The sequence below is a fragment of the Hyla sarda genome, chromosome 4, assembly GCF_029499605.1.
Source record: "Hyla sarda isolate aHylSar1 chromosome 4, aHylSar1.hap1, whole genome shotgun sequence".
NCBI classification, from domain to species: Eukaryota; Metazoa; Chordata; class Amphibia; order Anura; family Hylidae; genus Hyla; species Hyla sarda.
Genome location: NC_079192.1, coordinates 174100127 through 174205592, shown reverse-complemented (window position 1 = coordinate 174205592; position 105466 = coordinate 174100127). Strand labels below are relative to the sequence as shown.

Sequence of the window (105466 nt, the reverse complement as noted above, 5' to 3'; positions counted from 1 at the left end):
GCTTTTTCTATATCGCCAGAGGGATATGCTGCCAGACAACATGCGTATGTAAAGGGGGCCTAATTTGTTATGACCCCCTCTACCTCTAGGCCCCATAGCAGCTGCAATGGCTTCTACAGCTATAGTTACACCCATGACTGGGAATATTTTAAATCTTCTGGGCTTTGTCTATGCAGCTGCATATGGGAGCTATAGCATCTGGGGCTCCATCACACACCAGTGCACTCAGTCTCACATAAGAGTTTAGCCTAAATCATAAAGCAGCACATACATTTCGCTTGTGTTTCCCACTAAGTAACAAACAGAAGCCTTTAGGACAGAAACTTCTATGACCGTGCGAAAGGCATTCAAGACTAGAGCGGAACACGATTTCACAGCCTCGTTTCCGGGGGGGATCCGAGCAAGGGATGTAATCGCCGGAAGTGATGTAAATCTTGTTGTCTTGGAAACTAAGCCGCTACTTTATCCTGTCAAGTGATGGCGGAGGACGGCCAGGCCACGGTAATACACGGCAGTAACGGCCGCTGTGGGTCGGTAGTGTGAGGCAGGTAGAATAACTGCGTGCTGCCGCCTACGTGCCCGCTTATTTCCGGCGCATTGGCTGGCAATTCATCTGCTCGTATGTGTGGTATGGCTGGTCGGGGTATTGGTGATGGGTAAACAGAAGTAAAGTATGCGGCTGATGCCCCGCAGTCTCGCCCCCTGCTGGGTGGGGAGGTGTAAGAGGTAGGATGAGGTTGAGGTGACTTGTGAGTGTTCAGGGTATGGGATATGCGCATGCGCGGCTTAGTGTAAGGGTATTACTATGGGCAGAGCTGGGCAAAGAGCAGGGCAATGCAAGTGCAAGGAAACATTGAATTTACTTACATATATTTATTTATGTTTTGTTTTTTTGTGGCTACATCTTCAGGCTATTGCAGCGTTTTAAAGCTGAGGATATACATACATAAGTCTACATTTCCAAGGAATCAGCCTACTGAATGATAGATCATATATCATGGTTTTCAACGTGTCAGATGAATTGTTCCACTAAGACAGCATTTTCTAATGATGTGTCTCCAGCTGTTGCAAAGCTAAAACTTGCAGCATGTCTGGATAGCTAAAGGCTGTCAAGGCATTCTGGGAGTTGTAGTTTTGCAACAGCTGGAGGCACACTGGTTGGCTAACACTGCTCTAAGAGATAAGCTACTGCCATAGGGCTCTGAGTAGAGAAAGAGGTGTGTGTCTGGTAGCGGCATATTAACTTATCAATACAATGAAGACCACCCCTTATTCTGATCAGATTTTCTGTGGCTAGTTTCCATTTCCACCATACATTATACATACTGCCAGGATCGGCCCTACATTGGGTCCCGCTGGGTTACAGAGGCGTCACATTGCCGCCCAATTAGATTTTTGACCCCTTTGCAACCCATGACGAACCTAGTCAGTCATGGTGCCGCTCAGGGTATATGGAGAGGGCTTCTGACTCGAGCCCGCTCTATACCCGGTGACCCCCAGCTGTCTTCAGTAGCTGGCGTTTGTCGCAGCCAGCTATTAACCCTTTAGATTGCCACTGTCAAAGCTGACAGTGGTGTCTAAAGGTAGCTTTAAATCAAGCCTGGTGGTCTAGCATTTCCCTTTTAGACCCAGGCAGCACAGTGTCTTGGGCCGGCCCTGCTTACTGCCCATGTTTTTTGACCAAAAGTGTCCAAAGTATTGAGCCCTGTACTATACCAAACACTGTGTGAACCATTAGGCTGAGTTTTCACACAGTTTTTATTTCTGGTGTTTTTTGGAAAACTGTCACTGCAGTTTTTCAGCCAAAGTCAGCAGTGGATCCAGTAGGAAGGAGAAGTCTTAGTCCTTCTTACATAGTTACATAGTTAGTACGGTCGAAAAAAGACATATGTCCATCAAGTTCAACCAGGGAATTAAGGGGTAGGGGTGTGGCGCGATATTGGGGAAGGGATGAGATTTTATATTTCTTCATAAGCATTAATCTTATTTTGTTCCAGGAATGTATCTAATTCTTTTATATTTCCCATTCCTTTTGTATACACTTTTGGCTTTGGCTCAAAAACTGCAGTGGAAGTTTTCTAAAAAAAAAAAAAAAAAAAAAAAAAAAAAACACCAGAAAAAACCTGTGTGGAAACCTAGCCTTACAATGCTGCACTGATGCCATTGCCTTGTTTCCCATTTGAAGTGTTAGCCAATGGGTGGGTGGATCTCTATATAGTGTAAACCAGATTACTGATGTGTAATTCTCCTTTTAAATACTTTTGGCATGTCATTGAAACATGTCAGAAGTTTTAATAGGTGGAGGTCTTAAAACCTGGACTGCCATCCCACTGAAGTCTCAGATTTTCTATAGATCCCATATTTAGACAGCACTCAGTTGAGCGATGGTCTCCCAGGGGAATTGGCCCCCAGACTCCACCAATAAAAAAAAAAACTATGTAAAATGGGTGAGTTCCTTTCTTTAGCTGATGGGATAAAGGGACATAAATATGTTGTTCTCTTTGAAAAATTTGGCAGTTTTCACATGCCTGCATTGTAGAGCCAGCTACCTCACTGACCTCCATGTTCTCAGGAGGAGTACTGTCAGTATAAGCCTCTAGTGTGAAATCATCTATTAACTCTCTTTATTTTACAGGTCCTTTCTGAGACTTCAAACTTGAGAAAACCACGTGTTAAAAAAGGTGGCGGCTTCATGTTATTTCTTTTGTAATGTCACATAATGTTTGCTGTACTTTTACAGCCACAATGTAAAAGTTCATAGTAACATAGTAATATAGTTCATAAGGTTGAAAAAAGAAATGAGACAAAAAGAAAAACCACACAGGTGCCTAGTGCATTATCCCAAGATAGCAGTAAAACATGGAAAAGATGGTTAGTATTGTTCTCACCTTGAGCGCAATGAATATGCGCATATCACCCCGAAGCAAGGGGTACAAACGAGTAGAGGTATCCGATGGGTGCTGCGAAGCCGTAGGGAGGTGGACGCCAGTGCAGGAATGTCCTCAGTGCATACAGTCAGATAGGTAAAAATCCCTCTTTAGGCGCTGCTTCTCCCAATGGATACACTCGAGTCAGGTAGTCGATTAAAAGATGAATTTTATTTAAACCAATGACGCGTTTCGGATAATAACCCTTCCTCATATTGGTGTAACTTATACAAACAACAGACTGGTATATATGCATATAATAAAAGCACCAACAATTTGGGCTGGTGAGGTCATAGGGGAGGGGAAAGACAGGTGATGTAAGTCACGTAATAGAGATGGGCCGAACCAATATATGCAATATTCTAATAATATCAGTAATAAAATGATGAAAATGTATCCATTGGGAGAAGCAGCGCCTAAAGAGGGATTTTTTTTAACCTATCTGAAGGTTGAAAAAAGACCATCAAGTTCAACCTATAAAAAGGCAAAAAAACTCATCTTAGAGGTAAAAATTCCTTCCCGACTCCAAATATGGCAGTCAGAATAAATCCCTGGATCAATGTTCTGTCCCTATAAATCTAATATCCATAACCTGTAATGTTATTATTCTCCAAAAATGCATCCAGACCCCTTTTAAATTATTTTACAGAGTTCACCATGACCACCTCCTCAGGCAGAGAATTCCACAGTCTCACTGCTCTTACAGTAAAGAACCCCTGTCTGTGCTGGTGTGGAAACCTTCTTTCCTCTAAATGTAGAAGATGCCCCCTTGTTATACAGTCCTGGGTATAAATAGATCATGGGAGAGATCTCTGTACGGCCCCCTGATATATTTATACATAGTTATTAGGTCGCCCCTAAGCCTTCTTTTTTTCTAAACCAAATAACCCTAATTCTGATAATCTTTCTGGGTACTGTAATCCTCCCATTCCCCGTATTACCCTGGTTGCCCGTCTTTGAACCCTCTCCAGCTCCACTATATCTTTCTTGTACACTGGTGCCCAGTACTGTACACAGTATTCTATGTGTGGTCTGACTACTGATTTGTACAGTGGTAGAATTATTTCCTTGTCGTGGGCATCTATGCCCCTATTGATGCACCCCATGATTTTATTAGCCTTGGCAACAGCTGCCTGACACTGGTCACTACAGCTAAGTTTACTATTAACTAAGACCCTTAAGTCCTTTTCCACGTCAGTCGTCCCAAGTGTTCTCCCATTCCATTTTTCTTCCCCATGTGCATTACTTTACATTTATCAGTGTTGAACCTCATCTGTCACTTCCCTGCCCAAACCTTGAACCTATCCAGATCCATTTGTAACAGTGCAACCTTTTTGCTATTTATATAGTTAAAGAACATTTTGGGGTTAGTTTTACACTCTTTGGCAATTAGTCTGTCTCTATTTTTTCGCCTTTATCTCTTTTTTATTTTTTTTACATATATTACATTTTTCTCTATAACTTTTTAATGCTTCCTCACTGCCATCCTGTTTTAGTAGTTTTAAATGCTTTATTTTTGTCATTTATTGCCCCCTTAACATTTTTGTTCATCCATATTGGTTTTCTTTTATTCCCATAAGGTATATACAACTTACAGTGAGAATTTAAGATACTTTTAAAAGTCTCCCATTTAGTGTCAGTATTCTTGTTTTTGGGGACATTATCCCAATTTATATTGTTAAGGGCTTCTCTGAGTTGATCAAACTTTGCCTTTCTAAAGTTCATTGTTTTTGTGGCCCCTCGAGAGGTTCCCTTATTGAAGAAAAAGCTATTATGTATTATATTATGATCACTATTTCCTAGCTATCCTTCTACTTGCACATTAGTTACTCTGTCAGGTCTGTTGGTTAATAGTAAGTCTAGTAGGGCGCCCCCCTCGGGCTGTTTTACCCACTCTGTTATACCCACTTTTATTGGTGAGATTTCTGGCATTAGTCAACATGCAATTCAAAGGTGTGTGTTTTTTCTTCCTATGAAGCCTATCCCTATTATGTATTCTAACCCTTCCCTCCTCTCCACCCGGGCCTACCTTTTTTTTTCTGTCTTTTTCTTAAACTGAATAGTAACATATAGATCGCTACATGTTGCACTGTGTGGTATTGCACGATCTCCAGAACTGAGCTCCAACTCGCTTGTGTTGAATGGTGCTGTACGCGGCTATCTCTGGTGGTTTCATAGACAATGAATGGAGTGCAATGGAGCAACAGGCTGCTGTTTGATGTGCAGTACTCTCTCCTGGACAATAACCCTGCCCCCTTCAGCCAGTAACTCTGCCCGAAGGGTATCGGCCAGAGCGAACTAGAGCATTGCACATACAGCAGCATCAGCCACCTCCATTGCACATTTGAAGAAATGACCATAATAGAAACAAGATGAATATCTCCTGAACGGCTGCACCTATTTTTACCTGTTCAGCAGCATTAGAAACAGGGTCACCCCCATTACGGTATCTACCTGTATATTAAGGTTGGTGCAGGTGACCCTGCTGTCAGTTTATTTTTCCCAGACCAATGGTCTCTTCAAATTTTACAATAATTTACCTGTAAAATGTTGTAAATATATTGTGCAAAAAAAAAAAAATGGAGACTTCCATATAAACATAAATTGTGCCTTGTGTAACTGTTGTCATAAATAATTTGCAGCTCCAGACCTTCCTATCTTGGAAAGACGAAACTGGCTTATTCATCTGCACTATGTCCATAAAGATTATGAGGCTTGCAAGGTGAGTTGTCATGGATTCTACTATGCAGCCTAATTTACTTTAAGTTTCTGTTTACGCTAGTATCAAGTGTCGTATTTTTAGTGGTTAGAATAGCGTGATCTGCTGCACTTGTCTATCCAGTTAGAAAAGGTGGAATGAGGGATTTGTCAAACAAACCATGATGATGAAGAAAAATAATATATATCTCCTGTGAGACTAGTGTGAACAGAGCCATGATCCTGTAGACCAGTGATTGCCATGAAGGGATGATGATACTAATGGACTTTATATTAATAATATATGTTTCCAGGCTGTGATTAAGGAACAGCTCCAGGCTACAGACGGTGTGTGTGAATATGCAGTCTATGTACAAGGTAAGAAGGAACACGCGTTACGTAAATATTCCAGCCATTCTTTAGAATGTTCATTTCTTTAACAGTAGATTTACTCTTTGGATGCAGAATATATGTTAAATTAGGGCTGGGCGGTATGTCCAAATATGTGTATCACAGTATTTTTTTTACTTACGGCGGTTCCACGGTATATAACGGTATTTTCACCCCCCCTAAATCATGTGACCCGCCAGCGTTGTCTTCCCCTGTCCCCAGCGTGCGGCCGAGGTGGGTGAGTTAAAAGTTTATTTTCTGTATCCTTTGCAGCCCGGGTATAGGGATACAGCGTACAGCAGTGGTCTCTAACCTGCGGACCTCCAGCTGTTGCAAAACTACAACTCCCAGCATGCCCGGACAGCCGTTGGCTGTCCGGGCATGCTGGGAGTTGTAGTTTTGCAACAGCTGGAGGTCCGCAGGTTGGAGACACTGGCGTACAGTGAGTTCCGGCGGCCCCCAACAAAGAGGAGGAGGGCAGTGCTTGACTTCTGTGAGTAGTACCTCGCTGGGCTGATCATTAATTGGGGGTGGGCGCAGAACAGCGCTGGCGGGTAACATAGTTACATAGTTATTACGGTCGAAAAAAGACATATGTCCATCAAGTTCAACCAGGGAATTAAGGGGTAGGGGTGCGGCGCGATATTGGGGAAGGGATGAGATTTTATATTTCTTCATAAGCATTAATGTTGTTTTGTTCCAGGAATGTATCTAATCCTGTTTTAAAGCTGTTAATTGTTCCTGCTGTGACCAGTTCCTGAGGTAGACCGTTCCATAAATTCACAGTCCTCACGGTAAAGAAGGCGTGTCGCCCCTTGAGACTAAACTTTTTCTTCTCCAGACGGAGGGAGTGCCCCCTCGTCCTTTGGGGGGGTTTAACCTGGAACAGTTTTTCTCCATATTTTTTGTATGGGCCATTAATATACTTATATACGTTTATCATATCCCCCCTTAAACGTCTCTTCTCAAGACTAAACAATTGTAGCTCCTTTAATCGCTCCTCATAGCTAAGATGTTCCATGCCCCATATTAGTTTAGTCGCGCGTCTCTGCACCCTTTCCAACTCCGCAGTGTCCCTTTTATGGACAGGTGCCCAAAACTGAACAGCATATTCCAGGTGAGGCCGTACCAATGCTTTATAAAGGGGGAGTATTATGTCCCTGTCCCTCGAGTCCATGCCTCTTTTGATACATGACAATATCCTGCCGGCTTTGGAAGCAGCAGCCTGACATTGCATGCTATTCTGTAGTCTGTGATCTACAAATACACCCAGATCCTTCTCTACCAGTGACTCTGCCAGTTTAATCCCCCCTAAGACATACGATGCATGCAGGTTATTAGTACCCAGATGCATAACTTTACATTTATCCACATTGAACCTCATTTGCCAAGTGGATGCCCAGACACTTAGTCTATCCAAGTAATCTTGTAACCTATACACATCCTCTATAGACTGTACCGTGCTACAAAGCTTGGTGTCATCTGCAAAGATAGAAACAGAGCTGTTAATACCATCCTCTATATCATTGATAAATAAATTAAACAACAGCGGGCCCAGTACTGAACCTTGGGGTACACCACTAATTACCGGGGACCAATCAGAGTACGAATCATTGACCACCACTCTCTGGGTACGATCCATGAGCCAGTGTTCAATCCAGTTACAAACTAAAATTTCCAAACCCAAAGACCTTAACTTACCTGTCAGACGTCTATGAGGGACAGTATCAAACGCTTTAGCAAAATCCAGAAACACTATATCCACAGCCATTCCTCTGTCAAGGCTTCTACTCACCTCTTCATAAAAGCAAATTAGATTGGTTTGACAACTTCTATCCTTAGTAAACCCATGCTGGTTATCACTTATAATACAATTATCCCCTATGTATTCCTGTATGTAATCCCTTATAAGTCCTTCAAACAATTTACCCACAATGCACGTTAAACTTACCGGTCTATAGTTTCCTGGGGAAGACCTAGAGCCCTTTTTGAAGATTGGCACCACATTCGCCTTGCGCCAGTCCCTTGGCACAATACCAGACACCAGAGAATCTCTAAATATCATGACAGGGGTACAGATATTACTGAACTTACCTCTCTAAGAACTCTTGGGTGTAGTCCATCCGGTCCTGGGGATTTGCTTACATTTATATCACTTAACTTACCTTGTACCATCTCTACATTAAGCCAGTTCAGTACATTACATGATGTGTTACCAGCACTGACCTAACATAGGGTTAGTTCCCCGATGTGAGGACAGCGCTGTGCTAGGCTGATAATACATTCCTGAGGGGGAGGGGCAATACCAGTATTGCGGTATGGGGGAAAATTCATATCGTGCAGCCCAAAAAATTCTGTATTCGGTATGAACCGGTATACCGCCCAGCCCTATGTTAAATGCTGTTTATGTAATGCACTAATGTAGCAGTTAACCCTCTTCATGCTTCTATCCCTGGCTGGGTTCACACTACGATTTGGCTTTACGGGGACTGGATCCGGCTGGGGGAGTCAAAACCAAGCGCTCCAGTATCCCAGCCAGACCCGTCCCGTATGTAATGCATTTCAATGAGCCGACCAGAGTCAAACGCTGACTCCGGTCGGCTCATTTTTGCCCTGTATCCAGATTTGTGACTGGACCTAAAACCGCAGTATACCGGATCCGGTCCCCGTATAGCCAAAACGTAGTGTGTACCCAGCCTAAGATTTCACTATAGTAACAGTCACTTTTTGTGTTTGTTTGCTTATGCACCTGTGCATTTTTTAAGGCTTGTTAACTTTACCTATATGTATATGAACCGTAAGTAAAAGTACTTGGGTTATTATTGTAACAATCTCATACTAATATTTTTTCTTTCTAGCATTGATCCTAAGATTAGTGGGGAAAATCCAGGAATCTCTCGAACTTTTCCAAACATGTGCAATCTTAAATCCAACCAGTTCGGACAACCTGAAACAAGTAGCTCGATCTCTGTAAGATTCTTGAAATTGTACCTTCACATGATGATTTGTAGAACCCATATTTTGTTTGCTGTGCTAGCTTTAAAGGGGTACTCCGGTGGAAAACATTTGTTTTTTTAACTCTACTGGTGCCAGAAAGTTAAACAGATTTGTAAGTTACTTCTATTTAACCCCTTAACGACGCAGGACGTAAATGTACATCCTGGTGAGCTGGTACTTAACGCACCAGGACGTACATTTACGTCCTAAGCATAACCGTGAGCATCAGAGCGATGCCCGGATCATATGCGGCAGGTCCTGGTTGCTGATTGCAGCCAGGGACCCGCCGGTAATGGTGGGCATCTGCGAATCCCGCGGATGTCCGCCATTAACCCCTCAGATGCCGTGATCAATACAGATCACGGCATCTGCAGCATCGCGGTCGCTAAAATGGATGATCGCCCGCAGCGCTGCCGCGGCGATCCGATCATCCAGCACGGCAGACTGAGGTCCCCTCACTTGCCTCCCCGGCGTCTTCTGCTCTGATCTGCCTTCTCGCAGACCAGAGCAGAAGATGACCGATAACACTGATCAGTGCTATGTCCTATACATAGCAATGAACAGTATTAGCAATCGAGTGATTGCTTTAAATAGTCCCCTATGGGGACTATTAAAGTGTAAAAATAAAAGTAAAAAATAAAGTAAAAAATAAAAAACATGCGAAAAATCCCCTCCCCAATAAAAACGTTAATTGTCCCATTTTCCCAGTTTCACCCCCAAAAAGTGTTAAAAAAATATTTTATATACATATTTGGTATCGCTGCGTGCGTAAATATCTGAACTATTAAAATAAAATGTTTAAGGGGTATTCCAGGCAAAAACTTTTTTTAAATATATCAACTGGCTCCGGAAAGTTAAACAGATTTGTAAATTACTTCTATTAAAAAATCTTAATCCTTCCAATAGTTATTAGCTTCTGAAGTTTTCTGTCTAACTGCTCAATGATGATGTCATTTCTCGGGAGCTGTGCATGATGGGAGAATATCCCCATAGGAACTGCACAGCTCCCGGGATGTGAATCATCAGAGAGCAGTTAGACAGAAAACAACAACTTAACTTCAGAAGCTAATAACTATTGGAAGGATTAAGATTTTTTAATCGAAGTAATTTACAAATCTGTTTAACTTTCTAGAGCCAGTTGATATATAAAAAAAAGGTTTGGCCTGGAATACCCCTTTAATGATACCGTATGGTGAACGGCATGAACGTAAAAAAAAAAAATAAAAGTCCAAAATAGCTTCTTTTTTTATAACATTTTATTCTAAAAGAAAATTTATACAAAATAGATTAAAAGTTTTATATAACAAATATGGTATCAATAAAAAGTACAGATCACGGCGCAAAAAATGAGCCCTCATACCGCCGCTTATAGAAAAAAATGAAAAAGTTATAGGTTTTCAAAATAGGGGGATTTTAAACGTACTAATTTGGTTAAAAAGCGCAACCGTAATAGAAAAGTATGTTATCATGGGTATCATTTTAATCATATTGACCCAAAGAATAAAGAACAAAATTGCGGTTTTCTTTTTAATTTCCCCACACAAATAGTATTTTTTTGGTTGCGCCATACATTTTATGGTAAAGTGAGTGATGGCCTTACAACAGACAACTGGTTGCGCAAAATACAAGCCCTCATACTAGTCTGTGGAGGAAAATATAAAAGAGTTATGATTTTTTGAAGGCGGGGAGGAAAAAACGAAAGCGTAAAAATAAAATTGTCTGAGTCCTTAATGGGGTACTCCCACCCTAGACATCTTATCCCCTATCCAAAGGATAGGGGATAAGATGTCTGATCGCGCCCCCTCCCATAGACTTGCATAGAGGGGACGGGGCGTGATGTCACACGGGGGCGGAGTCCTGACGTCACGGACTTCCAATACCGTGGTCGCGACCCAGACCAACTAGCGCTTCCGGACAAGAAACAGGTGGGTACCGCATGCAACATTGCGGGGGTCTCCAGCGGCGGGACCCCCGCGATCAGACATCTTATCCCCTATCCTTTGGATAGGGTATAAGATGTCTAGGGTGGGAGTACCCCTTTAAGGCCCAAATGGGCTGAGTCCTTAAGGGGTTAAAAATCTTTATCCTTTCAGTACTTATTAGCATAGGTTTGCTATGGGGATTTTCTCCTGCTCTGGACAGTCCCTGATACGGGCATCAGGTATCAGCAGAGAGCACTGTGGACAAGACAAAAAAGAAATTCAAAAAGAAAAGAATTTCCTCTGTAGCATACAGCTGCTAAAAAGTACTGGAAGGGTAAAGATTTTTTAATAGAAGAAATTTAGAAATCTGTTTAACTATCTGGCACCAGTTGATTAAAAAAAAAATGCTTTCCCCCGGAGTACCCCTTTATTGTCCACATTAACCCCTTAATTGTGCAGCATCTTTTTGTTTTTGCATACTTATTTTTCCCTTCTTGTCTTTTAAAATCCATGTTGTGTGCAGGACCAATTGTACTTTGTATTACACCTTTTTATTTTACCGCAAAATGTGTGAAGAAGCAAAAAAAAAAAAAATTACTTTTGGGGTAATATTGGCAAAAAACACTTCCATTATGCAACTTTATGGTCTATTCACACGTACAGTATTCTGCGCAGATTTCAGTGTAAACTAAATGGCTGAACACAGCTTCAAATCCTGCGCATCAAATCTGTGTAGAATACTGTATGTGTGAATAGACCCTTAAGGGGGTTTTGTTTCTATGCAGTGCACTTTACAGTTAAAGGGGTATTCCAGGCCAAAACTTTTTTTTATATATCAACTGGCTCCGGAAAGTTAAACAGATTTGTAAATTACTTCTATTAAAAAATCTTAATTTAACATGGTATATGACGTGACCAAAAATCAGCAATTCTGAACTTTTTCTGTGTTTTTGTTTTTTTACGTCGACACCATTCGCTGTGCTGTTTTATTAATATTATATTTATGTTTATTTTTGTTTTATTTGAAAAATGGAAAGGGGGGGGGGGGTGATTCAAACTATTAATGGGGGAGGAGTTATTTACATATATTACATTTTCTATTATTTTTTACACTATAAGCTGCAATCGTTGCAGTCTCATAAATGTTGGTGTAATATGTGTTTTTGTTTGGTATGCAGCATTAACACGTGACTTGTTATCACTTCTAAGACATAATAGAATGGCCTAGACTCTTCATTACTAAAATGGGAAAATTTTCTGGCCATGCTCTGTGACCTGTCCAGACGTGATTATTTAGGGGGAAACTGAGCTGTGAACATCATCTATTGTGTAGATGATCTGTTATCTATACACTGGTGTTTCCTTTTACTGTAATCCTGTTTGTGATGATAAGGAGGACACTGCTGGAAAACGATCTTTCTCAATTGGCTCCATTGGTCCGTGGATATATGCTGCTGTCACTAGGAGGCTTGACACTAGGCAACAAGAAAAGTTGGTCCCTCCCAGCAGGATATACCCGCCTACAGGCACCTGAGCTAATCAGTTTTAGGCAAATGCCCTGGGGGGTCCTGAGAACCCCCTGAACCCATTCCCCCCCCCCCCAATCGTCGGTCTGTGGCGATTCCGGGTCATACAGGTCTCCGGTGACCCGGAAAATAAAGGGGATCGGGAGTGTCCAAGACACCCACAATCACCCTGAAGGGATAGGAGTGAGGTGGCAGGGGTGCCGCCCCTCCTATCCCTGCTCTTGGTTGGTCAGAAGCGACCGACCAATAGCAGATCGGGGGGCGGGGGGGGTTAAAGTTTGGTTCCCCCGTTCTGCCCACCCACTGTAGTGCGGGCAGAACAGGGGAACTGTCCTGTGACCGGCGCCGGAGGTCCACTTACAATGACGTGCGTCTGGCTCCCTGGTGCAGACTACGGAAGCCGGTGAGTTGCCTAGCAACATCTGGAGGGCTACATTTTGGAGACCACTATACAGTGGTTTCTAAACTGTAGCCCTTCAGATGTTCCAAAACTACAACTCTCAGCATGCCCAGACAGCTGTTTAAGCATGCTGGGATTTGTAGTTTTGCAACATCTGGAGGACCACAGTTTGGAGATCACTGTGCAGTGATTTCTAAACCGTGGCCCTCTATATCTTGCAAAACTACAACTCCCAGCATGCCCGAACAGCAAACGGCTGTCTCGCCATGCTGGTAGTTGTAGTTACGTACTGCCAGTTGTTGTATAACTACATCTCCCAGCATTCCCTTCGGTGGTCAGTACATGCTGGGAGTTGTAGTTTTGCAACAGCTGGAGGCAGACTGGTTGGAAAATACGGTGTTAGATAACAGAACTTAACTGAAGGTTCTCCAACCAGTGTGCCTCCAGCTGTTGCAAAAGTACAACTCCCAACATGCACAGTTTGTCAGTGCATGTTGGGAGTTGTAGTTTTGCAAACGCTGGAGGTTTGGAGACCTGTCGTATTTCGAGGAAACAGTTTAGGGCCACAAATGGCGTATTTCCGTACTCGGGAGAAATTGCGTTACAAATTCTGGGGGCTTTTTCTCCTTTTACCCCTTATGTAAATGAAAAGTTGGGGTCTACACCAGCCTTAGTGTAAATTTTTTTATTTTTTTTACACTAACATGCTGGTGTTGCCCCATACTTTTTTATTTTCACAAGAGGTAAAAGACCCCCAAAATTTGTAACGCAATTTCTCCTGAGTACGGAAATACCCCATATATGAGCGTAAAATGCTCTGCGGACGCACAACAAGGCTCAGGAGTGAGAGCACACCATGTACATTAGAGGCCTAAATTGGAGATTTGCACAGGGGTGGCTGATTTTACAGCGGTTCTGACATAAACGCAAAAAAATAAATACCCACGCGTGACCCCCATTTTGGAAAATACACCCCTCACAGAACGTAACAAGGGGTATAGTGAGCCTTAATTTTTTTTTTTTTTTTTTTTTTTTACTAAAATGCTGGTGTTACCCTAAATTTTTCATTTTCACAAGTGAAATAGGAAAAAAAAGCCTCCCAAAATTTGTAACCCCATTTCTTCTGAGTGAGAACATACCCCATATGTGGATGTAAAGTGCTCTGCGGGCAAACTACAATGCTCAGAAGAGAAGGAGCGCCATTGGGCTTTTGGCAAGAAAACTTGTCCAGAATTGAAGGCCATGTGTGTTTTACAAAGCCCTCCCCCCACCCACATGTGACCCCATTTTGGAAACTACACCCCGCATTTCTGCCACACAGGTGTGTCGACAGATTTTTGGAACAGTGGTCTGTGAAAGTGAAAAAATTTTTTTTTTATTTGCTCAGCCCACTGTTCCAAAGACCTGTCAAACGCCATAGGGGTGTAAATGCTCACTGCACTCCTTATTACATTCTGTGAGGGGTGTAGTTTCCAAAATGGGGTCACATGTGGGGGGGGGGTCCACAGTTCTGGCACCACGGGGGGCTATGTAAACGCACAAGGCCCCCCAACCAAATTATCTCTCCAAAAGCTCAATAGCGCTCCTTCTCTCCTGAGCATTGTAATGCACCAGCAGAGCACTTGACGTCCACAAATTTTTGGGGGCTTTTTCTCCTATTATCCCTTGTAAAAATTAAAACTTTGGGGAAAAAACAGCATTTTAGTAAAAATTTTTTTTCTAAAACATAACCTTTAATGTCTACTCAAATAAAGTCTTGTGAGAACACCTCCAGTGTTAAACATATCCATGTTTCAACAATTAAATGTGGGCACAGTCACGCCAACATTTTACCATTTCCTATTGCAAATAATAGATATCAGACAAATAATCCTACTGATAGTTACATAGTTAGTACGGTCGAAAAAAGACATATGTCCATCAGGTTCAACCAGGGAATTAAGTGGTAGGGGTGTGGCGCGATATTGGGGAAGGGATGGGATTTTATATTTCTTCATAAGCATTAATGTTATTTTGTTCCAGGAATGTATCTAATCCTGTTTTAAAGCTGTTAATTTTTCCTGCTGTGACCAGTTCCTGAGGTAGACTGTTCCATAAGTTCACAGTTCTCATGGTAAAGAAGGCGTGTCGCCCCTTGAGACTAAACTTTTTCTTCTCCAGTCGGAGGGAGTGCCCCCTCGTCCTTTGGGGGGGTTTAACCTGGAACAGTTTTTCTCCATATTTTTTGTATGGGCCATTAATATACTTATATACGTTTATCATATCCCCCCTTAAACGTCTCTTCTCAAGACTAAACAATTGTAACTCCTTTAATCGCTCCTCATAGCTAAGATGTTCCATGCCCCATATTAGTTTAGTCGCGCGTCTCTGCACCCTTTCCATCTCCACAGTGTCCCTTTTATGGACTGGTGCCAAAAACTGAACAGCATATTCCAGGTGAGGCCGGACCAATGCTTTATATAGGGGGAGTATTATGTCCCTGTCCCTTGAGTCCATGCCTCTTTTGATACATGACAATATCCTGCCGGCTTTGGAAGCAGCAGCCTGACATTGGATGCTATTCTGTAGTCTGTGATCTACAAGTACACCCAGATCCTTCTCTACCAGTGACTCTGCCAGTTTAATCCCCCCTAAGACATACGACGCATGCAGGTTATTAGTACCCAGATGCATAACTTTACATTTATCCACATTGAACCTCATTTGCCAAGTGGATGCCCAGACACTTAGTTTATCCAAGTCATCGTGTAACTTATGCACATCCTCTATAGACTGTACCGTGCTACAAAGCCTGGTGTCATCTGCAAAGATAGAAACAGAGCTGTTAATACCATCCTCTATATCATTGATAAATAAATTAAACAACAGCGGGCCCAGTACTGAACCTTGGGGTACACCACTAATTACCGGGGACCAATCAGAGTACGAATCATTGACCACCACTCTCTGGGTACGATCCATGAGCCAGTGTTCAATCCAGTTACAAACTAAAATTTCCAAACCCAAAGACCTTAACTTACCTGTCAGACGTCTATGAGGGACAGTATCAAACGCTTTAGCAAAATCCAGAAACACTATATCCACAGCCATTCCTCTGTCAAGGCTTCTACTCACCTCTTCATAAAAGCAAATTAGATTGGTTTGACAACTTCTATCCTTAGTAAACCCATGCTGGCTATCACTTATAATACAATTATCCCCTATGTATTCCTGTATGTAATCCTTTATAAGTCCTTCAAACAATTTACCCACAATGCACGTTAAACTTACCGGTCGATAGTTTCCTGGGGAAGAACTAGAGCCCTTTTTGTAGATTGGCACCACATTCGCCTTGCGCCAGTCCCTTGGCACAATAGCAGACACCAGAGAATCTCTAAATATCATGAACAGGGGTACAGATATTACTGAACTTACCTCTCTAAGAACTCTTGGGTGCAATCCATCTGGCCCTGGGGATTTGCTTACATTTATATCACTTAACTTACCTTGTACCATCTCTACATTAAGCCAGTTCAGTACATTACATGTGTTACCAGCACTGACCTGGCCAATGTCAGCTCCTTTTTCCATAGTGTATACAGAACTAAAGAACCCATTCAGTAGCTCCGCTTTCTCTTGATCGCCTGTGACAACCTCCCCATTATCATTATTAAGGGGTCCTACATGCTCTGTCCTTGGTTTTTTTGCATTTATATATCTAAAAAAATATTTAGGATTAGTTTTGCTTTCTTTGGCCACCTGTCTCTCGTTTTGAATTTTTGCTGTTTTTTTTTTTTTGAAAACTTTGTTTATTAAAGATTTTCATTTTATAAGTGGCAAATAGGTAATACAAAATGTACAATCAACAACATGAGCAGAGAAAAGCGAGTAAACATCACTCACAAAAATTGCAATCACTGTAGTACAGTTAGAAGAACATGACTGTCAAGCAAAAAAAAAAAACCTTGCAACAGAGCCCAATTGGGATAGATATCAAGATAATCAAGTAACCAGAAAACAATCAAAATATTATGTTAGAATGTAAAAGCGCTAACAATATCAGGTAAAGGCTAGTAATCGGCACTCTCAGAAGCGACCTTCTCAGACGCCCAGCAAGAGCGACATGAGCCAATCAGAACATGGGTCATTCTGACGTCACTCTAGTATGAAAGCCTACCGATCATTAAATTTTTGCTGTTTTTATTACATTTTTACAGATTTTATTAAGCTCCTTGTACTGTTTAAATGTTATCGCTGACCCATCAGATTTGAATTTTTTGAAGGCTATTTTTTTGTTGTTTATTGCTCTTTTAACATCATTTGTCAGCCATGTAGGATTTAGTTTTAATCGTTTATATTTGTTCCCCTTTGGTATATATTTAGCTGTATAGTTATTTAGAGTTGATTTAAAGATGTCCCATTTACCTTCTGTATCAGTATTTGAGAACACCTCCCCCCAGTCTATGTCCTGTAGTGCAGCCCTCAGCCCAGGGAAATTTGCCTTTTTAAAGTTATATGTTTTTGTCTTCCCCGCCTGTCTTTGTTTTCTACATTTTAAATCAAAAGTAACTATATTGTGGTCGCTATTACCAAGGTTTTCCCGCACAGTTACATTACCAACCAGCTCTGCATTGTTGGAAATGATCAGATCCAACAAGGCATCACTTCTTGTTGGGTCCTCCACAAACTGGCCCATAAAATTATCCTGCAATAAATTTAGGAATTGTCGCCCCTTTGTAGTTTTAGCCAACCCCGGACCCCAATCTATATCTGGATAGTTAAAATCTCCCATTATTACCACTGTACCTGCCCGGGCGGCCCTCTCTATTTGTTTATGAAGACGAACTTCATAAAAGAACAAGTTTGTGGACCAGAATAAATCAACCCGGGGACTGTTTTCACATACCTTTTAAATATGTCCACTCACACTTATCTAGTAATTACAAGTAGAGGTTACACATCAGTGAGCAACCAAGTGGAAAAATCCACTGGTATTACGATGCAGATGTCATACATAGAAACAAGTACCCAGCGCGTTTCTGCTGCAGTTGCGTGGCGTTTTCAGGGGTAATTCACACACTGTATAGTATATAAATATGATGTAGATGTTTGCTCAAATATTACAAGAGATTCGTGCAACCACAGCAAACTATGCAACAGAAAGAAAATCATTTTTTATATATAGGAAAGAAAATCTGCGGCATGTCTGGAGTAGCAGCCATTGATATCAGGACAGCATTATATCAAACCCCTGTTATTGGTGACATCTCGCCTTTCCACTCCAGGAACCTGTAGAGAGAAATATGCACAATATATGTATTCGTATTGTATTCCTGGAAAAAAGAAAAATTGCGGCCCCCATAGCGTTGGTGTCCCACTCACAGTGATCCATTGTAGGAATAGGGCAACCTGCAAAAAATACATAATAAAGAAATATGTAATCCCCATCTCCATTTATTTCATTCCCTGTAGGGAGAAAGAGGGGCTCGAGGGTACCACTTGGCTGTATACTCACAGTTGAGATGTCTGGCATTAGAGTGAAGTGCAGCGCTAACCTGCAGTGGCAGGGAGCCGTGACCACCGGCTTCACTGCCCTGACAACACATGTCTTTGGCGTCTGATGTTATATCTGCGGTGCTGCGTCAAAAGGGCCGGGCCCCCGTCTGGCGTCAGTATAGGGTTTGACTATGATGTTCAGGTGTAGCACAATCCATCAGCTTGGCGGATAAACAAAGGGGCGTGATTATCGGCACTGATGCAGAGTATAGCATCACGGAGCATCTTAGAGTCTGTCAGACTGATAGCTGACTAGTCTCCAGTAGTCTCTTGCTGATTATACATTATACATGATTATGTATAGAGAGTTTTGTTCTGAACAATGGGTGTAAAATAGTTATTGAGAATGTAATAGCGCAGTCAGGGATCGGGTAACGTGCACCTATATTTTTAAAAAGAGGAACACTCCGCAGCTGTTCAGCCCCAACCGGTCACTGACTGCGTAATTCACTACGATATCTACAGAATTTAGACATCGTTATAGGTAGATAGAGTTATAGGAGGACATGTATCATAATTTGTGCATGGTAGAAGCAGTTTACCCCTTTTGCAGAATTCTAAATTATGCGCAGAAGCGCTAAATTTATCAATCAAGCGCAATGAGTTTCATAAATTGCGGGCAAATATAGTAATCTCCTCAATCCACTCTTTGAAAAATAGAATCGATTTAGAGCATCTTGCTAATTCAAGTCCAAGATGGCTTATATTTGTGTTAAAAAAAAGATACTTGCGGAAAATTTGGGGATGTAAAGGAAAAGTACGCAGTTAATAAATCTGTCCGTACTATAAATGTCACTCCACGGTACCCCGTATCGCGACATCAGGAGGAAATGCTGTATCAGAATGTACGCAAAAAAAAGCACCAAAACAGCTTGCGCAAAATTTTGGGCTAGAATTTACACAAAAAAGAAGGGTTAAAAATGATTTGATACATGTCCCCCATAGTTTTTATGTATTAATTAATGCTCCAGGCATGATGCTGCTTAACTTTGAAGCCCTCTGATGGGCTTCAAAGCCCATCAGAGGGCCAACATAAAGTAGACATATTGATGCCAACATAAAGTGTTGATGCCAACATAAAGTAGACATATTGTATATGTGAATCAAAATATACTTTATTTGGAATGTCTAATTCCCTTTCAACCAGAGAGCTTCAAAGTTAGAAAAATACTAAATTTTCAAATTTTTTATCAAATTTTGGAATTTTTCACCAAGAAATGATGCAAGTATCGACAAAATTTTACCACTAACAAAGTAGAATATGTCACGAAAAAACAATCTCTGAATCAGAATGAAAAGTAAAAGCATCCCAGAGTTATTAATGCTTAAAGTGACAGTGGTCAGATTTGCAAAAAATGGCCAATCCTTAAGGGTAAAATGAGCAGGGTTCGTCGTGGATCCTCCTGTTTCCCGCCTGTCAAAAGCGACTACTCTGCCCTTGGCAGATGCAGCTTCCTTTAAGGATCCGGCGGACAAGAGGATTGAAAACCTGGCAAAATTTGCCTTTGAAGCAGCAGGTTCATCTTTACTTCCTGCCTTCGCTTCTGCTTGGGTGTCAAAAGTCCTTTCTGTCTAGGCTTCTCAACTCCACCAGGGCATTCTATCAGGGGCCCCCGCGGAGGATTTGGCAGATCTGGCACTTCAACTCTCCAATACTGGAGACTATTTGTGCTCTGCTTCTATGCAGTCGGCCCGTTGTACGGCTTTTGCCACAGGTAATCTGGTGGCACTTCGTTGTTCCATGTGGCTCAAGGCCTGGGACACTGATGCCGCTTCCAAGAAGTCTCTCTCACGGAGCTTTACTGGGTCTCGACTGTTTGGAAAACGCCTGGATGAGATTATCTCAGAGGCGACTGGAGGTAAGAGTTCTTTATTACCACAGAATAAGTCTCGCAGTACTGTCTCCAGACAGAAGTCAACCTCCTTTTGGTCTTTTGGGTCCTATGGCTCCAGTAGGGCGACCAGACCGACACCCTCACAAGACAAGAAGGCTCTTTCTTTCAAGGCCCTCCTGGAAATTGGATAACCGTTCCGGCCAGTTCGCGGCCAAATCAGGCACCCGTAAACCTCCCTTTACCTGAAGGGACGCCCCCAACCGAAGATTCTTCTCGGGTGGGAGGGCGTTTATCACTCTTCAGGGACGTTTGGTCTGCCCACATGCAGGACTCCTGGGTCCAAGATGTCGTTTCCAACGGCTATCGCATCGAGTTTGCTTCTTTTCCGAGAGATCGCTTTTTTCTTTCCCGCCCTTCTTTGGCAGGGGCCTTTCAGGGCGCGCTTCAGACCCTTCTCGCCCAGGGAATCGCTCCAGTTTCTTCCATGGAGTGTTTTTCAGGTTTCTATTCCAACCTGTTTGTGGTCCCCAAGAGTGGAGGTTCCGTCTGCCCGATCTTTGATCTAAAGTGCCTCAACCGCCACCCACTCCTCCGTCATTTCCGTATGGAGCCTTTCCATTCGTTAGTGGTGTCCATGGATCAAGGGGAGTTTCTTTCCTCGGTGGACATCTGAGATGCCTACCTCCACATCCCCATTTTTCCAGCACATCGGCGATATCTTTGCTCCAGGATTCTTCTCTGGGCAGAGCTCAGAGTTCCCTCCATCTCAGCGATTCACATACCAGGAGTGAAAAATTGGGAGGGGGACTTTCTCAGTCGCTCCTCGGCCGACCCCGGCCAGTGATCTCTACATCCAGAGGCGTTTCTGCAACCTCTGGGGCACTTCAGACGTGGACCTATTTGCGTCCTGCCACAACCAGAAAGTCCCTCGCTTTGTGGCAAAGTCCCGGGATCCCTTGGCCCTAGCCGTGGACGCCCTGGTTATTCCCTGGTCGCACTTTGCTCTCCCCTATCTCTTCCCTCCTCTTCTCCTTCCCAGGGTCCTGAGGAAGCTCAAAGCGGAGGGCATCCCCGCCATTCTCGTGGCTCCAGACTGGCCCAGACAGGCATGGTACACCGACGTGGTCCGCCTAGTGGACGATGTGCCACTGCACCTTCCACTTCGTCCAGACCTTCTCTCTCAATGTCCTCTTTGCCATCCCAATTTACAGTCGCTGCATTTGACGGCGTGGCGGTTGAGACCACGGTTCTGAGAGCCAGGGGATTCTCTTCCCAAGTAGTTTGCATTATGATTAGGGCGCGAAAGCCCTCTTCTGCGAAGATTTATCACCGTGCTTGGTGGTCTTATTTTCGTTGGTGTGAATCTCACTCCTTTTCTCCAGTTACTTTTTCTCTCCCTTGACTTCTTCCCTTTTTACAGTCGGGACTGGAACAACGTTTGGCTCTTTCCATTCTCTTTCAACGTCCCCTGGCGTCCGATCCTCATATCCGGACTTTTTACATGGTGTGGCTCATGTGGCTCCGCCTTAAACATCACCTACTCCCCCTTGGGATCTGAACCTGATTCTCTGTGCCCTGCAGGGTCCTCCCTTCTAACCTCTCAGGGACGTTCTTCTTCGTCTCCTTTCCTGGAAAGTAGCTTTCCTTATTGTGGTCACTTCTATTAGAAGGGTTTCAGGGCTGGCAGTCCTATCCTGCAGCTCTCCCTACCTGGTCATCCACCAGGACAAGGTTGTTTTTCGCCGGGTTCCGTCCTTTTTACCTAAGGTGGTTTCCGTCTTTCACCTAAATGAGGACATCGTCTTTCCGTCTTTTTGTCCTGCTCCGTCTCATCCTAAGGAATGTTTGCTCCATAGGCTTGATGTGGTACGAGCTGTTTGGATTTACTTTTACGAAATTCTACCAGGTACATACCTTTGCATCTGCTGATGCTAGTCTGGGTCGCAAGGTGTTGCAGGCGGCTGTGTTCCAGCCTTCCACCTAACTTAGGCATCTTTTACCCACCCCGGGGACTGCTTTGGTATGTCCCACGGTCTGTGTCCCCCAATGGGGCCGATTGAGAAAAGTAGATTTTTATGCTTACAGTAAAATCTCTTTCTTAGAGGATCCATTGGGGACACAGCACCCACCTATTTATTCTGGTGTTCCTGGTTCGGTTACCTGTCCAGAGGGTAAACAGTTACTGTTTTTTTTCTTGCCTGTCGGTCCTCTCCTACTGCTCTGGGACTAAACTGATTAGCTCAGGTGCCTGTAGGCGGGTATATCCTGCTGGGAGGGGCCGACTTTTCTTGCTGCCATAGTGTCAAGCCTCCTAGTGACAGCAGCATATTCCCACGGTCTGTGTCCCCCAATGGATCCTCCGAGAAAGAGATTTTACGGTAAGCATAAAAATGTACTTATGCCCTGAAAATGTCAGTTTAATATAGCCTTTTGGCCGGACTGAAAACTGCAGGAGTTTAAGATTATTTTATAATATACATATAAAAATGGAAAATGAAGAGGAAAAAAAAAAATTACAATAAATTCCTAAACAAATGTTTAACATAAAAATTAATTTTTTACATTTTTTGCAAGGGGACATTTTTTTTATTATGTGTGCAACTTTAATATGTTGCAGTATTATGTGAGAAAATATGCCACATAGCCCTAGCCTTTTTTTTATTTTGGGTTAAGTTAAGTTAATTGTTCTATAAATATGTGTGGCAAAATATAAAATTCAGCTGAACGCTATGTTGATAATAGAGTTTTTACACATGGCCTCTGTCTTAGTTCAGCATAGTAATGGCGGTTAAAATTGTCAAACATGTTTATGTCAGACTTTTTCCTGCTACTACTAAATTATAAAAATATCCCTATGTACATATTTTCAGATTTTACTTGCTCCCTAAGATATTTTCATAAGATACATTTTATTCTTTTAGTACATAATGACAACATTTTATAGCCAGTTCCTACTGTAGTTTAGATCCGTACAGCCCTCTCTTTTTGTTGCCAACAACATGAATGAATTCCAAAATAGGGAACAATCGAAAACTTCCCTAAAGATAAGTATGGAAATACTTTTCCTGCTGATAAAATTATTTACATATCTCTCTTTTATTTTTTCACTCTCTCTATTGGTAGTTGTTTAACCCCTACAGGACCCATGACGTAACGTTTGGGTCCTGTAGCAGGCATCCCGTGCAAATGCCCAGGGGGGTCATCAGAAACCCCCACCCCCCCCCATGTCGCCGATCGCGGCAAATCGCAAGTGAATTCACACTTGCGATTTGCGCGATTCCGGGTCATTACGGGTCTATAGTGACCCGGTGACCCGGAATGTAAGGGGGATCGCGGGTGTCTAAGACACCCAGGATCCCCCTGAAGCAAAGGAGTGAGGTGGCACGGGTGCCACCCCTCCTCTCCCTGCTATTGGTGGTCTAGATGCGACCACCAATAGCAGATCGGGGGCGGGGCGTTAACTTTTGTTTTCCCCGTCCTGCCCTCACACAATAGGTGGGGCAGGACGGGGAAACGACGGGGACCTGCGCCGAAGATCCACTTACCGATCCGGGCGGGCGACGGAGGCTGCAGGCGACGGAGATCGGCGGGCGGCGATGACGTGCGACTGGATCCGTCGGAAACTGGTGAGTTGCCTAGCAACATCTGGAGGGTACAGTTTGAGACCATTATACAGTGGTCTCTAACTGTAGCCCTCCAGATGTTGCAAAACTACAACTCCCAGCATGCCTAGACAGCTTTGTCTGCAGCGTATCTGCACCTAAACATTTGTCTGGTACGTCACCCGCCGCAAATGATTCGCGGGTTTTTCTATGTATAAATAAGCGAGGGAGCCAATGCCAGCCCAGCATTGGATCTGACGAAGAGGGGGTCTCCACCCCTCGAAACGCGTCATCCCTGCATCTTTGTGCCTGAATAAAGAACATATTGCTTTATCAAACACCAGACCCATGGTTATCATTACCTTGTAAAGGAGCGCTTTTGGAGCGCCACGTTTTTCCGAGGATCTTCGATTCTCACTCCCTGCTTCTACTAGACAGCTGTTTGGGCATGCTGGAATATGTAGTTTTGCAAAAGCTGGAGGGCTACAGTTTGAGACCACTATATAGTGGTCCCTAAACTGTAGCCCTCCAGATCTTGCAAAACTACAACTCCTAGCATGCCCAAACAACTGTTTGCTGTCAGGGCATGCTGGGATTTGTAGTTTTGCAACAGCTGGAGGACCACAGTTTGGAGATCACTTTGCAGTGTTCTCTAAAACTGTAGCCCTCCAGATGTTGCAAAACTGCAAATCCCAGCATTTCCAAACAGCAATCAGCTGTCTCGGCATGCTGGGAGTTGTAGTTGCGTACCTCCAGCTATTGCATAACTAAATCTCCCAGCATGCCCTTCGGCGATCAGTACATGCTGGGAGTTGTAGTTTTGCATCAGCTAGAGGCAGACTGGTTGGAAAATACTGAGGTTTTCCAACCAGTGTGTCTCCAGCTGTTGCAAAAGTACAACTCCAAGCATGCACGGTCTGTCAGTCCATGCTGGGAGTTGTAGTTTTGAAACAGCTGGAGGTTTGCCCCCCCCCCCCCCCATGTACAGGGTACATTCACACAGGCAGGTTTACGGTAAGTTTCCTGCTTCAAGTTTGGGCTGCGGCAAATTTTTCGCCGCAGCTCAAACTCCTAGCGGGAAACTCACCGTAACACGCCAGTGCGAATGTACCCTAAAAACACTACACTAACACATAATAAAGAGTAAAACACTACATATACACCCCTTACACTGTCCCCCCCCCCCCCCCCCAATAAAAATTAAAACCGTATTGTATGGCAGTGTTTCCAAAACTGAGCCTCCAGCTGTTGCAAAACAACAACTCCCTGCATTTCCGGACAGCCACTGACTGTCCAGGCATGCTGGGAATTTAGCAACAGCTGGAGGCACCCTGTTTGGGAATCACTGGCGTGGAATACCCCTATGTCCACCCTATGCGATCCCTAATTTAGTCCTCAAATGCGCATGGCGCTCTCTCACTTCGGAGCCCTGTCGTATTTCAAGGAAACAGTTTAGGGCCACATATGGGGTATCTTCGTACTCGGGAGAAATTGCACTACAAAATTTGGGGGGCTTTTTCTCCTTTTACCCCTTATGAAAAGGAAAAGTTGGGGCTACACCAGCTTGTTAGTGTAAAAAAAAAAATTAAAAATTTACACTAACATGCTGGTGTTGCCCTATACTTTTTATTTTCACAAGCATTAAAAGGAAAAAAAGACCCCCAAAATTTGTAACGCAATTTCTCCTGAGTACAGAAATACCCCATATGTAGGCGTAAAATGCTCTGCGGGTGCACAACAAGGCTCAGGAGTGAGAGCACACTATGTACATTTGAGGCCTAAATTGGTGATTTGCACAGGGGTGGCTGATTTTACAGCGGTTCTGACATAAACGCAAAAAATAAATACCCACATGTGATCCCATTTTGGAAACTACACCCTTCACGTAATGTAATAAGGGGTACAATGAGCATTTATGCCCCACAGGGGTCTGACAGATTTTTGGAACAGTGGTCCGTGAAAATGAAACATTTTATTTTTCATTTGCACAGCCCACTGTTCCAAAGATCTGTCGAACGCCAGTGGGGTGTAAATACTCACTGCACCCCTTATTAAATTCTGTGAGGGGTGTAGTTTCCAAAATAGGGTCACATGTGGGGGGGTCCACTGTTCTGGCACCACGGGGGGCTTTGTAAACGCACATGGCCCCTGACTTCCATGCCAAAAATTTTTTTCCCAAAAGCTCAATGGCGCTCCTTCTCTTCTGAGCATTGTAGTGCGCCAGCAGAGCACTTGACGTCCACACATGGGTTATTTCCATACTCAGAAGAGATGGGGTTACAAATTTTGGGGGGTCTTTTCTGCTATTAACCCTTGCAAAAATGTGAAATTTAGGGGGGAAGCACACATTTTAGTGAATTTTTTTTTTACATATGCAAAAGTCGTGAAACCCCTGTGTATTAAGGCTCACTTTATTCCTTGTTACGTTCCTCAAGGGGTCTAGTTTCCAAAATGGTATGCCATGTGTTTTTTTTTTTTTGTTGCTGTTCTGGCACCATAGGGGCTTCCTAAATGCGACATGCCCCCCGAGCAAAATTTGCTCTCAAAAAGCCAAATATGACTCCTTCTCTTCTGAGCATTGTAGTTCGCCCGTAGTGCACTTCAGGTCAACTTATGGGGTACCTCCATACTCAGAAGAGATGGGGTTAAATTTGGGGGGAAACACACATTTTAGTGAAAAAAAAATAATTTTTTTTTTACATATGCAAAAGTCTTGAAACACCTGTGGGGTATTAAGGCTCACTCAATTCCTTGTTACGTTCCTCAAGGGGTCTAGTTTCCAAAATGGTATGCCATGTGTTTTTTTTTTTTTTTTTTTTTTGCTGTTCTGGCACCATAGGGGCTTCCTAAATGCAACATGCCCCCCAAAAACCATTTCAGAAAAACGTACTCTCCAAAGTCCCCTTGTCGCTCCTTCGCTTCTGAGCCCTCTACTGCGCCTGCCGAACAATTTACATAGACATATGAGGTATGTGCTTACTCGACAGAAATTGGGCTCCAAACATAAGTATACATTTTCTCCTTTCACCTCTTGTAAAAATTCGAAAATTGGGTCTACAAGAACATGCGAGTGTAAAAAATGAAGATTGTGAATTTTCTCCTTCACTTTGCTGCTATTCCTGTGAAACACCTAAAGGGTTAAAATGCTGACTGGATGTCATTATGAATACTTTAGGGGATGCAGTTTTTATAATGGGGTCATTTGTGGGGTATTTCTAATATGGAGACCCTTCAAATCCTCTTCAAACCTGAACTGGTCCCTGAAAAATAGTGTGTTTGAAAATTTTGTGAAAAATTGGAAAATTGCTGCTGAACTTTGAAGCCCTCTGGTTCCAAAAGTAAAAACACATCAATTTTATGATGCAAACATAAAGTAGACATATTGTATATGTGAATCAAAAAATTTTTTTTTATTTGGAATATACATTTTCCTTACAAGCAGAGAGCTTCAAAGTTAGAAAAATAATACATTTTCAAATTTTTTCATAAAATTTTGGGATTTTTCACCAAGAAAGGATGCAAGTTACCACCAAATTTTACCACTATGTTAAAGTAGAATATGTCACGAAAAAACAATCTCGGAATCAGAATAACTAAAAGCATTCCAGAGTTATTAATGTTTAAAGTGACAGTGGTCAGATGTGCAAAAAACGCTCTGGTCCTAAGGTGTAAAATGGCCTGGTCCTTAAGGGGTTAAATATAAATTTGTTCAGCTAAGGCTAGGAACAGACATTGGAGAAGATTTATCAAAACCTATGCAGAGGAAAAGTTGCCAGTTGCCCATAGCAACCAATCAGATCGCTTTTTTCATTTTTGCAGGCCCTCCTAAAAATGAAAAAAGCAATCTTATTGGTTGCTATGGGCAACTGGGCAACTTTTCCTCTACACAGGTTTTGATAAATCTCCCCCATTGTCTCTCTGTATGTCCCGCTATGCTTGAATAAAAAAACTTTTATTTGCATTAGAATACCTGATGCGGTGGATCCTTCTCTCAATATTGATTGTAGACATTGTATTATGATTGCCACAGTCCATTGAAATCAATAGTTACATTTTTTTATTTTATTTGGTTGTGGATACACAAAATATTATAAATAAAAAGTTAACCCATACCTATCATTTCAGGTGATTTTTCAAGGTCAACTCTGTTGTGTGTGCATGAGAAGCAGCGCTATTTCTGGCCATTATATAAATTGTATATGGCATTTTTCGGCAGATTTCTGCTCAGCAGGCTTTATCTATAACTTGCAGTTCTCCAAGAGCTGGTGGGCATTTGGGAAGTTTGATAATAGGATAAATAAACATGTTTTATAAAATATATTACAACATTTCTTTTACTCACTTGTACTACTGAGCTATGCAAAGTTTTTCAAATTACAGTGCTTATGTAATAATTAAAGGAAAACTGTTAGCTTTCTCCCCCTGCACTAACCTGCGGTACTGGCTGGTAGTGCGGGAGACGCTGATCAGTTTGATGCTTACCGTGCCCGGATCCGCCACGCTGTTCAGCCCTAATCTTCTATTTTCGGGATATGCTAATGAGGTGCTAACTGGCACCGGCCGGGCTAACTGGCACTCTGACGTCTGCGATGCCGGCCGCAGCGCCACCCAGCTCATCAATATTCCTCCCCTCCCTCCGCCTCTCCCTCTTCTCCCCGCTTTGTAATGAAGAGAGAGGGCAGGAATATTGATGAGCTAAGCTGGAGTGTCAGTTAGCCCGGCCAGTGCCAGTTAGCACCTCATTAGCATATCCGGAAAATAGAAGATATGGGCCGAACGGTGCGGCGGATCCGGGCACGGTAAGCATCAAACTGATCAGTGTCCCCCGCACTACCAGCCAATATCACTGGTTAGTGCAGGGGGGGGAAGGGGGGGTAGAGATGAGCAAAGTTACAGTGATTCGATTCTACACAAATTTCTCAGCTCGGCAGTTGATGACTTTTCCTGCATAAATTAGTTCAGCTTTCCGGTGCTCCGGGGGGCTGGAAAAGGTAGATACAGTCCTAGGAGAGAGTCTACTAGGACTGTATCCACCTTTTCCAGCCCACCGGAGCACCTGAAAGCTGAACTCATTTGTGCAGGAAAAGCCATCAACTGCCGAGCCGAGAAGTTTGTGACTAATCGAATTACTGTAACTTCACTTATCTCTAGCGGGGGGAGAAAGCTGACAGTTTTCCTTTAAGCGGTTATGCAGCAAAGGTGTTTGCTTTGCTAAGCCATAAAGGGGTAAACCATGCAAAACAATCCCTTGATATGTCCTAGACACATGTGAGTTCAAGTCGTCAAAAGTTTGTGATCTTGAACCAACATTGACTTTTCAACAGACTGGAAAACTATATAAAGTGTGACTCTCTCTCTCTCTCTTTGGCAATGCATGTAGACAAGGTTTGAGCTGATTTTCAGTCATTTAAATCTTGGTACAGTGCCAAAGGAGTATAAGTGCTCTCTTTATTCTAGATCTCAGTAGTCCAAGTTCAGACATCGCCAGTAATGTATTTATATATGTCATGTCAGAAGACTGTTTTGACTGCATTTCCATTTTAAGATTAACTTCTCCTTTTTCTTATATAACTTTGAAGTTCTATTGCCCATAAATGGGTTTGTTTCAACAAAGGATGACCCAAACTATAATGTATTCTAATGACATTTACTTTTCGGTGATCATTAGGACACATGCTATAAGGATGTGTCACCGAGTGATACATGACTTTAGCATTGTATATAAAGGGTTTTATGTTCTTTAATTACTCCCTTTCTTTAAAAAAAAAGGTGTTTATCAGTGAATGGAAACCTTCTTATTGATATTCAGAGGTGGAAAAACTACTACAGACCTGGTCCTGACAAATAAGTTGTTGATAGGTATCAATATAAAGTCTATTTGATTGGCCATTGGTGGTGTTTCAGACACACAAGATGTATTGTCATACACATTATTAAGTTGGTGCACGATCTTTGGTAAATTTGTCCTGTCAGGTTGTATGCCAAAAAAAGTACAGTGTTTGCAAGTAAGAACTGTCTTGAAGCCGATGTAAACAATTTAGAGGGTGCTGTGCTAATTGGCAGTAGTGCCGGAAGTCAGCCCCGGACCGATCTAATATTGGAAGGCTAAAAAAAAAATATTTGTCTATGTCGAAAGGATTTATAGAAATAGCGGGAAATTACCATTGGCTTCCGGACAAATATTTGGTGATAATGTACATTATTTAATTGACTGACATTTATTATCAACATGCACCAAATAATCCTAATGTTTTTCACAGATATTTTTTTAAACCCACCTATGAGCCCTGATTTTAGACAAGTTAAGGGCACGAACAAGAAATGTTAGGCATTTTTGTAGCAGTGGTGCAGTGTATGCCAGCATTGTTCCTGCAGTTAAATACCTTTCACTGCTGCTTTGGAAGTCACTATTACATATGAATAAACGTTACTCAACCATAGATATATGGCAAAAAATTACATCTCAATGGAAGACTGGAGTCATACCTTGAGCTGGACATCTTACCATTACTGTTGTATTAAAGGCTTTATCCGGGAATAGATAAACACAGCTAATACTTTCAAAAACAGCTCCACGTCTGTCTCCAGGTTGAGTGTGGTTTTGCAACTTGGCTCCATTCACTTAAATGAAACTGAGCTGCAAAACCACACCCAACCTGGAGACAGATGGGGAGCGGTTTTTGATGGAAAGTAGCTGTGTTTTTCTATTCCTGGATAACCCCTTTAACACCATGCCCACTGCACCACATAAATAATTTAAGGGGCTGCAGAGCTGGTCCTTGTGCCTGTAGCCCATTAATTAATGTGGCTTAATATGAAAGGTGTGCGCACACTTTATGTGCAGAGCTGTTGGCAGCTGTTAGCCTGACCCTGTACTAAAAAGCTCTTCTAGCTATACTGATGCAATGTAGCAAAGTATTGGGACAGTAGATTTACAGTGGATTGTCTAGAGTTATACCCACCTTACCTTAACCCCTTAAGCACTGAGCATTTTTCAGTTTTTGCACTTTCGTTTTTTCCTCCTTACCTTTAAAATATCATAACCCTTGCAATTTTGCACCTAAAAATCCATATGATGGTTTATTTTTTGTGCCACCAATTCTACTTTGTAATGACAGCAGTCATTTTACCCAAAAATGTACGGCAAAACGGAAAAAAAAAAAAATCATTGTGCGACAAAATTGAAGAAAAAACGCCATTTTGTAACTTTTGGAGGCTTCCGTTTCTACTCAGTAAATTTTTTGGTAAAATGACACCTTATCTTTATTCTGAAGGTCCATACGATTAAACTGATACCCTACTTATATAGGTTTTATTTTGTATTACTTCCAAAAAAAAATCATAATTACATATACGAAAATGTATACGTTTAAAATTGTCATTTTCTGACCCCTATAACTTTTTTATTTTTCCGTGTACGGGGCGGTATGAGTGCTCCTTTTTTTGCGCGTGATCTGAAGTTTTTAGTGGTACCATTTTTGTATTGATCTGACTTTTTGATCGCTTTTTATTCATTTTTTCATTTATATAAAAAGTGACCAAAAATATGCTATTTTGAACTTTGGAATTTTCCGCACGCGGCGATACCACATGTGTTTATTTTTATTTACTCAGTTTTTTTTTTTTTTATGGGAAAAGAGGGGTTAAATGATCTTTATTAACTTTTTTTTTCCACTTTTTTTTTTTTGCAGTGTTATAGCTCCCATATAACACTGCACACACTGATCTTTTACATTGATCAATGGTTTCTCATAGGAAACCATTGATCAATGATTCTGCCGCTTGACTGCTCATGCCTGGATGTCAGGCACTGAGCAGTCATTCGGCAAATAGGAAGGTAGGGGACCCTCCTGCTGTCGTACAGCTGTTTGGGATGCCGCGATTTTGCAGCGGCGATCCAAAACAGATCCCTAAGCTAACCGGCTCGCCGCGCCTAAAGGGTTAATAGCGTGCGGCACCGCGATCAGTGCACGATGTGGCCCCGCATTTAAGAACGAGAGCGGACTCAGGGCGTACAGTACGCCCTAAGTCCTTAAGGAGTTAATGGGTTGTTAAAGAGTACCTCTCATTAACTTGATACATTTTATAATCCTCCCAGTTCACTGCCCCCATCATGATAAACCACCCCCCTGTCTGTATTTTTATTATTTTTTAGTTTTCTACCTTGATATTGCTATGTATTTTCTGCTCAACCTCAGGTTCACAGACCGGGAAGGGGCGTTACCCAGCAGGTGTGACATCATCTGAAGCCATACAGGGGAGAACTTCCTCCCTTATTTTGCCACCAACAGCAAATGGCAGTTAAGTGTGAGAGGAGCTATGATTGGCTAAGGCTGGACACCCCCCGCCCCCCTCAGCACTTCAGACTGCATTTCCTGTGTTTGGACTTCTGCCAGGCCAGCAGGAGTCCAAAGTCTGTGCAAAAGATGGGGGAAAATGTGCTCTGGACAAGTAGGGAGACACCTAGTGGCAGCTTTTTTAACCCCTTAAGGACCACAGGTTTTTCTGTTTTTGCCCTTTCGTTTTTTCCTCCACACCTTTTAAAAATCATAACCCTTTCAATTTTGCACCTAAAAATCCATATGGCTTATTTTTTGCGCCACAATTCTACTTTATAATATCACTCATTTTTCCCAAAAATCTACGGCGAAACGGAAAAAAAAAATCATTGTGCGACAAAATTGAACCATTTTGTAACTTTTGGGGGCTTCCGTTTCTACGCAATACATTTTTTTAGTAAAACTGACACCTTATCTTTATTCTGTAGGTCCATACGATTAAAATGATACCCTACTAATATAGGTTGGATTTTGTCGTACTTCTGGAAAAAATCATAACTACATGCAGTAAAATGTATACGCTTAAAATTGTCATCTTCTGACCCCTATAACTTTTTTAATTTACTGCATATGGGGCGGTAGGAGGGCTCATTTTTTGTGCCGTGATCTGAAGTTTTTAGCAGTACCATTTTTATATTGATCGGACTTTTTGATTGCTTTTTATTCATTTTTTCATGATGAGTGACCAAAAATTTTGGAGTTTGGAATTTCTTTGCACATAAGCCATTGACCGTGCGGTTTAATTAATGATTTTTATAGCTCGGACGATTACGCACGCGGCGATACCACATATGTTTATATTTTTATTTACATCTTTGGGGTTTGTTTTTTTTATGGGAAAAGGGGGGTGATTTGGACTTTTATTAGGGAAAGGGTTAAATTACATTTATTAACTTTTTTTTACACTTTTTTTTTTGCAGTGTTATAGCTCCCATAAGGGGCTATAACACTGCACACACTGATCTTATACACTGTTCACTGAAAAGCCAAAGCTTTGCATTGATCAGTGTTATTGGAGGTAGATTGCTCAAGCCTGCATCTCAGGCTTGGAGCAATCAATCGCCGAAGGGACACGCCGGAGGAAGGTAAAAGGACCTCCGCTCGCGTCCCAGCTGATCGGGACACCGCATTTTCACTGCGGTGGTCCCGATCAGCCCCACTGAGCAGCCGGGAAGCTTTTACTTTCGTTTTAGACACAGCGTTCAACTTTGAACACAGAGTCTAAAGGGTTAATAGCACGCGGCACCGCAATCACTGCTGCGCGCTATTAGCCCCGGGTCCCGGCTTCAGATACATGCTGGGACAGACCCGATATGACACTGGGTCATCGCATGACCCCGCGTTATATCGCGGGAGCCGGCCAAGGATGTAAATATACGTCCTTGGTCGTTAAGGGGTTAAACACAAATAAAACAGAAAACTTCATTTTTTTAAAACAAAGTATATTAGAAAGATGTTTTTTATTTACCATAAGGAGTGCAATAGCAAAAAATACTTTTAATAAGATTGCCCATTTATGTTTTAAAATGTTGACCAGAATGTGTCCATTCACTGACAACAAACAGATCTTGAAAATGGTGAGTAAATGAAACACAAGGAATTTTAGAATGTTATAGAAGTTTTCATTATACAGTAATAATCTTTACTTACAGAAAACCCCACTACTAAATGTTTCTGACTTACCGATTTCTTTTTTCAGGTTTTTGCTGGGGAAGCACAGAGCAGCCGTTGAGGTTTACAATGAGGCAGCTAGACTCAATAATAAAGATTGGGTATGATGCCAACCTTTCCCTACATACTATATTAACTCCACATTAACCTGTTCTTCCAGTGCGTACTGTTTGTATATTGTTTTGTTATCTGCTCCCATTATTATACTATACTTCTTGATGTCTCTAAAGTTGTAGATAACAAACGTACGGTGTGCGGCCACATGCACTGCTGCTCTGTGCATAGCGGTAACAAATACGGTGCTCACTTACTGAATAGAAGGGGGGCCTGTCAGTGACTTCATGCTGTGTTATGTATGAGCAGCATGTTACCGGTGCAGTGAAGCAGATCATGAAAAACAAGAAACTGCATAATAAAATGAATGAAATACTGCATGTACATTATGTAGATGCGTGCATTGTCCAGTTAAATGATAAGCTGTCATTGTCTCTAACTTACCAGACTCTGACAGCTGTTCTGTATTAAAGTGTACCTGTCGTCAACTAAAACGTTTTATATAATGTAGATAATACCATTGTATGTATATTTGTAATAAACATTGGTTAAAAAATGTGTATATTTTTGTCCCTGCAGCTATAGCATGTGTGTCCATATGAGGAGTCCAAATACAGGAAGTGAGGGTGGACAAGCAGGGCTCTGTTCCGTAAGAAAAAGCAGAACAGTGTGCACTGAGGCTCTATAACACGCTCCTGACTCATACATTAGGAGGACTGACAGGAGCCTGCACAGAGCCCTGCTTGTGCTGCCCTCACTTCCTGTATTTGGACTCTTCATAGAGACACACAGACAATAGCTGCAGGGACAACATTTTTTCACCCAAAAATATACACAATTTTTAATCAATGTATATTACAAATATACATATAATGGTATTATCTACATTATATAAAACATTTTTGTTGGCGACAGGTACACTTTAACATGGAGCATTGCTGTTGCATAGGTGGTATGTAATGTGCTCATAGCTGTGAGACAGCTTTGTTATACTTTTCTCTGCCCTGCTTATTGTATTATAGGGAAGTTATGGAAATTTTTGCCTCCTCGTATCTTAGCCATACATTTCTGATGAAGTGGCTCGCCATTTACCATTTTAGTAGTTGTCTCCTAGAATTTGGAAACATTTGTTCAGTTCTAAAGGATTTACAGAGATGATCCATAATAAGTTGTTCTGTTTGTGAAGTTTTATTAATACTCAATGTGTCATTGAGTTTATCCATATGTGTATTTTACTCTTTAGGAAATCTGTCACAATTTGGGAGTCTGTTACCTGTATCTAAAAGACTTCAGCAAGGTAGGATATCGGAAGTGGATGCTTGCTATCAGTATTTTTTGTTTTATTCTACCATTGCAGTTTTTAAAGTGTACCTGTCGTCAACAAAAACTTTTTATTATCTACATTGTATACCATTATATGTATATTTGTAATATACAATGCTTAAAAATGTGTATAATGTTGTCTCTACAGCTATTGTAGAGGGCTCTGCGCAGTGAGGACAAGCAGGGCTCTGCGCAGGGAGGACAAGCAGGGCTCTGCGCAGGGAGGACAAGCAGGGCTCTGCGCAGGGAGGACAAGCAGGGCTCTGCGCAGGGAGGACAAGCAGGGCTCTGCGCAGGGAGGACAAGCAGGGCTCTGCGCAGGGAGGACAAGCAGGGCTCTGCGCAGGGAGGACAAGCAGGGCTCTGCGAAGGGAGGACAAGCAGGGCTCTGCGCAGGGAGGACAAGCAGGGCTCTGCGCAGGGAGGACAAGCAGGGCTCTGCGCAGGGAGGACAAGCAGGGCTCTGCGCAGGGAGGACAAGCAGGGGTCTGCGCAGGGAGGACAAGCAGGGCTCTGCGCAGGGAGGACAAGCAGAGCTCTGCGCAGGGAGGACAAGCAGGGCTCTGCGCAGGGAGGACAAGCAGGGCTCTGCGCAGTGAGGCTCTATGACATGCTCCCGGCTCACACAGCAGAATGATTGAGCCAGGAGCCTGCACAGAGCCCTGCTTCTCCTGCCCTCACTTCCTATATTTGGACTCCTCTTAGACAAACAGACAATAGCTGCAGTGACCCAAAAATAAACACATTTTTAAATCAATGTATATTACAAATATACTGTACATATAATGGTATTATCTACATTATATAAAAAGTTTTTGTTGGTGACAGATACACTTTAAGCCAAACTCAGATGTAGATCCAGCAGCACAAGCCTTTACCTCATATTTCCCATCCCCTTTTGTAATCAAATTCTAGTTTGGGCTCAGAATCTGCAGTGGCAACTTTCCTATTTTTGTATTCTAGAGTACATTTCAGTGTTTCTTATCTCCATACAGTGTGTACCCAGAGCAGTTCAAGTTCTATTGTATATTTAATTGATTGCTGCATTGCTTCTTTACTTCTATACCCATGACTATAGAAATAAAAGAGAAAGTTTATTGGTGGTGTAGGTTACCCCCTCCCCTCACCCAGATTCTTTATCTGTGCCTTTAGACTGTTTTGTAAAATGACATATTAAACTAGATTTCTGTTTTCTCTAAAGAGTAAGGAGCAGCTGAATCTTGCGCTTCAATTGCACAGACAAGAGCTCAGCGCCATGATGTTGGGAAAGGTTCATCTTATGGAGGGAGACACGGAGAGTGCTATTCAGACCTATTTGCAGGCACTGCAGTGAGTATTTGCCTAATGCAGTGTTTCCCAACCAGAGTGCCTCCAGCTGTTGCAAAACTACAACTCCCAGCATGCCCAGACAGCCGAAGGCTTTCTGGGTGGGAAACGCCAGCCTAATGTATCAGCTACCCAAATTTAATGTTTTTTTTTTTTTTTCTAACTGAATTGATTTTTGAAACAATCTGAGGTAAGTACAAATGGATAACAGTACTCGCATTGTAATCAAATTAGTTTTTTGGGAGTACGATCTAGATCAGGGGTCGGCAACCCCCGACATGCAGGCCACTCATGGCACGCGGGGCTGGCTCCGGTCAGAGAGGCGCTCGGTCCGCTAATGGAGGATCCAGGACACTTGTCCCGGATCCCCAGGCGAGCGAGCGCCGCTTTAATTGGGCGCACACGCATGCACAGTTAAAGCCTCCTCTCAGTTTGAGCTGAAGGACCTGTGGCTTCACTGAGAGGAGACCTGTGACCTCTGCCCGCACGCAGCGCAGGCGCCGATGACGTTACTCATAGGAGCCTGCACTGTAGTGGGAGAAGAACGCAGCCAGCCTGTGCTGCCCAGGAGATCCCTGCCTGTGATATAGGTGAGGGAAGGGAAGCAGGGAAGGAAAGGTGATGGGAGGGGGGAAGCGGGTGCAAATGATGATGGGGGTGCCAGAGATAATGGGGGGAAGGGGTGGTGCAAGTGATGATGGGGGAAAGGGGTGCAAGTGACGGGGGGGTGGGATTCATGTGACTGGGAAGGGGGATGATGATTTCAATGTGAAGGAGCACTGGCTACTGCCCTACCTGGCTACCTACACAATTACTTGCCTGGCTACCTACCTTATTAATTTCCTGGCTACATTCCCACCTACTTAGCTACCTACCTACGTAGCTACTCACCTACATAGCAACCTAATTACCTAACTACCTACTTGCTACCTAACTACCTACCTACATGCATACATACATACTTAGCTACCCATTTACCTACCTTGCTACCTACCTATGAACTTACCTTCATATCTACTTACCTACCTGCATAGCTACCTACCTACTTATATCCAAGGAAAATCGTAGCTCACCAAAGTATAAAGTGCAGAATTCAGTGCAGTTTATTCCATTTCAAACAGAGTTACAGAGCAGGCTGCGTTCCGTCGCCTCTCATGCTTGACAAAGATGAAGACAGGTTGCTGAAGCGTTGCTTGCTCTATAATGCTGTTTGGAATGGAATAAACTCCACTGAATTTTACACTTCTGTGGAGAGCACTGGAAAAGTGCAGAGACTAAGATGTTTGTCCTGCAAATGCTGCAGTGATGGGTTTTTGCTAGAAGAAGTCGTCAGGGTGGTCTGAGCCAGAAGGAGAACAGAAGAAAAGAGGACGACGCCAACCGTAAAAGACGTGAATTGTGAGTCAGTTAATGTAACTGTATATTATTGCGCAACACGACTGGGGTCTGATTCTGGGGTCTGTATTATGGTGGGTGGTGATTTTGGGGTCTGTATTATGGTGGGTGGTGATTCTGTGGTCTGTATTATGGTTGGGTCTGATTCTGGGGTCTGTATTATGGTGGGTGGTGATTCTGGGATCTGTATTATGGTGGGTGGTGATTCTGGGGTCTGTATTATGGTGGGTGGTGATTCCGGGATCTGTATTATGGTGGGTGTTGATTCTGGGATCTGTATTATGGTGGGTGGTGATTCTGGGATCTGTATTATGGTGGGTGGTGATTCTGGGGTCTGTATTATGGTGGGTGGTGATTCCGGGATCTGTATTATGGTGGGTGTTGATTCTGGGATCTGTATTTTGATGGGTGGTGATTCTGGGGTCTGTATTATGGTGGGTGGTGATTCCGGGATCTGTATTATGGTGGGTGTTGATTCTGGGATCTGTATTATGGTGGGTGGTGATTCTGGGGTCTGTATTATGGTGGGTGGTGATTCCGGGATCTGTATTATGGTGGGTGTTGATTCTGGGATCTGTATTATGGTGGGTGGTGATTCTGGGATCTGTATTATGGTGGGGTCTGATTCACGAGTCTGTATTATGGCGGGGACTGATTCTGGAATCTGTATTATGGTGGGGACTGATTCTGGAATCTGTATTATGGTGGGGACTGATTCTGGGGTCTGTATTATGGCGGGGACTGATTCTGGGATCTGTATTATGGTGGGGACTGATTCTGGGATCTGTATTATGGTGGGGACTGATTCTGGGGTCTGTATTATGGTGGGGACTGATTCTGGGGTCTGTATTATGGAGGGGTCTGATTCTGGGGTCTGTATTATGGTGGGGTCTGTTTCTGGGGCCTGTATTATTTTGGAGTCTGATTCTGGGGTCTGTATTATACAGGTCTGAGTTAAAATTGTTGTTCTCACTTTAAGGTCCTTACAGCGAGAACAATATATAGGGATCATTTTGTGAAAAACCCACCCTGTGACAAGGCCCCCCCCCCCCCCCCCCACAAACCACATCCAAAATAAGCCACACCCATGTTGCCAACACACCAAGAGACTTGGAAAAAAATTTGGACACAGCACTACCAAAAGGTTGCCTACCCCTGATCTAGATGGTGTTATCTTATTATATGCCTTTAATTTTACATTGGTATTAGTCTGACTCCAGCTGATCAGCTTGATAATGGTGAAGAGTGGATACACAAAGTTTATTATGATGTTGTAGAACCTGTTACACTTCTATTAACCCCTTAACAACGCAGGACGTATATTTACGTCCTGCGCCGGCTCCCGCGATATGAAGCGGGATCGCGCCGCGATCCCCCATCATATCGTGTCGGTCCCGGCGCTAATCAACGGCCGGGACCCGCGGCTAATACCACACATCGCCGATCGCGGCGATGTGCGGTATTAACTCTTTAGAAGCGGCGGTCAAAGCTGACCGCCGCTTCTAAAGTGAAACTGAAAGTATCCCGGCTGCTCAGTCGGGCTGTTCGGGACCTCCGCGGTGAAATCGCGGCGTCCCGAACAGCTGATCGGACACCGGGAGGGCTCTTACCTGCCTCCTCGGTGTCCGATCGACGAATGACTGCTCCGTGCCTGAGATCCAGACAGGAGCAGTCAAGCACCGATAATGCTGATCACAGGCGTGTTAATACACGCCTGTGATCAGGATGAGAGATCAGTGTGTGCAGTGTTATAGGTCCCTATGGGACCTATAACACTGCAAAAAAAAAGTTAAAAAAAAGTGTTAATAAAGGTCATTTAACCCCTTCCCTAATAAAAGTTTGAATCACCCCCCTTTTCCCATAAAAAAATAAAACAGTGTAAAAAATAAAATAAATAAACATATGTGGTATCGCCGCGTGCGAAAATGAACGAACTATAAAAATATATCATTAATTAAGCCGTACGGTCAATGGCGTAATTGCAAAAAAATTCCAAAGTCCAAAAAAGCGTATTTTGGTCACTTTTTATAACATTAAAAAATGAATAAAAAGTGATCAAAAAGTCCGATCAAATACAAAAATCATACCGATAAAAACTTCAGCTCACGGCGCAAAAAATGAGCCCTCATACCGCCCTGTACATGGAAAAATAAAATTTATAGGGGTCAGAAGATTACATTTTTAAACGTATAAATTTTCCTGCATGTAGTTATGATTTTTTCCAGAAGTGCGACAAAATCAAACCTATATAAGTAGGGTATCATTTTAACCGTATGGACCTACAGAATAATGATAAGGTGTCATTTTTACCGAAATATGCACTGCGTAGAAACGGAAGCCCCCAAAACTTACAAAATGGCGTTTTTTTTCGATTTTGTCGCACAATGATTTTTTTTTCCGTTTCGCCGTGCATTTTTGGGTAAAATGACTAATGTCACTGCAAAGTAGAATTGGCGACGCAAAAAATAAGCCATAATATGGATTTTTAGGTGGAAAATTGAAAGGGTTATGATTTTTAAAAGTAAGGAGGAAAAAACGAAAGTGCAAAAACGGAAAAAACCTGAGTCCTTAAGGGGTTAAAGGGGTACTCCCCTGGAAAACATTTTTTTTTTTTTTTTTAAATCAACTGGTGGCAGAAAGTTACACAGATTTATAAATTACCTCTATTTAAAAATCTTAATCCTTCCAATACTTATCAGCTGCCATATGCACCACAGGAAGTTGTTTTCTTTTTGAATTTCCTTTCTGTCTGACCACAGTGCTCTCTGCTGACACCTCTGTCCATGTCAGGAACTGTCCAGAGCAGGAGAGGTTTGCTATGGGGATATGCTCATACTCTGGACAGTTCCTAAAATGGACAGAGGTGTCGGCAGAGAGCACTGTGGTCCGACAGAAAGGAAATTGAAAAAGAAAAGAACTTCATCTGTAACATACAGCAGCTGATAAGTACTGGAAGGATTAAGATTTTTAAATAGATGTAATGGCACCAGTTGATTAAAAATATTTTTTTTTTCCAGTGGAGAACCCCTTTAAGCTGAAAGTGGTACTCCAGTTTAGGAAAATCTACAGTCATGGCTGTAAATGTTGGCACCCCTTAAAGAAAATGAAGTATTTCTCACAGAAAAGAATTGCAGTAACATGTTTTGCTATACACATGTTAATTCCCTTTGTGTGTATTGGAACTAAACCAAAAAAAGAGAAAAAAAAAGCAAAGTGGACATAATGTCACCACACTCCAAAAATGGGCTGGACAAAATTATTGGCACCCTTAACCTAATATTTGGTTGCACACCCTTTGGAAAAAATAACTGAAATCAGTCGCTTCCTATAACCATCAATAAGGTTCTTACACCTCTCAGCCGGAATGTTTGACCACTCTTCCTTTGCAGGTCTCTCTTATTGGAAGGGCGCCTTTTCCCAACAGCAATTTTAAGATCTCTCCACAGGTGTTCAATGGGATTTAGATCTGGACTCATTGCTGGCCACTTCAGAACTCTCCAGCGCTTTGTTGCCATCCATTTCTGGGTGCTTTTTGGTGTATGTTTGGGGTCATTGTCCTGCTGGAAGACCAAGATCTCGGACGCAAACCCAGCTTTCTGACACTGGGCTGTACAGTGCGATGGGTTGCAAACTTCTTGATAATGTTGCACACTGGACAACGGCAAATCTAGATCTCTAGAGATGGACTTGTAACTTTGAGATTGTTATTTTTCCACAATTTTGGTTCTCAAGTCCTCAGACAGTTCTCTTCTCCTCTTTCTGTTGTCCATTCTTAGTGTGGCACACACAGACACACAATGCAAATACTAAGTGAACTTCTCTCCTTTTTATCTGCTTTCAGGTGTGATTTTTATGTTGCCCACACCTGTTATTTGCCCCAGGTGGGTTTAACCCATTAAAGACACAGCGCGTACTGGTACGACCTGACATCCCTGTACTTAAAGACACAGGACATAACTGTACGCCCGTGGGTATTTCGGTCCCCGCCGCGTGTCGCCTACTGAAATCATTCAGCAAGCACCCCGTGCAAACCCCTGTGGGGGTCCTCAGACTCAATTCAGATCAGCTATTCTGGGTTAATCGGTGACCCGGAAAAAAAGGGCCATAGGTCCCGTCCGACACGGCTCCTATCACCCTCTAGCAGCAGGAGTGAGGTGGCACTGGTGCCACCTCACGATCGTCCTGATTTGTCGGCCGTTACCGTCCGAATCAGGACACCTACTGTGGGGGTGTCCCTAACGGCACCTACTCCACCCCTACTCGGAGGGCCAAAGTGGGTTCCGGGAGTATGTAACATCAGCAGCGGGATTGGGGCCCCCGGAGCGGAGACAGCGGCAGCGACAGGCAGGATCCGGCGTGTGTAGCAGCAGGAGGTAAGTCCATGCCTCCTGCTGTTGCTTAGCAACAACTCCCAGCATGGAGAAATGGGCATGCTGGGAGTGGTTTTTATGCAACAGCACAAGGCACAACTACAACTCCCAGCATGCCTTTTGGAAGTTTGTGCATGATGGGGGTTGTAGTTATGCAATTGCTGGAGGCACACTTTTTCATAGAAAAAATGTGCCTCCAGTTGTTGCATAACTACAGCCCCCATCATGCACAAACTACCAAAGGGCATGCTGGGAGTTGTAGTAGTGTGCCTCCAGCTGTTGCATAACTACAAGTCCCTGCATTCTCTTCGGCTGTAAGTGCATGTTGAGAGTTGAAGTTTTGCAACTGCTGAAGGCGCACTGGTTGTGAAACACAGAATTTGTTGCATAACTATAACCCCCAGCATGCATGGGCAGCCAAAGGGCATGCTGGGAGTGTTAGTAGTATGCCTCTAGCTGTTGCATAACTACAAGTCCCAGCATGCCCTTTGGCTGTAAGTGCATGCTGGGTGTTTTAGCTTTTGCAACTGCTGAAGGCACACTGGTTGTGAAACACAGAGTTTGCTACCTAAATTAGTGTTTCCCAACCAGTGTGTCTCCAGCTGTTGCATACTACAATTCCCAGCATGCACAGACACCCAAAGAGAATGCTGGGAGTTGTAGTTTTGCAACAGCCCGCGGCCCCCCACTGTAAATGTACAGGGTACATCCACATGGGTGGGAGTTTACAGTGAGTTTCTCACTGCAAGTTTGAAATGCAGCAAATTCTACGCTGCAGCTCAAACTCTCAGCAGGGAAACTCTCTGTAACCCCCGTGTGAATGTATTCTAAAAACACTACACTACACTTACACAAAATAAAGGGTAAAACACTACATATACCCCTATACAGTTACCCCACAGTTTGTAACACCGTTTCTTCTGAGTATATAAATACCCCCATGTGTGGGCGTAAAGTGCTCTGCAGCGCACTACAGGGCTCAGAAGAGGAGCGCTATTGGGCTTTTGGAGAGAGAATGTGTCTGGAATTCAAGCCCATGTGTGTTTACAAAGCCCCCATAGTGCCAGAACAGTGAACAGTGGTCCATAAAATGAAACATTTTATTTTTCATTTGCACAGCCCACTGTTCCAAAGATCTGTCAAACACCAGTGGGGTGTAAATGCTCACTGTACCCCTTATTACATTCCGTGAGGGGTGTAGTTTCCAAAATGGGGTCACATGTGGGGGGGGTCCAATGTTCTGGCACCCCGGGGGGCTTTGTAAATTCACATGGCCCCCGACTTCCATTCCAAACAAATTCTCTCTCCAAAAGCCCAATGGCGCTCCTTCTATTCTGAGCATTGTAGTTTGCCCGCAGAGCACTTTACATCCACATATGGGGTATATCCATACTCAGAAGAAATTGGGTTTAAAACTTTGGGGGGCATTTTCTCCAATTACCCCTTGTGAAAATGAAAAATTTGGGGTAGCACTAGCATTTTCGTGAAATAAAATATATTTTTCATTTTCAAGTCCAACTTTAGCGGAAATTTGTCAAACACCCGTGAGGTGTTGAGGCTCACTGTACCCATTGTTACGTTCCTCGAAGGGTGTTGTTTCCCAAATGGTATGCCATGTGGGGCTTTTTTTTGCTGTTCTGGCACCATAGGGGCTTCCTAAATGAGACATGCCCCCCAAAAACCATTTCAGAAATTTTTTTTCAAAAGCCAAATGTGACTCCTCTTCTGAGCATTGTAGTGCACCCGCCGTGCACTTGATGTCCACACATGGGGTATTTCCATACTCAGAAGAGATGGGGTTACAAATTCAGGGGGGCATGTTCTCCTATTACCCCTTGTAAAAATGTAAAATATGGGGAAAAAAACAGCATTTAAGTAAAAAAAAAAAAAAAAAAAAAAAAATGTACACATCCGACTCTAGTGCACACGCAGAGCACTTGACATCCACATATGAGGTACTTCCTTACTCGAGAGAAATTGGGTTACACATTTTAGGGTGATTTATCTCCTTTTACCCCTTGTAATAATTCAAAAACTGGGTTTACAAGAACATGCGAGTGTAAAAAACGAAGATTTTTAATTTTCTCCTACATTTTGCTGCTATTTCTGTGAAACACCTAAAGGGTTAACACACTTTCTGAATGTCATTTTGAATTCTTCGAGGGGTGCAGTTTTTATAATGGGGTCATTTTTAGGGTATTTCTTATATGAAGGCCCCTCAAATCCACTTCAAATCTGAACTGGTCCCTGAAAAATTCCGATTGCTGCTGAACTTTGAAGCCCTCTGATGTCTTCCAAAATTAAAAACATGTCAACTTTATGATGCAAACATAAAGGAGACATATTGTATATGTGAATCAATATATCATTTATTTGGGATGTCTATTTTCCTTATTAGCAGAAATTTTTTCACCAAGAAATTATACAAGTATTGACGAAAATTTACCACTGACATAAAGTAGAATATGTCACGAAAAAACAATCTCGGAATCAGAATAAAAAGTAAAAGCATCTCAGAGTTATTAATGCTTAATGTGACAGTGGTCAGATGTGCAAAAAATGCTCCCGTCCTTGAGGTGAAAATGGGCTGTGTCCTTAAGGGGTTAAAGGAGCATCACATGCTTGAAACAATCTTATTTTTCTACAATTTTGAAAGGGTGCCAATAATTTTGTCCAGCCCATTTTTGGAGTTTGTTGTGACATTTTGTCCAATTTGCTTTTTCTCCTCCCTTTTTTGGTTTAGTTCCAATACACACAAAGGGGATAAACACATGTATAGCAAAACATCTGTTACTGCAATCCTTTTCTGTGAGAAATACTTAATTTTCTTGAAAAATTTCAGGGGTGCCAACATTTACGGCCATGACTGTATAAGTGTCTGATCACGAGGGGGCCAACTGCTGGGACCCCCTGCGATCTCCTGTACGGCACTCCGGCTCTTCTCGTGCGCAGAGTGGGAGTTGGCACGCGCCCTTCATGAATCTCTATGGGAGAGCCGAAGCGATGTTCTCGTGTATTTTCAGCTCTCCCATAGAGATGCATGGAGGTGGTGTGTCGATCACCGCTTCGTGCATTGGGAGAGCACAAAGCTGTTTTCCTTTGGATAGGGGATACATTTTCCTAAACTTGAATGTTCCTTTAATTTATATATAACCAGAAAACCTCTTAGAGTGATGTCATGAAACATAATAATTTTTTTTTTTTTTTTTTTTTAAGGTTGTCTCCGGAGAGCACAGAGTTGTTAACCACACTAGGACTCATGTACTTACAGGTGATGAATAAAAAATAATCCAGCTCAGATACTGATTCACTTCCCTTGTACTTTTGGGTACCATAATTCACACTTTTTCCCTGCGTTTATAATGCATTTAAAATATTCTGTACATTTCAGTTATTTTAAAGGGCTTTCCAGGATTATAGAAATAGATAGAATTTAAAAAAATAAATAAATAAAGTAAAAAAAATAAAACTACAAAAAAAATAACAGTATGTCTGTCTTCAGGTTGTGTGATATTGCAGCCCAGGTCTATTAAAGTGAATGGAGCCAAGATGTAATACCACACACAATCTGAGGACAGGTGTGGTGCTGGTTTTGTACAAAATTAGCTTATTTTTTTTCTATTTCTGGATTACCCATTTAATGGTATGTTTTTTTTTAAAACTTATTTAGTTTTTCTTTTTTTTTTTTGTTTTGGCACATTTTGTACTGGCTTTTGTCAGAGAAAAAAACAAACAGAGAAGATGCTGGATTTAACTAAAATTGAGATTGACCCATAAACTTAAATGCTGCATATGTAGTCTGCACAGAATGGAATTTCACTACAGACGAAAAGAAAATCCACAAAAAAGTGTCAAAGCTTAAGAAATTGTCCCTTTTTTCTGGTATTTTCTGCCCATGTGAATTGGTCAGTTTTTATTTTTCTTATGGCAGTTTTTTAGCCAGTGTTTTACATCAGTCGGTGCAGGTACCACTTCAGATTTACAAATACTGAAGCACAATATTGACCAAAATACTGCAGTGTAAAAAAAAACAGTGATTGTTCAGGCCAGGGTAGATTCATGCGGCCCTTAAAGGGGTTGTGTGCTGCCCTGCCTTTCGTTCATTACTCCGAACGCTGTGTGCGGGCTTCCGTGTTCGCGGCCGCCGGGCGTGACGTCACGCCCGGCCCCTCGTGACGTCTCGCCCGCCCCCTCAATGAAAGTCTATGGGAAGGGGGCGCGGCGGCCGCGAACACGGAAGCCCGCACACAGCGTTCGGAGTAATGAAATTCCGGATGCTGTGAGCGGAGCTCCGAAAGGCAGGGCAGCGCACAACCCCTTTTAAAGGAATAGTCCGGTATGGACTATTCTTATTCTATCCTGCCCGGGCTACAAAAAAAGTGAAAATAAACTTTCTCGGTCACTCTTCATTGGGGACACCTAACTGATGGGTATATGCTCTTGCCACTAGGAGGTGCTGACACTAGGAAAAAAAGTCGGCTCCTCCCTGGCAGGATATACCCGCCCACTGGAAGTGAGGTAATCAGTTTTAGCTAGTTTCAGCAGGAGGCAAGACACAGGTCTTGGAGCTCCCCAGACCTGGTCTTTTTTTATTATTTTCTAGGAAGGGCTGTTTAATTAGATTCTTTACTACCTTTTGTTTCCTTTTTTTTTCAGGTGGGGGTTCAGGAGCATGGCGCTACCTGTTTCCCCATATGCGGTTAAGGGGCACGGGTCATAAAATTATTTGCACCGTTAACCCCTTCCCGCCAACGCCTGGGGTTGCACCTAGGGTCCGGGTCCCCCTATTTCCCTGCTCGTCCTCTCTGTCGCAGCATGACGTGATGCAGGTGACTAAAAAGCTGTCTGAAGACATCCTGGGGGAGTATGTGGCATCTGAGGTGAGTATACATTTTTTTCCGGGGTTTTCTGTCCGGGGTGGCTCAGGCACCTACTCGTTACTGTCTGGAATGGCTCTCAACACGTCTTGCATTTTTTGCCCAGCTCCAGTGTACAGGATTCCTTTCCCTCTTGGGACACAAGGTGGCTCCTCCAGGCAGCGATGGTTGCCGCTGGGGCCTGGGGGCTCCGTCCACCCAGTACTTGTCCCGTGCCTGTGGGGCAGCATTTCCATGCCATCTCGCTGTTCCCACTATATAGGTGTGGTATCTGGCAGGGTCCCTGTTTTTTTTTTTTTTTTTTTTTTTGCTGAGAGCATTCAACAGGGATTTTTACCGTCTAGGCTTGTGTATACTGTTCACTATTACAGCCTGGCTCTCTCTCTGTTTTTTGGTTATCTATTGCTGCTCACGCAGACTTTGCTCTCTCCTCTGTTGGAGGAGTTTGTACAATCTCCCTGGAAGGGCGTGTTCTTCCTTCCCTTTTCTCTGTGACAGTTGTACTGCACTGACATCAAAGTCTTCCGGAGTCATCCTTCCTGTGCCCAGACCCTGAGAATCCCAGCGGGGTTCTCATTTGTTTCTCCTTCCATTCCTATTCTGGCGGGATGTTTCTTCAGTGTGCTCTGGTCCGCTCGGACCACTGGGGTCTATGACTGGTTGATCTCCTTGGCTTGGACTCTGTCCTAGGATGCTGGGGCGTGCCTTCTTTTCAGGCGGCTCTTCAGGTTCCTTGGGCCTTGGTGATGGTTCAGGTCTTGGACGTGTAGTGATCCAGCAAAGACTCCTCCGCAATCCCATTAGCCGGGGAGTTCTTATTTTCTGTCCTTCATGGAAGTTTGTTGCCCGGAGAGTTTTCGCGCACGTCTGTTTTCCTTACTCATCTGGGGTTCGTCTTCCAGGTGACTGTAAGTCTCCCGTTTATTTGTCGGATTCTCCGGTATCCGAGATGCCCCCCTTTTCAGGGTGTTTGCCGCTCCTTTCTTCCTTCGGGGTCCATATCCTCCTGAGTTGGAGGGCGTTCCGGTTATCCGCTTTACACCAGTACGGCTATTTTTGCCTTCTTGGTGCTCATGGAGGGCCCCTGGGACAGGGGTTTTTGGGTCTGCGGCTATTCAGGTCTTTGCTCTCATGCACCGGCCCTCTCCACCAGAGCAAATTGCCATCTTTCTTTTTTCCTGTGGTTTCTTTTCTCTCTATATGACCCGGATGTCTTTGGTCTCTACAGAGGACGGCCCCTTCCCTTGGCATCCTAGTTCATCTTCTGGGAGTTCAATTTCTGGGCCTGGTGTGTCTCTGCCTGGGGGGCTCGTCCACAGGCCTTGTAGACAGACGAGTTCAGTCTCGGGACTGATTCTTTTTCTCTGGTGGTTGTTTTTCCTACCCTAGGGGACAGCTTTGGTACGTCACATCAGTTAGGTGTCCCCCAATGAAGAGCGACCGAGAAAAGGAGATTTTTTTTTTTGTACTCGCCGTAAAATCTCTTTCTCATAGCCTTCATTCGGGGACACCGCACCCACCAATTTCTTCATCTTTTTTCCGGATAATGTTTTCCAGTTCTTGGGTTGTTTATCTGGGATTCCTTTCTAGGGTCCTTCGGACATATGTCTTTGTTGGCTTCTCCTGCTTTGTGACAAAACGGATTACCTCACTGTAGGTGGGCAGGTATATCCTGCCAGGGAGGAGCCGACTTTTTTTCCTAGTGGCAAGAGCATATACCCATCAGTTAGGTGTCCCCCAATGAAGGCTACGAGAAAGAGATTTTACAGTGAGTACAAAACAAAAATCTCCTTTTCACTAACCTTCCTACGTTCCCCCGGAGCTCCGCTACAGCTGATCAGTCGGCCAGGCTGTCTTCTTACTACTTCCCCTAGCCCGTAACGTCACACGGCGCTTCAGCCTATCACCGGCAGCAATGATGTCCCGATCAGCTGTAGCGGAGTTCTGGGGGAACGTAGGAAGGTAAGTGAAAGTTTATTTAAATTTTTTTTGCAGCCTGGGCAGGATAGAATAAGAATAGTGCGTACCGGACTATTCTTCAAACATACAGTACATTGTTTGCTGCATGTCCTCTGTTTACACAGGGAGATTTCTAGCTGACCAACAATGATTTTTAGGGCCAAACAATCCCAGCGATCAGCCAATGAGCGTGTGTGTGTGTGTGTCTTGAACACTGGGCAAAAATCTGCCTGTTCAACCATTAAAGAAGTATTTCGGCCTTCTACATCTTATCCCTTATCCGAAGGATAGGGGATAAGATGTATGATCGCAGGGGTCCTGCTGCTGGGACACCCGCGATCTTGGTGCAGCCCCCCAGCATTCTGTGCCAGGTGCTGCCTTCGAGACGTGACATCACAACATGCCCCCTCCATTCATGTCAGAATGCTGGGGGCTGCACAGAGATTGTGGGGGTCCCAGTGGTAGGACCCCTGCGATCATACATCTTATCCCTTATACTTTAGATGGGGGATAAGATGTATAAGGCCAGAATACCCCTTTAAGTGTCCTGTGTAAAAAGTGCTTTATACTCTCTCCCTTAATTCCTTATTTAGGACCATTGTAATTTTATTATCTAAAAAAATTTGACCATTATGTGCTTTGTTGTCTATGCAGACTAAATTTAGACTACTCCATCCCTGGTTTACTTTGGGGAAAATACTAAATGGCTGAAGAAATAAAAGTTATCCCAAGATTACAATTTATCACCTATCCACAGAATAAGTGATAATTGTCTGATCTTGGGGGTCTGGCTGCTGTATGAATGGAATAGCAGTCCGCTCCATTAACTTGCTGTGTGACTGCTGAGTATCACTAAAAACTTTTTTCAGATATTTCCATCAGTCATATTGAGAGTGGATGGAGCATCAGCCTTAATGCTCGACCACTGCTCCATTCACATGGCGGGACAAGGGACCCCCATTCTTGTGGTGAGTGCGTTTTCCAGCAGTCAAACAGATAATTGTGTTCCTTGTAATCACATGCTTGTATTTTTGGAATAAAACCTTTGGGCCAAGTTCTATGTTTCCTACCTAATGTATCTGATGATAAAGTCTATGGCTGACATTTATCATTGTCTTTAGACTGTTTTCTGTGTCTAGAAAAGGTGCAAAAAAGGCGCAAGCAGGGATTATTTGCGCCTTTTTCTTTACACATTTCTGCTGATTTTGAGTTGCAATCCACTGATTTTGGCAATACACATGATATAGAAGGGTTTTATGAACTGCAACTTTTCACAAAAAGGCGCAGTTCATAAAACCCTTCCATATCATGTGTATTGCCAAAAAAAGGCACAAAGCCACTGAAAAGTCTCTAAAACTACATCAGCCCAGACTTAGCTTAGCTTTTTGGTGTATGTGAAGAGAGAAATTTCAGAAAATATTTACCTGCACAAAATATTTTAAATGCTTTGTGACAATTTAATAAATTTGTTGCTCCTACACATTATCAGCACACAAAAAGTGTAGAAAAATGCTTCACTTACATCTACAATGATAAATGCTTCACTTACACCTACAATGATAAATGCTTCACTTACACCTACAATGATAAGTGCTTCACTCACACCTACAATGATAAATGCCGGCCTATATGTACCATCATATGTCTATTATTCTTGTTTCTAGCTTACTTTGTGTGATACTGATTTACCTTTAAATCTTACCACAGAATGGTCTGTATCAGAAAGCCTTTGAGTACCTTGGGAATGCTCTCACGTATGACCCTAGCAATTATAAGGTATTGTAACGTGCACATACTACATAATGCAGAGTGTTTTATCTGTAGTGAGCTGAGAAATTAGAAACTACTTATTTATGTTAAGCTTTCAAATTTTACAGTCAATTCACTAGTAATGTACTGTAAAGCTATAACACATACACTAATAATTTATAACCTCTGTAAGGTTTGTGACCAATTGTACTTTGTTTTAAAGGGAATACTAGCAGCTGGCTGTATGATGCAGTCACATGGGGATTACGATGTTGCCCTTAGTAAGTATAGAGTCGCTGCATCTAGTGTTCCAGAGAGCTCCCCACTATGGAACAACATTGGAATGTGCTTTTATGGGAAGAAGAAATATGTAGCGGTAAGAATGGATGTTTTCATTGCCGGTATTATCATTTTGATAAAGAAGGGGCGTTTGGGATCTCTATTTAATACATAGAATTCCATAGATTTACCAAAACAGTTTAAATATGAGGCAGTGACCCAACGCAAAGTGAATTGTTCTAACCTGACATGTATTTGTAGATGGTGTATGGTTGTGTAAGATCTGACAATTCATGGCACCAATACACAATCACTGCATCACAAAGTTATTGTAAAAAGACTGGAGGGCAATGGTGTTGTATTTTTACAGACTACCTTATAATATAATATACTAAGCACCATGCATTCTTAAAGGGGTACTCCATTGGAAAACATTTTTTTTTTAAATCAACTGGTGCCATAAAGTTAAACAGATTTGTAAATTAAAATATATGTATATTAGTAAGCGCTATATAGGACCTATATATAAGACAGCATACTTTTCTTATTGGGGCCACGTGTTTGGTGGTCTAGAGGATGACAGGATAAGTGAAATATACAATTGCGTTGAAGCTATGAATAAGAGAAAGATGATGCCATATTTGTACACTCGTGTGTAAGTGCTATCTGCATGTGTACATAAAGATATTATAATTTGAAGAAAATGTACCCATATGTACAGTACGTGATGATGTCAGTGACTGAATTAAATAAATTGCTATCCTAAAGATTTTGCAAATAGAATGCTTGCTAGAAAAGAAACTAAATCTTATATATCATACATGTTGCTATTTTCAATGTCCGTTATTCTGTTCTTTTATATGTATATTTTTATATACTTGCATTTTTGATGCGCTTGTCATGCGATAGTTGTTCTGAAGCTGCTAGGTCCAAAGTAAAGCTTGTGTCCAAGATTTCGAGAGGTAACGGGAGAACGCCCGTGTTTTGTGAAGCAGTCCGAACGAAGACAAAAGTGATGAGAGGAGTGGACGGAGACAGAGGCGAGGAACAGGGCCCACGGCAGTCGTCACCTACCTGCACATACATATCGCTAGTCTGTGACTTATACAGCAGCCGCCATGAGTGATGTGGAAAGTAATCACTTAGTGAGCAGAGTTATATAAGAAAGCAGAGGTCACAGACATACTATCCCCAATGAAGGAAACAGTTTCTCCGTTTCCGAAACGCGATGGAAATTATTGTGGACCTCCACAGCAATCGTCGTGACCTCACTACCTACAGCCTAACACCACTGGATTAACTGCGAACTGAAAAAGTCACGGTTGAGACGCCGCCGGCCGGGGAATTCTCCCGTTACCTCTCGAAATCTTGGACACAAGCTTTCCTTTGGACCTAGCAGCTTCAGAACAACTATCTCATGACAAACGCATCAAAACCTCAAGTACCGTATTTTCCTGCGTATAAGATGACTTTTAAACCCAGTAAAATGTTCTCAAAAGTCAGGGGTCATCTTACACGCCGGGTGCTGCAGTCGGCTGGGACGCCCGGGGTATAGATTATCCACACCCCAGGCATCCCTGCCGATATTAACTTCCCCCCTCACATTCGGGACATCCCTGTGTCCCAAAAGATTTTTTCGGGACACAAGGATGTCCCGGTTACCTTTCTGCGGCCCCATGTTAACTTTAAAAACGCTGGGGCCGCCGGGAGGTACTGTGCATGATATACAGGAATTCATACTTGTAGTATAGCAACTTAATTGGGCACACCACCACATCCATATTTTAGCACTGTTTTCACACCATATAGATTTGTAAATTACTTCTATTTAAAAATCTTAATCCTTCCAGTACTTACCAGCTGCTGGACGTTCTTTTCTTTTTTTAATTTCCTTTCTGTCTGACCACAGTGCTCTGTGCTGACACCTCTGTCCATGTCAGGAACTGTCCAGAGTAGGAGCAAATCCCCATAGCAAACCTCTCCTGCATTGTGGTCAGACAGAAATGAAATTCAAAAACAAAAGAACTTGCTGTGGAACATACAGCAGCTGATAAGTACTGGAAGTACTACTATGTCAGTAGGAAATGTCCGAAAAAGTTTGACATGGTTTGGTTTCCGTGGTTGTTGTTAGATGTCTCTACTGATCCTCCAGTTCGGGGAGTCTCTCAATCGTAAATGGCTACATGGATACTAAGGAGCTCTTAGGGAGTGTTTGGATGTGTGTGTGTGAATGGAATTGTCTGTAGTGTGGTCTTCATGTGTTGTTGTTCGGGGTGGGCCTCCCTTCCCTTGATTGCATATATGAGTTTCAGTTCTTGTACAGCTGTTCCCTAGGCATGACTATGTGGGGAGTGGAGGGGGAGGGTCTGCTGGAACTGTTTATAGGCTTATTCAGTTGATTGAAAACCAATAAAAATATGTTTTTAAAAAAAATAGAAGTCATTTACAAATCTGTTAACTTTCTGGCACCAGTTGATTTAAAAAAGTGGAGCACCCCTTTGAAGCGAAAATTTAAAGGGGTACTCCGGCGCTTAGACATCTTATTCGCTATTCAAAGGATAGGGGATAAGATGCCTGATCGCGGGGGTCCTGCTGCTGGGGATCCCCCATGGTCTTGCATGCGGCACCCCATTAAAATCAGTCCCCGGAGCGTATTCGCTCCGGGTCTGATTACCGGTGCCGGCGGCGTGTGAAGTCACGCCTCCGCCCCCGTGTGACGTCATGCTCCGCCCCTCAATGCAAGCCTATGGGAGGGGGCGTGACAGCGCCAGAGTACCCCTTTAATTTCACACACCTACTTTTTTATTTTCTCTCCCTTTACCCAGTAATCCTACTGCATTCTTCCTGGATAACAGCTTAGTGTAGCTAAAAGCAATGTGACCACTACTACTTTGAGTAGGAAGTGAACTTAGACTGGTTGTCATCTGGGTGCATCATGATTCTGTAATTTGAAGCTATACAAAATAAAAGGTTTATGCCATCTGTAACATATAACATTTTTTGTATAATAAATTACGTGTGATGAATTACGTTACTGATGTGATGAATTGTGTATGTGTGCCTTTTTTCCCCCCCCACACGTGCATGTTGGTGGGATCTGTCACAGGCCATCAGTTGTCTGAAGCGTGCTCTGTACCTTTCCCCATTTGACTGGAGAGTGCTCTACAATCTTGGGCTTGTTCATCTCAGCATGCAGCAGTATGCCTCAGCTTTCCATTTTCTGAGTGCAGCCATCTCCCTACACCATGGAAACGCAACACTTTACATGCTTTTGGCAGGTGATCTATGCAGAACTTGGCATCGCAGCTATACTATACATCACTTGTGTTTTAGCGCAGCTAATACTTACTTGTATCATTCTTTTCTACTTTAAGTGTCGCTTACATACCTGGAAGATACAGAGAATGCCAAGAGCTCATACCAACAAGCAGCTAATCTCGACCAGTGAGTGAACATGACATTTGTACAATTATTTATTGTCATTTCCTTTCTTTATATGACTTTTGTTGTTGTTGTTTCAGTATTTTAGTAATATACCTGTTTCTTTCTCTCAGGACAGACCCCCTTGTGAATTTGAACTTTGCAATTCTGCTGTATAACCAGGGTGATAAAAAGGGAGCCCTGTCCCAGTACCAGGAGCTAGAACGCAAAGTCAGTGTTCTCAGGGAGACTTCAGCTGAATTTGACCCGGAGGTAAAAATGAAATGCAAACCGTAACTGCAAGCAAAACCTGGTCTAAGATTATAGAGAAACTCAAAGGCAGGGTTTCCAAACCAGTGTGCTTCCAGCTATTGCAAAACTACAACTAACAGCCAAAGGTTGTCTGGGCATGCTGGGAGTTGTAGTTTTGCAACAGCTGAAGGCATCCTGATTGGGAAACATTGCTCTAGAGCAGTGTTCCCCAACCAGGGTGCCTCCAGCTGTGGCAAAACTACAACTCCCAGCATGCCCGGACAGCCTTCGGCTGTCCGAGCATGCTGGGAATTGTAGTTTTGCCACAGCTGGAGGTGCCCTGGTTGGGTAACATTGCTTTAGAGACTTTCCTTTTTAAGGCAATGTTCACATGACGTCAGAAGCTCAGTTCAAAGCCTATATTGGTTCTCCCATCAGAATTGACAGTAAGCATGTGCGCCTTGGAGCTGCTTGTCATTGCTTTCTGCGGGATTCTATGCAGTTTCAGGCTATATTTGAGTCAGTTCCTAGTTCTCTTGTTTATCTGCACATGATGTGACTTGTAGTTAGCTTGAGTCACAGCTGATACTACGAGATCCTGTATTTTTCATATAGATGCATGCAGTCAGCTTTTATATACTGTGATAGTGTCTCAGCATTTATAGGATATAAATAGAAAAAAGGGGGGGCTTGGAGGTACTCAATCTACCAGTTTGTCCGAGAACTGTCTGGGTGATATCCTCTTATACACCCAAAAGAAGCAAGGAGTGATTATCAACAAGGACTTAGTTTTTTTTAATACATTATGAAGTGAGAGAATTATATAAAAAGTGCAAATGAGGGAATTGGATAATGTTAGTGCAGGTGATGTACTGATGCAGGTGAGAAAATATGGTAAATTACATGTTCAAGGTACAAAACAAATTTATTGAAAACTATAGCTGATTACATTTAAAACAATAGATAAAAGTAGATAACAGTTGGAGAGGGTGCAGGATCCTTGCACGTCTCCCTGAATGAACGATACAACCACTGATCAGAGAAGGGGAGCTGAGTCAAGCGCTGCCCGTTTAGCAAGCGCTGCAGTCCCCCAGTTCTTGCCCACTCTGTCGATTAAAGATTTCTTTTTCTTTCAGTTCAATGTTTGTATCAATGTTACTGTTTAGGCAGCGCAGCCCTGGGACTGTGATATACGGAGACTTCCAAGTAGGTGCAAGTGATCGCACTAATCCCCCCTTGTCGGCACAGGTGAATGATAGTAAAACACTGGTACTATGTACCACTTACCCGTCCATGCAATGGTCTCGGATTAAGAAGTCCTACGGTGTCCTGATAATGAACTGGTCTTGTCCCGGTTCAAATGACGGCATCTGCCTCCCGACAGACAGGTCACCCTAAATGGAGATGCCAATTCTGGAGATGGTAACCGCAGGTCCACGTCGGTGCGCGCCCTCTGATGGTGAAACAGCTTTCTTTGATGACACTGTATCCTGTCAAATTTGGGGTCCTTTTTGCTGGGCAGTTACACAGTGGTGGTAAAAGTGGTCTTTGAGTGTGAGTGCTCTGGATCAGATGCTTTTCAGACTTCTTGGTCCTTTATCAGTGATCACCGAAATAGGATTTAGCCTGAAACTACATAGAATCCTGCAGAATACAATGACAATGACTCCAACGTGCATGTGTAACTTGTCTTGCAGTTTACTGCCATCACAGTAAAGTTTATTACAGTGGCACTGCTGTCATGATTTTTGTTATAACAGAAACCATGACTATGGTGTGAACAGCAGATTCTCTGTATAATGAATTTCTAATGGAACAGAAATAGGAATCCGTTAAAAGGATCAGGCAAGAAAGATATTATCTACTGGTTTAGTTTACCGTATGTATTTTTAGTGGAAACAAGATATACTACCAAAATTATTCAAAATCAATTCATTTTGTCACCACTCTATAAAACGAACTCCATATTGGTCCCTTTTTTCTCCAGATGGTTGATATGGCACAGAAGTTGGGGGCTGCTTTGCAAGTTGGAGAGAATCTAGTGTGGACCAAACAGACAAAAGACCAGAAGGCCAAACAGCGTGCAGCAGTGAAAGGTCCTAGCACAGAGCAGACCCCACTGGGCTCTAATCAAGCCCTAGGAAGGGCGATGTCTTCTGCGGCCGGATACAGTAAAGCTCCTACTCTGCCCGCAGGTAACATCTTGCACTTGAAAACAATTTGTTTTTTGTTTGTTTTTTTATTTTTATATAATATCTAACTTTTTATTTTAGGCTCCAATGCTCCAGTCTCAAAACCTCCATCTCTACCTCTAGAACCAGAGGATTCTTCAAATTCTGGTTCTACCACAGAATACAGAAGGTGACCCAGTTAACTGATAGAACATTAAAGGACAACTGTAACAGTTACTCTGTAAACACAATCAGTGGAAGGACTCGGGTGCACAGATAAGAGGTTAACTAGCTTTTGCTTTGGGGGACTTGAGACTACCATGTACTAAATGGTCACAACTTGATTTAGCGAGTTCTTTGTAGTTCTAGATCTACATATGTATGATTTTTTTTTTTAAATGAACATTATTTAATGTTCTATAAATTATTTATGTTAAATGTTCTAGAATGTTCTATAAATTTACAGGTATTACTAGTATGTATAGATTACTTAGGAGGGCTGATCACATGCCTTTTTACGGTTTGTTGATTCCCCCCCCCCCCTTTCCGTAATTATGGGTTGTTATAGTTTCTGACAGATTCCTGAGCCTGTCAGATGGGCATGCACCTAATCATAATGTGCTGGTAAGGATTGGCTTCTGCAGCAAATCTGCTGACTAAGTCAGAAGGAAGTGCATACTAAACACATGTATGTTATTCATGACTCCGGCAGAGATGAGCCCACCCAAAACTAGCAGCACGGTGTAATTAGATTCACACCCATCTGATGGAAACACCCCATAACTCCGGAACAAAGGGAAGGGAATAAACCAGAAAAAATTGGGACGAGCCTCCCTATAGAATCTATACAATACCAGTAAATTGCATTTTTAGAAATAAACACAGGTCATTAAAAAAAAAAGAGATCAGGTCATGAACAGCTTATATTGGTTTAATGCCTCTTAAAGGGGTTATCCAGGAATGGAAAAACAGCTAATTTCTTTCAAAAACCACTGCCCGTCTGTCTCCAAGTTGGGTGTGGTATTCCAACTTCAATGGAACCAAGCTGCCAAACCACACCTAACTTGGCGACAGACGGGGAGCGTTTTTGGAAGAAATAAGCTCTCTTTTTCCTTATCCTGGATAACCCCTTTAGCTGAAAGCTACCAGCCAGGGAAAGAGGATTTTATTACTTTTTAATCCTTCTCTTTTTCCCCATAGAGAAGTGAAACCAAATGCATTTTACTCCAAAACTTGCATTCCATCTGTTCTTTAGAAGTTATGTTGGCTATATAAGTTCCTGCTGTTGCAAGTTTGTAAAGGAACCTGTAATGATGTACTCTTCACGTTACTGTAAGATGTCTATCTCACCAGGGCAAAAATAAGAATTGTCCTCCACTACTAGAGGTCTTTCTTTTGTGACAATCATTTCTAAGCTTCAAATTCTTATATTGTAGCCTATTACAAAATGTTTGAACATGGAATCTGAAGTAGATCATTTAAGGGTATGGGTAGACTGTTAAGGTATGTTCACATTGCAGAATTCCGTGAGCAGAATTCCACGCCGTGAATCAGTGTGAATGGGTCTTCCACGAAACCCTTTCACACAGAGAATGAACATGTTCAATCTTTGTGCGGAATCCAGTGAGCACTGCATAGTAGTCAATGGTTACGGTGCGGTCCTGCCGCCAACGTATTTTCGTTGGCGGCCGCCAGACGAAATCTCAGCTTGCAGAATTCTGTGAGTGGAGATTCCACAGTGTGAACGTACTCTTAAGTGGTAATGTAAATATTGTATTTCGTAGTCTTGGCTATTTTATTCTGGCATGACAAATTACAGTATATCTGACTACTTTGAGGTACTTCAGCTTAGGCAAGCTGGTCTGTAGATGTTGTATATAGATTCTTGTTTTCTATACAATTGTAAAAATAAACAATTAGTGTCAGCACTCATCACTTTGTCTGAGCGTTTCCTATGCCCTTGTACAGTACATCTTAAACTGTTAAAGGATTAAAAAAAAAAAAAAAAAAAAAAACATTACATTTTATTCATAGATGCATTTATGACTTTAACTACAAATCTTAATATAGCAAAGAGTTTTTGTTGCAGTTTTTTTTTTCAAACCAGAGCCAAATTTGGATTCGAAAGGATTGGAAAATATAAAGAAAATATACTTTGCTGGATCCTCTACTAGCTTAGGCTCGGCTTATACATGCTTTGATTCCTCAGAAAACAGGTCACGTTGTACACTGCTCAAATAAAGGGAACACTAAGATAACACATCCTAGATCTGAATGAATGAACTAATTGTATGAAATACTTTCGTCTTTACATAGTTGAATGTGCTGACAACAAAATCACACAAAAATTATCAATGGAAATCAAATTTATCAACCCATGGAGGTCTGGATATGGAGTCACACTCAAAATCAAAATGGAAAACCACACTACAGGCTGATCCAACTTTGATGTAACGTCCTTAAAACAAGTGAAAATGAGGCTCAGTAGTGTGTGTGTGTGGCCTCCACGTGCCCATATGACCTCCCTACAACCCCTGGGCATGCTCCTGATGAGGTGAGGGATGGTCTCCTGAGGGATGTCCTCCCACACCTGGACTAAAGCATCCGCCTACTCCTGGACAGTCTGTAGTGCAACGTGGAGTTGGTGGATGGAGCGAGACATGATGTCACAGATGTGCTCAATCGGATTCAGGTCTGGGGAACGAACGGGCGGACCAGTCCATAGCATCAATGCCTTCCTCTAGCAGGAACTGCTGACACACTCCAGCCACATGAGGTCTAGCATTGGGAGGAACCCAGGGCCAACCACACCAGCATAAGGGGTCTGAGGATCTCATCTTGGTACCTAATGGAAGTCAGGCTACCTCTGGCAAGCATATGGAGGGCTGTGTGGCCTCCCAAAGATATGCCACCCCACACCATTACTGACCCACCACCAAACCGGTTATGCTGGAGGATGTTACAGGCAGCAGAACGTCCTCCACGGCATCTCCAGGCTCTGTCACATGTGTTCAGTGTGAACCTACTTTCATCTGTGAAGAGCAAAGGGTGCTAGTGGCGAATTTGGCATTTGCCAGAGAACACCAAGATTGGCAAAAGCCCTGCACAGTGTTGGGCTATAAGCACAACCCCCATCTGTGGACATCGGGCCCTCATGTAGTCTGTTTCTGACAGTTTACTTGCCTGTCTCCTGGTAACAATAGATCTGTTGTCCCTAACTGACAGAGGTGCCCTTTTAAAACTTAAGAGAATATGCAGTATTACAAGTAATACGGAATAATAAGATTAACTTATAGAAAGGCCCAAACCTTATTGCAGTTTGAAGGGGTACTCCGCTGCTTAGTGTTTGGAACAAAGTGTTCTGAACGCTGGAGCTTGTGAAGTCATAACCCCGCCTCCTCAATGAAAATCTATGGGAGGGGGGTGACAGCCCCTCCCATAGACTTGCATTAAGGGGGTGGGGCGTGACGTCATGAGGGTGTGGGGCTATGACGTCACGAGCTCTCGGCTCCAGCTTTCGGAACAGTTTGTTCCAAACACTGAGCTGCGGAGTACCCCTTTAAGATCATAGAACAGCAAATACAAACTTGTACGAGAGAGAAAAAGATATAAAAGACAAAAACAGGCGTGGGTTAAGATACTGAAAAAGGGACTGTACCCAAAGAGATCAGATCAAAGCAAGCCAAGGACTGCCCCACATGACTCATGGTTCAGTCACCATAAAAATGATGACAGGTTCCCTTTAATCTGTTGGGGACGAAGGGCGTATGCATACGGCCTTGTGTCCTGATACTTCCCATACGCCCGTGGGAATTTCAGTCCCCGCCGGACGGGAGAACCGGACCGGGGTGACTGCTGATATCTATCAGCAGGCACCCCGTGCAAATGCCATGCTGGCGATCGGCGCAAGTCGCAAGTGAATTCACACTTGCGATTTGCGCCGATTCCGGGTCTATGGTGAACCGGAATATAACGGGGATCGCGGTTGTCTAAGACACCCACGATCCCCTGAAGGGATAGGAGTGAGGTGGCATACCTGCTATTGGTGGTCTAGACGCGACCACCAATAGCAGATCGGCGGCCGGGGTTTACTTTAGTTTTTCCCGTCCTGCCCACCCACAATAGGCGGGGCAGACAGGGGTAAACAGAGAACCGGCGCCGACGTCCACTTACCCGTCTGGAGGCAGCGGAACGACGGAGATCATCGGGCGGCGTGAGGCAGAAGAGGACGGCTCCCTGGATCAGACGGAAGCCGGTAAGTTGCCTAGCAACAACTGGAGGGCTACAGTGGTCTCTAACCTGTAGCCCTCCAGATGTTGCAAGACTACAACTCCCAGCATGCCCAGACAGCTGTTTGCTGTTTGGGCATGCTGGAATATGTAGTTTTGCAACAGCTGGAGGACTGCAGTTTGAGACCACTATATAGTGGTCTCTAACCTGTATCCCTCCAGATCTTGCAAAACTACAACTCCTAGCATGCCCAAACAGCTCTTTGTCTGGGCATGCTGGGAGTTGTAGTTTTGCAACATCTGGAGGGTCACAGTTTGGAGATCACTGGGCAGTGGTCTATAAACTGTAGCCCTCCAGATGTTGCAAAACTGCAAATTCCAGCATGCCCAAACAGCTGTCTCGGCATGCTGGCAGTTGTAGTTGCGTACCTCCAGCTATTGCATAACTACATCTCCCAGCATGCCCTTTGGCGATCAGTACATGCTGGGAGTTGTAGTTTTGCAACAGCTGGAGGCACACTGGTTGGAAAATACTGAGTTTGGTAAACCTTCAGTTAGGTTCTGGTGACTACCAGTGTGCCTCCAGCTGTTGCAAAAGTTTTGAAACAGCTGGAGATTTGCCCCCCCCCCCCCCCCCATGTGAACGTACAGGGTACATTCACACGGGCAGGTTTACAGTAAGTTTCCTGCTTCAAGTTTGGGCTGCTGTAAATGTTTCACCGCAGCGCAAACTCCTAGCAGGGAACTCACTGTAAACCTCCGCCAATGTGAATGTACCCTAAAAACACTACACTACCACATAAAAGGGTAAAACACTACATAAACACCCCCTTACACGGTGTCCCCCCCCCCCCCAATAAAAATGAAAAACGTATTGTACAGCAGTGTTTCCAAAACGGAGCCTCCAGCTGTTGCAAAACAACAACTCCCAGCATTTCTGGACAGCCACTGACTGTCCAGACATGCTGGGAATTTAGCAACAGCTGGAGGCACCCTGTCTGGGAATCACTGGCGTAGAATACCCCTATGTCCACCCTATGCAATCCCTATTTTAGTCCTCAAATGCGCATGGTGCTCTCTCACTTCAGAGCCCTGACGTATTTCAAGGTAACAGTTTAGGGCCACATATGGGGTATTTCTGTACTCGAGAGAAATTGCACTACAAATTTTTTGGTGGGGGCTTTTTCTCCTTTTACCCCTTATGAAAAGGAAAAGTTGGGGGCTACACCGGCCTGTTAGTGTAAAAAAAATAAAAATAAAAAAATAAAAGTTTTACACTAACATGCTGGTTTTGCCCCATACTTTTTTATTTTCACAAGAGGTAAAAGGAAAAAAAGACCCCAAATTTGTAACGCAATTTCTCCCGAGTACGGAAATACCCCATATGTGGGCGTAAAATGCTCTGCGGATGCACAACAAGGCTCAGGAGTGAGAGCGCACTATGTACATTTGAGGCCTAAATTGGTGATTTGCACAGGGGTGGCTGATTTTACAGCGGTTCTGACATATACTGTATATACTCGAGTATAAGCCGACCCAAATATAAGCCGAGGCCCCTAATTTCACCCCAAAATCCCAGGAAAAGTTATTGACTCGAGTATAAGCCTAGGGTGGGAAATATATCATCCCCCCCCTGTCATCATCCAGACCCCCCTTCATTAACACCCTCATCATCATCACCCTGTCATCATCCCCCCTTCATCATCCCACACCCCCCCTTCATCATCCCCTTATCATTCCAAAAAAAACCCTCTTCATCACCCCCTTGCCATAATCCCCCCCCCCTTCATCATCCCCTTGTCATCATCACCACATGTCATCATCATATTCTTCAACCTGCGGACCTCCAGAGGTTTCAAAACTACAACTCCCAGCAAGCCCGGGCAGCCATTGGCTGTCCGGGCTTGCTGGGAGTTGTAGTTTTGAAACCTCTGGAGGTCCGCAGGTTGAAGACCACTGCGGCCTTCAACATCATCCAGCCCCCCTCTCACCCCCTTTAGTTCTGTACTCACCTCCGCTCGGCGCTGGTCCGGTGGGGAGGTCGTCCATTGGGATAGTGGTTCTGGGCTGCCATCTTCACCGGGGAGGCCTCTTCTCCGCGCTTCGGGCCCAGAATCGAGGCGTTGCCTTGACAATGACGCAGAGGGACGTTGGTAATGAACGTACCTCTGCGTCGTTGTCAAGGCAACGTGACTATTCCGGGGCCGGGCCCGAAGCGCGGAGAAGAGGCCTCCCCGGTGAAGATGGCAGCCCGGAACCACTATCCCACCGGGCGACCTCCTCACCGGACAGTCCTGCAGGACCGGACCAGCGCCGAGCGGAGGTGAGTACAGAACTAAAGGGGGTGAGAGGGGGCTGGATGATGTTGAAGGCGCCAGTGGTCTTCAACCTGCGGACCTCCAGAGGTTTCAAAACTACAGCTCCCAGCAAGCCCGGACAGCCGATGGCTGACCGGGCTTGCTGGGAGTTGTAGTTTTGAAACCTCTGGAGGTTTGCAGGTTGAAGACCACTGAGGGCGGAGAGTTCACTCTAGTATAAACCGAGGGGGGTGTTTTCGTGCTGAAAAACTCGGCTTATACTCGAGTATATACGGTAAACGCTAAAAAATAAATACCCACATGTGATCCCATTTTGGAAACTACACCCCTCACGTAATGTAATAAGGGGTACAGTGAGCATTTACGCCCCACAGGTGTCTGACAGATTTTTTTGGAACAGTGGTCCGTGAAAATGAAAAATACAATTTTTCATTTGCACAGCCCACTGTTCCAAAGATCTGTCAAACGCCAGTGGGGTGTAAATACTCACTGCACCCCTTATTAAATTCTGTGGAGGGGTGTAGTTTCCAAAATGGGGTCACATGTGGGGGGGGGGGGGTCCACTGTTCTGGCACCACGGGAGGCTTTGTAAACGCACATGGCACCTGACTACCATTCCAAACATTCGCTTTCCAAAAGCTCAATGGCGCTCCTCCTCTTCTGAGCATTGTAATTCGCCAGCAGAGCATTTTACGTCCTAACATGGGGTGTTTCTATACTCAGAAAAGATGGGGTTACACATTTTGGGGGGCATTTTCTCCCATTACCTTTTGTAAAAATGGTAAATTTGGGGGGAAAAACTGCACTTTAGTGAAAAATTTTTTTTCTTCATTTACACATCCTATTTTAACGAAAAGTCGTCAAACACCTGTGGGGTGTTAAGGCTCACTGGACCCCTTGTTACGTGCCTTGAGGGGTGTCGTTTCCAAAATGGTATGCCATGTGGGGGTTTTTCTGCTGTTCTGGCACCATAGGGGCTTCCTAAATGTGACATGCCCCCCAAAAACCATTCCTGCAAAACTCACTCTCCAAAATCCCATTGTCGCTCCTTCCCTTCTGAGTCCTCTACTGCGCCCGCCGAACGCTTGACATATACATATGAGGCATTTCCTTAATCGAGAGAAATTGGGTTACAAATTTTGGGGGGCTTTTTCTCCTATTATCACTTGTAAAAATGTAAAAACTGGGTCTACAAGAACATGCCAGTGTAAAAAATGACGATTTAGAATTTTCTCCTTCACTTTGCTGCTATTCCTGTGAAACACCTAAAGGGTTAAACTTACTGAATGTCGTTTTGGATACTTTGAGGGGTGCAGTTTTTATAATGGGGTCATTTGTGGGGTATTTCTAATTTGAAGGCCCCTCAAATCCACTTCAAAACTGAACTGGTGCCTGAAAAATTCCGATTTTGAAAATTGCTGCTGAACTTTGAAGCCCTCTGATGTCCTCCAAAAGTAAAAACATGTCAACTTTATGATGCAAACATAAAGTAGACATGTTGTATATGTGAATCAATATATAATTTATTTGGAATGTCTATTGTCCTTACAAGCAGAGAGCTTCAAAGTTGAAAAAAATAAATAAATTTTGCATTTTTCTATCAATTTTTTGAATTCTTCACCAAGAAATGATGCAATTATCGACAAAAATTTACCACTAACAAAGTAGAATATGTCACGAAAAAATCAATCTCGGAATCAAATTTCTAAGTACAAGCATCCCAGAGTTATTAATGCTTAAAGTGACAGTGGTCAGATTTGCAAAAAATGCTCCCGTCCTTAGGGTCATATTGGGCTCCATCACCAAGGAGTTAATGAGAAAGTCAGATGTTCCATGAATCTAATTTCTTTGGGCTCAGCATAGTTGAGACAAGATGAAGGACTGTTTGTTTCCACACTTTTAGGATTCTGATCTAGTTCAAAAATAGAACTGAAGCATCTTAACATTGCAAAGTAAAAAATAGTGCATACTCACTCTTCCCAGTCATACACTTGTGCTCAGGTCCACCTCTGTTTACTTTCCCTGTATAAAACATGCTTACATTTTACGAGCACAGATGTAAAAAAGAATGCAGTGATGTCATTGCTTGCTATGAGTACAGTGTTATAAACAGTCCTATACAAGAGGTACTTTAAGCTTAAAATATGAGAGACAATGCAGTTTGTGAGAACCAACTCCTGCCAAAGAAACAGAGCCAATAGTCATTACAAACCTTACACATAAGATATTTGTTGGTGCTTTCCATTTGACTTGCAGACAATGTAATTTGTATGGAGGCAGTGGAATCATGTGCCTGTTGAATTTTATACCTGCCCAACCCTCTGTTTCTGGTAAATTAGGTGGTGATGCTTAGCTCCACCTACTATTGAAAGAATGTCCATGTGGAGTTTGTGATATCAGATCATCCAGTAACCATCTTATAAATATTTCCAACTCCGTAACCAGGTATTTTAGTATATTTTTATAGTATGTCATTAGTATACAATGTTCACCAAAGTAATGCACTGTAAACAGTTTGGTAAGAAAACACATTTTTATTACATTATTTTTTTTTCTTAATAAAAAAAAAAGGAAAAAGTTACAAAGTACTATGACAAATATCTTACAAAATAGGGTGTCCTCCGCGACATAAAGAAAATGAGCAACTGAGGCATATTGACAGTATGTTGTATGTAACAAAAGTTATCAGTGCTTGCATTTGGATGTGACTCATTTTCAGGGCAGGGCCGTGGCGCACATACCCTCCAAACGATGCCACCCCCTCCCTCTATGACAACTATTCTCAATAGCAAGCTGCTCTGTTACACTGGGTTACAGCTTAAAAGGGGTACTCCGCTGCTCTGCGTTTGGAACAAGCTGTTCCAAACGCTGAAGCTGGGAGCTCGTGATGTCATAGCCCCACCCCCTCGTGGCGTCATGCCCTGCCCCCTGAATGCAAGTCTGTGCGAGGGGGCGTGACTGCATAGACTTGCATTTAGGGGGCAGGGCGTGACGTGATGAGGGGGCGAGGCTATGACGATACGAGCTCCCAGCGGCGGCTCCAGCGTTCAGAACAGTTTGTTCCAAATGCTGAGCAGCGGATTACTCCTTTAAGTTATCCCTCAATGCACGTACATTGCAGTAATGGTCCTATTTCCTGATATTACTGACAATGTTTCCTCAAGTGTGCACAGATTAAATTATGTTCTAGTTGGTTATTTATGACCTGCTATTAAAATAAATAATTTCTCAAATGGTTTTGGTATAGAACTGTATCCATTAAATAGAAATCATCCCTGCAAAAATACAAATTAAGAGCAAGGCAGTACAAAAGAATAACATTTAGGTCGGTTAGGTAGGGCTGGGAAATGGGCACGTTTGTTTTTTTTTTTGTTAAAAAAAATAAAATATTAACATGGCATAAATAGATTTTTTTGGTCCCAAAAAAATTCGACAGAGCTTTAGAGAGAGATGCATTTCAAACCAGGAGGTAAGATTGAGTGTACGATACCCAGCACAGTTTAAAACAACATTTCACTATCACAAGTAAAGTATGTTTTACAACATCCCAGAGATAGAGAACTATAAATTAAGCTGATCCGCTATGTTCTGAATACCATGTGCTAAGGCTAGTGATCTGGATATGGTTATTGGTTGTTACCAGTAACACGTTTTAATGAAAAATTAAGATAATCCAATGTTTACTGCAAAAATATTAAATACCAGGTAAGGTATTTGGATTATACTACATTAGTTAACACAAGTCTCATATCACATAACTTTTGGGCTATGCAAGTGAGGTATCAGGAGTATACTGTAACTATGGATCAAATATACAGTACGCCAAAAGAATGACTACATTTCACATCATGCTTTTGCATCTGAAAAATAAATAAAAAAATTTTCCTCCAATGTGCAGGTGTGCCCACATATCTGCAAATTCGGGGCTGGTTTGTGTCCACTAAATTGCGTTTCCATCTATACCCCAATCAATAAATGTTAACGTTTATGGAGGAATTTATATACCTATGTTTAGGTATGCATGAACAGAAAACCTAAAAACCAAACAAATATTAACTCACCTATATAACTCCCCCGCTATAGCTCTTCGGTCCAGTCTTCTTCCCTGTGCACGGATCGTCACACTGCAATCAGCTTATCGCCGGCCGCATTGATGTCCCGCCTCGGCTGGTGATAGGCCGAGCGCACGTAGCCTGGGCCCCGCCTTCTCCCTGCTACCCGGGCTCCTTACATGACACTGCACTCAGCCTATCACCAGCCGAGGCGGAACATCAATGCAGCCAGCGATGCACTGAAGACCGGACCAGACAAAAGAAGACCGGACCAAAGAGCTATAGCAGCGCAATGGGGGGGACGTGAGTGAATGCTTGTTTTTTTTTTTTTCTGTAAGCCTGGGCACAATAGGATGAGGAAAATTTTCCTTATACTACTCATTTAAAAATACACTGGTAGGCCATAACTCAATACTCAATGTCCACATTACTGCAACCCCCCCCCCCCTCCCCCGCTTGTGGTTCCAATAAACTCAACTTGAATAAATACAGAAACCATATTGTGGCCTGTGAACCTAGCATGATGTTTCTTTCACAGCTGTAGTATGATCTTTTCATGTGAAATAAAGAAAGGTTTTTCCTCTTGGGATAGACTTTCCTGATTCCACATGACAGGATCAGATCCTGCAATAAAAACAGAAGAATGCCTCAAAGTCTACAAAACATAACTACTAGACTATGGCATCTATTATAACCTCTAATATACATCCAATTTCAATTTTGGATAGATTTTCTCTTTAAGGTTTGGAATGCAAAATAAGTTACATATTTTTACATTTGTAACATTTGCTAGCATAGAAAGGAATTGTATTTTCTGACCCCTATGGATGGGGAATGAATATATCTGTACTTAGTCAGTATGTTCAGTTGTCTTGACTGTAATAGTAGCAGATGTCACCTGTTCCCTGTGGTGCAGAGTTTCCTTTACTGGGTTTGGGACTCAGAAAACAACAATCCTTCAGCTGATATAGCATCTCCCAACCCCACTGTTCTAGTTGGATCCTTACAGATCAGGACAGGTGTAAAATGGAAGGTCACTCCTCCTTTTCTCCACACGGCTACTGGTTCCTTAGCCGTGATCCTAGCTGTAGAACCTGTTTCAGTTCGTGATGTAACAAATTCCAATGGACTTTTAAGAATTACTCTTGAAGGATCAATGGTTTGACTGGCACATGCCTGAGCGCCAGCAACCCGAGCACCTGCAGCTACTGCAGCAACCTGGTTTCCCCAAAACCCATCAATGGTAGCGATGATATGATAGGCTAGTGTGTGAAAGTGCACTCTGGTAAGACCAGAGCCTTCAGTACCAGAATCATGAAGGATCCAAAACAAGATGTCACTCACTATTCCAACATCTGGGACTCCAGACCAGGCGGCGAAGGTGGAATGAGGACCATTTGCTGACTGGGCCAGAAACAGTAGTTCTTGTTCATTGAGTCCAAGAGAACTAATCACTGGGAAGACCTGCTGACCAAGAGAACACAGATATCTCAGTTAGTGTTAAAGGGTACCTGCCTCTTTAAAAACTAACTTCTCATACATCGTAGTGACAGGTTAGTGGCAGTCATGGGGCTGTGATCCCCAGAACTGAATCCTCAGCTGAGCACTGTGCCCCATTGTTTCCCACCGCTCAGCTCTGCAAGCAGTGTATGAATTGACAGAAAGCCCATTGAAAGTCTGTGGATGTTCTGTCAATCTGTACATCGATCAGCAAGCAAAGCTGAGTGGTGCTAACCAGAAATGAACAGCCCATTTGTTTTAAGATCCCTACAGATTAAAACTTGACATGTCATTATGATGTGTGAGACGTTTTAAAAAGACTGATGCCCTTTAAATATTTACTTAAATATAATATATACTACCTGTAAACCAAAGCTAAAGCAACTATGTAACTTGTGAAAAAGATTATATGTTCTATCTGGAGCCAATACTGGCAATAGTCTTACAGTATCTTTAGAACATTTTCTTGGCATCAGCTGTGTGAAAGGCTGGATTCCCATCACGTTGTACCAGTGTGTTGCAGGTATTGGTTGGAAACCTGTGAAAGCATGCCAATGTATGCCGCAGTGTACTGGCTGTAGGCCTAATGAGTTTAACCACTTCTGGACCAGACTTGTTACACACACCCACCCCCCCCCCTCCCACCAGAAACATCTTTAAAAAATGTTTTAATACATACAGATTTTAATGCTATAAAAAGCCTTCTCACTTGATTTCAATATTAGTTGCACCAGTTTTTTCATGATACGTCAGGCTAGAATTTCTTTGATTTTTATCTTAGTATAAATGTATATTTCCGTGATATCAAAGGCGGAAATGTACAAAAAAATAAAAAGGTTTTATTTGTTAAAGTGACATTGACAATGATTTAAATATTGTCCACTTTCCGTTATGATCCTTACTATATAGGGTATATATAGGGTATAAATAGAGGCAAGGCTAGGGGCTTGTGTCCCACCTGAGAAGATCATAAAAGATTTTGGGGGGGCATTTTCTGACTAAAATAAAAAACGTTATTGTAAATTTTTTCTCTAACGGGGCTGACAATGTAGCCCCAGATACAGGGAATATACAGCCCCCTGAATAATCTACAGAGCTGATCTAGGTCTTATTACCCCCGGCAGCTCCTGCAGATACCCAGCATCCACAATAACACTATTGCCTGGCCGGGAAGCAGAAAGGCTTCTTACTGTGGTTGATGACCTCCCTTTTATTTATAGTACTCATACACTGTTTAGCAAGTTGTTTAGATTATCTACTTTGTACATGACAAGCAATTTTTCCAACAAATGTTCACCAGCTGATCATTTCACTTAAAATTAACCCCTTAAGGACCACGTTTTTTCATTTTTGCACTTTCGTCTTTTCCACCTCACCTCAGACCCATATAAAGGATTTTTATTGCGCCAATTTTACTTTGTAAAGACCTCAATCATTTCACCACAAAATCAACGGCAAAACCAAAATAAAAAAATTGGGGGCAAAATTAAAAAATTTTGTAATTTTTGGGGGCTTCCGATTCTACGCAGTGCATTTTTCCGTAAAAATGCTCCAAAACCACCATACGAAGCCAGGTTATAGATTACAACTGCACAAGGGTACAAACATCATACACTGCTCAAAAATAAACACTAAGATAACACATCCTAGATCTGAATGAAGGAACTAATCGTATGAAATACTTTCGTCTTTACATAGTTGAATGTGCTGACAACAAAATCACTCAAAAATTATCAATGGAAATCAAATTTATCAACCCATGGAGGTCTGGATATGGAGTCACACTCAAAATCAAAGTGGAAAACCCCACTACAGGCTGATCCAACTTTGATGTAATGTCCTTAAAAAAAAGTCAAAATGAGGCGTGGGCGTGCGTGTGTCCCCTCCACGTGCCCGTATGACCTCCCTACAATGCCTGGGCATGCTCCTGATGAGGTAGCGGATGGTCTCCTGAGGGATGTCCTCCCAGACCTGGACTAAAGCATCTGCCAACTCCTGGACAGTCTGTGCTACAACGTGGCATTGGTGGATGGAGCGAGACATGATGTCCCAGATGTGCTCAAATCGGATTCAGGTCTGGAGAACGGGTGGGCCAGTCCATAGCATCATTGCCTTCCTCTTGGAGAAACTACTGACACACTCCAGCCATGAGGTCTAGCATTGTCTTGTATTAAGAGGAACCCAGGGCCAACTGCACCAGCATATGGTCTCACAAGGAGTCTGAGGATCTCATCTTGGTACCTAATGGCAGTCAGGCTACCTCTGGCAAGCACATGGAGGGCTGTGCGGCCCCCCAAAGAAATGCCACCCCACACCATTACTGACCCATTGCCAAACCGGTCATGCTGGAGGATGTTGCAGGCAGCAGAACATTCTCCACGGTGTCTCCAGTGTGAACATGCTTTCATCTGTGAAAAGCACAAGGCGCCAGTGGCAAATGTGACAATCTTGGTGTTCTCTGGAAAATGGTAAACGTCCTGCACGGTGTTGTGCTGTAAGCAAAACCCCAAGCTGTGGACGTTGGGCCCTCATACCACCCTCATGGAGTGGACACATGCACATTTGTGGCCTGCTGGAGGTCATTTTGCAGGGCTCTAGCAGTTTGCTCCTCCTTGCACAAAGGTGGAGGTAGCGGTCCTGCTGCTGGGTTGTTGCCCTCCTATGGCCTCCTCCACGTCTCTTGATGTACTGGCCTTTCTCCTGGTAGAGCTTCCATGCTCCGGACACTACGCTGACAGACATAGCAAACCTTCTTGCCAAAGCTCACATTGATCTGCCATCCTGGATGAGCTGTACTACCTGAGCCACTTGTGTTTGTTGTACACTGAGTCTCATGCTACCACTAGAGTGAAAGCACCGCCAGCATTCAAAATTGACCAAAACATCAGCCAGGAAGCATAGGAACTGAGAAGTGGTCTGTGGTCACCACCTGCAGAACCACTCCTTTATTGGGGGGTGTCTTGCTAATTACCTATAATTTCCACCTGTTGTCTGTTCCATTTACACAACAGCCTGTGAAATTGATTGTCAATCAGTGTTGCTTCCTGAGTGGACAGTGTGATTTCACAGAAGTGTGATTGACTTGGAGTTATATTGTGTTGTTTAAGTGTTCCCTTTATTTTTTTGAGCAGTGTACTTTTTGGAAAATGTCCTCTAATCTAATAAAACAAAAATGGAACTGTTTGGCCAGGATGACTATTAGAGATGAGCGAACTTACAGTAAATTCGATTCGTCACGAACTTCTCGGCTCGGCAGTTGATGACTTATCCTGCATAAATTAGTTCAGCTTTCAGGTGCTCCCGTGGGCTGGAAAAGGTGGATACAATCCTAGGAGACTCTTTCCTAGGAATGTATCCACCTTTTCCAGCCCACAGGAGCACCTGAAAGCCGAGAAGTTCGTGACGAATCGAATTTACTGTAAATTCGCTCATCTCTAATGACTATCTATATGTATGTAGGGAAAAGGTAGAGGTTTTATAAGCCAAAGAACATCATCCCAACTATCAAGCAGAGAGATGGCAGCATCATGTTGTAGGGGTGTTTTTGCTGTAAGAGGAAAATTACATGGAGCTATTGGGGGATTCATCAAGACCTGTGTAAAGAAAAAGTTGAACAGTTGCCCATAGCAGAGGCCTTTTAAAAAATGAAAAAAAAGGTGATCTGATCGGTTGCTATGGGCAACTTTTCCTCTGCACAAGTTTTGATGAATCTCACCCATTGAGCTAAAAAAGTGTGTGCAAGCAAGGCCTAAAAACCTGCCTAAGGCTGGGTCCACACTACGTTTTGTCCCATACGGGAGCGCATACGGCAGGAGGGAGCTAAAAGCTCGCGCTCCCGTATGTAACCGTATGCGCTCCCGTATGTCATTCACTTCAATGAGCCGACCGGAGTGAAACGTTCGGTCGGCTCATTTTTGCGCCGTATGCGCTTTTACAAAGGGACCTAAAACCGTGGTCAACCACGGTTTTAGGTCCGGTTGTAAAAGCGCATACGGCGCAAAAATGAGCCGACCGGACCGAACGTTTCACTCCGGTCGGCTCATTGAAGTGAATGACATACGGGAGCGCATACGGTTACATACGGGAGCGCGAGCTTTTAGCTCCCTCCTGCCGTATGCGCTCCCGTATGGGACAAAACGTAGTGTGGACCCAGCCTAAGACCAGTCCTGTCAGGAATGGAACAGAATTAAAGTAACCTATTGTTAGAAGCTTGTGGACAGCTACCAAACATGTCTAAGTTAATTTCATTTAAAAGGCAATGCATGCTACCAAATTATAAACTTGCTTCCAAGCTTTTGTGGAAGTGATGTAAGAAATAAAAGCTGAAATAAATCCTTGTCTCTAGTATTATTCTGACATTTCACATTCTTAGCAGTAAGGTCATAAATAGCAAATATCCCTGCTCCACTGTAGGAAACAGAGGCCTAAATCAAGGACGTGAGGTTCTACCTCCTGTTCAGCCATGACCTGCTGAGGAACAACTGGCCATGCATCAGAAAGTCATTCACTACCGCACTTAACTACTTAAATCTAATAACCAGTAGGACCAATCCTCCCGCAATACCAGCACTTGTTTTTGCTTAGGTCTTGCCCCCAGAGAGAGATATACCGTCGGTGTACACAGGACCTGTCGCCAGAGTTTTAATGTTAACTAGTCACCATGATGTTGTTCTTTAACACCATAAGGACACGGACAGCTTTCATTTTTGCGCGTTTGTTTTTCCTCCTCACATTTTAAGAGGCGCAACTCTTTAGTTTTTCCTATCCACAGAGCCATGTGAGGACTTGCTTTTTTGCACAATTAATTGCACACCTTTCATTTTACCATATAATGTATCACGCAACGAAAAAACTTGTGGGCAGAAATGGAAAAAATAACAGTTGTTTGTTGTTTTTACACAGTGCACTTAAAGGGGTATTCCAGGTATTCCAAAGGATAGGGGATAAGATGTCTGATCACGGGGGTCCACAATCTCCATGCAGCACACCGGGCATTCTGTGACATCAGAGACGTGACGCCACGCCCCCTCCATTCATGTCTATGCCGGGTGCTGCACAGAGATAGCGGGACCCCTGCGATCAGACATCTTATCCCTCATCCTTTGGATAGTGGATAAAATATCTAAGGCTGGAATACCCCTTTAGTGTAGGGTCACACGTAACTGATCCGCAGCGTATTTTACACTGTGGGGATCAGCCGGTGACCCGACCCATATTGCGCCTCCAGCTGTTGCCAAAAACCAACCCACCCCTCTCGCCCCGCCAATCCGCCACTCTGAGCAGTCACACTGGGGGCCTGTGCACGCGCAGTGTACTCGTGGCTGCTCCGCAATGTCTGAGTGCACTCGGCGACCCGCAGGCCCCCAGTGTGGCTGCTCAGAGCAGCAGATTGCTGCTGCAAACAAGCCAGTGGACGGGGTGGGTGGCTTTCGGCAACAGCTGGAGGCACAATATAGGTCGGGTCAATGGCGGATCCGCAGCATAAAATACGCTGCGGATCCATTACAAGTGACCCTACCCTTAATGGTAAAAGTGACATTCTCTTGAATATGATTAAAATGATGCACGTTTACATGTTTGTCTTACTGTACTACTTGTATATAGTATATATATAGTACATTTTTTTTTTTTTTGTTAAGAAAGGAGTATGCTTAAAATTGTCCTATTCTGACCATACTTTTTAGGTTTTTTTTAATCTTTATTTTATTATTCCTTTATATCTCAATTACAATAATTATTACTTCATCATATAATTACGACAAGTATTACCATTAATATCATCACACAATATTAACCCCTTAACGACACAGGAAGTAAATGTACGTCCTGGTGAGGTGGTACTTCACGCACCAAGATGTACATTTACGTCTTATACATAACCGCGAGCATCGGAGCTGATAGCAGCCAGGGACCTGCCGGTAATGGCCACCATTAACTCCTCAAATGCTGTGATCAATATAGATCACGGCATCTGCAGCATTGCGGTCACTAAAATGGATGATCGGTTCGCCCGCAGCACTGCCGCGGCGATCTGATCATCCAGAACAGCAGACGGAGGTCCCCTCACCTGCCTTCCACAGGTCTTCTGCTCTGGTCTGCGATCAAGCAGACCAGAGCAGAAGATAGCCGATAACACTAATCAGTGCTATGCCCTAAGCATAGCACTGAACAGTATTAGCAATCAAATGATTGCTATAAATAGTCCCCTATGGGGACTATTAAAGTGTAAAAATAAAAGTAAAAAAAAAAAAGAAAAAAAAAGTGAAAACCTCCCTTCCCCAATAAAAACGTAAATTGTCCCATTTTTCCTATTTTACCCCCAAAAAGTGTAAAAAAATTTTTTATATATATATTTGGTATCGCCGAGTGCATAAATATCCGAACTATTAAAATATAATGTTAATGATACCATATGGTGAACGGCGTGAATGTAAAAAAAAAATAATAATTATAACAAAGCAGCAATTTTAGACTTTTTTTTTTAAACATTTTATCCCAAACAAAATTGATTAAAAAAATGTATTAAAAGTTTACCATAAGCAAATATGGTATAAAAAAAAAAAAAAAAAAAAAAAAAAAAAAGTACAGATCACGGCGCAAAAAATTAGCCCTCATACCGCCACTTATACAGAAAAACGAAAATGTTATAGGTCTTCAAAATAGGGGGATTTTAAACATACTAATTTGGTAAAAAAATTTGCGATTTTTTTTTTTAAGCGCAACAGTAATAGAAAAGTGTGTTATCATGGGTATCATTTTAATCGTATTCACCCAAAATATAAAGAACACGTCATTTTTACCGTAAATTGTACAGCGTGAAAACGAAACCTTCCAAAATTAGCAAAATTGCGGTTTTCTTTTTAATTTCCCCATGCAAATAGTATTTTTTTGGTTGCACCATACATCTTATGGTAAAATGAGTGATGGTATTACAACGGACGTGCAAAAAAACATGCCCTCATACTAGTCTGTGGATGAAAATATAAAAAAGTTATAATTTTTTTTGAAGGCGGGGAGGAAGAAAGGACATCTATAGTGCAAAATAACTTATCCCCTATCCGAAGGATAGGGGATAAGTTATAGATCGCGGGAGGGTCCGAGCGCTTGGACCTCCGCGATCTTCGGTACGGGGCCGCAGCAATATACAGGAAAGGGGGCGTTCCGTCCCCGCATGACGTGGCGGCCGACACGCCCCCTCCATGAATCCTATAGAGATACATGCAGGGGGAATGTCTGCCGCGGCTTTCTGCTGGGGACGAAACTTCACTTCCGGCAGACTGCCGTGGCCCCGTCCAGGAGATCCCAGGGGGCCCCAGCGCACCTTTGGAAAGGGGATAAGTTATTTTGCGCTGGAGTACTCCTTTAAAGCCCAAATGGGATGAGTCCTTAAGGGGTTAAGGAAACAGGGCGTACAATAGGTCCTCAAGGGTCCGCCGCATATTTTTCAGCGTGACCCGGGCCCTATTAGGGGTTCAGGGCACTGCATTTGGCCCCCCCCCTTTATTTTTTTGGGGCCGCAGCGTTTTTCCCCCCATATAAACGGTGTGCGAGTTATAATCACACACGGTTATATATAAAGTTACACCAAACATACACACTACATACTTCTTTGCCCCCCCACCACCGTAGTAAAAAGGTGATGGCTCGCTGGGCATTTTCGGCGGAGGAGGTATACACTTTACTTGCCTCCGACTCCTAATCTGCCAGTGAAGACGAGGAAGATCCTACTTTTCTGTGTTCTTCCTCATCCTCCTCATCATCTAGTACTGATGATTAGTCCCCCAGAAGGTGGTGGAGACGCAGCCAGGCAAGGCCATACCCCCCCCCATGATAGTGACTCAGTGGCCGACACTAGTACGAGCGTCCATGCCGCTCGTAATAGGAGTCCGACCCCCCCAGACAAGCGTACCGGAGCCCCCTTCCAGTTAACCTGTCCGGAGACCCCCAGAGGGTTATCAGCCACGGATTTCTGAGTTTCTTGGCGACTCAAGAATCCGGATTGATACTGCTAGCTACATTGAAAGGCCGGGGTTCCCAAGAAACCGGAAATATAAGTGCCAGGATCGTCCCAGAACCAGCACTTTCCAGGTGAAGTCTCCCACACTGAAAAGAAGGGACGATACCAGAAAAAATGCAGAGTGTAACAGGAGGGGGATTCGGAAGGACACCACCTATCAATGTGACACTTGCCCCGATCATCCGGGCCTCTGCATTAAAAACTGCTTCAGGGAGTATCACACTTCCATACAGTACTAAATTTTTCCTTTTCATTTTGAATTTCCATAATTTGACCCCAATGTACCAAGTCCAGAGTACATTCCAAATTTTAACCCCATAAAACCACTAAATTGCCCCCAAAAAAAATCTTAGTAAAAAAAAAATTTTTTTTTTTAAAACACAACCACCTGATAAGACCTATAATCGGAGACTTTTTTTTATGTTGCCTCAAATGCACAGCACTCTCTCTCCACCTGAGCGGGGTGCGCATTTGAGGCAGAAGGTTAGGGATGGCCACACATCACATTCCCAGAATAATGATTCAGAGCATAGGGTTTGGGGTGGGCATACTTTTTAGTTTTGGTTATGCGCTGGGTCATCATTCTGAGAACATAACCTGTTTCATCATTTTACGTCCCACTGTACCCCATGTAACGCTCCTTGAGGGGGGGTCCCGCTGTTCTGGCTCCATAGGCAGCTATGTAAATGCTCAAGGCCCCTGACTGCGCTCCTGCTCTTCTGAGACCTGGTGTGCACCCCACAGAGCTGTTTACGCCCATATATGAGGTATGTCCTTACTCCAAAGAAATATATTTACAAATTTACGGTGACATTTTCTCCTTTTACCAATTTGGGGGAACCCCAGCATTTTAGTGTAAAAATCTAATTTTTCCTTCTCACATCCCACTTTAATGAACATTTATCAAAAAAGATGTGGAATATTAAAGGGGTACTCTGGTGGAAAACCTGTTTTTTTTTTTTTTTTTTTTTTTTTTTTAATCAACTGGTGCCAGAAAGTAAAACAGATTTGAAATGACTTCAATTAAGAAATCTTAATTCTTCCAGTACTTATTTGCTGCTGAATACTACAGAGGAAATTATTTTCTTTTTAAACACAGTGCTCTCTGCTAACATCTCTGTCCATTTTAGGGACTGTCCAGAGCAGCATATGTTTGCTATGGGGATTTTCTCCTACTCTGGACAGTTTTAATTGGACAGAGATGTCAGCAGAGAGCACTGTGTGTTTTCCACCGGAGTACCCCTTAAACCCCTTGGGGTTTTTCCGTTTTTGCACTTTTGTTTTTTCCCCCTTACCTTTTAAAAATCATAACCCTTTCAATTTTGCACCTAAAAATCCATATGATGGCTTATTTTTTGCGCCACCAATTCTACTTTGTAATGACATCAGTCATTTTACCCAAAAATCTACGGCGAAACGGAAAAAGAAATCATTGTGCGACAAAATTGAAGAAAAAATTCCATTTTGTAAATTTGGGGGCTTTCGTTTCTACGCAGTACATTTTAGATATCTTATCATTATTCAGTAGGTCCATACAATTAAAATTATACCCTACTTATATAGGTTTGATTTTGTCATACTTCTGGAAAAAATTATAACTACATCCACAAAAATGTATACGTTTAAAAGTGTCATCTTCTGACCCCTATAACTTTATTTTTCCGCAGTATGAGGGCTCATTATTTGCACCGTGATCTGAAGTTTTTAGCAGTACCATTTATGTATTGATCGGACTTTTTGATCACTTTTTATTCATTTTTTAATGATCTAAAAAGCGACCAAAAATACGCTATTTGGGACTTTGGAATTTTTTTGCGCATACACCATTCACCGTGCGGTTTAATTAACAATATATTTTTATAATTCGGACATTTCCGCACATTTTTTTTTTTTTTTTTTTAATGCGAAAAGGGGGGTGATTCAAACTTATTAGAGAAGGGGTTAAATGATCTTTATTCACCTTTTTTTCACTTTTATTTGCAATGTTATAGCTCCCATAGTTGGCTATAACACTGCACACTGATCAATGGTTTCTCATAGGAAACCACTGATCAATGATTCTGCCGCTTGACTACTCATATCTGGATCTCAGGCACTGAGCAGTCATTTGGCGATCGGACAGCATGGAGGCAGGTAGGGACCCTCCTGCTGTCCTGTAAGCTGTTCGGGATGCCGCTGAGCTAACCGGCAAGGGTTTACTTTCACTTTATAAATTCCAATTCCCTTCAGGGTTAGCAACCCCTCCAGGATTAAGACCCCTGACTAGGGTCACCCTTTTAAAACTTCACTTTTATTTATTATTTGTTAAGAACAAAATGAGGTGCAAAGAATAATACAAACGAAGGTGTTTAAAAACACAATATATAGGAATTGGATTGGTCCATTACTGGTTCCACTAATTCTAATTCACTAGGGCTTCTATGTTCGGGACTCTTTTATTCCATTGATCTGGATCCTAAGATTCCAATCTTTATAGTCCACATAACATGCACCTCCTCTATCTAATTTACCAATTCCTATTATTGCTGTTTAAAAAGTGTTCCCTAGCATCCCCCCCCCCCCCCCGACGTTTCGCTGGAAAGACCCAGCTTTATCAAGGTATAGGACACTATACTATACTATACTAGGTCATTAGTGTCCTATACCTTGATAAAGCTGGGTCTTTCCAGCGAAACGTCGGGGGGGGGGGGGGGGGGGAAGCTAGGGAACACTTTTTAAACAGCAATAATAGGAATTGGTAAATTAGATAGAGTAGGTGCATGTTATGTGGACTATAAAGATTGGAATCTTAGGATCCAGATCAATGGAATAAAAGAGTCCCTAACATAGAAGCCCTAGTGACTTAGAATTAGTGGAACCAGTAATGGACCAATCCAATTCCTATATATTGTGTTTTTAAACACCTTCATTTGTATTATTCTTTGCACCTCATTTTGTTCTTAACAAATAATAAATAAAAGTGAAGTTTTAAAAGGGTGACCCTAGTCGGGGGTCTTAATCCCGGAGGGGTTGCTAACCCTGAAGGGAATTGGAATTTATGAATTAAATACCCCGGGTACCCCATGGGGGATTTTTGTGTATATGATACTTTCACTTTAGACACATCGTTCAACTTTGAACGCCGCGTCTAAAGGGTTAATAGCGCACGACACCGCGATCAGTGCCGCGTGCTATTAGCCACGGGCCCTGGCCGTTGCTAGGTGCCGGGCCGACCCGCTATGACGCGGGGCCACGGCGTGGCCCCGCGTTATAGACAGGGAGTGTGCTGAGGGCGTACAGGTACGCCCTCTGTCCCAAACAGGTTAAGGCTCACTGTACTGCTTGTTACATTCGTTGAGGGGTGTACTTTCCAAAATAGTATGCCATGTGTTTTTTTTTTGTTTTGTTTTTTTTGCTGTTCTGGCACCATAGGGGCTTCCTAAATGCAACAGACAGACAGACAGACAGACACAGACAGACAGACAGAGAGAGAGACACACAGACACAAAGAGAGAGACAGAGAGAGAGAGAGAGAGACCGAGACAGAGAGAGAAAAATAAATAAAAAGCACAAACACACACCTCCATACAATAACATTTAACCCCTTAACGACGCAGGACATAAATGATGTGGTACTTAACGCACCAGGACGTACATTTACGTCCTGAGCATAACCGCGGGCATCAGAGCGATGCCGGCATCATGTGCGGCAGGTCCCAGCTGTGGATCGCAGCCAGGGACCCGCCAGTAATGGCGGACACCCGCGATCCCGCGGATGTCCACCATTAACCCCTCAGATGCAGTGATCAATACAGATCACGACATCTGCAGCATCGCGGTCACTTAACAGGATGATCGGATCGCCCGCAGCGCTGCCGCGGCGATCCGATCATCCTGCACGGCAGACGGAGGTCTCCTCACCTGCCTCCGCTGTCTTCCGGGAGTCTTCTGCTCTCATCTGCCTTCCCGCAGACCAGAGCAGAAGATGACCAATAACCCTGATCAGTGCTATGTCCTATACATAGCACTGAACAGGATTAGCAATCGAATGGTTGCTTTAAATAGTCCCCTATGGGGACTATAAAAGAGTGTAAAAATAAAAGTAAAAGTAAAAAAAATTTGAAAAACCCCCTCCCCCAATAAAAATGCAAATTGCCCCATTTCCCCTATTTTACCCCCAAAAAGTGTAAAAAAAATTATTTTATATACATATTTGGTATCGCCGCGTGCGTAAATATCCGAACTATTAAAATAAAATGGAAATTATCCCGTACGGTGAACGGTGTGAATGTAAAAAAAAAAAAAAGTCCAAAATAGCTGCTTTTTTTATAACATTTTATTCCAAAAAAATTAATAAAAAATGTAATAAAAGTTTTGTATAAGCAAATATGGTGTTAATAAAAAGTTCAGATCACGGCGCAAAAAATGAGACCTCATACCGCCGCTTATACGGAAAAATGAAAAAGTTATAGGTCTTCAAAATAGGGGGATTTTAAATGTACTAATTTGGTTAAAAAGTTTGCGATTTTTTTTTAAAAGCGCAACAGTAATTGAAAAGTGTATAATCATGGGTATCATTTTAATCGTATTGACCCAGAGAATAAAAAAACACATGTCATTTTTACCACAAATTGTACGGCAGGAAAACAAAACCTTCCAAAATTTGCAAAATTGCGGTTTTCTTTTTAATTTCCCACACAAATAGTATTTTTTTGGTTGCGCCATACATTTTATGGTAAAGTGAGTGATGGCATTACAACGGACAACTGGTCGCGCAAAAAAAAAAAAAAAGCCCACATACTAGTCTGTGGATGAAAATATAAAAGAGTTATGATTTTTTGAAGGGGAGGAGGAAAAAATGAAAGCGTAAAAATAAAATTGTCTGAGTCCTTAAGGTCCAAATGGGCTGAGTCCTTAAGGGGTTAAATTAAAACGACCAATATATATAATTTTCTCTTCTTCCTTCCAGTCTTACAATTTTACATTCCCCTATAATCTATCTTTAGGGTCACCTTTGGCTGGACAGAGCACCTCCCCTTACAAAAAATAGTCACCTACCCACCCCTCTCTCTACCCTTCCCCAAAAAAAAAAAAAAAATAAAAAAAAAAAAAAAAACACCCCATTGCAGAAAGGAGGGAAAAAAAAAAAAAAATAAGATTTTCTACTAGACAATCTCTCTCTCCATCATACCTTTAATCCATTTATCCCAAATTGCGTGGAATTTTGACAAACACCCGACCTTAACTGCCACAGAACACTAGAATATTTACTATTTATTAATATTTTTTCTATCAATTATACACTAATAAATCAATTTTACAAATAAATACATTTTAAATCAAATATTCACAGACCTTTGAGCCCCAATTTCTTTATCTATTGTATTTTTGCTAGACCCCGTGGGCATAGGTGTCATTTGGGCAGCTCAGGCCACAGGTTAACAGATTGTTAAGAGCCTCTCCAATCCCCTTCTATTATACTATTTTATTAGTTTGGACATTTCCACATGCAGTAATACCAAACATGTTTATTTGTTCATTCATTCTTTTTTTAATTGTAAAATAGGTGATAACATTTTTATTAAAACCTTTTATTTAAAATTTTTTTATTATTATTGTTTTTATTATAAATTTTAAGTCCCCACAAGGTTAGTGCTATGTAACTGCTTTGCTAAATACCTTCTTTGCGCAATGGAGGCAGGGTGCCGGCTTATCTCTATGCTACCCTTGATATGCATATTCAATTTTCCTGACTCATGTCCTAGCGATGTGTGAGTGCTCCACTATTGTAGCAAGGCACAGACCACTCCCTCACTACACCTGAAAGAGCGGTGCCTGCGTGGCTACAGATTCTCACGTCACTAGGAAGTGAGAGTCAGGAAAATGGAATATAGAGGATATCAAGGGTGGCATAGAGAGGAGATAAGCCCGCCTACATAGCGCACAGAAGACATTTGGCAATGCCGCTACCGGAAGCCATCATTTTTAAACCGCTGGACTGATTTACGCAAGCGAAACCTTGTTTTACTGCTGCTCACCTGCACTATAATCCAATCTATTGTGTTTAGTGCAGGTGACAGACTTGTCAGTTTCCCTTTAAGGGGTTAAAATAGCTCTCTAAACATGGCAGTGGTATTTATGTGGGAATAACCTTTGTTCTAATCTTCCTGTGTAGTGTTGTACTCAAGGCATGCACAGTTAGTATAGCAGGCCGAGATGCCTCTTATACTAATTGTGTATAATGCCCCGAGTACAGCACTACACAGGAAGAACGCAGCGTGCATGCCATTTTAGCACCGGTGTCACATGCATCAGGGGGCGTAGATGTCAATCTTTTTTCAGAAGGCATATTTTGGTCCTGTAATGAGCTGCATTATAGATCTGACTCTGGCCGACAAGGTGACTCAAGGTGGACAACCTGCTTACTGCACAACTGTTAAATCCACATAAATACTATGGGCATGTTTGCATGTTTAAATAGCAGTTTTATTTACCAGTTTACTGTAATTTAATACAGAAAATGCTGGTGACAGGTTGCCTTTAAAAGGGGTATTCCAGGAAAAAAACTTTTTTATATACATCAACTGGCTCCAGAAAGTTAAACAAATTTGTAAATTACTTCTATTAAAAAATCTTAATCCTTCAGTACTTATGAGCTTCTGAAGTTAAGGTTGTTCTTTTCTGTATAAATCCTCTCTGATGACACCTGTCTTGGGAAATGCCCAGTTTAGATGAGGTTTGCTATGGGGATTTGCTTAAAAACTGGGCGTTTCACAAGAAAGGTGTCATCAGAGAGGATTTAGACAGAAAAGAACAACCTTAACTTCAGAAGCTCATAAGTACTGAAAGGATTCAGATTTTTTTAATAGAAGTAATTTACAAATATCCCGGATTTGGAGCCCGTAGCAGCTTACCAGCGGTGAGTGCATACTTTTCTTTGTTGTTGTATATATCGATACTTTACCTAGTGTGTGCACCCCGCAGGTGCTGCGTATATATAGAAGTGAGTCCGGACGCTCCTAGCGGTTACCTTGTGGTATCGTATGTTTGCTTTTTCCACCTATTTGGTTTGCTACCTGGTGTGCTCTCTCCTTCTTGGATTTTCTAATTTACAAATCTGTTTAACTTTCTGGAGCTAGTTGATATATAAAAAATAAAGTTTTTTCCTGGAACGGGAATACCCCTTTAAGGTTTTTTTTTTCATAGCATTGTGACTAAACACTCTTTACACACAGTACCTCCAAGCTAAGTGGTTACCTGGTAGATTATTCCTCTCATCAAGTCTCCATCTGTCATACTTGCCAGCTCCAAATGAATAAGGATATCTGAAGGAACATCTGACAAACCATTGGCAGCCTAAAATGTATTCCAAAGAGAAATACAGTTAGTGACCACTTGCAGAAATGTTCCTCTTGGTAAGGCATTTATAACATGCTTTTGCATGATCATGAAATGCCAATTATGCCTTTTTCATGACAGATAAGGTTCTTTTTTCTACTATTACTACACATAGTCTCTGCTGCTTTCTTTTATACAAAGCACTCATTAACTGATGACAGGGAAGGGAAAAATGGTAAAGTCTTCATTAGTAGTCATCAAAAGGTGTACTCTAGTATCAGAAAATAGTTTTGAAATAAAACCATCACCCCAAAACATATTTACTAATATAGTGTTATTATAGATTTTACTGGCTTTAGCATGTTTTTGCTTTATTTACCCGACAGGAAGTTGTGTAGTCCTTTCATTTTCAGTGTGGTATTGTCTCCCCCCTGTCTACTTAGACAAGCAGGATCGATGTACATTGTCAATTACTGACAACTGTCTTAAGCTTCTATCCAAGTGACTACTTGGTTGAGCTAGCAGTACAGGGGGGGGGAATATACTAAGACTGGAGCTTCAGAAGCCAATCTTAAAGGAGTACTCCGCCCCTGGACATCAACTCTGGTAAAACAGAGGCACATAGAAGCCTTTTTTTTTTTACCTCACGTAGACGACTGGCTCTTTTTTCCTTACTCAATCCCTCCATCATGTGCAATCCAGAAAGAACCAATAATTTGGGCTGAAACTCCTCTAGACTTGAAAGTAAAACCTCCAATGATGTCATGGCACCATTTGACAAGTCATGGGAAAAAATAAATCGGCTGGCAGATGGGGCACGACCTGAACCCCACTGTTCTCCTAGAAGACAGAATAATACTTTAATGAAGATTGCTCTTACCTTACCTGCAAAATATTATATATATATATATATATATACACACACACACACATTATATACATATACATATATATATATGCAAAATTATAGAATGTTGCAGAATCCTGTAATACCTTTTTTATTGAACAGTATTTTGTTAAGGCAAGCTTTTAGGAGTCCTCTTTTCAAATCCAAAGCATTTCTGAGCACTTAGAAATGCTTTTGACCTGGTAAAGGGAGGACCCACCTAAAGCTTGTAGTCTCTACATAATACTGTTGTCCAAAAAAAAAAAAAAAAATTATATATATATATATATATATATATATATATATATATACACACACACACACACACAGGATTCTGCATCACTAGACTAATACAGCTACTCCAAACTACTATGCAACTTATATCTGTCTATAAATATAATATATCACATACACACACAGTGAACAGTTACACATCTAATCATTTTTTACCAGCTTTGTATTCCAAGATAAGATGATATTCATCCTGCTCCTGTAATGAGGCTGGAGGCACCAAGATTCGGTCATCTAGCAGTTCATGAAGTTTAGGGCCTATTGGGCCACAAAGAAGAACCTGTGGTATACAAAAATATACTTAAAATTGCATGTACCTCAACTCACAATATACAAGTCCTAAGTAATAATAAATACTAATAAAAAAAGCCTTGTGCAAACTACTAAGCAATGATTAATAATGTATCATAATTTATAGTCCATATGAAACCAAACCCTGCCACCCCATAGATCTATCATGTTCTGTTGTGGTGTCCATCATTTTGGTGTGAAGAAAACTGCTGCATGCTGCACTTTTTTTTTCTCCTATCTGACAGAACTACCAAAGGAATCTCCAGACGGAGCCTTTGACATTAACCCCTTAAGGACCAAGCCCATTTTCACCTTAAGGACCAGGCCAATTTTATTTTAGCGTTTTTGTTTTTTCCTCCTTCTAAAATCCATAACTCCTTTATATTTCCATCTACAGACCCATATAAGGGCTTGTTTTTTGCGTGACCAATCGTACTCTAATGAAACCTCTCATTGTACCATAAAATGTATTACGAACCCCCCAAAAAAAATTTAGGGAGGAAATTTAAATGAAAACCACAATTTTGCGCATTTTGGAGGGTTTGTTTTCACACTATACATTTTACGGTAAAAATGACATATGTTCTTTATTCTGTAAATACAATTAAAATGATACCCATGGCTAGATACTTTTATATTTTTGTACAGCTTAAAAAAAAAAAAAAAATCTAAAAAACTTTATGTACAAAATCAGTAATCTAAAATTACCCTATTTTGACCACCTATAACTTTTTAATTTTTCCATATATAGGGCGGTATGAGGGCTCATTTTTTGTGCCGTCATCTGTACTTTTTATCGATACCACATTTGCATATATAAAACTTTTAGATAATTTTTTTTAATAAAATGTGACAAAAAAGCTGCATTTTTGGACTTTTTATTTTTTTTACATTTACGCCATTCACCGTATGGGATAATTAACATTATATTTTGATAGTACGGACATTTACGCACGCGGCGATACCAAATATGTTTATATTTTTTAAAAAAATTACGCTTTTTGGGGGTAAAATTGGGATAACTGACAATTTTCATTTTTAATGGGATGGGGGGGGGGGGTTTTTCTTTTTTTTTTAAAAACACATTTTATGTCCCCATAGGGGACTATCTATAGCAATCCTTTGATTGCTAATACTGTGCAGTGCTATGTATAGGACACAGCACTGATCAGCATTATCGGTCATCTTCTGCTCTGGTCTGCTCGATCGCAGCCAGGAGAGAGGACCTCCTGCCGCCATGCTGGATCCATTCAAAGTACTGCACATGCCGTGATCTGTATTGATCACGGCATCGGAGGGGTTAATGGCGGACATCTGCGCGATCGCAGATGTCGGCCATTACAGGCAGGTCCCCGGCTGCTACTAGCAGCCGGAACCTGCCGTGTATGACGCGAGCAACGTTCCGATGCTCGCGGTCATACACAGGACGTAAGTGTACGTCCTGGTGCGGGAAGTCTTGCCAAACCAGGACGTACATTTATGTCCATGGTCATTAAGGGGTTAATGTCAGTGGAGCCTAAGGCACCCATGTTCACGTGGAAATCCTCTGTGCGGACATTCTGCGGGTGCCAGCATGGACATTTGAATTTGTGCCAGATATTTCCAGCGCGGAAATTCAGCTATGTGCATAGTGTAGCAGAATCCCATTGAGGACAATATAGCAGAACCCCGTGTGGAATTCCGCATGGAAATTCTGGTGTGTGAGTATAGCCTAATACTTACTAGAAGATGATCAAGCAGGAGTGTGTTATATTTATAGACTCTCTCCTTAGAAGCGTTAGAATTTTCATGCCTCTCAGACATTTTGGTGTTATAGTGAGTGCACAGATTCTGAACAGTTACAGTGTAATAGCTATATGTAGGAGAAAACAGGTCAAGTAGATAAAATGTAATAAACCTTAAGGAAAAGTTACCCAGCTTATTATTTTTGCATACATACTATTGAGTTATTTGGAAAGCAGAAACAATAGGTACACTGTATTTATTTCAAATAGATATTTCTTGGCATGAGCCCAGTGTTGATAACAGAGAAGACTATTTACTAAGGAACAGGGTAGGTTACTTTACCTCCATATCTGGGTGACTGGCCAATCTCTGAGCGATGAGAGCTGCATTGCCACCAAGAAAGTGCTAAAAAGGACAAAAAAACGACCAAACATTGTAGGACACATGGGCAGGAAAAAAAAAAAAAAAGTACAAGCCATTAAATTCATTAAACTTTTTTGAACTTACACAATAGGGAGAATTTACACTAGTCCCAATCCTAACTAAAACCTATTTTTTTTTTTTTTTAGGGCTGAAACTGTATGATAAATTACCCCAATGATCTCTTAACCCCTTAACGACAAAGCCCATTTTGCCCTCAAATGGTGCCAGAAAGTTAAACAGATTTGTAAATTACTTCTATTAAAAATCTTAATCCTCCCAATACTTATCAGCTGCTGTATGCTCCAGAGGAAGTTTTTTTTCTGTCTGACCACAGTGCTCTCTGCTGACACCTCTGTCCGTATCAGGAACTGTCCAGAGCAGAAGAGGTTTGCTATGGGGATTTGCACCTGTTTTTATTAATGTAATTTTTTTTTATACTATTTTTCTACTTTTATTACACTTGATTGCCAATACTGTTCAGTGCTATGCAGTAGCATAGGGGGGGGGGGGGGGGGGGGGTCCCAGCGGTCAGACCCCCCTGTAATCTATAACTTATCCCCTATCCTTCAGATAGAGGATAAGTTATATTGCACTACAGTTCTCCTTTAACATTCTATTCTGATAAATTGGACATTTACGTACGCAACAATACCAAATAGGTTTAATAATTATAATTTTTTACGCTTTTTTGAGTAAAATGGGGAAAAGGGGTGATTTACATTTTTATAGGGGGGGGGGGGGAGAAGGGGCTTTCACTTTTTTAACTTTTATTTTTAACTCTATGTCCCCATAGGGAGGCTATCGTTAGATTGCTAATACTGTTCAGTGTTATGCATAGGCATAGCACTGATCAGTATTATTAGTGATCTTCTGCTCTGGTCTACTGTAAGGCAGATCAGAGCAGAAGACCCTGGGATAGTGGTGGAGGCAGGTGATGTGACCTCCATTCGCTATCTTGGCCAATCTTATCCCTGCGGCTGTGACGCATGCGATCAGAACAGCCATTACAATTACTGCACTAGCGCAGATGCCATGATCTGTATTGATCATGGCATCTAATGCGATTGCTGATGTCTGCCATTACCGGTGGGTCCCCGGCTGCTGATAACCAGGATCTGCCGTGCATGACATGAGCACCACTCCGGTGCTCGGGTCATCTACAGGACGTAAATGTACATCCTGGTGCGCAAAGTACCAGCGCAAAAAGAACGTACATTTATGTCCATTGTCGTAAAGGGGTTATTTGGCTACTAGAAATAGATTGCTAGAGCCACAATGACAGTTTAAAAAAAATATATACACGTTTATTCCCTGTGTGTGTGTATTGGAACGAAACCAAAAAAATGGAGGAAAAAAAAAGCAAATTGGACATAACGACACACCAAACTCCAAAAATGGGCTGGACCAAATTATTGGCTCACTTTCAAAATTGTGGATAAATAAGATTGTTTCAAGCATGTGATGCTCTTTTAAACTCACCTCGGGCAAGTAACAGTTGTGGGCAATATAAAAATCTCACCTGAAAGCAGATAAAAAGGAGAGAAGTTCCCTTAGTCTTTGCATTGTGTGTCTGTGTGTGCCACACTAAGAATGGACAACAGAAAGAGGAGAAGAGAACTTTCTGAGGACTTGAGAACCAAAATTGTGGGAAGATATCAACAATCCCAAGGTTACAAAGTCCATCTCCAGAGATCTAGATTTGCCTTTGTGTCCACAGTGTGCAACATTAGCAAGAAGTTTGCAACCAATGGCACTGTATCTAATCTCCCTGGGCGTGGACGGAAGTGAAAAATTGATGAAAGGTGTCAACGCAGGATAGACCGGATGGTGGATAAGCAGCCCCAAACAAGTTCCAATGATAATCAAGCTGTCCTGCAGGCTCAGGGAGCATCAGTGTCAACGCAAACTATCCGTCGACATTTAAATGAAATGAAACGCTATGGCAGGAGACTCAGGAGGACCCCACTGCTGACACAGATACATGAAAAAGCAAGACTACATTTTGCCAAAATGAACTTGAGTAAGCCAAAATCCTTCTGGGAAAACATCTTGTGGACAGATGAGACCAAGATAGAGCTTTTTGGTAAAGCACATCATTCTACTGTTTACCGAAAATGGAATGAGGCCTACAAAGAAAAGATCACATTACCTACAGTGATATATGGTAGAGGTTCAATGATGTTTTGGGGTTGTTTTGCTGCCTCTTGCACTGGGGGCCTTGAATGTATGCAAGGCATCATGACATCTGAGGATTACCAATGGATTTTGGGTCGCACTGTACAGCCCAGTGTCAGAAAGCTGGGTTTGCGTCTGAGATCTTGGGTCTTCGAGCAGGACAATGACCCCAAACATACATCAAAAAGCACCCAGAAATGAATGGCAACAAAGCGCTGGAGAGTTCTGAAGTGGCCAGCAATGAGTCCAGATCTAAATCCCATTGAACACCTGTGGAGAGATCTTAAAGTTCCTTTTGGGAAAAGGCGCCCTTCCAATAAGAAAGACCTGGAGCAGTTTGCTAAGGAAGAGTGGTCCAACATTCCGGCTGAGAGGTGTAAGAAGCTTATTGATGGTTATAGGAAGTGAGGAAGTTATTTTTTCCAAAGGGTGTGCAAACATATTTAGTTAAGGGTGCCAATAATTTTGCCCAGCCCATTTTTGGAATTTGGTATGACATTATGTCCAATTTTCTTGTTTCCTCCCTTTTTTGGTTTAGTTCCAATACACACAAAGGAATAAACATGTGTATAGCAAAGCATGTGTTACTGCAATCCATTTCTGTGAAAATACTTCATTTTCTAGAAAAATTTCAGGGTTGCCAACATTTACGGCCATGACTGTAACTCCATAATAGTAATATGATATTATCCCTAAATAGTGTAGCCCTATTAACAGGTTATCCTGAAAAAGCCCCTTGAAGTGATAAATATATACATAACAATACACAAAATCTCAGTTATATCCCTGCATTGTACAAATATAAGTTACTTTAATGTTTAATCTTTTGCCACAAAACAGTAAGGGTGCGTTCACACTGAGTAAATCAAGAGGAATTCACGCAGAAAAATTTACGGGCGGAAATGTATTTTTTTTGCGTGAAATTCGCGATTTTTTTTTTTTTTTTTTTTTACCATTGACTTCTATTCGTTTCTGCTAGCGGATTCCGCTTGAAGAATGAACATGTTCTTTCTTCAAGCGGAATGGAATTCAGCGTCGGAATTCCGCGAGCAGAATTTCCACAGTGTGAACAGGACAGCAGAAAAAACATTAAAGTCAATGGGCAGAGGAGATGTGCATTAATTTGGAGCAGAGAATTCAAGAGGAATTACCTGAGAAAATTCCTTTTGAATTACTCTGTGTGAACGTACCCTAAGACTCTGTTCACATATGTAAGTACCACCAGCAAATCGGGTTTCACACTGCCATTAAAATGAAGGAAGCCAAAAAACAGGACTCCTTCAGACCCCATTAAAGTAAGCACTACATTACTGTTCAGCACGTACGTATGGCGTATTGTACAGAGCTGTTATGAACATATTACCATACTTACATCAGGAAAAAAAGCTACTTTCTACAGGAAGCATACACACATGATACAGTAATAGATTAGCTTACCTTGGCCTCTGGGTTCTGTGTGGCAGCGTGTGAGATGTGCTCAAAGCTGTCTGCATCACTATAGAAACGTTCAGCTGCAGCTCCTCGCTGCATGTAGTGCAGAAATGTAGCAGCTAGCTCTTCTTGTGAAGCGAGCACCAAGTGATCTCCTCCATTTTGGGGGTTTAGTCCTAAAGCTTGCAGCAGGCTTACCCCAGAGACTACTACATCAACACACGCATTCACTCTGTAGAGACAGAAAAATAAGGTAACAAGTGAAGATTATTGAGTGTACAAATTCACACCTGACTAAAAATTAACTACAATACACATGTGAAGGGGCACAAGTACTAAAAAAAGACTCTTATTTATAGCTGACAATAAGTTTGGAAGCAGGACTGGCAGAAGATTTTTGTCTGCCTGATAAAACCTACAACAGCATTGACCTCTTAGTTCCCCAACGTATCTTCACTTTATTCACAGATGCAACTAAATTTAATAATTTGTCAATTTTTTAGCTCAATAAACCTTCAAGAAAAACTGACCGCAGAGTTGCCCATACTCCCCTATTGATTATGTGGGTGATGCTGATTATGTTGCAGCCCCATCCCCCCCAACACCCTTCCCTTCCACCCCCCCATGTTGTGCCATTTTGGAGACTGGCCAAAAATAGTGATATGGAACTGATTATGTGTGCTGCACTGGAACATTCCCTAGGCACTATGTGCACCACTATGCCCACCTGGCAGGTCCAGTAAGAGCGCCACCTCATGAATATTACCGTACTTACATCAGCTGTTAGATCCTGTGTTTGAGCAGTAGGATCTCCAGCATGACAGTCCTGGAGTGTCAATGCGCATTACGGAACTTGCTGGGTGTGTGTTGTGGTGCACTTGGGGGCTAGGGACCACCCCCAGTGCACTAAATGTACTCTATTGCATATTATTATTTTCCTCCATATCTCATATACAGCGCAACATATGTGAAAAAGAAAAACACTGTTGTGATCAGCGTCACCCATGCTTTTGCCCAGTACCAGCTGGTTAGTATAGGCGACCCTGCTGTCAGTCAATTTCCACTTACAATTACTCTTAATTTTAAGAGTATCCAACGCTGGATTTTGCACAAAAGGCCCATGACTATTGGTGGCCCTGCAGGAAAAAGTGTCTTCTTCTCAGTGTCTGGGCGAAAATTATAGATCATATAGTGTTATTAATCTCCATGTAATACCTATGTCAGGAGTGGACAATTTCATGTAGTCTGTTAGGGCACTCAAAGAGTCAGTGTCATATATTAAAGGGATATTCCAGGAAAAAAAAAATTATATATAGATATATATAAAAATCAACTGGCTCCAGAAAGTTTAACAGATTTGTAAATTACTTCTATAAAAAAAAAAATCTTAATCCTTCCAATAATTAGCAGCTGCTGAAGTGGAGTTGTTGTTTTGTCTGACAACAGTGCTCTCTGCTGACATCTCTGCCTGTCTTGGGAGCTGCACAGAGTAGAAGAGGTTTGCTATGGGGATTTGCTTCTACTTTGGACAGTTCCCGAGACACGTGTCATCAGAGAGCACTTAGACAGAAAAGAACAACTGAACTTCAGCAGCTAAAAAGTACTGAAAAGATTAAGATTTTGTAATAGAAATAATTTACAAATCTGTATAACTTTCTGGAGCCAGTTGATATATATATAAAAAAAAGTTTTTTTCCTGGATAACCCCTTTAAAGGGGTACTCCACCCTTAGGGATCAGAGGTCTGATCGCGGGGGTCCCGCCGCTGGGGACCCCCGCAATATTTTGGATAGGGGATAAGATGTCTAGGGGTAAGTACTGTAGTAGGTAAATAAACTTTCATAGACTACTATGAACACAACCCAAAAATGAAGCTGTCAGCAGCAGATTTATAGGTGCATCAGTTACCTGACTTCTGGTATTCATCCAGCACTGACTAATAAACATATACAGCTTGATGCTGTAAGCAGATACTTCTCCCCATCCCAACATTTAATATATATGTATGTCACAATGCTGAACTGGGTGTAGGAGACAACGCCTTACTGTTCTGGATATTTAACCTAAGGCTACGTGCACATCTGTGTTCTGGAGCTTCATCCACAAGCTGGGTGCTCCATGTCACAACAGACACCAAGGGGGCCCAACGGATCCCAATGACTAGAATGGGGTTCGTCTTGTTTTCCATCTGGTGTCCTTTGTTTTGCAGGTTATTAGCTGAGAAAAAGTATTTTTTTTTCTCTGCCCCGGTCCCGCTGTTTCAGAGCACTCATCGAGCAGAGGTCCCCCGAATTGAGCCCAACGCTGATCGGCACTTAGCCAAGCCAAGGTAATAAAAGCAACTACAGCATCTAGGGTTCCCCTCTGCCAACTGACTGCACCACCTACCCCCAGCGCATCGCTGTGCCATTGTCCTAGCAGCTGGGAACTTATTGAAGGCCCCAGGCCGGCATTGTTAGTTCTACCCTGCCAGGGGGTTTAATAAGACAGTGGTTACAGAAGAATTATTCTTTTTTTTTAATTTTGTGCACCTTTTACAAACAAAGAATGGAACATCGACAACCAAAAAAAAAAAAGAAACAAAGCACATTCCACATATCCAATATGTCAAACATCTTATTATCACACGCTCTTCCTATGTTTAGGTGCTTCTCTCCCTTAAAGGGGCACTTTCATTAAAATACATTTTTGCTATTGCACTCCTTATGGTAAATATTTCTAATAAACTTTGTTTAAAAAAAATAAAAAAATTAAGTTTTATTTTTATTTGTGCTTAAAAAAGCTCAAGAGCACATTTTCCCCCATCTTATACACAGACTTAGGACCGAGGTCCAAACACAGAAAGTGCAGCCTGGAGTGCTGAGGAGGGGGGGGGGGTGGCTGTCCAGCCTCATCCAATCATAGCTCCTCTCACACATAACTGCCATATGCTGTTGGTTGGACCCCCCCCCCCCTCAGCACTCCAGGCTGCACTTCGGTCCTAAGTCTGGGGGGGAAATGCGCTCAAAATTTTTAAGCACAAAATTACATTTCATTTTTTTTAACTGAAGTATATTAGAAATCTTTTTTATTTACCATAAGGAGTGCAATAGCAAAAAATTTTTTAATGAGAGTGACCCTTTAAAAGAAAGAACGCCCTTGTTCTTTCTTTTAAGGGAGAGAAGCACCTGAACATAGGATTAGGTAGGAAGAGCGCCCTCTATCTCACTATTTGCCCCTCTATACATTTCTCGCATATTCTCTTATCTAATAAACCCACAAAATAAAGAAGGCAACGATCATTACTAACTACATAAGAGACTTTTCCAGCTCCCACGTAAATCCCCCCATTCCCTAATTCTCCCTCTTAGTCTCCTCCTTTCCCCTTTTCCCCTCCCCCACCATCATGCCGTTTGCAATACCTCATCATACTCTCCTGATTCTCGGAATTGAACCCAATTCCTCCATTTGCAGAAGAATTCCGTGTTAGTATTTTGTCTTCCATTAGAAACACCTCATTCACTTTGCTGAACCACAGGGCCACCGTAGGCGCCCTCTCTTGTTTCCATAATAAAGGGAATGCAATTCCTCGCTGTCATAATTAAATATCCTAACAAAGAATATCTATCGTTTTAAAGGGGATATTCGTATGTTGCATGAAAAAGACAGCCGGGGTGAAAGCTACCGCTACAGAAGGAAAATTGCAGAATAGCATAAAAGTGATCAAGCCAACACATGTTCAACTCTCCTAGGAGGGAAAGAGAGGAACAAAAAAGAAAATCATTTAAAAAAAAAAAAAAAAAAAAAGTTAAAGGGACCGGTCATCAGTTTTATACTATCACAACCAATGGCCCCACAAAACTGATGACAGGTTTCACACGGTAAATGTCATTACAAAAACGAATGCCAGAATTTCTGGTTTTGGTCACTTTGGCTTCCCTCTGGCACGGCCATACGGTAGAGAGAGAAGCGGTAAGCCGCTGCCAGACAGCTCTGGCGGTAGCTTATATCTCTCAGAAGAACACTAAAAGGTTAGGCAGATGAGAGAAGTCCGACAAGCCGACCATTCTTTCTGTGGACAACATCTGTTGGGGAGAGTCAGGAGACAACCATACCTCAGTGGTGGTAGTGGTAACCATATAACAGTTAGAGAACTGTTGCAAAACTACAACTCCCAGCATGCCCGGAGAGTCGCTGGCTGTCCGGGCATGCTGGGAAATGCATTTTTGCAACAGCTGGAGGCCCATTTTTTAAAGGGGTATTCCAGGCAAAAACTTTTTTTTATATATATATATATATCAACTGGCTCCGGAAAGATAAACAGATTTGTAAATTACTTCTATTAAAAAATCTTAATCCTTCCAATAGTTATTAGCTTCTGAAGTTTTCTGTCTAACTGCTCAATGATGATGTCACGTCACGGGAGCTGTGCATGCTGGGAGAATATCCCCATAGGAACTGCACAGCTCCCGGGACGTGAGTCATCAGAGAGCAGTTAGACAGAAAACAACAACTCAACTTCAGAAGTTAATAACTATTGGAAGGATTAAGATTATTTAATAGAAAAAAAAGTTTTTGCCTGGAATACCCCTTTAAGTCCCAGTCCCAGAGAGGAAAATATAGAAAATGTGACAATATGCCATGTCATAGAGCAGTGTTTCCTGCTGTAGCAAAACTACAACTCCCATCATGCCCGGAGAGTCGCTGGCTGTCTAGGCATGCTGGGAAATGCATTTTTGCAACAGCTGGAGGCCCATTTTTTAAGTCCCAGTCCCAGAGAGGAAAATATAGAAAAAAGTTGTATATTTGAGAATATGCCATGTCATAGAGCAGTGTTTCCTGCTGTAGCAAAACTACAACTCCCAGCATGCCCGGACAGCCTTCGGCTGTCCGGGCATGCTGGGAGTTGTAGTTTTGCAACACACTGGTTGGGAAACACTGTCATAGGCACAAGAGAATTAGATAGAATAGGAGGCATTGCCAGCTGCTCACCCCACTGCCACCTTCCCCCAGTGCCTGGTAGGGGCGGTGATGAGCTGGTTCCATGCAGTAGACAGGGCTTCTTCCAGTGATGGGCTTGGAGTGGTGTCCCTGGAGGAGGAGAGACTGTGCAGGGAGGAGGACAGGTATTCCAGGGCAGCCTCAGGGATTCCAGGCTGGAGATGATGGATCAGCCCCACAGTAAAGGCCAGCAGGCCCACACACAGGGTTCTGGCCCACATAATAAGTGATGTTTGTAATGAATGGAGGGTGAGCTGTTACCATAGAGTAGCACCCACGCTAAGGACTGACAGATAACTCTGTGTCCATCAAGTCTTAGCAATTCGTACAGCCTGAGCCATAAACAGAGCCGGAGCCTCGGTAATGAATGACTGGAGAGATGAACGACCGGCCGGGAGAGTTCTACTTCTGCCCAGGAGGCTTCCTGACAGCGCCTGCAGCGTAACTTGTCTCTGTGAATAGAGAAGAGCGTAAGCTTGACGGGAAGGAAGAGGTCGCTCTCATCTTCCAATCAGTGACTGGATAAGGTCACCTGAGGAGTCAAACGGAAACGAGGCTTGACGCGCGCCGCCCTCAGCAGGAACGTCCACGTCACCAGCTGTACACGACTCACTGAGCTCGTTGTAGTCTCCGAGCCGCCATTTCCCTGGAGACTTTGGCCGCCAAGTGAAAACAGAACAGGATGTAAAAGAAGCCTGTTGTGTGCGGACAAGTTTGAGGGGAGATTCAGCAAAACCAGTGGAGAGTGGTGCAGTTGCCCATAGCAACCAGATTGTTTTTTTTTTTTTTTCAATTTAAAAAGGTCTCTGAAAAATAAAAGCAGTCCGCTTGGTTGCTATGGGCAACTGCCCCACTTTTCATCTATACAGGTTTTGATGTATCTTCCCCATGGGGTTCATGTGCTCAGTTATTAAGGCTTCTTCAGTGAACCTATTGAGCAATATATATCCTATGATGTTGTGTTGTGTGTGTATATATATATATATATATATATATATATATATATATATATATTTTTTTTTTTTTTTTAAGACATGCATGATATACAGATTGGGGGAGATTTATCAAAACCTGTCCAAAAGAAAAGTTGCTGAGTTGCCCATAGCAACCAATCAGATTGCTTCTTTCATTTTTCAGGGGCCTTTTCAAAAATGAAAGAAGCAATCTGATTGGTTGCTATGGGAACTTAACAACTTTTACTCTGGACACGTTTTAATAAATCTCCCCTTATATGAATATTTATTTTAAACAAAACTTTTTTTTAGGCAAAAAAGTGCCACATCCAGATGTTACCTGGGAGTCAATAGGACATTATTAAAGCAAATTCCATTTGGCTTATTTTTTATTTTATTTTTTTCATTTGGCATTATTTGGCTCAGTGGCTGTTTCCAAAAATTGACGCATGCCGAGACTATGGCACTTTTTACCCCCGTAGACTTTGAGTGTTATTTTTCTCCTTCAATTCCTCAATAGAAAAACACAAGGGAGAAAAAATGAACCCCTTGGTGATGAAGCCCATTTTGACCATAAGGATGAGCCCAATTTTCGTTTTTGCACTTTTGTCTTTTCCTCCTCTCCTTCTAAAAAACATAACACATTCACTTCTGCACCTACAGACCCAATGCTGTTCACAGTGACTGAGGGGTTAATCGCTGCATTAAGAATTAATTTCTGTGCAAATACGCTGTGCTCTGTGTAGAAGTCTGAGGTGACTAAGAGGTGAAATGCTGCTGCAACAAGCTTTTCTGTGTAAGGGTACGTTCACACTGCGTAATTCCGCTCACGGAATTCCGCAAGTGAAATTCTGCACAGTGAACGTTAGCATCTGTGTGAATCGGTCTTCCGCGAGTCCCGTTCACACTGTGGAATTTCAGCGGCGGACAATTCTGTCGCTGAAATTGTTCCGCCCAAAGAAAGAACATGTTCATTCCTTGCGCTGAAGTCCGCGAGCACTGCATAGCCGTCAATGGTGATGGAGCAGTGCAGCGCGGTCCTACCGCCGACGCCGGCTACCAGGTTGAATCTCTGCTCGCTGAATTCCACGAGTGAAGATTCAGCTACTAATCCATAGTGTGAATATACCCTAACACATACACAGCAATGTCCGTCCTATCTCTATGCAGTGTAATGAATGATATGACGAGCCGCAAAATGGCTGCCGAATATATAGGGCTGTGACATCACAGGGGTGACTGGCTGCTTATAGGCTGCATCCTGCATGTGATTCAGGGTCATGTCGGCTACCTCTCTTCCCGCCTTCCTTGCCCCATGTACTGACATGTGGATCTGCCATTTTAGATGCCTTGGAGCCTGGACCGCAGTAAATGGAGTTTAATGAAGCGATTCATGCGACAGAATCGCGGTGATATTTGCATTTGTTGCAAGTTGAATATTTAATGAAATTCGTAACAAATTCGGGTTCGTCAGCTTCGATTCGCGCATCTCTAGTTGCCACAAAAGCATACAAAAAGTGCATAGTGAAAATGTAAACAACTATCTGCAATGGCAGGGAGAAGAAGACAACACAGGATGCCAGACCTTACCTACACAACCTCAACGATCGTTTCGCTGCACAAAAGGCTTCCTCAGGGGGCGTGACTTTCCAACCGCCCACCTTCCCATATATAGCCATCATACACCAATATAATTGGGACCTCAAAGATCGACATACATATCATCCAATCATAGGGCTAGGCCATCCCATCTGCCGGTAATAAGATAAAAATACCTCTGATAACATACACCTGATGTATCATGCCATGCCTGTGTAGAAGCAGTGTCACGGAACGCCGGAGTCAGCACTACCGCCATCTCCTGCGGTCATGTGACATATCACATGATCGCTATATGCAACCACGTGATTGGAAGAGCCAGGAGCGCAGGCGCCGGCAGCTTGTGCATTTGACCAGCTTGAGCATGTGACCGAGTAAACAGACTACTGGTAAACAAACTTGAGCAGGCGCACCAGACTCAATCCAAACCCGACACCACGTGACTCACTGCATACTAAGGCACACACAGTGAACAAAATGAAATATGAAGTGTGAATACAGTGTGAATGAGTGCCATTGATTAGATTATAAGTGGAGAGAAATAGAGGAGAAGTGAATGAAATTAAAAATTAGTGTGAAAATGGAAGTGATGAAATAAAGTGATATAGGGTATAAATAAATGAACAAAAAATTATGAAAATAAATATAACTATAAATAATAAAAAATTTAAATGAAAGTAAAAATGGGGGCGTGGCTTGGCGCCGTCTAAGATGGACACGTGTTAGTGATGCTCCTGCTCTACCGGACGCGAATTAGCTCCACAATAGCCCTGGTGACCCTGCTTCTTCATGGGGAAGAACTCACGGCGTTCCAGGAACCCTTCTGCACCTGCTAGACTGACTATTCCTGCCTCCGGCACCCTGCAGCATCTCTAGCATCTCCCTCCCACCTCAGCCCTGCACTCGGAGTCCGCCATTAAAGGCCCCGCTCTGGGACTGCGGTCCTGCTCTGGAAGCCGCCTTCTCACACAGCCGGATCACTCCTCCTCCTGCTGCCCGCTACATTTGGAGACTTCGGGGCCGCCCCCACTCCCGTTTACCTCCACTTCTCTGACTGTGCCTTGATCCCCGGCTCCTCGGTCTGTGTGCAGCGCTTCTGCGCTGAATCAGGACTCGCTCCTGGCTGTTGCCTCTGACACTGGCTCTCCTGTGGCTGCGGTGCTGCTCGACCTGCCGGTGAGTGTGACAGGGGGCTCTCCCCCCAGGCCTGCTGACCTACTTTGTGCTGCCTCCTTGTCCCATCCGGCTGCGCCCTCTCCTGCACCTCCCTGCGGCCCTCCTTAACTTACATCTGGGGCCTTGCTAGTGGGAGACCGCACATCCCCTCTGAAGAGTTTCTTGCTGTCTGCAGCTGTTTCCCCCTGCTCAGCATCCCCACTCAGTGCACCCCATTGAGGGTATTGAGCTGTCCTCTGCACCTTTGGGGGGTCTCCTCACCTGCACCTCTGGACCCCCTAGCTACCTGCTACATGCCTGCTCACCCGCCTAAGCCGCAGAGGATCCGTCACTCCACCATGTTGTCTGCTGGCGCTCTCCAAAAGTCCCCCCTGGGACGCCTGGCTCCCTACCTAAGCCTTCCCTGACTACGGGATTGGCTCCAGCCTCGCCCTCCAGGGAAGCTCTACCTGGCTCTGGCCTACCCTGCTCGGGTTTTTCAGTGCCTTCCTCTGCATTTCCTGACTTGCACCAGCTTCTTTCCCAAATTCCAACAAAGGAGGACTTTCGCTCTCTCATCGCTGAAGTTAGGGATGCTTGTCGGGCAGAGATCTCTGATATGCGCCAGGATCTCCAGCATGTTTCAGACCGAGTGGATGGCTTAGAGGATGCCTATGATCATACAAGGGCGTATATTGCACAACTACATTCCACTATTGCTTCCCAAAAGGATTTTCTTGGAAATTTCCATGCTCATGTTGAGGATCTTGATAACACGGGGAGGCACAATAACATCAGAGTGAGGGGACTGCCGGAGGCCACCCCTGAGGAGGACCTTTTTGTTACCCTGGACGCCATCTTTAACCTTATTCTTGGTGAACCTCCTTCCCATAAGATTAAACAGAGCGCTACGCCCTAAATCTGCTACGGGCACACCACGTGATGTCATCTGTTGTGTGCATGATTTTCAAGTTAAGAAGGCCATCATGGCTAAAGCTAGATCTCTGCGTACTTTTGACTTCGATGAGCCCCCGATCAAACTCTATCAGGACTTATCCTTGCTGACTCTCAGGAAACGCCGGATGCTACAGCCCCTCTTAGAAGTCCTTCGATCCCACCATGTGCCATGTAAATGGGCTTTTCCATTTGGACTGCATGCACGTAGAGAGGGACGCTCTGCTGTTCTACACACCTTTATTGACCTCCAGGCCTTCTGCTGGTTCCTAAGATGAAAGACTGGGATCTGATGTCTCCTCCGCCTCCCCTGCCTCCGCCCTGGCAGCCTGTCCAGCCCCGTCGGTCTGGAACCCAGCGGAAGTCCCCCCCCCCCCCTCCAGCCTTGGGTGCTTCCCATCGGCACCCCCCAGAGATGTTGGCTGTGCCTCTCTGCTTTATCACTGATGTCTATGGGACGAAGAGGGGTCTCCCCTCTCTGCTTTTCTACATTGTTGCTAATTGTTCCCCATTTTTACAGTGTTTTAGCATTATTTGGTCACCAACGGGTTTTTGTTTTTGTTATCCTGTGTTCCCTTGCTATGGCCAAAGTTGTTGTCCTTTTGGTGGTGTTCTTCCACAACCCCTCTTGAGGCCGTAGAAATGGACTGCCCATGCCTTGGTCCGCTTCGGTGTTCTTGGCTTCAGCATTGGCGTACTGGTTCTTTTAGTTTTTATTCTCATCCCCATAAATTCCATACGCGCATTGATAATTTTTTCGGTAATCTCGCCATGGTGCGCATGCTCTCTGCTGCCTCCCTCGACCCCATTTCTTGGTGTGATCACTGTCCTGTACTTCTGCCCTTTTCCTCCTCCCCTTCCTCTCTCCGCACCTGTCACTAGCGACTGAATGACTCCCTTCTTAAATTGCTGCCTTCCCGGAAGTCGATACAGAAGTGTATCATTGACTATTTTGCTTATAATGAGGGCTCGGTTCCCTCTCAGGCTATCCTCTGGGAGGCTCATAAATCTGTTGTCCGTGGTCATTGTATAGCTTTGGGCTCAAGGCTTAAGCGTGATGCTCTGGCTTGCTCTCGGGAACTCCAGACGGAGATCGCCCGCCTAGAAGCACTCTTACTGTCTGCTCCCTCCCTACTAACTTTGCAGAGTCTGGTGGCGGCCCAGGGGCGGTTGGGTGACCTGGCCCTTCATAGAGTTGAACATCAACTGCTATTTGTAAAGCAACACTTCTACGAGAAGGGTAACAAAGCGCATACGATGTTGGCCGGGCGCCTCCGTGACTGGGTGGTTGCTCAGTCTCCCTCAGCTTTAAAAGACTCTCCTGGTGTTCTCCACTACCATCCAGCTGATATTTCTCGCCTCTTTGTTAACTACAATATTAAAGTCTACTCCCTTCCTTCTCAGCTTCCATCTGACCCGGGGGAACAGGCTGCGGCCCTTGATTCTTATCTTTGACGGTGTGGCTTACCTGCTTTGTCAGGGGCCGATTGGGATGTTCTCAATGCACCAATCACTGGGGAAGAACTCTCGGATGTTCTAAAGTCCCTTCCTACTAGCCGTTCCCCTGGCCCAGATGGCTTCTCATACCTCTACAGCAAGACTTTCTCTTCTATCCTAGTGCCTAAACTTGTTCCTCTCTTTAACTCTTTTATGGGGGGATGAGATCCCCCAGTCTTTTTTGCATTCTCTCATCACCTTGATACCCAAACCTGGCAAGGATCCACACGATTTCTCTAGTTATCGGCCCATCGCCCTCCTTAATTCTGACTTGAAAATGTTCTCTAAGGTGTTGGTGGTCCGACTTAGCTCTTTTCTCCCCTCACTGATCCATAAGGACCAGGTTGGGTTTATCCCCTGTCGCCAGGGTGGAGATAACACCAGGAGGGTGGTGGACATTGTTGACCTGCTCAATCGAAGGTCTCACCAGGCGCTCCTACTTAGCCTGGATGCCGAGAAGGCATTTCATAGACTGGGGTGGCCATTTCTTTTCACTACCCTTCAGAAGTTCGGTATCACGGGTAACTTCTTGACTGCACTGCAGGGTCTTTACTCCTTTCCTACTGCCTCTCTCAAACTCCCTCATGCTCCCTCTCCCACCTTCCCTTTGTTCAACGGGACTCAGGGCTGACCGTTATCCCCCCTAGTTTTTGCACTGTATATAGAGCCTCTGGCCGCTATGATCCGAGGCGCCCCTGACATCACTGGCATTCCTTTGCACAACAGGGACTTCAAGATCTGCCTCTTTACTGATGATGTGCTACTTACTCTCACTCGTCCCTTGCTCTCTCTCCCTAGTCTTTATAGGGCCCTCCATGCTTATGGTGAGGTTTCTGGCTATAAGGTCAACCTCTCTAAGTCAAAGGCACTGCCTCTGAATTTTCCCCTGTCTCTCTCCAATCTTCTTCACTCCAACTATTTTTCAAATGGTCTCCCACTGCTATCAAGTACCTGGGGAGCTTTATCACTTCTCGCTATTCCTTGCTTTATTCTACTAACTATCTCCCCCTTTTTAGGGACCTCTGTGCTCTTCTGGAGAAGTGGCACACACAGTATAAATCCTTTTTTTGGGCGTATTGCGGTGGTGAAAATGACCATACTTCCGAAACTGCTGTCGTTTTTTAAAACATTGCCAGTTAAGGTGCCACTGTCCGCACTTTGCTCGTTTCAAACGGCCATTTTTAAATTCATTTGGGACGGAAAGCGGCATAGACTCCCTATGTCTGTCATGATGGCTGGTAAGATGTCTGGGGGTCATGCAGTCCCAGATGTGATTAAGTACTACTGGGCTGCCCATCTGCGCCATCTTGCAGCGTGGTCGTCCTATCATGCCTACAGCTGATGGATGGAACTAGAAAAGCTTTGGTTAGCCCCTTTCCACCCCAATACACTGCTCTGGTCCCCTCCTGCATCCACTGTCTCTCTATCCCCCTTATTGGGCCCAATGGCGTTCTCTAAGTATGTCTGGGGCTATTGTTCTGTGAAATTTAAGCTATTCTCCCCCTCTTCGATCTTTTCTTTATTACCCTAACTTTCCTTCTGGCCTCTCTGCAGTCATGGTATGGGAGTGGGGTTCTAGGGGCCTTTTTTGTTGGGCAGATGTTGTAGACCATCTCTCAACTCACTTCTTCCCTTCTCTCAATTGCAATCTTGGTGGGATCTCCTCTCATCTGAACGCTTTCATTATTTGCAGCTACAACATTTTCTGTCCTCTACCACCGGCTCCTCTGTGATTTCTATGCCTACTGGGTTTGAGAGGTTATGCCGTGGCGGGCCTCAGGCGAGGGGCCTTCTCTCCAACATCTACTCTTTGCTTTTTCAAGCTCTTGTGGGTATCCTGGTGTCACACCGCTATATGGGTCGTTGGGAAGTTGCTCTAAACACTACCATTACTCTTCCTCAGTGGAGGGTTATCTGGGAGAGGGCCTCTAAGGCATCTATTTGTATGGCTTATAAGGAAACCCAATACAAACTGCTTATGGGGTGGTATCATACTCCTGAGCTGTTAAATAGGTTGAACCTTGACATCCCCCCCCCCCAATGCTGGCGTTGTGGGGTTGGTTTGGGTATGGTGTTTCATATCTTCAGAGATTACTGTCTGATGTATTGGGAGTGTTGGTCCCTCTCGATCCTCTTACTTATCTTCTCCAGCTTTCTTACCCTGAGCTATCTAAGAAATTATTCAAGCTCTTCGTGCACATAGTCTTAGCTGCCAAGACCCTCATTGCCAAATGCTGGAAGAGGAACCCCCCCCCCCCCTGAATCTGACCTCTTATCCTGAGTACGGGAAATTCGTTCTGTAGAATCCTTAACGGCTTCCCTGAACAACTCTATACCTTTGTTTCTCTCAGTCTGGGAACCCTGGGACCGTTTTTCAGATAGGCAACCACCTTGACTCTCTCCTCTCTCTTGCCCTCTTTTCTCTCTCGTTTTCCTTCTTTGCCTCCCTGTGTGTGTTGTTGTAATTTTTTGTTGGTCTCTGTCCATCCTTTGGTCTGTGTTCCCTTTCCTCCCCTCCCTCATTTGTGGTCCTAGGGAATTTTCCCTTGGATCCCCATGTATGTCCTAGAGGTTGGTGGAGCAACTTAGTCGCTTCTCTAGTCTGTCCTGAGTTTCTCACTGGCGAATATAGTCCCTTGTTTAGCCTTGTTTGTTAAC

At 43.0% G+C, this 105466-nt stretch overlaps 2 protein-coding genes across 3 annotated transcripts; one reads left to right on the top strand and one right to left on the bottom strand.

Annotated features, from left to right (window-relative positions):
- Window positions 1-300: 300 nt before the first annotated feature.
- Window positions 301-57412, top strand: BBS4 (Bardet-Biedl syndrome 4). The gene is made up of 16 exons (XM_056572792.1): window positions 301-501; window positions 2636-2681; window positions 5570-5649; window positions 5939-6002; window positions 8873-8984; window positions 33870-33942; window positions 35139-35192; window positions 36420-36547; window positions 45526-45580; window positions 50853-50921; window positions 51118-51270; window positions 54280-54451; window positions 54548-54617; window positions 54728-54866; window positions 56833-57040; window positions 57119-57412. The coding sequence occupies exons 1-16, from the start codon at window positions 478-480 to the stop codon at window positions 57208-57210; spliced, it is 1539 nt and encodes a 512-aa protein (XP_056428767.1). The 5' UTR covers window positions 301-477; the 3' UTR covers window positions 57211-57412.
- Window positions 57413-66083: 8671 nt separating this feature from the next.
- ADPGK (ADP dependent glucokinase) lies at window positions 66084-97297 on the bottom strand. 2 transcript variants are annotated; one of them, XM_056572782.1, is made up of 7 exons: window positions 96642-97297; window positions 91678-91903; window positions 87985-88047; window positions 85786-85906; window positions 85093-85289; window positions 84369-84467; window positions 66084-69082 (listed from the first exon to the last, which is right to left on the bottom strand). In XM_056572782.1, the coding sequence occupies exons 1-7, from the start codon at window positions 96869-96871 to the stop codon at window positions 68540-68542; spliced, it is 1479 nt and encodes a 492-aa protein (XP_056428757.1). In that variant the 5' UTR covers window positions 96872-97297; the 3' UTR covers window positions 66084-68539. The 2 variants fall into 2 exon arrangements, with proteins under 2 accessions (XP_056428757.1, XP_056428758.1); XM_056572783.1 differs by having other exon boundaries at window positions 66084-69079; window positions 96642-97292.
- Between the last annotated feature and the right edge of the window lie 8169 nt (window positions 97298-105466).

What these genes read in the sequence shown, in the direction of transcription:
- BBS4 (XM_056572792.1), top strand. Translation starts at nt 478, where the DNA reads ATGGCGGAGGACGGCCAGGCCACG. An exon ending in ATCTAAAAGACTTCAGCAAG is followed by an intron (nt 35,193 to 36,419) that starts GTAGGATATCGG and finishes TTTTCTCTAAAG; the next exon opens with AGTAAGGAGCAGCTGAATCT. An exon ending in AGCTCCTACTCTGCCCGCAG is followed by an intron (nt 57,041 to 57,118) that starts GTAACATCTTGC and finishes TTTTTATTTTAG; the next exon opens with GCTCCAATGCTCCAGTCTCA.
- ADPGK (XM_056572782.1), bottom strand. Translation starts at nt 96,871, where the DNA reads ATGTGGGCCAGAACCCTGTGTGTGGGCCTGCTGGCCTTTACTGTGGGG. An exon ending in TGGGGGAAGGTGGCAGTGGG is followed by an intron (nt 91,904 to 96,641) that starts GTGAGCAGCTGG and finishes CTGTCTCTACAG; the next exon opens with AGTGAATGCGTGTGTTGATG. An exon ending in TGAGAGGAATAATCTACCAG is followed by an intron (nt 69,083 to 84,368) that starts GTAACCACTTAG and finishes TCTCTTGGTCAG; the next exon opens with CAGGTCTTCCCAGTGATTAG.